The 107,061-nt window shown below is 32.8% G+C and overlaps 13 protein-coding genes and 2 long non-coding RNA genes across 24 annotated transcripts; 7 read left to right on the top strand and 8 right to left on the bottom strand.

Annotated features, from left to right (window-relative positions):
- Positions 1 to 10,344: 10,344 nt before the first annotated feature.
- LOC105765949 (uncharacterized) lies at positions 10,345 to 11,131 on the bottom strand. The gene is made up of 2 exons (XR_001124930.2): positions 10,971 to 11,131; positions 10,345 to 10,869 (listed from the first exon to the last, which is right to left on the bottom strand). It is a non-coding gene; the product is annotated as an uncharacterized LOC105765949 (long non-coding RNA).
- A 5,068-nt stretch (positions 11,132 to 16,199) lies between these two features.
- Positions 16,200 to 17,214, top strand: LOC105769078 (uncharacterized). Its single transcript, XM_012589481.2, has one exon. It carries the CDS (start codon positions 16,275 to 16,277, stop codon positions 17,016 to 17,018), a length of 744 nt encoding a protein of 247 aa, XP_012444935.1. The 5' UTR covers positions 16,200 to 16,274; the 3' UTR covers positions 17,019 to 17,214.
- A 1,007-nt stretch (positions 17,215 to 18,221) lies between these two features.
- Positions 18,222 to 23,105, top strand: LOC105769076 (cellulose synthase A catalytic subunit 8 [UDP-forming]). The gene is made up of 12 exons (XM_012589478.2): positions 18,222 to 18,751; positions 18,927 to 19,000; positions 19,121 to 19,172; positions 19,258 to 19,399; positions 19,624 to 19,890; positions 20,085 to 20,430; positions 20,551 to 20,814; positions 20,898 to 21,110; positions 21,234 to 21,495; positions 21,577 to 21,776; positions 21,941 to 22,294; positions 22,371 to 23,105. The coding sequence occupies exons 1-12, from the start codon at positions 18,574 to 18,576 to the stop codon at positions 22,956 to 22,958; spliced, it is 2,940 nt and encodes a 979-aa protein (XP_012444932.1). The 5' UTR covers positions 18,222 to 18,573; the 3' UTR covers positions 22,959 to 23,105.
- Positions 23,106 to 23,371: 266 nt separating this feature from the next.
- Positions 23,372 to 25,323, top strand: LOC105769077 (receptor-like protein 51). Its single transcript, XM_012589480.2, has one exon. The coding sequence runs from the start codon at positions 23,700 to 23,702 to the stop codon at positions 24,987 to 24,989; it is 1,290 nt and encodes a 429-aa protein (XP_012444934.1). The 5' UTR covers positions 23,372 to 23,699; the 3' UTR covers positions 24,990 to 25,323.
- Positions 25,324 to 28,099: 2,776 nt separating this feature from the next.
- LOC105770579 (60S ribosomal protein L11) lies at positions 28,100 to 29,898 on the bottom strand. Its single transcript, XM_012591845.2, has 5 exons — positions 29,740 to 29,898; positions 29,516 to 29,623; positions 29,380 to 29,422; positions 29,099 to 29,294; positions 28,100 to 28,482 (listed from the first exon to the last, which is right to left on the bottom strand). Exons 1-5 carry the CDS (start codon positions 29,740 to 29,742, stop codon positions 28,284 to 28,286), a joined length of 549 nt encoding a protein of 182 aa, XP_012447299.1. The 5' UTR covers positions 29,743 to 29,898; the 3' UTR covers positions 28,100 to 28,283.
- Positions 29,899 to 31,435: 1,537 nt separating this feature from the next.
- Positions 31,436 to 35,307, top strand: LOC105769752 (O-fucosyltransferase 8). 9 transcript variants are annotated; one of them, XM_012590599.2, is made up of 12 exons: positions 31,437 to 31,640; positions 31,747 to 32,195; positions 32,347 to 32,390; positions 32,474 to 32,594; positions 32,707 to 32,806; positions 32,963 to 33,033; positions 33,233 to 33,321; positions 33,441 to 33,561; positions 33,672 to 33,815; positions 33,949 to 34,283; positions 34,397 to 34,637; positions 34,778 to 35,307. In XM_012590599.2, exons 2-12 carry the CDS (start codon positions 31,800 to 31,802, stop codon positions 35,081 to 35,083), a joined length of 1,968 nt encoding a protein of 655 aa, XP_012446053.1. In that variant the 5' UTR covers positions 31,437 to 31,640; positions 31,747 to 31,799; the 3' UTR covers positions 35,084 to 35,307. The 9 variants fall into 9 exon arrangements, with proteins under 9 accessions (XP_012446050.1, XP_052487280.1, XP_012446053.1 ...); XM_012590596.2 differs by having other exon boundaries at positions 31,436 to 32,195; positions 32,710 to 32,806; XM_012590595.2 differs by having other exon boundaries at positions 31,437 to 32,195.
- On the bottom strand, positions 35,284 to 39,250 carry LOC105769753 (nucleobase-ascorbate transporter 2). Its single transcript, XM_012590604.2, has 13 exons — positions 38,914 to 39,250; positions 38,732 to 38,829; positions 38,378 to 38,554; positions 37,785 to 37,885; positions 37,616 to 37,691; positions 37,455 to 37,514; positions 37,029 to 37,213; positions 36,767 to 36,863; positions 36,538 to 36,683; positions 36,376 to 36,467; positions 36,216 to 36,293; positions 35,952 to 36,112; positions 35,284 to 35,871 (listed from the first exon to the last, which is right to left on the bottom strand). Exons 1-13 carry the CDS (start codon positions 39,002 to 39,004, stop codon positions 35,659 to 35,661), a joined length of 1,575 nt encoding a protein of 524 aa, XP_012446058.1. The 5' UTR covers positions 39,005 to 39,250; the 3' UTR covers positions 35,284 to 35,658.
- A 7,827-nt stretch (positions 39,251 to 47,077) lies between these two features.
- LOC105769754 (CBL-interacting serine/threonine-protein kinase 12) lies at positions 47,078 to 49,034 on the top strand. Its single transcript, XM_012590605.2, has one exon. The coding sequence runs from the start codon at positions 47,279 to 47,281 to the stop codon at positions 48,713 to 48,715; it is 1,437 nt and encodes a 478-aa protein (XP_012446059.1). The 5' UTR covers positions 47,078 to 47,278; the 3' UTR covers positions 48,716 to 49,034.
- Positions 49,035 to 50,643: 1,609 nt separating this feature from the next.
- LOC128032033 (protein DELAY OF GERMINATION 1-like) lies at positions 50,644 to 51,369 on the bottom strand. The gene is made up of 2 exons (XM_052630231.1): positions 51,336 to 51,369; positions 50,644 to 51,287 (listed from the first exon to the last, which is right to left on the bottom strand). The coding sequence occupies exons 1-2, from the start codon at positions 51,367 to 51,369 to the stop codon at positions 50,644 to 50,646; spliced, it is 678 nt and encodes a 225-aa protein (XP_052486191.1).
- Positions 51,370 to 52,521: 1,152 nt separating this feature from the next.
- LOC105766800 (uncharacterized) lies at positions 52,522 to 53,708 on the bottom strand. The gene is made up of 3 exons (XR_008195804.1): positions 53,570 to 53,708; positions 53,344 to 53,488; positions 52,522 to 53,251 (listed from the first exon to the last, which is right to left on the bottom strand). It is a non-coding gene; the product is annotated as an uncharacterized LOC105766800 (long non-coding RNA).
- Positions 53,709 to 60,099: 6,391 nt separating this feature from the next.
- On the top strand, positions 60,100 to 64,930 carry LOC105771081 (two-component response regulator ARR10). Of its 2 annotated transcripts, none has more exons than XM_052630719.1 (8): positions 60,100 to 60,364; positions 61,514 to 61,592; positions 62,398 to 62,759; positions 62,854 to 62,930; positions 63,030 to 63,066; positions 63,540 to 63,759; positions 63,971 to 64,313; positions 64,427 to 64,930. In XM_052630719.1, the coding sequence occupies exons 3-8, from the start codon at positions 62,429 to 62,431 to the stop codon at positions 64,565 to 64,567; spliced, it is 1,149 nt and encodes a 382-aa protein (XP_052486679.1). In that variant the 5' UTR covers positions 60,100 to 60,364; positions 61,514 to 61,592; positions 62,398 to 62,428; the 3' UTR covers positions 64,568 to 64,930. The 2 variants fall into 2 exon arrangements, with proteins under 2 accessions (XP_052486679.1, XP_052486678.1); XM_052630718.1 differs by having other exon boundaries at positions 60,102 to 60,364; positions 62,380 to 62,759.
- Positions 64,931 to 65,024: 94 nt separating this feature from the next.
- Positions 65,025 to 67,890, bottom strand: LOC105771080 (uncharacterized). Its single transcript, XM_012592485.2, has 3 exons — positions 66,618 to 67,890; positions 65,582 to 66,514; positions 65,025 to 65,492 (listed from the first exon to the last, which is right to left on the bottom strand). The coding sequence occupies exons 1-3, from the start codon at positions 67,554 to 67,556 to the stop codon at positions 65,454 to 65,456; spliced, it is 1,911 nt and encodes a 636-aa protein (XP_012447939.1). The 5' UTR covers positions 67,557 to 67,890; the 3' UTR covers positions 65,025 to 65,453.
- Positions 67,891 to 69,669: 1,779 nt separating this feature from the next.
- On the bottom strand, positions 69,670 to 70,691 carry LOC105771082 (abscisic acid receptor PYL12). The gene has a single exon (XM_012592488.2). The coding sequence runs from the start codon at positions 70,546 to 70,548 to the stop codon at positions 69,883 to 69,885; it is 666 nt and encodes a 221-aa protein (XP_012447942.1). The 5' UTR covers positions 70,549 to 70,691; the 3' UTR covers positions 69,670 to 69,882.
- Positions 70,692 to 85,381: 14,690 nt separating this feature from the next.
- On the top strand, positions 85,382 to 86,314 carry LOC105771090 (uncharacterized). The gene has a single exon (XM_012592494.2). It carries the CDS (start codon positions 85,483 to 85,485, stop codon positions 85,990 to 85,992), a length of 510 nt encoding a protein of 169 aa, XP_012447948.1. The 5' UTR covers positions 85,382 to 85,482; the 3' UTR covers positions 85,993 to 86,314.
- Positions 86,315 to 90,324: 4,010 nt separating this feature from the next.
- LOC105771089 (protein LIGHT-DEPENDENT SHORT HYPOCOTYLS 10) lies at positions 90,325 to 97,529 on the bottom strand. The gene is made up of 2 exons (XM_012592493.2): positions 96,746 to 97,529; positions 90,325 to 90,671 (listed from the first exon to the last, which is right to left on the bottom strand). Exon 1 carries the CDS (start codon positions 97,399 to 97,401, stop codon positions 96,775 to 96,777), a length of 627 nt encoding a protein of 208 aa, XP_012447947.1. The 5' UTR covers positions 97,402 to 97,529; the 3' UTR covers positions 90,325 to 90,671; positions 96,746 to 96,774.
- Positions 97,530 to 107,061: the final 9,532 nt, after the last annotated feature.

Here is a 107,061-nt window from a genome sequence, read left to right on the forward strand (position 1 = left end):
TGAATTCTTGAATTAATAAAATTGTCTTTAACTAACATTGACCATTACAATGCTAACGTGACCGTTAATGAGCTGATGTGGTGCTCCATATCAACAACAGTTGTTGACGTAGGTAACAAATAAAAATTAAAAGGAATGTTTATTTTTTTTACGGGAATGTACTATTCATTTTAATTTTTTATTTTTAAAAAAATATATTTTTTTAATTTTTTGTTGACATGGCACTGCCACATTAGTAAATTATTGCTGATGTAGAGCGCTGTATCAGTATTGTATCGATAAGCATTAATCAAAAAGTCTATTCGACTAGTTTTGTTACTTCAAGGACTTAATTGGATTAAAAAAACACAAAAACTTAATTGATTTTTTGAAAACATCGGAGGCAAGCCGATATACATTGTTTTGTTTAAGGAATTTCAAATCCTTGAATTTGGAGTGTGATAATTTCAATTAAGGGTGAGCATTCGATCGAATCGAATCGAATCGAATAAAAAATTTTCGAGTTAATCAAGTTTTCGAATCTCATTTTATCATCCTAACTTTATTTGAAGTTTTCTCGAATCGAGTCAAGTGAGATGGAATTCGAATCGAATCGAATATATTTGTTCGAGTTAAATTTTAAAAAATAATTTTGGGTCATTGTACCCATCATAATAAAATTTGTCCACCTTAATCAAAATTTTTATTAACTTTCATCACCTCATAATTTATTTATTAATTTTTATATATTGGTTAACTTCTTTGCTTACTTAGTTGTTTCAATTATCTTGATTCTTGTCACTATGTATTTTGGAATTAAAAATATATTAAATGTAAAAATATGATTTTTTAATAAAAGTTATTTTGAAAATAAAATGTGAAATTGATACCAATATAAAATTTTAACACGAATATTTTATGGCATAATTAATAATTCAATTTTAATATAAATATTCAATATGACTAAACAATTCAATAATATAAATAATATAAAATGTGAAATTTAATTTAATAATATAAATAGTAGATATAAATAAAATTATTACTATTTATGTTTAGTGATTTTTTTTTTGGATAATTTTGATTTTTTATTTGAGAGTAAAGGGTGAGAAGTAAAAGTTTAGGGGGAAAATAAAAAGTTTTGGGAAATAAAAGTTTGAGGGAAAGTAAATAGGGGGAGTAAAATTTTGGAGGGAAAATATTTAAAAAAAATTGGATGGGGGGAGGGTTTGGGGTAGATGAGAGGTGGGATGGGAAAGGAAAAAAAGTTTTAGGGGAAAAGTGGGAGGGAGTAAAAATTTTGAGGGAAAATAAAGGTTTTGAGAGTTTTTGGGAGTAAAATTTTGAGAAAAAGTAAATGAGAGAGTAAAATTTTGGTGGGAAATAGATTTTGAGTAGATTGGGGGGTTGGGAGGGGAGGAGAGTAAAAGTTTTGAGGGGGAAAGTGGGAAGGAGTAAAAGTTTTGAGGGAATATTATAGTTTGATATTCGAATTATTCGAATTCGAAAACTTAAGTCGATTCGAACTCGAAATTTAAAAAAAAATTCGAGTTGATTCGAATAACTCGAATAACTCAATTCGTTTAACTCGAAATTCGAATTTTTTTCGAGTCGAATCGAGTTTTGCTCACCCCTAATTTCAATGGTTTTTTTCTTAAATCTTTATTGGAGAATATATTTTAAAAGAAAGAGAGAGGAGAAAAGGCATGGGATATATATGAATTTTATTTAAGGAATAATATACTTTTTATCCATGGCTTCATATTTACACATTTCGAGGTAACTTTCACCTTTTACGATTCCACTCATATCGAATTGTATATACGCATACAAATAAGTAAACATTTTAATTGTGGAAGCAAAGCAAAATTTATCATGCAAGAGTTGGGGCGATAAGGAATAATCTAATCTAACGGAAAAGTTAGTTCGAACTTGGGATATGCTTGCAGCATTAATTAATAAATAAGAAGCCTCATGCAGGGAGTTCATTTGTCTTCAAGTTTCAGCTGCGGTTGCATTACAGGGCAAAATCTCCTCTGGCAGCCAGCCATTGCCACTTCACCTATGAATTCTAGCTAGTGTGCTCTCTGCCAATGGAGATTTGCCCCGCAATTCCACTGCAACATTCACTGTTTTAACCTAAAGCTATACTTCCTTTCGGACCCAGCAGGATATTTTGTGTTTCCAGTTTCATGAGGTAGGAGTCAACTAAAGTTGTCATAAAATATTAGGAATTATTATTGCTGCATTTAGTATTACAACCCAGCTTTTCTTAAACAACTTTTTGGTGTTTTAAAAATATAAAAGAGCATAATTTTATAAATCTTTAGTTTATAATAATCTTGGTTTCATTTGGGCTTATCATCATGGTAACTATCTTGGAATTAAAAGAAAAACAATAGTTTCATTGTAAGGTTTTTTCTTTTGTAATTTATTTATTATCTTTTAAGTTCATTCCATCGATATTATATCTTTAATTCAAATTTAAATCCTTTTAATAAATTTTATCTACTAACTAAACTAGGTACTACGATTTGTTGACACTAATAAACCCCTCGTCACAATCCCAATTAGTTACTTGGTTTATACTTTTTGTTATCTACTATAGATTTTAATGGTTGCAATTTATCTAGAGCTATCCATGTTTTCTAAATACTTTGGTGTATGTATTATATGAGATTTGTCAATGTAATTGTGTCGCTCAATCTATTAAGAATCATTCTCGAAGGGTTTTATTGTGATAGATTATAGCGATGATGATAGATCCGAGATATGAGGAGAGAGATAAGTCATCTGAAACTTGGCCTTTTGTGCATCACTAATGCAATGGGTCTTTTGAGACTTTTAACAGTTATTTTTTGGTTGATTAAGGTTCACCATCAAGTTGATTTGATGATAGCGAGGCAAATTTCAACGATTTGATTAAGTTGCTGCCTCTCTTATTTGTTTTTCAATTATTCCAGTGTTGTAGATATTGTCAATTTATCTTTCTCTTTTTCTAGATTATTTTGCAAACATAGCATTTGAGCATTAATTTATAGTAATTTATTTGTCATTTATATTATGTACCATATCTTTATATTATTATTATTATTGTTATTCATAGTTTCTATTAATAATAGTATTATATATATTTTAATTGACAATTAAAAATTAAAAAAATCATAACAAGACATTAATTTATTGATTTTATCATAACATTAAACCAACAATAATTAATAATTAAATAAATTCATCTTCCAATTTTATAGCACTTCAAGAACTCTTATTGCACTTAATTAATAATTCTTAATTTAATTAAGTAATATTCAAATGAAATTGTCATCAAAGAAACATTAAAGAATAGTTTAAGTGATGATAAGATGATTTTATGATATTTACAGCGCGTTTCGTTGGCATGAATGACTATTCCATTCATACACTATTCCACTGTTTGGTTTAACTGAATGAGTGAAATGGTCGGGTAGATTATTGCCTCATTTCGACCTCTCACGGAATACTCATTCCGTGTTACAACCAAAGAATAGTCATTCCAACCTTTCACCGAATAGCCACCAATTTTTTTCCCCAAAAATACCTCAAACCAAAAACATCATATTAACCACAATTTCAATTTATGAATTATAGTTATGGAAGAAAAATCAAGAAGAAACAAAAATTGAAACCCAAATGTTACGATTAAATGCTTTCTCAACTTCAATTTCATCTAACAATGTTGTTTTCACAGCATCAAAACAAGGTCTTCTCTACTCTGACATGTTCCAAACCCAGTAATGAAATTTAGAAAACAAAACAAAACAACCCAAATCAAAAAAAAAAATTGTGATGGACAATAAGAGATTAACAGAGGGGAGATTTGCATGTATAGATCTATAGGTTTTGGTAGGTGGAGATAAAGCTTTGGAGAGGAAGATACTTGAGAAAAAGAGAGGATCAAAGGAAAAAAAGAAGAAGAGAGAACTAGATAGAACTCTAGAGAAAAGAAAGAGATAAAGTCTGTAGAAAGCTGTAATGGTTTTAAGTTCAGTTGGATTGTGAATATGAGGACAATTAGGGTCCCTGGTTTTATTTATTATTGCTTTTGTTTTTCTTTATTATAATCTTTATTATTTTTATTTTCGATAAGGTTGTTCTTTTGCTGTTATGTTTTGTTTGGCTGTATTTTTTCCCACTTTATATTAAATAAATTGAGTTGGTTATATTCAAAAGAAAAATATAAAATAAAATAATTTTAAATATGATTTTTAGATTTATTTTAAATTTACAAAATTAAATTTATTTTTAAATAATGTTTTATTATTAAATATAAAATGCTAAATTATTTATTTTCAAATATTATTTTTGACATAATATTTATAAATTTATTAAAAATAAATCATATTTTTATAAATCATATATTAATTATACTATTAGATATATTTATAATATATGTTACTAATTATTAGCATTTAATTATAATATTAAAATTTCTAGATAATATTTTTCTTATTTTTATAAATTATATTAATTAAATTAAATTTATATGAACATTTAACAATAATTGAATAATCAAAATACTATTATTAAATCATATTTAATCATTATTATATTAAAATATTATTAAATTATATTTAATAATAATCATCTACTTAAAAAATTATTAAGGGTACTCCGGTCATTTCAACTTTTTCTCTAATACTATTACAACATCTATTCCATTCAACCAAATATAAGAACACTATTACAACTCTATTCCATTCCGTTCAACTAAACAATTGAATTACTGATTATAGCTCTATTCTATTACAACCAACCAAACGTTTTATTTTTATTCAAATTATTTTTTACATTTTATGGAGCCAAAATTAAGTTATGATATTTAGTGATGTTGTGATAAAATTCAAATATCATAAACAATTTTACGAATAAGAATCAACGTTGGTGGAAGATTATAATGAGAATGATAAATAAAAGAAAAGGAAAAATCAAAATCAAAGATGATGGTAAGAAATAGATGCTAGAGAAAGAGACGAAGATAAAAATATTTAAATATTAATGTAATGGTGTATGTTTTACTAATTTTATATGTGATTTTTAAATAAAACAGGTAAAAATAAAATAATTACAAATTAAAGTTGAGCTTAAAAAACTTTACCACTCTATTAAACAAATTATTTTATAAATATTAATTTTTCTAATGATTTGATAAATAAACCCAGGCGTACATTTAAAAATAAAAACTAGTCAAAAAGGTTGCTGCTTTCTCTTCTCTTTCTTCATGTCATTAAATCATGGTGGATATAATTTCTTTTAATATTTAAAATATTAGTAGGAAAATAATGTGTCGGGGTTGAAAAATGGTATCTTAAAGGGAGCATATGCATGTGTACGGCGAATGAAGAAGCATAAAATCATTTAAAAAATATGCCATCGAGTTTTCGCATAGTGACAAGAAATGTATCCATATATTATGAAATACAGAGTCCATTTCGCAGCCCTTGGCGATCTTGAAAGCCAAAATTAATAAATGAATAGACCAACATAATGACAACATATATGCTTTGGTATCTTCCATTAAAGAAAAAAGGCTCTTTGTCTTTGCATGTTATCATCATGTTTTCCGTTGATCCGCAACATCACCTTTAAATTGATTCTCCCTTCTACTTACACTTGAGCTGGCATGAGAAAGTGCAAGATCAAATATATGGAAAAGATAAAATTGTAGGATGCTATCACCGTTCATTTTTTCTTTTTACCTTTAATTAGGATTCTAATTTTATCCAGAAAGTTAGATATAAATCATATTCTACACGTTATATTATATAACTAGTTAGCTGTAATAAAAACCTAAAATTATAACCTGACCCTCTCAAAGATTTATAATAAAATTTTGGTCCTAAAAAAATTCTGGTTTAGTCCCTGCTATGAGGCTATATGCATGCATGCATGCATGCATCTATATTCTTATCAGGTCGATTTTTTGTTTCCGTTGCACTTGTCAGCCAGTTTCTTAGAAAGATGGGGTATTTTGTACACTAAAAAATTTGGGAAAAAATACATAGATCTCAGCATTCAACAGATTAGAAGGATTCAGAACTAAAGCATTGGTGATAATGGATAGCTTCATAAGCCTCGGAGGAGAAAGATATACGACAACTTCATTGAAGAATAAAGTTTAAAACATACTTTTACAATGGTTGGTGGTTTGACATCTGCAAACAAGCAAGCAAATCGATTGAACAAGTAAGAAAAATCAAGTAATGTTAGCATCAATGTCAAGAAAGAAAGTTGGACATATATATGATAGAGTAGTTGAATAGCAGGGCAATTCTCCTTTGGCGGATGATTGCACTACATTTTTTTCTATTGCAAAGTGTGCAATGTGCACTATTTCATCTGCCAAAGGAGAATTGCACCGTTATTCTTCTCTACCCTTAGGACGTCCTTGATGGTCACAGCTGTGCTTGCGTTTTGCTTGGTCGAGTCGAATTTCGATTTATATTTCTGCATTATTCGCATTTCGATATGGATATGCGATGGAACTGAACTGGTATATGCTGAGGTCCATTCCTATACAAAAGCTTGCTTCTCGCTATTGCCATCATGGTCCCCTTCATCAGTCTCCTTTCAACAGCCTTTTTCTTTTTCCAGAACTTGATTGTGCTCTACAAATTAATTTTATATCTGTAAGCATTGTTCTGAATATATTTACATTGTGAAACAATCAAAATTAAGTCAGACAGTTTAGAAATTGATATACTCTTGCTCGTGGTTTTAGTAGGCTAAACAACTGTTAGTTTTCCAATGCAAAAGAAACTGAATATAATTGTACATCCTTAATGGATGCTTTTCCTTGACTTGTTCTTTCAATGAAATATACAGCCTTTGTAAAAGCAAAGGCCACATGTATTGTTGGACCACATCTAAGGAATGCTTTAGGGTCATATCTAGCTAGATCTCTGTATCCCTCTGTGATGTTATAAGAATGACAAGATCATTACAAGAGATGTTGTTTGTAGATATTGCTAGATTCTTTAGATGATGCTTCCCTTCTAAGCCAGTTTCTATCTTTCTGTTCCTTGCATGTAAATGAAATATATAACGGAAGGGTGCATTAAGGCATAAGACCATAGTTGTCGATGGATTAGGCATCTGCTAGAGGAGATTCTCGCCGTTACAACTGTAACTCTTTTGTTTATTCCGTGCTCTTATGCAGTCTTTACTGATATTTTTATCATTTGCACTCTGTCCCTTCGCAACTTGTCAAAGGGCGGCTTTTTCTTTTTCAAGAGCCTAAGAGGAGGGATTTGAAGTCTTCAATGTGAACATAAATTCAAGCAGATTTCTTATATTACACGAAAATGGAACTTAGTACAATTATATCTGACATTGCATTTTCTGCTGAATCCATGACAGGAGAAACGCTTCTTCTAAGCATAGGATTAAATTCAGAAATTTGTTTAGCCTAGATGAAAAAGGCAATTATTATAGCACTCTGGTAGATTAAGAATTCCCAAGTATTGCCTACTTGCATCTCTATATTAATAACATTAATTGCTTAGCTGCAGGCACATTAACTAAAGCAGTGAAACAAGCAAGAAAACAAAGCCTTCCATGTCGTTTTGATCAATAATATTGTCAGTATTGGTTTAGTGAAATAAATCTACCTTAATCCTAATAGAACTAAAACTGCATTCATATTCTTGTTTTAGTGCAAACAAGCTATGATGAAACGATAGTACTGATTTAGGACAAGGAAATCATTGTAATCATTGTGTGAGTGAATGGCAGGGCAAATCTCCTTTGGCAAAATCGAATTATGCAAAGAAAAGCACATCCATTTTTGCTTAAGGAGAGTTGCCCTGTAATTCCTCAACTCCACATCTATCTTGCTTCCAGCATCTGATATAAGTTGTTTGGCTGACTGTAAAGAGAGATTCAAGATCATTATTTATAGTGCTCAAACCCATCTGCTTTCTTTAAGGAAATAGACGATACTTGTCGAGTAAAATATTTTGGATATGCCAAAGAAAGAAATGGCATATGCCAAGTCAAAGTTTTAAAGGTTCCCCATTTCAATCATGGGATAGTGGTCCAAAATCTTGTGTATCTGCTTTCTCTTGAAAAAGTGATGCCCTTCCCCCAAAGTATTTGTAGCAATTTTCACAATTAACAAAGCAGTTGATCACTTTGCTTCTTTAAAGATTTAATGAAAAAGGAGGTAGCCATAGCTATCTGTCAAAGACAAGTACACGACAAACATGGGTATATCAAATAAAACAATTACAAATATTTAAATGTCAAACAGGCTAGTCAATGCCTTGCATTAAGAAAACTTCTATCCATTAAAATTGTTTATTCATCTTCCAACACTTTTAGGGTTCCAAATTTATTTATTTATTATCAGTTATATCAGTTGTCTGCGAACATGAGAACGGTTATATATTAAGGAATATTGTATGAGCATATCAGAGGTGGATGCTTATATGCCAATGGAAAAAAAAAAGGTCGACATATGCGTAACATGCATGAGCACACGTAAAAACATGCAAACATCAAAAGAAAATGTTGCTTTACTCTCTCCTAAACACACGAAACACTATAGATCACATAGGCAGGAGGACATGCCACTGGATCTTCCTTCTCCATGCTTGACGATATTTCCTTTTCTCCTGTAACTTTTTTTCTGAATGGTACCTAAACATTATTGAGACAAAAAGGAAGCACCGATATTCGATACTTTCCTTTACCGTAAATCTGATTTCCTACAACTTGTTTTGACCCTTAGAGGAGTGAAGGGGCCTTAAACTGAAGGACAACATATATTAGCCAGGAATGTTGTTGACGTACGTAACACTCTTGTAACGTTTTGTACCATTTTGATAGCCTTTAATATGAAGTCATAAAGAACCTTGTTACAATATCTTCCTTTCAGTGTCCCTTTAGTCTTATAGGGTTCAAAGGATTTATTATTTCTTAAAGCATTGCCTAATGGGTACAGCTATCCTACAAAAGAAGGGGTCAAGTGTATAAGCTAAGAATATGCTATTGCAAGGACAGGGAAATGCCAGACTTTTCACTGGCCTATAAATGAAGATTGAGTTTTTGGAAGTGTTCATCAGCTCAAAATTGTACTTTCAGGTACCGGGTACAGATGCATTACTGGGCAACTCAGCTTTGGCAGTATGTTACTCAAGGCTGCTCATAGGTCGTCGGCTTATGAGACGGTAATCAGTGGTAATCTTATTGCCAAAGGAGATTTGCCCAGCGCTTCAGCTGTACATTCTTCAGTCTACTTAATGTGCATAAATTCATGTTACTACATCCTAAACTCAGAAAGAATGATATCTAGCATTATACTATAATCCTTTTATATCTAGCATTATACTATAATCCTTTTACTCCATTCTATATCTCAGTATGCATTGACATGTTCAACAAGGTTCCTATTTCTGAAAAAGGTTACTATTACTACTTTTTGACTAGTTTGCAAGTATTAATTAATGTTCTGAGAGAAAGATTTATATCTAAAGGGGGGAAAGAGAAAGTAAGCCAATTTATTTAATTAAACTAATGCCCAAATTACTAATGTTCAGTTATTCACATGCTGAACAGTGATGATCCTGGTGATTATCTACATGGGATAGCGAAGAGTAATCCAGGAAATATGTAGGTGTCCGTGGGAAGTCAGGTTTTTCCATGTCTATGGTGAAGCCAATAGAGCAGCAGATTTCATGTCAAGATGGTTTTCTGAAGTAGAATTTGATCTACACATCTACGATAATCCATCTCAAGGAATTACTAGTGTTTTGCTAAGTGACTCCGCTGATATTACTTTTGGAAGGAATTGCTTGCTGTACTAGTCTGGAGTAGACATTGATCTACACATCTATGGTAATCCATCTCTCTAGGCTACTTTATTTACCCCCAAAAAAAGAACTAATGCCCAAATTTTATGTTTCTTACGGGTTCTCAACACCAAAAATGAAGCCCAACGTTCAACTGCTAAACAATAACTTGACATGCTTTCAAAGAGAATGTCAAATATCACAGGGAAAATGTCTGTAACACATTAACTTATCTGGAATCTTCATAGTACATATATGGTTAAATGTAGACAAATATCATATTGGTTTCAAGTGGTTTAAAACCTAAATTCATTGGCCTATTTTCACCACTAGGTCCTAGCTAGCTCCTGGAAGACAGTCAACTGACCATGAAGAAAACATAAGACAGAAATCAATCATTGCTTGGCATGGTTATCAACTCTTGTCCAATTAATGAACTTTAATTACATTATACCTGCATCTGATAAAAAGATAGAGTTTGTTCAAAAAAATAAAAAGATAGCGTAAAGGAAAAGCTTGTGGCAGAAGGGGAAAACTATTGAGCAGTTTCTTCTCTTTTTATTTCCTTTGGTCGATAAACAGAACCAGTTCCCTGTTCAGCTGATACAGTGAACTGATTGCCAACTGCCAAGCACAAATAACATACATAGTCTTTCCCTATCTTAAAACAGACTTAAAACTGGAGAAATTGGCATTGATTCACCTATGGAGGGATTCTTGATGCAGCTGGCATCTCTAAGATGGAAAGGGTAATCCTAGGAACAATTAACTTAGTGTTGAACAGTATATGGGTTGTGGAGGGTGATGAACACACCAAATGCTTGAGCTGTAACTAATCAGCGATGACTCTCCTGGATCAGAAGAATCTAGAGATGATAGTCTGATGATGAAGCAACGTTAACATCATGCTGAGAGTTCCATTGAGCCTGATGATGTTTAGAGAAGTGGTGAAATGACAAGATTCATTCTCATACTTCCTTCGGCTTCTAACCATATCAGCATTCATATTTTGTTTAAACCCTCAGTTCCTTGCCTTGGAAATTTGTCAAACTGATAATAGCTGCTGCATGCAAACATTAGTTGAAAAACAGATTAAATTGTGACAAAGAGGAGAGGTATTAAGACTAACCAATATCCTAAGCTGCTCCTATAGTATTTGCCTACCATTTCAAGGAAAGGAGCAAGCAATAATGGAGAAGTGTAGCATATATAAATATGGTAACTGCAGGAGTGAATGGCAGGGCAATTCTCCTTTGGCAAAGCCAGAAGTTTTAAGTAAGCCATGTTCTTCTCTGTGCCAAAGAAGGACTGCACTGTTATTTCACAACTGCACATACGTGTTAGCTGGTCATCTAAGCAGAGCAATTGAAGAGACCTCTTTATACCACATAATTATTCGCACCTGAACATGGATATGCTGTAAGAATTCATATTTTGGGGTTCCTTTTATGTTAATGGAGTTATGGTCCCCGTTATCTTTTAACAATTGATTTTAGAATTGGGCTAGCATTCACCCCCATCAAATAAGAGCATTACATGGCATTTTCGGGGCCAAAACATTTGCTACAACAAAGCCAGGAAATGAATGTTTGCATTTGTAACCATAGTAGGTACAAGTTTGTTGTTTCTTCGCCTTCAGTTTCCTTCTAGGATCACTTGTATAGATAGAACCATATATTAAGCACAATTTGCGTCACTGCTTTTAACTTATGGAGTTCTATAAAGATTTCCAAAATCCTGAAAACATATATTTTATGATGAGTTTGAATACGACACGAAAATAAAACATATTTAATAAACACGAAATTAAAATGATAAATCTAGTATGATTGTTTAGACACAATATTGACGCCACACCTATAAAAACACATTTTAAAATTATAAATTACTAAAGATATTAATTTTAAATGAATCGATTTTTCAATAAGTATTAAATTTAAATTATAAAATTTGTTTGTTATACTTTTAAAATTAAGTACAAGATTTTTATAAATTTAATTTTAAAATTTTAAAAGTAAAACATTTAAAAGATAGTGTTAAAAGAAATAAAATACAAAAAATTGAAATTAGTTAATAACATGAGCAAAAATCTTATTTCAATATCTTAATAATAGAATAAAATAATTTCATTTAAATTTAATCATAAAAATAAACAAAATATTAATATAAAACAATTTTGGGTAAGCTACACTTATAATCACCCAACTATTGCTAAGTTTGCTTTTTAGTCACTCAATAATGAAAAGTTACAAAATAGTCATCCAACTATTTGATTGTCTTTTTTGGTAGCTGTTAAATGACTAATGGAAGATGACGTGACAGCTTTTGAAATTGCCATAACAACAACTTTAACCTTCAATATTTATACATTTTGTAATTTGGTCTCTTTTTTTTCTTTTTCTTTTTTAGTTTTGCTTTTCTTTTTCATCTTCTCATTCTTTAAAATTGACCTACAATGTCACAATGAAAAAGAAGATTGTAAAAAAGACCAAATTACACAATGTGTAAATGTTGAGGATTAATTTTTTTAGAATCAAGATTAAATTGACACAATGTATGAATCTTGAAGGTTAAAATTGCTCAAGTAGTTATCTTTCGGTAGGTGAGCAGAAAAAGAGAATAGTTAGACAACTATTTTGTAACTTTTCATAATTGAATGAGTAAAAAAATTACTAACATTTGAGTGGCTACCATCCTGAATTTGGAGGAACAATTTTCTTTTTACTATTTCAACCTCATGCAAATTTAAAATTTAAAGATGGTATCAATACTTATAAATTTGTGTTTGAAAATTGGTGTGTATTGTTCGTTGACTCGTGTGTCTTTGATTTGAGAGCTTAAGCACATGGCTTAATAAATTTCGGTACAATTTCACCACTTAAAAATGATATACGTACAAAAAAAGAGATTAAATAATTATAGCTAGAAATTTTGAAAAACTTACTAACATCTTGGATCTATCCTCTTAATCCTTATATACAAACTTAATTGTAATTGACTTATTTTACAATTTTTCTATTTGATGGAATTATTGCATTTTCTTCAAATTCATTTATTTATTTAAGAACTAAGAATTAAAATCCTAATCAAACTTTAACTCTTCAATAAATCTATCTATCCATGTATATTTATCTTAAGCAAAGTTAATCCATATATATAATTAGCTAATAAAATTCACCTTCTTGCTTAATAATCGAAAATTAAAAGCACGATGAGAATAATAAAATATGTCTCATGCGTATACAACTATGGGGTTTAATTTATTGAGAGGTTGCTCTTTGTTCTCCAATGTTAGGCCTGGTTGAAGTCATCCACAAGCCAGATGATGGTACATTGGGACCAACTTCCCATTAACATATTAAGTTTAATCTTGGAGCAGATCGTATCCAATTCAACCTTGTTTGCAAGCGATGGAGAATATATAAATACATAGACCCCCAGTTGGTATGGCTGATGCTCCCTTACGATCCAAACTGCCCATATTTGAGATTCTATGATATGCGTGAGGGAAAAGTTCGTAAGCTGAATCTCCCCAGATATGCACAAGGAGGTTGGATTTCTGCGTTTTCTAACGGTGGCTTTTCTTCGCTATAGGCACCAATGTTGATGATCTGCAACTATTCCTGTATGATCCCATCTCAAGGGCTCAACTTCCGCTTACAAGTACGTGCATTTTCATACATACATACTCTAATTATAACGCCAATCGATTGAGAAAGAAGAAAGTAATAAACCCAATTGAATTTGGGAGCAGCTAAACAAATTGACCGCAGCTAGAGCAAGAGATGAACGTTTCACATGGCAGCAGCAAGGCAACTTTCAACAGTCAGTAGTGTTGACCCCACTCCTGGTTGGTGGGAGGAGGAGGGGAGTCAACCTATGAAGCTTTTAATTATTAAATGAATGAAACACATTTTTATTTGCAGCGGCATCAATAATTCTCACTTTTCATGACCACATTGATTTAAAAAAGAAAAAGAGAACAATAACATCCTTCTTTTTCAGAAAAGGAAGGAGAGTGGTCCCTCCCAGTATATTAAATTAGCACACTCGTTTCAAGAAACTATTAGCAAAGAAAAGGATGGGAATTGCAGTAAGCACGTGGGAATCCGTTCACATTTCACACCAACCCTAATTTTATTAAAAACATAATTTTCACATTGAAGGATCAGATTAGAAAAGCCCTTTGAAATTGGGAATGAGTTCTTGTTTGTTTTCTTTTAGGCTGCATTCTGAGTCCCCAATTCCTGCATATCACGCGTCTGCTGCCACTTTATAATTTTCATGACCTAACTCTAGGAATATTATACTAATTATATGAGTTTATATCCCCAAAGCCAAAAGATATTAAATTGGGAAAATAAATGCTGACAATTGTGCATGTAGAATCTAAAACATTAATTGTTCACTGTAGGTAGACAATGCTAAATATTTTAAAACTCTTATCACTGCTCATCTTTTCCATTTAAAGCTAGAATCGAACAGTACATTCTTTTTATTATATAAAAGCTAAACATGGGAACATGTTTTTGATAGAAGATACAAAATGTTGGACAATATATATATTTATAAAGTGTATGCTAGAACTAGAAAAGGACGGATAGAAACAAATTAAATTATTCATACATAGCTTTTATAAAAGATAAAAGTTGAATTTATATGATTCCTATCACAAAAGAAAGATGATATTGATACAAAATAAGCAACAAATAAATTGGGATAACAAAAGAGTATATCAATTTTGTTTATAGCTTCTTCTTTTTAGTTTATATTTATAGACGTAATAAATATATATGATATAAAATTTTACTTCTAACAAACATTAAAGTCCTAATGTATACCAAACTTGTATTGATCTTAATGGACATTCATTTAATGATCTAATTTTCATAACACTCTCCATTGGATGTCTATTGGTAAATAATGTGCCTCGTTAATACCTTATAAGATAAAACCTTGAGAGGAAAAAAAAACTCCTAATGAAAGAAAAATGTTACACATATTTATAATATGCGTAACATGCTACCTTATTAAAAACTTTACCAAAAAATCTCAATGAAATAAAACTTCGGTTAAGAGACAAATAGTACAACGCGTATTTAATTTTCTCGTGACAACGTCACATGATATCACAAATTTTATGTGTTCAATCTTGAATGTTACATTTTCAAATGATCACTTGAACGTTTTTACTAAACATTTATATAATCATTCTTTTGAAAGTCACGAGTGAGAAAAATTTTGGAGAAATATATTTTTATCTTTTTAGAAGTTTCAAGAATAATCATAATGACTTTGATCATGATCCTTTTATAAAAATAAAATGTTCAAATCAAATCAATCCATATATTGAACAATTTCTGAAAATTTTATATACTTCTAGCATTCTAAATCTTTAAGAATTTTAATATAAACTTTCACATGTCAAATTTTTCATGAACCGCCGAGTATTAAGATATCTATAAGTTATTGCATTCATCACAAAAGAATGCTATATATTTTGTAATTAATGTCAAGATTTAGTAAAAACTTCATTTTCTTATTTCATTTTTAAAACTTACTCATTTGTACTCCACTGATTTTATACATTTAGATGTTTGAATTGTTGGTCCAAAAACTTGACTTAATTTAATTTTACTTAAACAAAGTGTCTTTCCATTTATGACCAATCTAATCTATGTCAATATTTCTCAACATATTTATTCAAGATCATTATTGTTATTATCATTTCAATTATAATAATGTATGTAAAATTGTCGTCGACAATTTTCTACTTTTTACTGATTTCATATTTTCTCATATTGACATGACTTATTAAAATCTGTTTACTAATCATGGTTGAATGGTGGTGGGAAATTTTTTGAGAATCGAAGGCATAAGGTCAAATCCTTCCTATATATTTTTTCTTCTATCCAAATACGATTGATATTTATATGTTTCCCCATATAAAATAAATAAAGATTTTTGTAATCAACCCCAAAAATATATTTAGATACATAAAAATTAAAATCATATTAAAAGCAACAATAGTATCTATAACAAATTAGATTTAAGACAAGTCATGATCGCCAGCAAGATTGATGGAACAGTATTTATGTTGGGTTCTAATATTATGTTTTCAAACGCGATAACTCCCATCTTTTTCTTGTTGCTTCCTATTAAAGCCACGTCATATCCGCACGATACAAATCACTTTGGCTTCCAGGAAAAAGCAACTCGCTCCAACATAGAAGTAAAACATGGTTAAATACTTGGTAATATTTTATTATTATTACTATAATACCCCATGTAAAACGTGTGTTCCTTTTTTGGGTTGAATTGTTTGTGTCATTTTTGAACGGCGTTAAGGGTTTTTTGGTCACACGCTGGTCTTGTAATATTTATTAAGGATTAAGTTGTGAATTAAACCACAACCTCACAAGTTTTATTTTCTTGAAATATTCTCTTTTGTTTACTGAGTTGCTTTTAATGGAGTCGGATGGAATTATCAGCCTCTTTGATTCGTGTTGGTTTGAGATGGAAATATTCAAAAAACAGACAACTCCATCAACATCTACGGTTTCGGAACCAAACCAAGATCTCCGAGCTGAAGAAACATCATCAAAACCAGAGTTTACACGCACCCCATCTCTCCATACAAGGTCCATGAGCGACCAGTTGAGCTTAAACAGCACAAGCTTCATAGGTTCAGCTTCGTTGTCGCCCGACTCGGTTCTCCACTCACCAAAGCTGCATAAAATCATCTCGGGCAAAGAAATGACGGAAGAAGAGTTGCAAGATAACGGGAGTAGAATCCAAGAAGAACCCAAAAAGAAGGAGACAGCAGCAAGCAACAGGAGAAGTAGTAGAAGGAAAAAGGGTACAAGCAAGAGCTTGTCAGACTTGGAATTTGAGGAGCTAAAAGGGTTTATGGATCTGGGGTTTGTATTCTCAGAGGAAGATAACAAGGATTCAAGGTTGGTTGAAATAATCCCTGGCTTGCAAAGATTGGGAAGGAAAGATGGTGAAGAAGAGAATAAAGAAGCTGCAGGTGCTGAAGATGATGATAGGGATGAAGTTTCAAGGCCTTACCTATCAGAAGCATGGCATGTTTCAGAAAGAAGAAAGGAAAACCCTTTGATGAATTGGAGAGTCCCTGCTTTGGGTAACGAGGTTGACGTCAAAGACAGCCTTAGATGGTGGGCTCATACTGTTGCCTCTACTGTTAAATGATTCCATGAGAGTTGAGCTTTGAGAATTCCCACCTCATACATAGTTTTGGGGTTTTTTCATTGGGGGATTTTCCCAAATATCTCTCCGGTTTTCTTTTTGACGGTTTCAATTACTCGGTTGTCTTTGTTTTTTTCTTGTAAATAGAAATTATTTTTTGTCGATGAAATTACTGAATCTTTACTTGAAAGTTTTTTTATGCGTTTGTACTTTATTAATTTCAACACTTTTAATCGTTTTAATTTTAGAAGTTTTCATTACCAATTGAACCATGAAAAAATCTCTGTTTTGTTGGAACTAAGGTATTGATGCAATCGCCTATCAAACTGGAAAAAGTGGAGGAATCGAAATATAAAAGTCAAATTTCTGGAAAAATCAGGTGAAGAAGTTGTTTGGGAGGAAGTTTCCGCAGAAAAATCAGATTCATGAATACAACATCTGAAATTGGCTCACGCCCTTGTCTGATAGTTAAGTGTAAACCCAAAGTAAACTTCGTCTTCAACTTTCAGTTCAGGCAACTCGTATTGAATCTTATCTTTTCTTAGTAGTAGTTGATAATAGTCACGTTGTGAAAAGAAGATGTTTTATAACCCACAAAAATATTAATGAAGTTAAATGTTGGAATGTAAACTCACTACCGATTACCTAACAGATGCGGTTATTGCTGCTGCTTCCTTTTGTTTTTAATTGAAGGCAATGGTGTTCTACTTGGTTAATGCAAGGTTTTAATATTGATCTATGGGCCGATCGTGAGATTGTCATCGCCTTAAATATCTAAATACATTAGATACGGGCATTTTAAGGCCCATGAAAGTAATGGATTAGATCTATAAGATTACATCTGTAATTTCGATGTTAAGTGCCCAACAAAAAGCTACACAAAAGAGGGCATCTGATATCGGAAGGGTTTCAACTCTCAGTTGTTTTAGGGAAAAGGAAAGTCTGCCTGGGTGGTTGGGTTCTTAGCTTTTATGTGATGTTTCATTAATTGTTTTGTCGGGTGTGTTTTGTTCCTGTTTAGTTTGGGCTTCGGTATGTTTTATGTTTTGTTTGGGCTCTGTTCATTAATAAAATCCAACCATTCATACTTCAAAATAAAAAATAAAAAATATGCAATACGTATTGTTTATGGTTGCAGAGTGGCAGACTTATCGGCAGGGGTCGGGTTAGTTAAAAGATGTGCCTCGCCCAACAGAAATGAATTATTGCTTCCTTAAACTTCCCGCAAATTTTCAAAAAAGATCTTTTCTTCTTACACCCCAAACAATAATGCAGACATTGCTTCTTACATGTCTCTCACTTTGTTTTCTCTGCAAAATACATGACACCAACAACCCACCCGCCCTTCTCTTACCAAACTTCTCTTCACCATTACAAAATTGCCATCTTCACCCTCTGCCAAAAGCCCAACCTAGCCTAGCTTCTAGTATGTTTTTTTTTTCACATATAAGAACCAAACAAGAACGGTGGAGAACAAGTAGAGGGACCTTTTGGCTAGGTTACCGTACCATTGGGTTTCTCTGGGAAAAAAAGGAAGTAGAATTTTTTTTTTTTTGAGATGATGGAATCTGGGGTTCCTGTTTGCCACACCTGTGGTGAGCATGTTGGTTTGAATGGTAATGGAGAACCCTTCGTGGCTTGCCATGATTGCAATTTCCCCATTTGCAAAACTTGTTTCGACTATGAACTTAAGGAAGGTCGAAAAGCTTGTTTGCGTTGCGGTAATCCATACGATGGTATGTTTCTATTTGCTCCTTTGTAAATCTTTAGATTCTTGAGTTGGAATCAGTCATATCCCAAAATATACATATTAACTTCATTTGTTTTTTCCAATGCTTGTTTAATTTCCCTGGATTCTTTGCCATTTACATAACTGAATTAATATTTTAAATTGATGGCTCAACTCCTCAGAGAACCTGCTGGATGATGCGGAAAAGGCATCTGGTGATCGATCCACAATAGCCGCACACATGGACAAGTCTCAGGTATTTCCTATATTCCAGGTCCAACCTCATTTTTAAGTTAGTATAATTTGTAACGTTTTACATTTCCTAGGTACTTCAGTGTTACGATACTGAGAGCTCATTCATCTTGGTTTATTACAGGATGCTGGAATTCATGCAAGACATATCAGCAGTGTGTCTACGCTTGATAGTGGTATGTAACATTATTAGTTTCTTTCATAATCTTAAAAGAAAAGTCCAATTCTAGTTGTCTTGTCTCATCCTATGTTTTAATGAAGAAATGACCGAAGACAATGGGAACCCAATTTGGAAGAACAGGGTGGAAAGTTGGAAAGAAAAGAAGAATAAGAAAAAAAAGACTTCGATCAAGGTGGAAATAGAGGCTCAAGTTCCGCCTGAGCAACTCATGGAAGATAAACCGTAAGTTTCAATTACAAAGCCTTCCCTGAACTCTGTTGTTTATAATACAAAGCAAATTAATGAGAAGAAGTCATTAATGTTTTTGTTTATAACATTTTGACCAACCACTAATCGCTTTATTGAGCATGCTTTAACCATATATATCAGATTACCAATTTGATTTGCTTAGAATTTAATGGAAGTAATGTTCAATTATGACTGATATGTAATATTTGCTTTTGCAGAGCAGCTGATGCTTTTCAACCCCTCTCGACCGTAATTCCAATTCCGAAAAGCAGACTTGCACCATATAGAACTGTGATCATTATGCGGTTGATCATTTTGGGTCTTTTCTTCCATTACCGAGTAACGAATCCAGTTGACAGTGCTTTTGCTCTGTGGCTGACTTCAGTCATATGCGAAATCTGGTTTGCTTTTTCCTGGGTGTTGGATCAGTTCCCTAAGTGGTATCCTATTAACAGGGATACATACATTGACAGGCTATCTGCAAGGTACAAATCCATGAATCAAAACTTTCACTCATGCCACTAAATGCGATAATAGCATAAACATAAGCTATTCATGCCAGTATTTGAGTTAATTCAGTATCTGTATAATCCAATTTTTAAGCAGTTCATTCCTAAGCTTCACTGTGTTCCTACAAATACAATGAATGGAACTCTTTTATCTGTGAATACAATGGCAGATATGAAAGAGAAGGTGAGCCTTCTGAACTTGCTGCTGTTGACTTCTTTGTGAGTACGGTGGATCCATTGAAAGAACCTCCATTGATCACTGCGAATACTGTGCTTTCCATCCTTGCCCTGGACTACCCTGTGGATAAGGTCTCCTGCTATGTATCAGATGATGGTGCTGCAATGCTGTCATTTGAATCTCTTGTAGAAACAGCTGACTTTGCAAGAAAGTGGGTTCCATTTTGCAAAAAGTTCTCTATTGAACCCAGGGCACCCGAGTTTTACTTCTCACAGAAGATTGATTACTTGAAGGATAAAGTGCAGTCCTCATTTGTGAAAGAACGTAGAGCAATGAAAGTAAGCACTTCAAGCTTTCTTTAGCTAACATTTTCTTGAATATTCATACACTACTTTGATAGCAGAAGTTATGGGCTATCTCTCATCTATGATTTCTAATTCCATTTCAATTGGTTGCAGAGAGACTATGAAGAGTTCAAAATTAGAATTAATGCTTTAGTTGCAAAGGCTCAGAAAACACCTGAAGAAGGGTGGACAATGCAAGATGGAACTCCTTGGCCAGGAAATAACACACGCGATCACCCTGGCATGATCCAGGTTTTCCTTGGATATAGTGGTGCCTGTGACATTGATGGAAATGAACTTCCTAGACTGGTTTATGTCTCCAGAGAGAAGAGACCTGGCTACCAACACCACAAAAAAGCTGGTGCTGAAAATGCTTTGGTAGGCAATACGTATCACAAAACCAGCTTTGTATGAATAGTTCAAATCTTCTCTTGCAACTAACAGTGAATGGTTTCTTATAGGTTAGGGTGTCTGCAGTTCTAACAAATGCTCCCTTCATCCTCAATCTTGATTGTGACCACTACGTTAACAATAGCAAGGCAGTTAGGGAAGCTATGTGCTTCCTGATGGACCCTGAAGTTGGTCGAGATGTATGCTATGTGCAGTTTCCTCAAAGATTTGATGGCATAGATAGGAGTGATCGATATGCCAATCGCAACACAGTTTTCTTTGATGTAAGATTAAAGCTAAAACATTTTTCTGCTCAATTTAAGTGCTTGTGTCAAGTGTTTTATGTTGTGATTGCATTATGATAGAAGCAGCTTCAGTATTGAAACTTTTCCAAATTTCAACTACAGGTTAACATGAAAGGTCTTGATGGAATTCAAGGACCAGTTTATGTGGGAACAGGTTGTGTTTTCAATAGGCAAGCACTTTATGGTTATGGACCACCTTCAATGCCCAGGTTGTCCAAGTCGTCTTCCTCATCATGCTCCTGGTGTGGCTGCTGCTCATGTTGCTGCCCGGGAAAGAAGGCTCCTAAAGATCCATCAGAGCTTTACCGTGATGCAAAACGGGAAGAACTTGATGCTGCCATCTTCAATCTTAGGGAGATTGACAGTAAGTCTAAATATTTGAGGCAACTTATCCTAGACTAGTACTTTGTGAAGCTCTGACATATCTCTGCTCTTGTTTCTGCAGATTATGATGATTATGAAAGATCAATGCTGATCTCTCAGAGGAGCTTTGAGAAAACTTTTGGCTTATCTTCTGTCTTCATTGAATCTACAATAATGGAGAATGGAGGAGTGGCTGAATCTGCCAACCCTTCCACCCTAATCAAGGAGGCAATTCATGTCATCAGCTGTGGCTATGAAGAGAAGACTGAATGGGGCAAAGAGGTTGGAATCTCAATTCTTGTTTATTATACAAGACTTCAACCGCTTTAGCTTAATATATAGTTTGGTCCTACTCGCTTTCCAGCATGTCTGACATGTCCAAGCCAAACCTGATTCATTCATCCTTGTATTGACAAAGTTAACATTTGCTAATTGTGTGGTCTCAGATTGGATGGATTTACGGTTCAGTCACTGAGGATATCTTAACTGGTTTCAAGATGCATTGCCGAGGATGGAGATCGATTTACTGCATGCCCTTAAGGCCTGCATTCAAAGGATCTGCACCCATCAACCTGTCTGATCGGTTGCACCAGGTTCTTCGATGGGCTCTTGGATCTGTGGAAATTTTCCTGAGCAGGCACTGCCCCCTATGGTATGGCTTCGGGGGTGGTCGTCTAAAATGGCTCCAAAGGATGGCATATATCAACACTATTGTCTATCCATTTACATCTCTCCCACTCATTGCTTACTGTACATTGCCAGCAATTTGTCTTCTCACAGGAAAATTTATCATACCAACGGTAACTATCTATTCTATTGTTTTTTACTTAATGCCGGTAATTCCACTTATATTGTTTGCTTCACATCGATGACCAGCTCTCAAACCTGGCAAGCGTTTTGTTTCTCGGCCTTTTCCTTTCCATTATTGTGACGGCCGTGCTTGAGCTCCGATGGAGTGGTGTGAGCATCGAGGACTTGTGGCGCAACGAGCAGTTTTGGGTGATCGGAGGGGTTTCAGCTCATCTGTTTGCGGTCTTCCAAGGATTTCTGAAGATGCTGGCGGGGATAGACACCAACTTCACGGTCACAGCCAAAGCAGCTGAGGACGCAGAGTTCGGAGAGCTGTACATAGTGAAATGGACGACGCTATTGATCCCCCCAACAACACTTCTCATCATCAACATGGTGGGTGTGGTTGCCGGATTCTCGGATGCACTGAACAAAGGTTATGAAGCTTGGGGACCACTGTTTGGGAAAGTCTTTTTTTCCTTCTGGGTCATCCTCCATCTCTATCCTTTCCTCAAAGGTCTAATGGGTCGCCAAAACAGAACCCCAACCATTGTCGTTCTATGGTCAGTGTTGCTGGCCTCTGTTTTCTCTCTTGTCTGGGTCCGAATCAACCCATTCATTAACACCGTAGATAGCACAACCGTGGTCCAGACCTGCACTTCCATTGATTGCTAAGTTTTGAACACCGCAAATTCACTACAAAGATGGGTATTATTTCCCAACAGGTGTGGAAGCCAAGCCATAGAAAGAAAATGGATGTAACGTTTGTCTCCTTGATTGGTAGAACTATCATAATCTCATGGCTCATAGTATTCAATTTTATATTGTTTTGAAAAGGATTTATTGCCTTAGAGTATGACTGTTGGCAGGTTAAGACGTCTATGTTTCACATCATTTGATCTGGAAAAAAGAATTTGGCCACCCGTAGGATTCGGCCCCTTTGTACCATACCATGTTACATGAACAAATAACAGACAAAAAGAATTTGAAGAAAATAAAAAGGAAAATCATCCGTATCTATATAGTTTGATTAATTGGAAATTAGCTGTCATTTGCTGACCGAAAACGGTTTAGACTTTAGAGAGTTGGAAACAGGAGCTTAATAATGGGAAATGACAACCTTTAATGTGAACTAGGTTAGAACTTGTTGATTTTTGTCTATATTTTTCGTGTTATGAGAAATTCTGATAATTAGAGGCCAACCAATCATTGACTCATGTTTACAGGTTTTTTAGAAATTTAAATAATATGAAAAACATATCATGGAACCCCAGTCACCAATTATATATAGTATATAATTATGGAACATAATTACTTACTGTTGAGACATCTCGAGATTGAGACCAAAGTGTCTTAACTTCAACATCTCATCACTTCTCAATTCTAACCACCCAAACTCATCTTCTCTCCTCCACCATGAAACAACCTCCGCCATTGTTCTTCCTCCTCATTCTTCTCTCCGCCACCATCGCCTCCGCCGCTACAACGCCCACGGTCTCCCCTACTCCTTCCCCCACATCCTCCCCGACCCCACCCACCACCAAAGCACCATCATCTTCCTCATCTCCTCTAGACCCTGAACAAATGAAAACACTTCGGTCCCTCCACATCCCTACCACAAGAGACCCTTGCATTCAACCTTCCCCTCGCAACGCCACCATCTGCGACAACTCTAAGCCCTTGCGCCACCTCATTTCCCTCCACCTCTCCAACTGTTCATCCGACCTTTTCCTCTCCTCCGCAGCTCTCAAGTCCCTCTCTTCCCTCCGTTCTCTCTCCTTCACCGACTGCCAGGTATCCCCTGTCCGCTTCCCTTCCCAGCTCTCTCTTTCCCTCACTTCCTTCTCCTGCATTCGATCCCTCCGGCGTCTCTCTGGGGTCTGGCTCTCGCGTTTCGTTAACCTCACTGATCTCACAGTTTCCTACACTCCGGTTAAGGCCAGCGGTCTTTATGTAATCCTTGGCCACATGCATCAGCTGAAGACACTCACCATTTCTCATGCTAATCTTTCTGGTTCTCTTCCAAGGCACTTGAATCCGGATCTGACCCACGTTGATTTATCTGATAACAAGCTTAAAGGAAAGATACCAACTTCTCTTACGCTTCTTGAAGATCTTAAATTCTTGAATCTTTCTTCAAACGGGCTAGATGGGGAGATTCCCACTGAGCTTGGTAACTTGATATCCTTAAAGAATCTGTCATTGGCTTCCAATTCGTTCTCTGGGTCGATCCCAAGTTCCTTTTCAGCTATTCCAGGCTTGATTCATGTCGATCTGAGCAACAACCAGTTAAACGGAAGTGTTCCAAAGTTTTTGTCAGAGCTGAAAGGGTTGAAAGTGTTGAATCTGGAGAACAATCAGTTCAATGGGGTTTTACCTTTCAATGCTAGCTTCATAAAGCGGTTGGCTGTTTTCAAGGTTGGTGGGAATAGCAATTTGTGTTACAATCGTTCTGTTTTGTCATCAAAACTGAAGCTTGGGGTTGCTCGTTGCGATAAGAATGGATTTCCGATTGTAGCGCCGTCTCCGAAGGAGTCTTCTGCAGATAGTGAGAGTGATTATGGTGATGATGATGCAGTTGATACAAGTAATAAGAAGGAGAAGCATCACGGGCCAAGTAAGGTTGTACTTGGTTTTGCAATTGGTATTTCTTCAATCGTTTTCCTTATTATTTTCTTGGTTCTGATCGCAAAATGCTGTCGTTGAAGTGGGGGAAAAGACTTTTGGTTATGAGTTGGATCTATAGATGGGGGAAATTGGTTATTCGTTGCCATTTATTTATTATTCATATTTAATACACTTGATTTGTGAAAATTTAGAGGGTAGCTATAGATGGAATTTTGTGAGTAAAAGGAGAGAGAAGCAAAGGAATCGTTTGAACTGGGTGTGTGGGTGTTCATTTTTTGGCTGCTCTTTTGGTCATTGAATGATTAAAAGATCAGTGGTTTTCATGTGTCTTGTATGATTTGTGGTCGATAGGGTCCTTCAGAGTGAAATGTTTTTTCCTCAGTAATAATTACATTTTCTTCTTGATCTTCAAGCATTTGGTTTTTAACACCCGTTTGAAGTTAATTCATTGTGCTCATTGATTGAATGAACTGCTGATGGAGATATTTCTCATCCTACAGCTGTCTTCAATTCCTCAACTAACCTAACTCTCTTCATATCTGTTTACTTTTAACCATGTTTGTAAATTTTAAATTACTTATTAAATGATAATCAAAGAGAAAATGCATTCTTCATATTCAATTTATTAAAGCACAACTGCACATAAATAGGTACAGATGCAAGTAGCCACCCACCAACGATAAGAAGCTTAATGTAATTTCTCAATTGTTGGTCGGAAAAAAAACTTCATTTATTATTTAAGCAATCCAAATATTTACTTGGTTTTTCAACTTTTCTAACTCCCAGTGTACCTGAAATCTACCGTCTTTTGTGGAGTTTCCAATTTATACAATTTCAGTTTATTAGTATTGATAGCAAGATCATGAGAGTATCGAGATAGAATCTTTTCTATAGCTCTGCAAAATGAATGGTTTGTACTCTAATCACTAGGTTTCCTAATCAGACTCTGCTTTTAATATATTTAAACAAAATAGAAAGGGTTAATATGTAGTTTGTTTTGTCTTAAAAAGTATTTAGTTGGTACTTAAATTTGTATTTCCTCGCACTAATATTGTTAATGCTCACATGTCGGCCTCTCAATATGATACTTGGTGAATATAAATTATTTTTTTTAGGCAAGTTCAGGTACTAATTAAGTTCTTTTTCGACAAGTTCAAGTCTCAACTAGATACTTTTGGATAAATTGAGGGGGCGAACTACATGACGGTGTTAACAAATTGGGACAATGTATGACGGAATACAAGTTTTGGTATTAACTAGATAAAAATAAAGTTCAGATACCAACTAAACACTTTTAGACAAATTCAAAGAGTAAATTTGATATTAACACATAAAAACAAATAGAGTGGAAGAGGATGCGTTTTGAAATAGAAGTGCCATTTAGGCATATACCTGATGCCTGATCTTCCTCACGCATTGCTGTATCAATTGTTTTCGATGAATATTAAATCGTAGACATCAATTTTAAAAACTCCCGAAGTGTCTTTACTGTGAAATATTTCATTGCCTAACAACACATTATCTATAATATTTCTTCCTTGTATAAATGCATTCTGAAGAGAGCTGCCACAAACATTGTATGCCACATTTGCACACTAAGCGATACTACTCATTATGCCCATCTCTTTTTCTTCACACAAAAAGGAACTATTTTGATTAGCTCATCCAACTCTCCTTCATTCCCATTTTTCAATCTTGATTAAAGAGTTAGCTACTTAAATATATTCATTTTCTCATTTTTTTCTCATTTTAGTATTAATTTCTTTTATTTTTTTTTATCTATTTTATAACCCCATTAAAAATATCTATTGTGGCCTATAGAAAAGTATAACGTGACAATTAGATTTATTTAAAATAAAAATATTAAATTTAAATTAGAAAATAAACAACACTGTTGACTTTGATTGGTCATTAACCGATCATTGACCAGTGTTGATTAACCGTTAATCGACATTGACTGACATTGGTTAACTATTGATTGGTGTTGACTGAGCGTTAACCTACCATGTGACGCTATTAGAATATGTCATGTGTCCTTTTTAATTTTTTATATTATATATTTTATATGGATTAAAATTTAAAAATAATATATATTATATGAAAAGGTTTAAAATTTTAATTTTTATAAATTTCTAAAATATATAATTTTAAATTTTAAAAGTCAAAATAATATATAAAATGAAAATTGTTATAAAAATAAAAAAGTATTTAAATTTCAAGTAATGGAAAAAAACTTTGAAATTTAAATACATTTTTATAATTTTTACAAAAAATATTTTAAAATTTTTAAAAGATACAATTTTTTATAGTTTTATAATTTTTCATTTTAAATAATATTATTAATTTTTTATAATCTTATTGTATTTTTGTAAACTTTATTTTTATAAACTATATTTTTTCTATATTTTCTATATTTTCATGATTTTTTATATATTTATTTCTAGATTTCTTTTTTTTATGTGTACATACATTTAATAAAAGAAATATTTGTTTTTACATAAAGCCACCACATGGTGCTTTGTGATTGGTTATCAAATATTTTTAACCTCTATAAAAAATGGGCTTAAAAATAAAACGGAGGCATACTTTTGATACTAAATTGAAAAATGATTAATACTTTAGGTACTGACTTGAGACAAAAATAAATAAATAACAAAATGAGAAAATCAATATACTTTAAGAGCCAAATCATAAATGAAACTATTTATTACTCCGCTATCCCAAAGTTAAAAATTATTTTGATAATCAAAATATAGAAATATTATTCAAAATGTAAATTTAGTGCCAATTCTATTGAAAAGTTATCCTTTCTTATTTTTTGGAAATTTTGAACACCCTCGGTTCTTTTTATTCATGTCATAATGTGCTTATTATGTGGTACATTTCAAGTTGATTCTCTTGAAATTATGCGTATATGATGTGTTTTTAAATGTGTTTTCATATCAGATATAATTTAGCTTTATCATATTTTTTAAATATTTCTTGATTTAATAAAATTTCAAATCGAAAAAATCGATTAATTTGAAAACAAGCAAAGGCTTTCTGTAAGACAAATCATGTGAAGCCCATAATTTGGGGCCAACCTGCACGTGCAGTCTTTCTCCTCCTCTGATGAACAGTCTTGCAAGAGCCTGCCTGGTGGCCATTGAGGATATCTCTCAGGACAATTGAGTAATCAAAATACTAAATTGAAAAGAAACAAAAAACTTTCTTCCGATTGTAAATATATTAATAAACTAAACCAACAAAAAGAAAAACTTAGGGTTCCACCCTAAAACATAAAATAAATTTGTTCAGGAAAATAATATCTGATAAATATAAACTAGCCAAAATCAGGTACTCAAAACTAAAAATAAACTCATACTGCTACTTCTAAGCTCCAATATTTTGGGACTTGTTAAGGATGACACCTTCATATTTGACCTGGAACCACTTCATGGCATCCTCCTTTGTAACTCTGTGCTGAATACCAACACGTGACTTGCATCTGCGACGACGGCCAACACGGTACCCAGCTCGTTCAAGAACAACATAGAAATCCATACCGTAGATACCGGTTGAAGGGTCATACCTAGGAAGAGAACAAAAGTTCAAATTTAGGCCTTTATAGACTTCATAACATCAAAATGGACTGTAACTACAAGTAGGTATGAAGCTGCCAACAAATATACTTAGTATTAACTCGGTTAAGGGAATAAAAAAAAAAAAACAGATAACCACAAGAACATGCTCATGCTTTAATGGTTCCACAACCCATGTTAACCACTAGCTGATTGAATAAAGTAAAGCCTAACTTTGAACTGGGTTGGCTAGTTTCCAAGCACCACACTAACTCTAACAAGAAAACCAAAACACATTAGCCTGGTCAGAAGTTGCATTGCTATCTCACAACACTCCCCCAAAGAATGAGTAATTGGCAAAAGTAGCTGCATTCTTAGACCCCAAAATTAAACCAAACAGCATTTCCAGACATAATGTATGTACCCATTCATGTAGTAATAATATTTTAATCATAAAGTTCCAACGAAAACCAGCCCTAAACCTATTAATGATTCCAAACTTAGTTCTATTACTCAGTCTTGTCAAGTGTGAACTGAAATCCAGTATGCAGAAAGCAGTATCAGCATAAGATACATCAATTACACCACAAAAAATTGATAAAGATGTACAACAAAAACAAAACTTACTTGATTCCAAGATCTATGTGCTCCTGGATGCCGAATCCAAAGCAGCCAGTATCACTGAAGTTCCTCCTCAAAAGCTCATATTCCTTGACCTTCAAACCGCTCTCAAGAAGCTGCATAGCCTTCTCTCCCCTCACTGTCACGTAGCAAGCAATCTTCTCATTACGCCTGATTCCGAAAGATCTCACAGTGTACCTAGCTGCTCACATCAAACCCACATTCTTATTTTCCATAAACCAACAAAGGAAAATTAAAAAAACAGCATTTGCGTTTCGGTATTTTACCTTTGGAGAAGACAGGGGTTTGACCACTGAGTTGTTCCAAAACCTAAAGAATACCAAAATAAAGAGAAATAAACAAAAGGTAAAATGTTTGAGAGGTAAATGAATAGTTTTTCTTTGTAGGTTTGTGTTGGTTAACCTTGGCAGCACGGGTGAGACGATCACCACTTTCACCAACGGAGATATTGAGGACAAGCTTTTGAACTTTAATTTCCCTCATTGGGTTCGACAGCTTCTTCTCGGATGCCTTTCACAGTTCCAAAAAGAATAATTTAGATAAAAAGTAAAAAAAAAATAATAATAAAATAAAAAACGCTACCGAGACATGCGTTAACATGAAAGATGTCGAAAGAGGGAGTGTACCATGGCGAAGCGACGGAGGTTGAATAGAGCGGCGGCAGAGTGATGAAGGGGCGCCTGCGTGAATAGATGGGGAGTTTTAAAAGAAATGAGTTTAGGGCTAGGGTTTTATCCCTGTTTTAATTTACTACATTGCCCCTTTGATCCGATATAAACAGGGACACAGTGAGACCCAGCTGCAAAGCCCAAACTAAAATTAACTAGCGAAAAATAATGGTTTAACAATTCTCTCAGTCCTTGTATTTCACATACTGTTTGATTCTAAAAACTTAGTCCTAAGGTTATGCAACACTTAGAATAAAATTAAATTAAAAAAACTGTTAAAGTGGCAAATATGAAGAACTTAGAAGGTTAAGTAATTTTGATTCTCAATTTGGAGTTACAAGATTCTTCAACACTAGTGAACTAATTCTTTATTTTAGAAACATCACATGTTTTTTTATTAAATCAAAGAGTTAATACACATGGGCTTTTTACTCTTTACCTTGAGCTGGATGGGCAAATGCTCAAATCTAACCATTTGTTACTTGGCTCTCTTGCCTTCTCAAGGTCAATTCTTTCTGCATTTTTTTTATTGATATAAGAGAAAACCTTATAGAAGCTTGTTGGACAAAATGGAGTATTTGTGCTCTTGTGAGTAGGGGTGAGTATTTGACCGAGTCGAGTTAAAAAATTTCGAGTTGAGTTAACGAATCATATTATTTATACTCAATGTTGCGTTTACATGGACCAATTATTTAACTAGTAGACGAAGTACAAGATTATTTAACTACATAAACAATATAATTGTTTTACCTTTTAACTTAATGAATAAATATTTATCAAAACAACGTACCTTTTAACTTAATAGTTTTGACTTTTAACTTTAGAAAAGGTAAACATTTATCAAAATGGCATAGTTTTGCCTTTTCTTATTCGGATTTTCGGATAACTCGACTTGTGTAATTCATATTCGAGCTAAACCGAAAAATTTAATTCTTTATTCGAGTTGATCCAAATAACTTGATTAACTCAAAATTTGAATTTTTTATCGAGTTTTTGAAATCGAATCGGATTTTACTCACCCCTACTTGTGAGGAGAGTCCTTTAAAGGTGCCTATGTCTATTCATTGTGTTCATTTGTGAGTTTTTATGTTAATTCGAGTTTGAGATTATGTTACAAAAGTGTAAGATATTAACAAATGAAACCTAATTTTTGTGTAAATAGTAGTTACACAAAACTTTATGAATGTTCCCTTCCACTAAGCATTGATTAGCAGATTGCAAAAGTAGAGAATCAAAGACAACTCCTTTGCATGCTTTGAAATATGTTTTACAAGTAGTAGCTTCAGCAATAGTGATAGCAGTCTTTATTATTGTAAAAAGAGGTACAAATAGACAACTTATTGAAGATCTATATTGCCTCTAGAAATATGGACAAGAATTCAATTCCCTACACTGAACTTGATAGGTTTAGGGAGTTTATATTCTTTTTCTAGGAACTTCTTTCTTTGAGCGATATATGATATTTACTTCGACTCCATATAAATAAAAACAAAGAAAGCAAAGAAAAAAAAAACAAACAAGAATCCATTGTTGTCTTTGTTTTATATTTGGTGAGAAGTAGCTGTTACTTGCATTACAAGGTAAACGTTTTAAAAACGCAGCAAGACCTGGAGTTGAGTTTGCCGATCAATCTGTCTTGCATTTCACTCCTTTTACGTTTATAACTCACTATCACCCACTTCCTTAACGTTTATTTGAATTCTTCCATCTTCCCTGACGTTCTTATTTTATCAACTATGCACCATTTTCCTCCTTGCTTGTTCTTTTACCAACACCTCAATCTTATTTAGCTGAACTCATATTTGTCGATGAGTCCTTGTAAGAGAATGACAAGTACAAAAAAATAGTAAAATTGGCAGGTAATGGATTGGAAGAGTTCCTTGGTATTGTCATCTAAGCATTAATTTCCAACACCGAATTTCTTCAGGTTTTCAGTTTATCTTATGTTTCTTATTCATGTAAAAGCAAGGAATGAAACTCCGTTGAGAGAGAGAGACAGTTGCATTGAAGTTTTCACAATGGGAAAGCAAGGATCACCGAGATCTGCACGCCCCATCTTGCAGAATACTAACTCACTTTTCAGGACAAAAGATTATCATATTAGAAGCTGTTCTGATTCTTTGGGGGCCAGTACTGATCCTTCTATCGGGAGGAGAATATTAGGGGGAGATAACTACTGGAATTCCAAAGTAGTATTGCTCCATGGTTTGAAAGATAATTCCGGAAAGTTTACTCCTTGCAAGGGTGTTTATGTTGGGAAAAAGCATACATGGTTTGGCCGGAATGTGAAGCCAATTGCTTTCATATTGGTGTTGATGGCTTCTCTGTTCTTGCTTGATTCTCTGATGGTGTCAGTTTTTGGTTCAATAAACCTTCAAGGCAGTTCACCTACAATACCCTCCGATGCCCATGAGGTATGATTATTGTTTGCAATTTAATTTGAGTTCTTCTCATTTCCGTGTTGGACTCCAAATTTGGAAGTTAAACAGATTGATGAATCAGTAACATCAGGTTGAGCAGTATTAGCTCTCAAATAATAAAAGTTTTGGTCTTATTACTTTCTAGGATCCGGGATGGTCATGGAGTGTTAAGGGAAATAAAGGATCCGGGTAACATAGGCTAAAATGAATCCTTATCGTTATTAATCATTGTTTCAAATTTATGCAATGAATGCTGAATTGACACCAATTAGTTGGTATGCACTTCCCTACATGTATGCTAAGGACGATAATGTTGTCTCTATTCATGAAGAAAGACCAACGGTTCAGATGTATGGCAGGCTTCTCAAATTGGCTTCCATGGTTCTTGCAGAGGTATGCTTCTTAATTTGTATAATAAGCGCTTTTAAGTTTTTTCGTATCACCTCAAAGAACTCAAGATGAGCTAAATTTTTCACTAAAATTTAAAACTTTTCCTTGAATCCAGAAGGAGTTTAAGCAAGACAGTTTGAACTTTTGGAACGAACCTTACCATCACGCATCCAAATGGAAGCCCTGTGCAGATAAAAAATATCGAACAACCCCAGGTAAATACCTTGCTTTGAACTTAATCAACTTATAGCCAAAGTATCTAGTGTTTGCTAGCTGATAATGACATTTTATAATCTTTGGCAAAACAGTGTGAGACTGCATAATAACAAGGTTTTATGATTAAGTCCTTTCACTTTTTGTTGTTGAGACAGGGAAGCCTGATAAAAGCAATGGCTATATAATGGTCAGTGCAAATGGTGGCCTTAATCAACAAAGAGTAGCTGTAAGTTTCAATTTGCATGGCGATATTCTTTTCATTGTTCATTAGGAAAGTTCAACAGTGATTTCGGTGAATAAATTCACCTGTGAGTTCTTGAAAGATAAAACTATGTGCCAATAAGTTTCATCCCGAGGAAATTGCCAATAGCTTTACTGTTGCTTTTTTACTTGCATTATAACATAGTTGTTATTGTTGTCTGCAGATTTGCAATGCAGTAGCCGTGGCATCTTTACTCAATGCAACTCTAGTTCTTCCTAAATTTCTTTACAGCAATGTATGGAAGGATCCTAGGTCAGAAATCCTGTCTCATACAGTAAAACTTATCTTTTGGTTCCCTGTTAATCACATTTTGTTCTTGCCTTAAATTTCCATTCAATCAAAATAACAAGTGGTTTTCAATGGAAAACCAGCCAGTTCGGTGACATCTATCAAGAAGACTATTTTATGCGCATCTTGAAAGATGATATAGATATTGTAAAGGAACTTCCTCCACATTTGAAGCCCTTAGATATTGAAGCCATGGGTACCCTAGTATGTAGTCTTCTGTTTTCAAATACATTGCATTGAACGCTGCTCTTCATTTCACCGAAAATCTAAAACCTCTGATCTTGCTCTTTCTTATTTTGTTGAACTCAAAACAGATTACTGACGCAGATATAGTGAAGGAAGCAAAGCCGGATGATTATATTACCAGTGTACTTCCCCTCCTTCTGCAGAATAGAGTGGTTCATTTCCTTGGATTCGGCAATCGACTTGGCTTCGACCCATTGCCTCCTCACCTCCAGGTCTTTGACATCCCTTGCACGTTTATATCTCTTTTCTCCACTAATTATATATCATTTCTATGAGCCACCAAAGCATGACTTTGTATATCATTTCTCCACTAATCATCACCTGATGCGCTTTGCTACATTGCAGAGATTGAGGTGTAAATGTAACTTCCATGCATTAAAATTTGTGCTGAAAATCCAAAAAGTTGGGTCACTATTAATCAAAAGGATAAAGAAATACTATGCTGCACCTCGTCAGTTGGATAAACAACTGCTAGGAGATTTCGCACCCGGAATTTCCCCCAAACAGCATAATATTGCAAGAGGCCCATCCAGATATCTTGCCTTACACTTGAGATTTGAAGAGGATATGGTTGCATATTCCCTATGTGATTTTGGTGGTGGAGATTATGAGAAAAAGGAACTTGAAGCCTATAGAGATGTTCATTTTCCACTGCTCATTGAGCGCTTAAAGAACTCAAAGTATGGCCCTACCTTCCCTTCGAGGCCTCTTCCATTGTGATTTTACCTAATGTTGTTTCCATGCACATATTTCAACTTACTTGATCTGTTCTTTCTACTGTTGATGCTTGTAGGCCTGTTTCTCCAGTGGAATTGAGGAAGCTGGGGAGATGTCCATTGACACCTGAAGAAGCAGCACTTGTTCTTGCTGCTCTCGGTTTCAAGCCTGAAACTTATATTTATCTTGCAGGGTCTCAAATATATGGGGGAAGTTCCAGGATGCAACCCTTTACCAGTTTGTACCCCAACCTAGTGACAAAGGAAACACTGCTCACCTCCAGTGAACTTGCTCCCTTCAAAAACTTCTCTTCTCAGGTGTTTTAGATTAGACAGATTTTCTGTCAGATTTCTAACATGTTTAACTTACAAATGCCAAAGCAAAGCCTCCTTTCATAAGCAATATTTTAGTTTGCTATTCAATAACATGGGAAAGTAAAATTTTGCCTTGGATGCAGCTAGCAGCATTGGACTTCATTGCTTGTGCAACTTCAGATGTCTTTGCTATGACAGACTCTGGAAGCCAACTATCATCTCTGGTATCCGGGTTCCGAACTTACTATGGTGATGGGCATGCTCCAACCTTGAGGCCCAATAAGAAGAGGTTAGCAGCAATTTTGTCAGAGAATAGAACCATAGGATGGAATACTTTTGAAGATAGAGTAAGAAAGATGATCGAGGAAGGTCAAAGAGTACAGTTGAGGGGATCTGGTCGAAGTATTTATCGACAGCCAAGGTGCCCAGAATGCATGTGCAGATCTTAGTAGATGATTATCAGGAAATGCGAAGATCAAAGGCCAGACATGCCAGTTTATTGCAAAGTCACATTGGCATCACTTTCTCTCATTTTTTTCTTTCATGATTACTTCATTCCTTTGATTTAAAGTGTTAATATTCAATAATTTTGTATATGATTATTCAAGATTTCTTCATCATGTAAGTTTACCGGATTGCTAATTAAAAATGCCTAGAGAAGAATTATGGTTGATTAGATATTGCCATCATACAACTAATGTTCAAAGCAGATCACTTTTGCAAAGTCACTTTTGCAAACAATGTTGAAAGCAGTAAGCCCTTTCTAACATTGAACCAAAAAATTCTTCAACTTAACAACTAATGCTTACTAAGTGCGACGAACAAAAAGAATTGGATTAAACCTGAATAACCCAAGCCAAATATACATATAACAGATCACGGGAGAGAGAGGTAGCTGCAGTTTCTCAGCAATGGAGAACACATGAAACTCTGTTTCATTCTTCAGGCTGTGATCATCAGTCATCACATATCTTCTTTCTGGAAAGAGGATGCTTTTCCTTGAAGCACTTTGAGGACGAATAGTTTATGATGGTGGGAAGAAACGGTTGAGGTTGAAAGGGAGTGTGTAAAACTCTTCATTCCGGCTATCTCCTTTAAATGTCCGGAATTTAACCCACCATGGCATTCCTCTATCTCTGGCACTGTCTTTGTAGTCTAGTGTGTTGTCTAGGAACACAGCAACAAGTAATGCGACAGTTGGAGATGAAAAGAATATGGTATTAAGGAAATCATTGAACTGCATGCAAAAGAAAAAGATGTCAAATGTTACTGTTATGTTGATTAATTAGTAGAGGAGGTGAATAACTAGAGACTCACCCAGCCGCCTCTCGTATGAGCAGGACCATGAAGAGCCTTGGCAGTGTATTCTCTGAAGTACTCAGGAACAGATAAACCTAAGAACAAGGCAACGCCCACTATAAAGAGATTCCTCATGGAGTTCATGTTCGTAAATTGCAAGAACGACAGCCCTACAGATGCTGAAAGAAATTGGAACTATAGTTAGAAATAAAGCAACAGCAAATAATGGTATTACAAAAGGGATATCGGTTAGACAAGGATGAATATTATTGTGATACTCACCAACAAGACCAAACAAAACACAATACACAGCAGCAAATATGGTAAAAGGTATTGATGCAAACAGAGCTCCGAATTTTCCTGCACAAGTTACAGAAGTTGATATAAGAAGCTATGACAGACAGATTCCAGAGATTGCCGGCCTAAGTAAATTGTCACTCACCTAATATTGAAAAAAATATCATAAAGCCAGCTGAGATTTGAATGACCCTCCGGCTTCCAACACGAGTGCTTCCAAGGAGCCCCACGTTTTCTCTGTTGTTTTTTGTGGAATTAGTATAGTTGCATAAGATAATTTTCATAGATAGAAAACAAAAATACTTACACAGAGACTGTTGACCCACTCAGTGTTCCAAATAGCCCATTCAAAAGGATCCCAATGCCCTGCCAACCAATACCACGACTAAGAACATGAGCTGGAGGGGGTGTCGCACTTGCTAGACGTGAGGCGGCCTTGTAAGCTCCGGTTGACTGCCAAAGCAAACATTATTAGTTCTCAGTAAATACAAAATAATAATGTATTCTATTTATTTTCTAGTTGAAATGAGCAATACCTCAATCAATGAGACTAAAACTGCAGCCATCATTCCAAAGGCATGTCCAGCATCAAAAGTAGGAGCACCCCATTGAAGAGGATAAGGTATCTTTATCCTGGTTGAACAAATTTCAGACATTTCAGTCAGAAAAGATAACACAAAGAATCTTATTATTCAAGTTCTATTCAACCCTCTCTTTCTCTTAATTTTTAATTATTTTACGTCCTTCAGTCAGTGTGCATAAGATAGTCAACTAACGAGGAACAGCTTTAGTACCAACCATGGAGCAGAAGAAATGAGGTTGGCCTTGTCAGTTCTGCAATTTAATTGGGTTAATTCCGGACGATGTTTGTAAGCACCACTTGCTGTCAAGAGATGAGCATATGCCCATATCACTGTGATTGATATAAGGAGAGCAAACCGCTCCAGTATTGGTAGTTGTTTTGTCAGAAAATTCTTCAAGTACTGTTTTTGACACAAAACATGATCAGATATATGGTACATTCGTGCACAAAACCATATGCATTTTGAAACAGATTATGAATACTTTTCAGATGAATTTGGCCCCAAATTGGTAAGCAAGTTAAAAGACTAAATCATTTGGCATATGGCACTGTACAAGCACTTCATCTGGCAAGTGCCTTTTGCATTTCCATTTAACATAACTCCGTTTTTTTTTTTAAATTAAAAAAGAATCATTATGTACCTGGGAGAAGGCTATAAATAGAATAAGCATTGGAATGCCGATTTCCACACAGCGACCAACCTAATACGAGAGTTAATTACAAGTTATAATTACATGAGTGATAAGACAAAAGTAAATTTTCATTGAAGAATTCAAAATAGCATCATAGTTTCTAATTATACCACAGGGAATCCTCTGTCAAACAAGCCAAAGCCCACTAGTGCAATGACTGGAACCATTCCAAGGGGGCTGAAGAACCTGAAAAAGAAAAAGGTAACTCATGTCGAAAGTTGTTTAAATTTTATTTCCTGAAATTTGAGACAAAATCTTCATTTAAGATTAAAATTGAACCTGGAGCAAATGGCCCACATCTGACTGTATCCCAGGATAATTTGTATGCTTGATGCTACTATTAATGCACCTTGGACAGCTCTCATAGTGTTTAGAAATCTCTGCATAATGCATACACATAAAAAGACCATCTAATGAACCACCACCTCATATTGTTTGATTTGAAATACTAGGTGCCACCTTAGGGAAACTAATGAACTGCCCTGATGTTTTAGTAACAAAATATATGCCTCGAACCAAAGTTTTGTTTTGTTTTGCTTTGGCCACATAAGAGAGAGAGGCTTTGGTGCACCACTGTACCTTGCTTATAGTTTCTTGTACTAATTATAGTCATCAATAGTCAATACAGCCAAACAGTGTAAGCAAGAAATGGATGACAATTCACTGACGTGACTCATTTGAAGACAACGGTGCAAGCAAGCGTTACAAACAAAATCAAAAACACTAAGGTTTGGTTAGTTAATGAAAAAGAAACACCGACTGAGCAAGTGGACCACACAAATATTGACCGTAGTCCTTTTGCACAGGAAGACTGAACTTGAGGGAAAAAAAGGAACTGTTACAAAGTAGAAGATTGAAAAAATTGCACTAACCACGTGATTGTCCTCGATACTCATCAAGGAAGTATCGTGAATTATTGATATGATGGGAACCATGAAGGCATAAGACCCTCCAATCACGGTAGGCAACCGAGTTCCGAACAGTGTTTGTAGAAGTGTATTAATCCCTTCAACAAATAGTAGTGTCTGCACCACTCTTACTTTATCACCCTAAACCATCAAATGGGGGAAATAGATCATGTTAAATACAGTAACAAACAATTAAAATTCATGTTAAACATTTATCTTTTTGCTTTGTGGGTGTATGAATGGGGAAAAAAAAAGGAAATGCAAAAGAATATCCCAAGTTCAGAAAGAAGAGAATCATCACAATTCGAAGTGACATACATCAGTTCCACCCATCAAAGGAACAAGAAACGAAGGGATCATCACAGCAGTTCCTAAGGCCAAAATGTAATGTTGAAACCCCAAAGCGATGGCCTCCCCTGCTCCCACAAGCAAAAGTGAGCGTTACAACCCACAAAATAAAGGTGAAAAAAAAATCTTTGTTTTAAAGAAAAAGGACACACCCCAAGAAGGATTTGAGTCAATGCAGTACTCCAGGCCTTGAAGTTGGTCCATTGGTGGGAAGCTAATTTCTTCAGGTTTTGGAGCAGCCATAGCTTAACCACTTACTTTCTTGCCTCAAAAACTCAAAAGGGTAGTCACCAAATGAAAGAATCAACAGGTAAACTCAAAACTGAAGCCAAGAACAAAACGAAAGAGAAAGAAACAGGGAATGGAGTGGGAAAAAGATTGTATAGAGACTAGAAATGTAGAAGTGAGAAAGCAACGAAAAAAGAGGCAGTTTGCCGCCCACTAAAAAGCTTTTTATTTTCCTGTTCTCCCACAGGCTTCACTATCTTTTTGCTTGCTCTTCCTTTTTGATTTTTATATTTATATAGACAAGGTGCCGTTAACTTTTCTTTTCTTTTCTTTTTTATTCCGAAATTACCCCTTAAGCAACCTGCCAAACTTCATATTACCGTTGGTCCTATAAATTAATTTTTACAACTCAGCTTCTTAAATAAATAAACAGTTTTCATTTGGTCATTATAATCATAAAAATTAACATCAAACTCAAACCTCTCAATTTGAGATTTTTAAGTAATTAATTTGCAAAATATTTTAGAGAAATATTAATCCAGTAATACATTTAACCCTTTTCTTGAAAGGAGAGAAAGGAAAAGAAAAGTGGGGACATTTTATAATTATATTTGGTCAAAAAGAAAAGAAATAGTGGATGATGTATGGACTTTTTATCAAATAGAAGTGAATATCCATCTTAATTCTTAACCCATGGTGGCTACTTTCCTACCATTTTGGTACCATGTCTTTGTTTTATTTTACTGAATCTATGGTTAAGATGACATAATTATTTTTTAATGTGGTAATTTCATCTTAAACTTGCTTTTCGTTTCATGATGCATCACAAAAGCATTAAAGCTTCTCTCTCTTAATACTACTAAAGCCTAGTACAGTGAATAAAGAGAAGGGCCAATAAAAGAAAGAGGGAAGTCTGACTAGGCCCCAACGTGTGCAACAGCAGCTGCCCTCCAACGTCTCTAATCTTTGATGCCAACACAACTACCACAGATCCTTGAGCCCATCCCCATCAATTTTTTTTTTACATCTTACAAATCCATTTCCTTACCTTTTTTTCTGATTGAAAGGAAAAAATATTAAAACAACAACATTTTGAATTGTTATTAATAATGAGCGGATTGAAAGAATCAAAATGTCAAATAGAGATGCAGCAGTAATTCAAATAGAGACAATTACATCGAACCAAAAAAAAAAAAAAACAGAGACAATTACTCTGCTTTCCGACATTATATATTTAATATTGCAATTTTCATGTGAGTCGTCAATCTCTGGGGGAGAACTGGACAAGGACAGGACAGCACACCAGGCTTTATGTAATAATAACTAGTCAGTGTTGATATTAAGCCACCTTCCTCTACCCTAAACTTTTAACATTTCATCGCTGTTTAAATACGACATGCACTTATATGTATATTTACTGTTCACATATGATATCTACGTTGAAATGGTCGAGTTCGTTTAAGGAGCTAGATTAAGCTTTTGGTCCGAAAGGGGGTGGGTTGAAATCCCACTTTGCTCTGAGCAATTAAATTATGTAACATTTTTAACTTCAACCATGGTTTTGCACTAAGGGTGTTGTATTGTCATTTGTTGAAGCCTTAAAAGGCTACGCCCAAGAATGCTGTCATTCACTTTTTAACAAGTTGGGGCCTTGAAAGTTCATCACATTGGGGCCTTAAAAGGCCTCGCCTAACGAGGCACTAAAACCTTATGAGGCTTCAACAGAAACGGTATTGAGACCCTCAAAAGACCATTGTCGTTTGAGAGTTGCTTCATTGGTAGTCACACATTAGCAAGTTGTTGTCTTAAGAGACCTCTCCTGATAGGACATGGAAGCCTTAAAGGCTTCGCCAGAAACACCGAGGTCCTTGGAAAGCCATTGTTATTGGAAAGTTGCTTTGCCAATAATCGCATATTAACGAGTGGGGGTCTTAACAAACCTCACCTAATGGGACACTAAAACCTTAAGAGGCTACGCTAAGAAAATATTAAGGCCCTTAAAAGGCCTATATCGAAAACGGAACTGGAGCGTAAGATTTCTCATCTAATGTAGCACTGAAGCCTTAAAAGGCATGTCTAAGCTTTCACTTTATACAAATGGTTAAATCATTATTTAGGGTTTTAATTTAGTAACTTTTTTCATATTGAGGCCTAAACTTTTTTTTATTCAAGTTAGACCTTAAATTTGGCAACCAAGGTTCTCAGGGGCCCCGACCCTCTAGAATGGAAAATTTTCCATTTAGGCCCTTTAAAATTTTTTAAGTTTTAAATTAGTAAAGGTAAAATTGTACTTTGGCCCTCCTAAAAATATAAAAAAATTGATTTAATCCTTTAAAAATTATAAAGATATAGGCTATTAAAATGGTGAAATTATATTTTTGCTATCGTAAAAAGGAAATTTTAATTTCGCCCCCCCTAAAAAAATTTCTTGGTTTCGCCCCTATTGGCAACTATTTCCACATTGAGGCTTGAACTAAGCAATTGTTCCCACCTTAGGGTTTGAAATTTTTTCTATTCAAGTTGATCCCTAAATTTGGTAATTTTTCCCGCATTGGGGCTTTCAATTCAAGACCTAACTTGAACAAAAAGAAATTTAAACCTCAATGAGAAAAAAATCACTAAGCTCAAACCCTAAAAAGTGATTTAACCCTTATACTAATTTAGAATTTGATCTTTGAACCACTATTAAGAAAAATAAAGATAAACTGTGATCTAATGTCAAGACGAATCGTACAATGATGATTGGAATTTATGATACCATGTAATCATTATGTTTTCCCTGCATCTAGAAGGAGTATAGGACAAAGATAAATTTGTCAACAGAAGGCAAACAAATGGAAATAACTTGAGTACCCTTAGAATAAAATGGAACGAACATACATGAAAGAAGTGCCTCATATTATTATGGTAATTGAAAAGTATAATAAACCAAGAATATGCTTTTCACGAAGCATACAACGTGGATCCCATTTAAATTATTGCTTTCCTTTCGGTTTAGACTTACTCGAAGGGAAAGGGATCCCATCTGGTTCTAACCATATCATGCAAAAGGGTTGCTTTCTAAATCTAATGACCAAATCTTGTTAACAATGCATGGCAATGGAATTTTTAGTTTTTACTTTATGAAGATGATAGGTCAAGTTTACTGCGTGAAAGCTGAAGAGCAATAGGTTTATACATACAACTACACAACACTTTTCGCCTACACCTTACATTACAACTTAAAAAGCTTATAGTCAAGAGATGAATAATGAATCTACTGATCCAATCCTTCACAGCTGTTTTCTTCATAAAATTGGCCACAGTTTTCACGTCAATCAAACATTATTATCCTATTTCACAACACACCCATGAAATCAATATATTATAAAATTAGTATTAAATTAAATAACGTATAAGTGATTTTCGATAAAATGAGGAGAGGAGAGGGTATAAAAATGATAATAATAATAAAAAGTTAACTGATGTTAAAAAAATTTTGAATTAAGAAGTGTGTTGGAATATGTTAATTTAAAGCAAGGATATTAAACCATAAAATATGTGAAAAGTTTATGGCCCCAGTATAAACACTCAAAAACCCAAGGGTCAAAGTGTAAAATGAAAAAGTTAAACAATCAAGAGTGAAAATAACCCAATTTATCCTTGGCCTCGTTGAGGTGCTCCCCAAACTCATAGAGCTTCTCAATGTGCTCGGCTTCCTCGAAAACGTCAGTCATTTGGTGGATTTAATTAGGATGGATATAACTCAGAAACTGGAAATGTAAGAAAACTAACAAGTTTGTGGAAGAATGCAAATTTTGATTGTATATTTTAATTACATATGCCATTTAAAAATCTAATGGAGGGCCTAATGCATGGCATCATTAGAAACATATTGTATGTTGGAAGCCAATCCAACTTCTGGATAAAATCCAAACTTATCCAGATATTTTTTTTAGACGATTTTAGAATATAAAATAAAGAAAAAGGATATTATCTAGAAGATTAGATATTCTAGATAAACATTCTAGTAATTAAATATTTGTAAAAGCAATGACGATAATGTTGACATGTATCAACAATCCAAGGGTGGGAGCTTTCGTTCTTGTGATGATGTAAGAGAGAGCTATGAGCAAGAGAGTGTGAGAGGTAGAGAATAGAAGAGTAGTGAGGTAAGTGTGTGTCACAGTATAATTATATTGTGTATTAATAAAAGTGTTCACTTTTCTTGTAATTGTAAGTCTCAGTTAAGCTTTAGGTTTCTAAGCACTTAGAGCACTTGTGTTGGCTTTAATGTATGGTCGATTTTGCTGCTTGAATGATATATAGTCGGCTCTACCGCCTAAGAAGTTAAAAAATAAAAGGTTAACCGACTTCAAAGAGTTGGTGTAACACTAATTGTAGGTATTATAGGTCCTCTATAGTGGGTGTGTTAGGCTCATTGAGCTTCCAACATTGTACATGCAACTACCTATCAATTTAGAATCACATACCTAGTCAGTATTCTGGTAAGGTAAGTTTGTTTTTCTGTTGGTTTTCTTTTCAATTTCTTTAAAGAAACTAATTATAAAATTACTATATATACATTTAGAATCGCATCCTAGTAAAATGTTCTCTTGGTTACGAAATCTATTTCTCAAGATTATGCAATATAAGGTGGGGAGAGTATTCTGGCGATCGAGAGACGTCGAAGAGGTCAAGGCGACGATGAAAGAGGAAGAGGAGGAGGAGAAAACCCAACTTTAATAATAACATTTTTCCATCCCTCCTAAGTTCTTTTTCTATCCTTTTCTTTCCTCTTTGGGGCCTCTTATTGATGTTGCTAGTTGTATCACTCCACAAGAATCTGCATCTTGGATTAGTTGGTGGCAGGAAGTGTTGGTATTGCAATTGTCGATGTAACACCCCTATACCAGGTCCGATCGTATGGACCCGATATAATACTATTACATTTGGTACCAAAATGGTTTTGGCTAGATACGATTTAATTTAACATGTTAACAGCATCTTACACAAGACACTTACCTATAAATACTTACATGAACAATGAAGAAGGGATCAACTCTTCAAGAATACTAAGATTGCACTCTACCAATACTCTTTCCTCCAACCTTTATGTTCTCTTCACCTCCACTTTTCATAACCTCGACTCCAGCCTGACTGGGTGAACCGATCTTCATAGCATCCATCTTTCCTCCTTAGTATCAACAATTTTAATAATTTAAAAACTCAATTAAAATTATTTTAAACTCTAAACTATAATTTGAGACATCTAATACAATTGATCCTAAAATTTTATTGCTTGTTCTTTGGGACGGTTTCTAAACTACCTCATCATGGTTGTATCCGTACCATTCAGCTTAACCCTTTACCATATTAGAAAATCATCAACAAAATTCACAATTATTCTTAAAATTTTGAATACAATAATATGAGATATTATGACATCATAAGTTTAATATTATGGGATAAATGGTAAAATCAAAGCTGCAGCATCTGTATAGATTCTACTTAATTTCCAAATCAGTTGTATATATAATTTTGTGGCATAAAAGCCTTTTTTACTTTGCCTCAAATAGCTGGAGTCCCACATAATCTCTAAGTTTTTTATTGTACTACTACTACTTAGATTTAACAAAACATTACTTTCGTGTTATTACTTATTAGTACAACTTTTAACAGCAATCTAATAATAATCCACATGAACATTATGAACCATAAAACAACAACAAATTCTTGATTTTATTTTCACACGTACCAATATGCCAAAATATATGGATCGTTAATGATTAGATTATTGCAGGTTTCAACAATACATTATTAGGTTGTTTTATTTTAGTCACACACAAAAAAAATCTTTTTTTAAGTATTGAATGAGGTAAAAAAAAAAGGGATTAAAGTGAAAAGCGGTAGAAATTAAAATAATACATTAAAAATTGTCAAATTGTATTTATTTATCACATTGCTGAAAATTAAATTTCTTTTTTTTCAATATTGAAATTTTAAATTTCAAAAATAAAATTAACTAAATAAATTGTTGAAAAATTTTATCCCATTATAATGTTAATCGACTATAATATTGAAATTAATTAAATTAATCTCATTCAGAATTTTAAAATTTTATTTATATTTCCATATTATTTTAATGAAATCAATTTGATAACTCATATTTAATAATTGACTGCAAAACTTAAAATTCTTTTGATTATATAATCTTAAATCTTTCATACTAAGCTAAAAGCAAATTAATTGTTTGTTCTTCATTTCGGTAAAGAAGTGATGAAGAATTCTAGGTTTTGTTTGGCATGAAAGAAAAAATTAATTGATTTAGTTAATTGTAAGGACTTTTCTTTGCTTTTAGCTTAGTATAGAAAACTCGATATCATATAATCATAAGAAAATTGAGTTTCATGTACAAATAGTAAATATGATTTATTTGAATTGATTTTAAGATTTAAAAGGAAACTAAATTAATTAATTTTAATGTTATAGTAACAAATCGGTTGACATTATCAATAGATAATTTTTAATTAACTTATTTAATTGATTTTGATGTAATATTAAAAAGTTAGAACTTATAATTTGATAATTTTAAAGCATTATTTTAATTTGTATAAATTTTTGCTTTAATCCTTAATGCTTTTTACCCGATCAAGATTAAAAGAAAATATTTTTGGATAACTAAAATGAAAGCAAATAAAAGTGTGAACATGATGTAAGTGTGTATAAGTTAATTGTTGCTAAAGATTGAATGGTTGAATGACTAAAATAAAAATGCTGTAAAAATTGAATGAAAAATTTATAAAAATTTTATTTTGATGAATATCTAATTGCCTTAATTTTTATATATACCCAAATATCTCGTAAAGGTAGTTGCTTTTTTGGCTTACAGGTAAACTAGGATCGCAATTTCACAACTTGCTCGAGAAAGAAAGAAAAGTCAAAGATACCTTATTGGTCACGCCTCTTGAATCATCAAGTTGACTGTCCTTGGCAAATCTCTTATCACCCTTTTGTACACAACATTGTCTATAGCCCTAGATCAGACAAAAATCTGAGATATTTGAAATCTAACGGTGTGATAGAAGCTGAGTTTATTTGGGTGGAGCAGCGGAGAGCGGAACACGTTGTGACCGCCTCAAAAAAGGGCGATCGGACATCGCCATGTGTTGAGCTGTCACGGGAAAAACGTCACGGCGTGCCTCTCCTTAATTCCTACGCAACTCTCTTTTCCCTGATCATTCATAAAAAAGGTTATAAAACCAATTATGGTATTGATAAAATTGTTTTAAGAAGAGTATTTTTACTTATTTTAATTTTACGGGAGTGAACATTTTGATAATGAAGATATTTTATTAAGTAAAATAAAGAGAAATAACGCTAATCGTTCCACACAGTTCCAATTTCCAAAATGGTGAGTGATTTTATTACTTCAAACTCTAGGATCCTTTTAGAACCATAGGAAACATTTCATATTTTCGAATTTATTACTTGAAAACAAGTATCAGATTTGTTTAGAACATCCGTGAAAACAACCTTCTAAAATTTTAAAATATGAATATAAATATGAATTGGAGCAAAAAAGTGGTATACTTGTATTGGTTTTGAATTCTACCTTCACAAATTAATGAGTAAATAATTTCTTTAAATTAATAAAATAATATGCCAAAGAAACAAATAGCAAATGAATTTTAATTTTTGCATTATGTATTCTCATATTATCAATTAAGTTATCCTATTATTGAAACTATTAATTTAACCATTAAACAATACAAAATTTTGTAACATAATTTAAAATAAAAACTTTAAAGAAAGGTAAAATGTTGTCGTTTAACCTTTAAAATTAAAAAAAAAGAGAGCGATGACTTTTGTACAAGTTTCAAAAACATCAAAACCAAGATTTTTACAATATTTATTTTCTTAAATTTTCATTTTGAACTATGTTACATAAGATTTAACGTCTAATTAAAGATTTTAGTAATAGAAGAATTTTATTAATATGACATATATTAACTTAGAATAAAAATATACCTTAAATATATTTATATCTTAAGAATACATTAAATATACCAAAAAGAAAAGGGAAAAACAAAAAACGAAACAAACAGAGAGTATGATATTCAGTTATTAACTTCCTATATAAAAGCATCTATTTTCTCACCAACGCCATAAACGTAACAGATTCAAATCATTTTAGAGGCCACTCAACAAAAGGAAAAGAGAAGCCATTAAAGTTGCCCATCATTAACCACTCAATTTTCGTTTTTTTTTTTTTTGAAAAAAAAACCCCAAACCCTAACATTGAAGACAATGGATTTTTCCTCCAAGGTCGCAAAGAAAGAAACCAGCGCTGGCTCAGGTCTTCTCTTAGGACGTTACGAGGTCGGGAAACTCCTCGGACACGGCACTTTCGCTAAAGTTTATTACGCGCGCAACGTCAAAACCGATGAAAGCGTGGCCATCAAAGTGTTGGACAAGGAAAAAATCCTCAAGGGTGGCTTAATCGCTCACATTAAGCGCGAAATTGCCATCCTCCGCCGCGTGCGCCACCCCAACATCGTACAACTCTTCGAAGTTATGGCCACCAAAACTAAGATCTACTTCGTCATGGAATACGTACATGGCGGTCAGCTCTTCAGCAAAGTCGCCAAAGGCAGATTAAAAGAAGACGTCGCTAGGAAATACTTCCAGCAATTAATCTCAGCTGTTAATTTCTGTCACGCCCGCGGGGTTTACCACCGCGACTTGAAGCCCGAGAATCTACTACTAGACGAAAAAGGGGATTTGAAAGTCTCCGATTTCGGGTTGAGCGCGGTTTCGGATCAGATCCGACAAGACGGTTTGTTTCATACGTTTTGCGGGACCCCTGCTTACGTAGCACCGGAAGTTTTGGGGAGAAAAGGTTACGATGCTGCCAAAGTAGATATCTGGTCTTGCGGGGTGATTTTGTTTGTTTTAATGGCGGGGTATTTACCTTTTCACGATCATAACATTATGGCGATGTATAAGAAGATTTACAAGGGAGAGTTCAGGTGCCCCAAATGGTTTTCACCTGATTTACTTCGGCTACTTACCAAGCTTCTGGATACGAACCCGGACAAGAGAATAACCATCTCGGAAATCATGGAGAACCGTTGGTTTAAAAAGGGATTTAAACATATTAAATTTTACATTGAAGACGATAAAGTTTGCAGCGTTGAGGACGGGGATGATAACCTGGGATCATGTTCGGACCATTCAACACACTCTGAATCGGACGCCGAGCTTGAAACAAGGAGGAAAGTTACTACTTCATTGCCGAGGCCAGCTAGTTTGAATGCCTTTGATATTATATCCTTTTCGCCGGGTTTTAATTTATCTGGATTATTTGAAGAAGGGGAGGAAGGGGCAAGGTTTGTGTCAGGGGCACCTGTTACGAAAATTATTTCAAAATTGGAAGAGATAGCCAAGCTGGTTAGTTTTACAGTGAGGAAAAAGGATTGTAGAGTTAACTTGGAGGGTTCTAGAGAAGGAGCTAAAGGGCCATTAGCGATTGCTGCCGAGATATTCGAGTTGACGCCTTCTTTGGTTGTTGTGGAAGTGAAGAAGAGAGGAGGGGACCGAGGAGAGTACGAGGAGTTCTGTAACAAGGAATTGAAACCTGGGATAGAGAATTTGACGCGAGACCAATCAACATCTGATGCACCTGTACCTGCACCCACACCTGCCCCTGCCCCTGCTGCATATTTACCTTCGGATACGGAATAGATTTTAAAGAGTGAGGAAGAGGAGAAAAGGGTAATTAAAGCTCTTTCCTTTCTCTCTCTCTCATGCTTTTTGTTGTCCCCTTCCTTCGTCTTAGGCTCTTGTATCATTAAAAAAAAAAGTTGTTTTTTGTCCTTTCTTTATGTTGTGATACTTGGGTTGAGCTTGGGATGGCTTTGATATATATTTGTATGATCTATTCTTGCGTCCAGAATGGCAGATTAGATCACAGAGGCTTGAATACAAAGTCATACAAATCTCGGCATTTGCATGTCTGGTTGTATATTATCATCAACATAATTGATCATATGAGTTAATGATACATTCTAATTTATATCCTCACTCTTTTGTAAGTTTGACTGGTTAGTGTGTGACAAGTTCAACGCTTAGCATTAGCTCTAGTCTCTGTTGCTCAACTTCTGTATGCTACTTTGGCCAGATCGCTTTTAAAGACAAATAGCACTTGCAAATATGACAAGTATGACCTGAAGCATGAGCTCTACTCCATTATTCAAAAGCCTTAGTTCTCACTAGTTGAGGGTTTGGAATAATCATCTTTGAGAAGAGAAGCAAATTTTCTTACTAGCAGTTGCCTTCTGGTAGTAATTTGTGCCATTGTTTGTTTGACGGTTGTAATCTGAATTCCGGCAGTTAGGGACAAAACCCAAATTTCAGGCAATGGATATAATCTCTTGCAAGAACTGCATTCCGTGCTTTGACACATTTGATGAAATGCAAGTTGCACAAGTAACATAGATAAGGACTGCCAAGAGAACTGAAACAAATCATTAACTTCTTTACACTAAATCTGTTAATAGATGTGGAATACAATCTGGATTGCTTTGCTACGAGGCAATTCTCCAATTGAGCCTAAAGGTATAATCGAGTCAAATCGAATTTGATTGGTGACAAGCTTGAGCTCGATTTGAAATTAAGAGTTTAAAACTCTATTCAAACTTAATTTAAATATTAATTTTTAAACTGAACTTATTTGAATTACTTGAGTTTGAGTTCAAGCTCGATTAAACTCATTTCTTAATAATTATTCAACCTAGTGCTTCATAAAACTCTATCTATATAGTATAGACAAAAATATATTAAAAATTAGAAACTCTTCTAATATAATCTAGATAGAATTTTCAAATTCAATAAATTATGCTGCACTTTATAATTATTGAATTAATTTCAAATTTTTTCAAGCTTGGACATTATTAAACGTGGCCATTTTGAAAATTGAAACCATACGTACAAATGCAAAATCATAATTGAGTTCAACTTTTTCCTTTTTTTAAAAGCAAATGGTTGCGATCGGATTACATCATCCATGCTATATAAATAAGAATTAAGATTACAGGTTGATAATTGGACCCTGACACTTGTAAACAGGCATAAATAAAAACAGTCTTGTGCTTTGAAGAATACTATAAAAAATCCTTAAACAACAAAATTCATAATTTGTTTGGGTTATACTTTATTCTAGTTTCCTCTTTCTCGTTTCCACGCAATGCTTATCAAATATGACAATGGCAATGGCGGATGGCTTCCATTATATAACAACAGCTAGAGGGATTCCATGTGTCGGCGAAGACTGATTTCATGATAAGCCTAGTTTCTCAAACAATGTCGATAGCATGTGCAGGTTTCAACAAGGCAGGAGTTAGTTCATGGTGTTCTTAAACACTAACGTACGTATGGTCTTGCTGCTCTTTTTGGTTCAAATTTTGGCTATAAAATTTTGATAAACCTAGAAGATTTCAAAGGAAACTGTAACAAAAAGCATACAATAAATACTATCTGTGTTGATTTTATAAGAATGGGTTAATTAGATATATGCACCCTATTAAAATAAACTTGAACAAGAAAACATGAGAAATGAAGTGTATTGTCAGATGCTTATGCTATATATGCATCGTTACATACATACAGAATAGTTATCTCCTACCCTGCCTATTATCTCTTGTTTTTCCCCACTTATGCATGCAAAGGTGAAGCTTCTTACTCGCAACAAGAAAATCCACGCCTTGCAATGGTGTCAATATGGCAAGTAATTCCTTGAGGGTGCTTAGCCTCAGCTTGTCAGCCTCCTGCAGTATATTCGCCATAGAGCTCTCGAGTTCATCCAGTGCATGATCTACATTCCCACTAGATTCACCCACTCGGCTCATCCTTTTGGCAACCATGGCAATTGGTTGGTCTGCTATGTTCTCCTGTAAGCCGGCCAACTGACTCGAAAGCTTCTCTTCTTCCTCGATCGTCTTAATGTGCAAATTATTTATCATTCTAAGCTGCGTTGCCAAAATCTGGCCAAGGTTTCCCCAGGCTAAGCCCTGGATGATTTCACTGAGCTGGTACTCCACCTGTGACCCACAGTGTGCATAAGTGAGTCGAATGTATGGGGAAGGTCTACAACCTGTTATCCAAAGCAAGGAGTTCTCCAAGGCGGTGTTCCATGACGGTGAAAACAAGCCTGAAACTCTCTTCTCAATATACTGTAGGAAACTGTCGAGGGACCTCTCAACCAGTTGGGCGCAGGTGTTGTCCGTTAAGTTGCCATCATTTTCGCTCTGGTTAAGGGCTTGAAGGCAGCAAAGGAGCCCAAGCTCAGGCCCCAACCGGTTTCAACTCAACGCAACAGAAGAGAAAGCAGGTTGACTCATTAACTCAGCCCATCATTGTTAGTTAGCCCAGCAGAGTGGGTTTTTGGGTAATTGGTAAAATTTTGGGTTATATTACCATTTGGCACCTATATTTGGCTTCAATGTTCAATTTGGTATCTGAGTTTTTTTGTGCCAATTTGGTACCTAATTTTGGTTTCAATATTCAATTTGGTACCTAAACTAAACAACATCATGTCCAATAAATACCTTACATGTGTGCTCTAGTAAAAAAGATAGGAACTTAGTTGGGACAAAAGAAAAACTAAGGTACCAAATTGAACATTGAAGCTAAACTCAGGTAGTTGTATGAGATAAAGAAAAGCTCAAGTATCAATTTGAAAAAGATCAAGTACCAAATTGAACATTAAAGCCTAACTCAGGTACCAAATTGGGACAAAAAACTTAGGCATCAAATTGAACATTCAAGCCAAATATAGGAACCACATAGTATATTAACCCTATAATTTTCATATTTTTTATTTTTTTATTATAATTGGTGATTTCACTATGTTATGTTACATCAATAAATAATGGGCGTAATATAAGATATATTACATTCTTAAGAACGAATACAAGTTTAAATTTTAGAAACAAAATTATTGGAAGAGGAATCAAGAATCTCGAACATGGACCATACAAGAGACATTAAATTAATGAGGTTAGTAGATTTTTATATTTTTTAGGTGATTAGTCGGTAATGCAGAGTCTAAATGTAATTTGTATGCTAAAATTGGGGTTAATTTGTCTTTGATTCTATTTATTAAAAAACTGATTTGGTTTAGAAAAAAAATTCTATTATGCTTATCAATCATTTGTCTTGTGAATGCATTATCTCTCTTTAGTTTATATTAATCAAATCAAACGATACGATAGAAGACGCTTAGAAGAACCAAAATTCACTAATGGCAAACAAATTGATTTAGGTAAAGTGATAAAGATTACAAATGCTTAAATTAGCAACAAAAAGAAGAGGAAACCAATATTCTATCATGAAACTAGTATAAAATTAATCAAACGCCTTCGCGGAAGCCATAAAATTTAAAAATTCTCAACCATTTAACAATATTGAAGAGGGAAAACAAAAGTATGAATTGGTTTATTAGCATTACATTAGAAACTTTGTAATCACAAAATACATTATATCTACTACAATTGTAATACATACGATCCATGTTACCAAGTATAAACATGCACTTCTTTTGCATTAATGAAGTTGTGGCAAAGATGAATGGGCGAAAATATTGAAGGATTGGACAAATTTGATGTGTATAAATGAAACAAAGTGACCAAAAAAGAAATGGAAACCAAGTACAAGGAACAAAGGCTTTTTTTTTTCTCTCGAGTGGGCGGGGGAGGATTTCTATTTTGAGACAAAGAAATTAGGTTGTCTCTCCATTGATAAAATCTCTAGTTCAGCCTACCATGTGGGGGAAAGCCTTGGGGTAGCTTGCTCAGGTGGGATGTTAATTCCTTGCCTCAATTTGGAAGTGATACGTACCTTTCATTGTTGGTCTTTGCCTTGCATCTATTTGGATGCATTCATTTATAACATCACAGATCACCTCAAGCTCGTCATCTTTGAGAGATTCAAGGGTTGGATCAATCATGTTGCTGATGCTCCCTTTTATCATTTAAACATTCATCGGCCTGCCAAGTTCATTATTACAAGTTTACCAAACACCCTAAACATACGGCCATTTCTCGATAGCACCATGCTCTGCTGAGTAGGGAAGCTTTCCAGAAATGACTTCGATTAGTAATATTCCAAAACTGTGGACATTCACTTCCGGATCAACAATAGGTGGCAACTCAGAATTTTGTGATTCACCATCACCGAGGATTTCAACTTAGAGATACCCTCTAGGCTAGCAATTTCTCCAACCTGTGTAAGTAAAAGAGGACGAAAGAGAATGGAGTGTTTTGTGATTAATTATAAGAACCTCATGAAGCCAATTTATAAAAAAATTTATATACCTTTGCAGCATAATCGTCTGTTAGAAAGATAGCTTTTGAACTTAAGTTTGAATGAGGTAAGGGAGGATTTAGATTGTGGTGGCAATAAGCTGCACCCATAATGACCTCACCCTTGCACTCCAACCAAGATGCTCCATTTCTTTAACTGAAAACAAAAACAAATGTTTAAGCTCTCAAAGGATCAAGGTTGAGTAAAATGTTCACCGCGTGTAAATTATAATATTACCTTGCAGATGTTCAAAAAGGGTTCCATTCGGAGCATGTTCAAAAACCATCATCCTGCTGAAAGGGTTCATTCTCCTCACACTAGCCAATAAGGTTGACAAAGTTCTTATGGTTAAATCGTGACAGTGCATCGATCACGCTGCTTGCCATCGTACACACACACATATATATATATATATATATATATATTATAACAATATAAAATTAAAAAAACAATTTTTTGTGGGGGTCTTATGATCTATCATTCCTCACTATAGTATATTATTTTATCATGTATAATCGTTTATCATATTTTTAATAAAATTAAATAAAGATGAAATCTTTATTCATATATACTATCAAATTTGAAATAAAAAATTTCTTTAGTAATCGTACTCATAATTAAAAATAATAAATTATATTTTTGAATAAAATAATTTTGGCTTCAAAGTTCCAAGATTCCTTACTTCTTTTTCATTTTAAAAAATATTTTTATTAATTATATTTGACACCAATTAGAATAGAAATTAAACCGTCTTATATAATAAAAATGTTAAATTATATTTGATATAAAAATTGATCACGAGGATAAAAAATTTCAGGTTATTAAAAATTTGCAAGTCTAAGAATTTAAATATATCTTTGATTGAGTTGTAGCTTAATTGGTATCGATATTGTTGTCAAGTATAGGAGAACGTAAGTTCGACCGCATTGAAACGCATTTATCCTCCTATTTAAGAGTTAAGGAGAAATTATGGGTAGTTCCAGACATTATATCAAAAAAATAATTTAAATAAACATATGTATTATAACTATTAAAAATACCTAATTTAATGCGTGACAGAAAAAATTATAATTGGCAACATATAATGTAAAAAGCATAATTAGGTAATACATACCAAATTTAATTTTTATTTGATAATTAATTATAATTAATACAAGATCTATAATTAATTGTAGTTTTATTTTTAGATTGTTAGATATCATCTTATATAAAGTTCTTAGTTGTTGTTGAGATAATAAAATAAAGAGTTGAGTTACTAAAATTCTGGGCGATATGTAGCACACTAATTCCTACTATTTTATTACTTTATTTTACAGTAGAAAATACACACAAGCAACAAGCAAAAAATTGCATTACATTTCTTTTACAAATTTTCCTTTGCATCCAATACCACCATATTTTTTTTTACCTCTTAATAAGTTCTATTAGATTTTGGCTTGATTTTTGGGAAAAGAGAAGAGAGAACTTGATATTGATTGAAGACATTACTGGTCAAAGATGATGTTGTGCGAGATAGCTCACGGCAACAGTTGGTTTTTTTTTTTTTGGAAAATGAAGAGTTTTAGAGAATTTTGAGCACCGATGATCTTTTGTGAAGCTCCTCATTGTGTAAAAAACATACTACTGTTCCATGCTAAAGGTATTGTGATGTACTGAAACGCTTATTAATCTATGGAAGTTCCTTTATAGACTAAACCCCCCAAAAAAAAATGTAAACAAAACCTTAATTTCTCTCCGAGCTTCTTCTCTTGAGCTCTCTCTTCGACCTTTGCTTATTCACAATTAATTTAGTTTAAGCGCCCCTCCCCACAATTAATTGTTATATAATAATAATTTGGCATGGCATCTATTAATGTGAACTTATGTTGGGTGTTAGATAAAACAAGCTGAAAAGTCATGTTGGTATTGACAAGAAGAGCAACCACCTCAACTGCCCCTGCAACTTTCTTACATTTCTGACAGAGATTCAACTACTTTCTGGTTATCCCTACAACTTAGCGCACGGATGATGGATTGTTTTCAGTGATTTGCATTGCCCATTGGATCTTTTTTGTCGCTCTCATAATTAATAAATAGGTGGGAATTGACTCACTGGTTCCAAGCTCTTGTTGGGTTAGTTTGCTTATTGGTAGGGCTTTTTTTGAAGCTGCAAAAACTCTGCAACTATTCTGTGAATTTTCAGAAGAAAAAAATGTTATTGATGGTGCATAATTGCTTGCATATGGAGCTTTACTCTCAACAGATAGCTTATTAAATATTTATACCCGAATTAGATTTACCTACATCAGTTGGCTGAAAGTAGAATCACTACAGGTTAAAACTTGTACGTACTAAAAAAAGGTATAGAATAGACAAAACTGAAGCTTATACCGATACTTTATAATTTCGAAGAATGCTGCTTTACTATTCTACTTCAATTTTCTTGAGCTGCCAAAATTTGAAATATGAAATATTAATTCTCGACCACTATATTATATATATACTTAAATTTTTAAAAAGACTTTTAATTCTCCATTGACCTTTTTAGTTATACCATTTTATTTAATCTACCCAAATGGTTGCATATGAGTCTGTCATTGTACTCCCGGAAACCTTGAACTTTGCAAGAAAAATATGGGAGGTTGTTTTAAGTAGTAATGTTTATCGTATTCATGAAAAGTTATAAACTTCATTTAAAGAAGAGAAATGGTTTTCCTATTTTCTTAAAGAAATATAACTTTTTTATCTGTGAAGTTTTACAGCAAACCTTGTTAAAGATAGTGAAATGACAGATAGACATCCTTGTGCTCAATTCAACTCCTTACTCTAGGGAGACAGAGAGGCGCCACTGCTCTTATTTTGGGAGGATCCCTTCGGAGAAGTCTGGAAGGTACCTTTTTGTTTTTTTTTTTTTGGTGTTGTTATTAAATAAGCCCTTTTTCTTTCTTCTCCTAAACCAAAAGGAGTTGATGAGTTGTCCGGTGTTTGTTAATTAATAGGTGTCAAGTGGCATGGTTGGAATAGATTCAACCCCCTGAAGGTGGACAGCATAGAGAGGCCAGGCCACGCCCCATCATTAGACAATAAGGGGAGGACCACTCCCATATTACCATTGGTCAGGTTTGGGTCAACAAATGAATAGCAAATTTCTCTCATAATTGGATTGATTTTAGCTGTCGATTTTGTTGGCGATACAGGAGGAATTCCACTGTTCTTAATGGTGATGAATGTGGATAGAAGAACATGTTCGGAGGTGTTGGTCGAGAATTTATTGCTAAACAACGCATACTATTCTATATTTTCATTACCAAAACTTTCTTATAGCTTTACTTTCCGGTTGGTATTCGTACATTATTTATTTATTTATTTTTAAGTTGGGTGATCCCCACGAGCTGGAAACCCGATAGAGTGCTGGAGGTGAATTCGAATTCCTTATGAACCGTCCCACGTCGTATATAATGCAACCATATATTAGGTTCCCACTTTTCACATCAGTTGATGTTAGATGCCTGAAATTATTTCCCAAATCAAAGCACCGGCCCTTTCGATAAGGCTGTAGCCAAACCACATGATACACGCGTATGCTATAGGTTTTTACATTGAAAATCATGAGCGGTAATCATTGAAACCCGCCGATACCAATCTCTATTTTTACTTGATCGTACAATGTGCAATAACAGTCGGAAAATAAAATTAATACCTGGCTACCACTGGCAGGAGTTGAAGATGATATAAGTTTCATGAAAAGAAATAAAGAATTTAGGTCCTTAAAACAGTGAAAAACGTTCAAGTATCATGTAGCTCAACCTACCAGTACTGTTGCTACTGTTTGTAGTAATAGACACTGGGCGAGTGAACGGCAGAATGGCAAGGCTCTGTCGTAATTTCAGAGTTTCTCTAAATGTGTAGTTACTTGACCTCTGCCCTCTGCTTTTGTGTACCAAATTCCGTGAATGTTTCTGAGCGATCAACCAGGACAGGAGATTAGTTTTACATACAATGAATTAAGTTTTTGGCTGTCTCCCATGATCAATCAAGTAACTAATTTGAAAGTCAAAACGAACGCCAAGAATAGGTGTCAACTTGGAATACCATATACTCCTTTTTTTCTTGTTCCAAATATATTAATCTCCCTGGGCACATGATGAAATCAAATCAATTGTAATTTGTATATTACTAGTACGCTTTTCTACAAAAAGTGGAAATCTGGGATGATAATGAAGCAGCAAAAAGCGTAAGAAAAAGGAGATTCCACATATATATCCAGTGTAAAGTGTCAACGTGAAAAGGTCTCCCCATCTTATTGTATAGTAACTAAGCAGCATAAGAAGAGTTGTTTCCGATTCATGTCAGCAACTTTTTCACCGTAATTGATTTGAAAAAAAGGTTCCAATGATGGATACGTATTAATATAAAGTAATCAAAGTTGAATGTAGCTACCAATATTTCAATTCAATCATAAGATATATGTAGACAGAAATATTAATGTTTATCAGCCTGCAATGAGTAGTAGTCTATTTTCATTGGGCCCTAATATATAATTGAGAATAGATTTAGGTTAGATGTTAACCAACTTCCAATTCTACAAATTATAATTGCAAGTAAGACCACTGAAGCCTCCTACATCAACCGTTAATTACTTGTGTTATTTCTCGTCAAGGCTACACTTCAACGGCTTGTTTTTGCATCAACATTTCCAAGGGACCTTCATATTTGACACGTACCTATATAATGAACGATGAGTAGTGTAAATTGAACCTAAAAAAGTTAAAATAAGGTGACGCAGTCTTTTCTAGGATAAATAAGGTTTGGCCTTATTTATTTATTTTTTTCGCATCAAAGGTTTATATATATAGTAATATGGTGATACTGGTGAGGTTCATAAATGTGTAATTTAAAAAAGGTTAAACTATGTCCACCATAGAGTCTAACAGTAACTATTTAAGCTATTAAGTAGTAGATGGGATAGTTCCTTTTAACTCAGAGCCACTCAAGTCTAAATTGTTGCAACTACTCATGTGAGTATATTACTCTTTTCTCATGAATGATTGTTTCCTAACTCTTCACAAAGGACACAACTGCTTTGATTGTACGCACTTTATCGCCCAAAGAAAAACATGCAAAATGGTTCTCTTTTGATATATCTTAAATTCTGGGTTAATCAAATTTATATTTTGGAGTCGGTTATAAGAAACAGAATAGAGTATTGGATACTGAAGTTGATTTATGGATTTTTCAGCATGAAATGGTCAAAGCAAAGACAAAATAATTACTTCTTTGAAATTAAGATTCGCATGGATTTGAACAAATTAAAAAAAATGCATGTCAACTCCCCACAAGAAGCTCCAATGTCTGATAAACCCATTATTTTAACGTTTAATTTTGGGAATAGTAAAGATGAACATGTCGCACATACTCAGCTACTTTTTGGATATGTCATTTCACTTTTTAAATTTACCCATAGACGATGAAGACAAATTAGTCCAATTTATAAAGTAGTTCCCTTTGGGAAAAATAATAAATATACAGCTACTTTTGTTAATGCGCTTCAACTTTAACTAACACCTGTCTATTAATTTCAGTAAATATGGAATTTCTATAACATCAATTATATGATTATTTTGACCACTTAATTAGTGTGAATATATCACTATTTTCTAAAGTTAATTGTATAAATTAAATCAACAAAACCACTTAATTATGTACATTTTGTGTCAGTGGTCAGTGGAGCAAACTGGTTATCTATATAATGTTTATTTATTTATCTACCCAACCAAATATTTCTGTTTTTTTTTTTTTGGAGGATAAAATTAATGGGCCGGGATCTTTTTCTTTTTGCATTTTGGCATGTATGGGAAGTCTAAAGCTAAAATTAATTTATGACCAGACAATGCCCTAAGCCCTAACATATTATAAGAATTCTTAACACATTCATTTCACCCACTTTTTTCCCCTCTTTCCCAAGGAGGTGAAGAAGATTCAAGAGCTAAAGTACTCTTCATGACTCTGCTGCTTGCAAATCGAGAAAACTAAAATGTTTGGAAAATGATTGAGAGCAACTTGTTTGAATACAAGAGACGAGACCTACCAAAATTGACAAAGTCTTGCAGCACTTGCTCGCCATTTGCGACCCCACAATAATTCTAGTCCTGGAATGACTACCAGAAAAGTTTTTTTTTTTTTCCCTCCTATACGAAAAACCAATGAACTATATATTGTCAAAGTCCTAGAAGCATATATTTGCACTGAAAATTAAAGATGTGTGAGTGTGTGACTCTAACACAATACGAACATGGGAACAAGACAAAGGTGCTATTATGATCCAAGAAGAATTAAGAAACCAAATAATAATAATAATAATAATAATAATAAAAGTCTTGTTTAGGTAGGAAGAAATTGATGGGTTGCTGAAGAAATGGCCCCACACTTTCCTACAAAAGAAAAACCCATATTTTATTATCTCTAATCATAATATTAGTAAGGAGGGCATACATCTTATTAACAAATGAAAGGTCAAACAATTAGTTTAATCACCAAAGAAAGAAAGTGTCATTAGGTTTTGTTTCTGCAGCAAGACACCTGTCAAAGAAGACTTCATTACTAATAGAAATAAGAAAAGAAAGAAAGGTGAAATAGTCACATGATATATGCAACAGTTCCATCTGTATCCATAATGTGATGAAAGACTATGATTTTGCGTTATAAAGATAACATGTGATGGTTCAATAATTTCTTCTTCTTCTTCTTTTTTTATTAAAAAAAACAATATTGTTTGCTTTGGTCCAGACCATGAAGATGAAGATCTTATAGTAATATAATAATATATATAATTTATTGACTTAAATTTCACGGTTCAATAAACCTAGATACATAAATCCTCAGACCAAGTTGAAAAACCTTTGCTCTGAAGCTTCTTTTTCTTCTTTCTCTCTCTTGATCATTTGTTTAAAAGACCACCAATTATATATATATATACATCGATTCTCTCAAGTTGAAGGGTTGTCTGAGGATCGACAACATGGAATGGAAGGAATATAGGCTTCATCGTCAATGGTTTGTATCCCTTGAGGGAAAAAAAAATGATTTCTTTATCTTAAATTGATTGTCTATTTTCTTCTTCTTTTGGTTCCTATTTTCTAGTTTTTCTTATGTTAATTCAAAATTTGAAAATCATTTCCGGATGATTTGCGCTATTCTTTTCTGCGTGTTTGGTTTGATGGTCTTTTTCTTCTCTTGTAAATTTTCAAAAAAAATGTTTTCCCCAATGATGAAACATGTTTTAGTAGCATCCTAGTCTTAGAGATAAACTGTTTATATATTTCCAGTTCTTCACAACTCAATCATTTCTGATTGTTTTGTTTTGCTTTGATAATCTAGGAAGGGGAATGAAGTTGTTTGGGATTAAACTCAAGCTCTCATTCCTACAAGATAATGCTCTTACCCTTGGATGTTACCCTAAAGAAGAAAAAGAAGATTTTTGTAACTCTCTAAACATCCAATTTCACGGTTCAATGAAACCTAAATACAGAATGCTCTCTAAACTATTGATTGATTTGATTCTGTTCTCACTGAGTCTTTCCCCAAATTTACATTAATAAAGACCTATAGTTCATCACGACTGAACCTGAAAAAGAATGTTTCTTTCTTTTTTTAAATATCGGACCAATTTTATCAGGAACAGGTAAGTGCTAGTAAATTAAATAGCTACTGCTTTTCTTTGGATTCCATAAATTTATTTATTTTCATATAAGGTATGAGGTCAAAGTACTCAAGTGCATCACTGTAAAGACATTAACGATCGTTGAAGACGACAAACTTCCCATTTTATATCTCTTCACCTTATGTCTTGTTGTCTAGATTTATAGAAAATATTAGATATAAATAAGTTCCTGATAAGAGGGTTTTTTTTTTTTTTTTGTGAATCATATTTCGAATATATATGATTGAACACATGCATTGAATATTGAGAAAAAAAAAGAAAATTGTAGATTGAATTTAGAATTTATTTTTCATGATTTACTTGTATTTGGCAAGTTAGGGCATATATCGGAAACCAAACTCCAGTCCTATTTTTCTTACACGAAGGCAGATTTATGGATTACACTCTTAACCTACTAAACATTGGCATCATGTTGATCAGTTTGTTGTCATATTATAGCTTCAATATTATTATTGACTTGGCTACTCCATTTTTTTTTCCAGAAATTGGATGTTTAGGGAGTTACAAAAATCTTTAGGGTTGGCTTTCGCTGTGTCACTCGATCAAGCTTTAGATCAACAGGTAGAATATTTCTTTCTTTCTTCATTAGCAATATTTATTTTTTATTTTATTTTTACAAATTAGAGGGAAACAGGTAGAATGTTTTAACCTGTCTATATTTAATATAGTAAAAACCCGCATTCTTTAAAAGCCAGAACCCATTAATTTGGAACTACTTTCATTTACAAAGGTGGATGATGGTTTTCACCCACCATCAATGTTTCTGACAGTTTAAAATGCTTAGCACTCGACAATAAGTGTGTGCAGTTAAACCTATCACCTAAAACAATTGGCCTCACACTACATGACATTCATAGGATCCAACATGAGATGCAGCTCCAACCCTTCTTAAACAAATGTTTGAAATGCTAGCTTATTTCATTTCGGTTCTATATTGTGTTTTTCATATCTTTGTTAATAGGGTGTTCACCTTAAAAAATCTTCATACCATTTTGGAAAACATCGTGAACAGGGTCTCGTAAAAACTATCATATTAGATTCTTAGCAGTGCATTAATGTCGACAACATTGTCTTGATCATTTTCATTTATTTGAAGTTATTGCCCAAATAATGGCAAGGCAGGTTGGCAACCATGTAATGTAAGAAATGGTCTTACAATTAGCACCAAATATATGCTTTTTAATTACTTATCACACCCAGTACTGTCTAAAAGGCTGGCAAGTAATCAAATCCAACACAATTCTACTTCAGCGCCATATGGGATGGGAATTCATAGTTGAGCTATCAATAATAATTTTCATTGGGGCCTAAAATGGTAGTATAAATTTTGTTTTCTTTCGGAAATAAGGGGAAGCTTTCATGGTAGTATCAACTGAACGTGAGCAACGGCAGAAGACATGATGGAGATGCATGGAGAAGAAAAGAGGGTTAATAGAGAAGTATGTTCCCACAAGTGCACGAACTTTGACTTGAATGAAGAAGCTAGCTGCCAAGATAATGATTATGTTGGAAAGGAAGGTGAAGTTAGCGTTGAAGAGGAAGAGATTGAGAAGAGATCAACTGAAGAAGGGAGTAGTAGCAATAACAATGGAGGCGAGGGAGGTGGCATCAATGATAGAAGAAGAACAGTGAGGCAATACGTTAGGTCAAAGTTGCCTCGCCTTCGGTGGACTCCTGATCTTCATCTCTCCTTCGTGCATGCTGTCGAGAGGCTTGGTGGACAAGACAGTCAGTTCTTTCAAATATTGCATCCTTTCCTTTCTTTATTTCATCTTTGATATGAGAAATAAAAATGGAACTATAAATTCATTCTTTGTTGCAGGAGCAACTCCCAAGTTAGTTCTTCAATTGATGAATGTGAAGGGACTTAGCATTGCCCATATAAAAAGCCATTTGCAGGTACCAAAAAAAAAACCTTTTTTTTTTTTTTCAACTTTTCAGTCCACCATTAATTCTCATTTCTCTCTCTCTCTCTCTCTCTGCATATTCCTGTTTCAGATGTACAGAAGTAAGAAGCTTGATGAGAGTGGACAAGGTGAATTTTCATCTTTTAATTAAACATGCATAAAAACAATATTACTAAACAAAGCTTGAAAACCAGTTGCTAAAACCAGTAATGTTTATCTATATTATCATTGGCACTACTTTTTTTTTATCACTTTAACTTTAAATTTTCAAATTTTAATTAAATTATTTTGTTTAGAAAAAAATAATTGAACTTTTAAATTTTTAATGTCATTGATTTGTAGCGGTATGACATAACTTTTTAAATTGGTTGAATTTTTAATTTTTTTATGAAATATACATAATTCTCGCACAATTAGCCACATTAATAACATTAAAAATTTAATGGTTTAATTAACTTTTCATTTAAAAAATTAACTAAATCTTAAATATTAAAAGTCAAAGTGATAAAAAATTTAAAACCAAAATGTCAAAATTAAATTTATTATTTTTCAAAAAAAAAAAGCTTTGAAATATTTATTTCATTTTACTCTATTTTTGCAGTATTACGAAAAAGTAATCGATCAATAAAAGGAAGGGATGAAATTCGGCGCATGTCGTTGCAGCGGGCAGCCGCCGTTTCCTCAAGTCCTCATCGACGTTTAAGAATGGAAAATGGTGGAATCGTCTTAGCCGCGGAATCTCTTGAAAATAACTTCACGCTAACTCGTTTCCGGTCTCCTCTCTACCAACGACCACTAGAATTCAAACCCGGCTTTCCAAGGTAACATTGAATGGATTCATACTTTGTGAAAATTATTAATCTCAAACATTTGTATAATGATATAAATATTTTAAATATAACTACAAGATTCAAAAATAATAATATGATAGATGCGAATTTAAATTCGGTAATATGAAAGAGAAAAATTTAACATGTAATTCTCTTAACTTCTGCTTATATACCACTATGACATGCATGTGGTTTTTTATAGGCACCACTTAGAACCAAATTCCTTGATAAGCAAAGCTGGTGTAGAAAAAAATGGTTTCCCAAAGGCAGGTGGCTTGTTGAGCAATGAAGGGCAGTCAAACCAAATTCATGGAATGGAAATTCGAATTGGAGGCATGAGACGAGGGTGGGTTCTTGAAGAGAAGAGGTGGCAAATGATCTGTAACAGATGGGAAATTGAAAGAGAAATGAGCAAACACACTTTCATTGGGGGACACTACTCAACTAGCTCAACTCAAGGAAGCAACACAAGTACTGTTGGCCAATTTGTTTCGGATAACCTCAGCAAATTCACTAGTGAGTTTGACGCCCCCTTTTTGGTTGAGGTAATAACCATTTTTGGTTGGACATTTTTTCTTTTTAATAATTTAAAAACAAATTACAAATGCTGGCCTAGTATTTGAAATGTTTTCTTATAATTAATTTGTTTGAAATGCAGTTGAACCAAGATAAAGTGATGGACAGAGAATGGCTGCCTGATCTGCAGTTAAGACTAAGCCAAAGAATTGGAATTGAGGATAAGAAGAATACCCATTGTAAAGGCACCCACGACATCAACACCCGACTTTCACTTTCGTAGCTTTGATCAAGGCTTCTCCACCACAAACACAAAAAATAGGAAACTGACATCTTACTAAGTACCTGTCCTATAATTGTCTTCTCTTTTCTGGATAGAAAGTGTAATTGTTTTTCATTTTAACTATTTGTTGTCGAATCAGATAGAGACTCGACTTTAGGAAATAGGAAGCGTTTGTGATTGACAATTAGATGAGTGTGTGGGGCATATATTTTCACCAACGATATCATTCATGCATCGAGAGTCATGCTTATGCATGCATGTCGAAGCTAATCAATGATCAGCTCAGCAAGCCCAACAACTATACAAACTAGTGTTTCCAAGCTCAACAGGCCAATTAAATAAATGGCTGTTTTGTTCGTAACACCCAATGTGAGCGTATTGGACCTATGTCTCTTTTTCCATCGTCGGAGCAGTTGCATTAGATGTCGGAACAGAAAATTCACAAGGACATAACATCGAATCGGTTATATATTGGTATCAGAAATCGTAACTTTAGACAGGAACATCACATGAATTAATTACTAGTGTGATCTGCTGTTGTGACAAAAGTTAAGCAGTTGCTGAAATGGCAGATCAAGAAAATAACATATTAATATATTTCAGCCTTTTCTAGTCAAATTTCTTATGCTATTCGAGATCAAATTGTGGACGTTACAAAGATTTGGATCGACTTTGATTTAACAGTTTCCTCAGCCTGCACTGATGGCTGATGTAGGAAAACAGAAACGAACCACTTACAAACTTATACAATAACAAGGTCTAACAAATTGAAGTTAAAAAAAAGATCCTGGAGGAAAGATGAAAACGAAAATGGTAGGCTGCTGCAAAATCTTAACCAGCTCTGACCATGTTGAGTGCAAGTATTTGAATGCAGCCCTCTTTATTTTTAGGTTTTGGATTGCTCAGAAAGGTGAGTTACTAGTTCCTATAAAGGACAATGAGTGTTAGTGTTTACGAAATGAAACTCATATTTCTGAAGACAATAATATCCTTGTTAAAGAATGGTGATATTACCTCAGAATAGCGGAAATGATCATGATGCAAGTAAGAAGTTTTGACAATTGTTTCCCACTTGGTATCAGTTGCAGGTATCTTAGGTTCCTGTTTTTTGGGATAATTAAAACCAGTGCCATTGTAAGACTTTGAAAATGAATTTCTTGATGCAACTGCAGGCAGTGCACGCGAAAGCCAGGACTCCGATGGTGCTTTCGGTAGAGGAACAGGAAGAGGAGTGTAATCAGCAGAACCACCCTTAGCTTCTCCTTGATCAGCTTGACCTTTGAGATTTGATTTGTCGGAGAAAGAAGAGCGGCTGGAATTCACTGGCCCTGTGATTTCATTTTCTGATGCGCCCTTTATGTCCAAAAGGTTGGGGCCTTTTATGTCTTGAAGACAAGATTCTACACTAGCGGCTTCTTCCAGCATTCTATTCATTACTATGGTATCAGAATGTTTTCCCGTAGAGTCCACTGGGGTTTTAGTATTTGAGGAATTGGAAATTGAACTACCAATTTTTACAGTATCTACATAGAGACACAGTGTTTTCTCATCTGCAGGGCTCAATGAATATGACCCTTGTTTGCTGCTCTGATAGGGTACTAATTCCTGGGAGTAGTTATTGCTACCTGTATACTTAACCAACATATTTGCTTTGAATTTCTCAGCGTCTTTGGGCAAACCAAGAAAGCCCCCTCCACTAAAGGGAGATTGAGGTCTCTCTCTACGATAGGAAGGAATACGAGCACTACCTGGAAGCCTCTTGTGGGGTAACCAAGTTACCATTTGCAGGTCATTTGAGCTGCTACATTGATCCCATCTAGATAACAGCTTTTTCCCAATCTCAAGGAACCTATGGGATTGAACTCCGGCATCTGATTTGTTCTCTGGGAACCTGGAGGATTGAACTCTACCATCCGATTTGTTGTTACAAGCAACAGCCCAATCATGCTGTTCAAATAAAAAAATCGTAAATGTATGGCAATGAATTATAATCTTTAACATTTAAAGCAGAGGAGTGATATGAAGGAAAATGGAAAGTCTCCATACTAACCTTGTCAACAATTTGGCTCTGAGACTTGATGAAGGTAGTTTTTCCTGGTTTTGCAACCTCACAAGTAGAAGCCAACGAGGAGCGAGTCCTAACTTTTAATCCAGCCACAGGATTTAAGAGGCACATAAAGTTCATAAAGCATAACCTAGCTAACAATCCACCAGCTGCTCTTGATAAATTACGGAAATCCTTGTACATATTGTAGTCGTCTTCTTTTGTCTCTTCATGTGGCTCATGATTATAATGTGGAATGGTAGCTAACTCATATCTATTAACAGGTTTCCTGCCCCCAACAGCCACTTCCCTTACCTCTCTACGTTGTTCAGGTGCCGTACATTGCTTCCTTGAAGATCGAGGTGTCTTCAGAATCATTGCCTTGGCAGCAGATAAAAAGTGACTCATCTGTTGGGGATCTGTAGAGAATGTTCCTGACGGTTTTGCAACTGATCCACTTACACTACAATTCATTGAGAATGAATCTGTTGGGGACAACGTATCAAGTGCATCCAAATAAACATCATCTTCTTTCTCCAACCCTGAGATTTTCTCATTTAAACAGTTTGATTTAGTCACATTATCATTCATAGAATATTGGGGGCTCAGCACATACTGATTTTCAAACTCACTCTCCACAGGATACTTTATGAGATCCAAAACCCTCCCTGGCGGAAGTCTGGGAGTGCCCAAAGCTTCCTTATTAGGCTGAAACTCGTGCTGGATGCCACCTTTTGCTTTCCCAGGGAACTGCTCCCATACAAAAGGAACTGCAACCGCTTCTGTTACCTGATACCAACTCACTTCCGAGGGGAGAGTATGTGCCCTTGTGGAAGGAGAATTCTCAACTATCTTTTGCTTATCTCTAGCTGAAAAAGCAAATGTTGAAGAAAGGCGCCTCACTGATAAAAGTGGTGCATTGAAATTTAACTTGCATTCCTCCATCACACTTTGTAATATTCAAAAACTTCAGCAGCTTAATTTCCTCCTAGGTTATGATTCACCAATTTAAAACATTCTCTATGCTAACACCACAACCCAGAATTGAATTTTCTTTTCAAGATTATTATACCAAAAAAAGAAAAAGAAAAGATGGAAATCACTAACGACAAATGAAACAAGAATCTTTAACTGTGGCTATCAACCTGTAATCAACATTAACATTGCTTGAAGCAAGCAGTTCTTTTACAGAAAAAAGAACATTATATGATGCAAAAAGAAAAAGAAGATATGGGTAGTAAATAGTAAGGGAGTGATGGGCGAGTTCTTTGAGGTTTTGAGCTTGGGGGTGTCCTAAAATGATGACAAGTGTTCATGGAACGAGTAAGGATAAAGAAAAGTGAAGAAGGGAGAGAGATGTTGGACACTACTGCGCTTTTTTCTTTTTCTTTTTTGGTCTTTGGGGGGGTGCAATCTTGAGATTTGCTTTCTATGTATATTGCCTTTGAGATACAGAGTCGAGTCATTGAGTGCAGATTGTACTTAAAGAGATTGACGGGGATAAACTGTTCTGTTAAAAGAGCTTTGGCTCTAATAACTACAGTCTTTCCACTTTAAATCCATGTCGCGTTTGAAACCATGCGCCTTACTTTTTTAAAAAAAGAAAATTAGAATTAGAAAAATTTTGTAAATGTTAAAAATTAAATTTATTAAATTTTAAAATTCAAATTAAAATGATAAATTTTATAATTAAAATATATAAATATTTAGAATTTATGATTATACCAATAAACAAATCTACCAATTTCTCTCACTCAAAGAGTGAATAAAATATTTAATAATTAAATAGAGAAAATTAATAATTGAATTACTAAAATAAAATGAAAAACGGTTTTATAACTTACTTTTTATAATTACAATCCAAAAATACTCAAATTTAAATAAAAATAAATCTAAATTTAGACTAAAAACTCTTACTAAGCTCCAACATGAAATCTTAACATTCACAAAATCTCTACCAAGTATTTAACGGCAGCAGAGTAAACCCATTTTGTATGGTTAAGAATCTGGCAACTCAACTTCTTTTTCTTCCTTGGCGTAAAGATCTATCAAGCCCGAGCCCCGGCTAAGCTCTTTGCCTTGCCTTGGAATTACTCGGATAATGCATTTTAAAAAATGGCAATATTTATTTTAAGAGATAAATCTTAAATTTATAAATAAATTTTGATTTAATGTGTAATTTAATTTATGAATTTTAATTTGATGTAGTTATACAAACGAAATTTTGATTTTGAGTGTGGTTTAAATGTATATATAAAACTTTAATTTTAATTCAATCATATATATTTAAAAAATAAATACATCAAATTATTTTTAATATATAAACTTAAAATGATGCTACGTTAGTAAAATTTCATATATATAAAATATATAAAATTAAAATTTATATAATTATATATTAAACCAAAAATTATATATATTCTTGAGATTTATTCTTGTGTTAATGGTAATAACTTTTAAAAGATATTTACCTCCGCTAATTTCCTGAATCAGCGGCTCTAAAACATGTGCTGCTCATATTTAACACATTATTATCTTCTCCACTAGATCAGTCTCTTAAGATCTGGTATCTTGACAGAATCCAAATGCCACAATATAGGAATAGGAGAGACAAATCCAGATTCCATGGGCCCCGAATCAAGTATTGAGAGAAATTGTCAGCCAAATTTTTTGCTTCTCCTCTCTCTTCTCACACATGGTGATAATGATGGCGCATTTTCAACTTTCTGTGTTTGTATTATTTCCATTTATATTAAATAGCAAGACCCAACACCAACACCCACTACACAATGAGGGGTCATTTTAGTCCCTCAAGTGCACTTTTAGCCTAGTCTCACAAGCCCCAATGCTTTACCTGTCTCTGGGCTTGTCTGAATCTGGGCCTCTACAATGTCTTCAACTATTTCCAAGCAAATGAAGATGGATTGAGTTGCAAGTTCATTATGCAACTTTTCACTACAAAGACAATTTGAGCAATAGAAATCGGAATTTTTTGCTGCCATAAATATCGTCTACTAATCAATAGAGAGAGAAGAATGTTATTTATATTTATAGCATAAAAAGTGAAGTAGTAATACTTCGTTGACAAACAATATCGGCCCATAAAAAAAAACCTATTGAAGGTTGGAATCATGAGAACAACTTATTTTTACTACTCCATCTCTTCTAATTTAAAATTTTAACAAAAAAAAATTTCAAAACATTCTTTTAATCTAATCCTAAATTACTTAAGAGGATATTACTCGCTAATACCCAACCCCCGAGTCTACAATTACAAGTGAAACTTGGCCATTTTTTCTGTGATCCTAGCTAAAGACCTTAAGTTACACCCAATTATCATATTGGCAAAACAGCAGGTATCCTCCTTGCTATTCCCCGCGGGAACGTCCACCACGTACGACTCAACCACCTCTGTTTTCCCCCCATTCATTCCTTCTTCGCTAATTTCATGGAGCGTAGTAGTAGAGCGGTAATTAACAAGCCTGTGATCACCTCCGATGATGCTAATCATCATAACATGACACTCATCATCAAGTTCATCCAGCCTCTCCGTGCTGGTGGCAGCCGGCAACCCTGACACCACCATCACTTCACGCACGCTCCCGATGCCGCCGTTGCCTGACCTCAACTTACAACTCTTCACGAATAGCTTGTATGCTTGGGGGTTGTCGAAGCGCCGGATTATGGACCATACTAGAGGAAGTGGGGCATCGATGGTTTGAACTAGGCTTGAACCGCACTGGTTGGATGATAGCTGAGAGGTGTGATACTGGTTTTTCATTGCTTCTGTTTTGGGATGGCGTTGAAGCTCTTTGCTTGGTCGATTATATGGTATTTGAATCACCGTATACATACATATATAGAGCGGTAAATGATTTGTATATTGAGGGAAATCTGGAGGGTGAGGTGATATCGTAGTTTGGAATATCCATGGCATTTATCGGTTTATGTCGGTTACCTTTTGTCTGAGCGTTAATTGTCTCCCTGCATTGTTTCATCTTCTTTCTCGAGTGTCAGACCAATCATCATCACCCATGCTATAAGCCACATCATAAACTTTATTTCAGAACCAAAGATAAAGTTTTAACACTATAAAAACAGACAATCAAAATAAATTTTAAATTATGGATATATAGTTATTGATGTGAGGAGGATGACGCCCTGTTTTCTTTGTTTTTTAAGTTAGTTGGGAAATTGAAGGCGGTTAATTAATGGCGAAGGCAACACATTCGCTGTATCATTGAATTTGTCCTTTTCTAGTTTTAGCGCTCGCAACTCGTTAGCCATGTGTTTTACGACATTTTACCTCCCCTTCATGCTTCATTTTTCAAGTTACAGATTAGAATTTTTTCTCAATTGAAATTTTATATGTTAAATTTATATTACAAAATTATTGTCAAATTAGCACAACCTAAAGTATTGAATACAATTATTTTTTATAAAAATAAATATTATTTTTTTAAATTATTTATTTCTTATGTTTAATCTTATTTATATGATATTTTATGTTATTTTAGATAAATTTTAAAATATGGTAATTTTAAATATTCATTTTTTAGAAAACAAAATTTTATTTCTTTTTTTAATGAAATAAAATGAACTTAATATTTGTAAGAGTGAATTCCACTAGACATCTCTAAAATGTGACTTTCATTTTAAATTGGTCCCTAAACTTTAAAACGTTTTAGTTACATCTCTAAACTATCAATGTTATATCAATCAAGTTCTTTTTAGGGGCGAAGCCAAAAATTCTTTTAGGAGGCTGAAATTAAATTATAATTTTTACGATAATAAAAATGTAATTTCATCATTTTAATAGGCTATATCTTTATAATTTTTAAAGGATTAAATCAAATTTTTTATCATTTATAGGGGGCAAAGTGTAATTTTATCTTTACTAATATAAAATTTTAAAAATTTTAAAGGGGCCTAAATGTAAAATTTTCCATTTAGGGGGGGTCGGGACCCTGCCAGCCCCCCTTGGTTCTTCTGTTATCAAAATCGTTAATTTAACTATTAAATAACACATCGAATCTTATGTAACATAATTTAAAATAATTTAAAAAAAAAATAAAATGTTACTACAAACTTTTAAAAGTTGAAACTAAAAATAAAGTAAATTAAAAAAAAATAGAGAATGAACAATAACACCTTTTGTAAAAACTTTGATAATGATATAACGTCAAAACCAAGCTATTTACAACATCCATTTTTGCATTGTTCACTTTAAAAAAAAATTTTCATTCTAAACTATGCCACCTGAGATTTGACATATCAAAATAGTTAAATTAACTATTTTAGTAATAAAAGAATCTTATTGATACAACTTTGAGTTTAGGGATGTACTTAAAATGTTTTAATATTTGGAGACCAATTTAGAATGAAGGTTATAATTTGAGGATGTATGGTGTAATTAACTCTATTTTCGTCTCTCAGTGTCAATGATGGGGCAACAAAGTGCTTTGCCACTACCATACCCCAGCTTGATAGTTTCCCCCTCCTATCTAGGGTTGAGTCATGGGATTTAACGACAAACTTAAAAAGTCATCTACAAATACTTTACGCCCAATCATTCTGATTAACACTTGCATACTCTGCATTACCGCGACTATTGGCACAAAGTTAGTTGATGCTTATTCCCCAAATATCGTCATTGCTTCTTCTCCAAGAAAAGTTCATGACTTGTAAGCCTTCTACCTACACGCGAGATTGCTCCATCAAGCTTTCACCCATTGCAAAAAATTCCCCACTACTACCTCCCATAATAGTCTGGGCCATGTCTCAGTCTCAGTGTGGTTAGTCATCCTCTCGGACCAGTTACCGATCATCACCTTGATAAGTTATTGCCTCACCAAATAGCTATTAATCTAGTCATCTTATTCAACACTTTTTAAAAAAATTATATTAAGTAAAAAATTAAAATAATTACGTACACATTTAAAATATAAAATGATTAATTTTGAATAAAATAAAAATTTTAAATGACTACCTCAATAAAAAAAAATCACAACACAAAGGTCATTAGGCGTATTGCATGCAATCATCATCTGTGCGAATTTCCCTAAGAAAATGACACAGCTTTGCTCATCGAGGATCAACCAACCGACTGAAATTTTAAAACCAAAACCACTACCAATTCCCTACCTACTGAGATAGTGTGAATGTAATTATTGAAGGTTGACTCGCACTATATTTTTTCAATTCAAAATTATATTTGAACTTTTAATACTTAAAAAATGAAACTAAAATAAACCAACAGACAACAATGTTCTTAATTCCCAGTACATCATTACCAAAATGTGAGCCTTTACAACTACACGTATCTACATTGAGAACTCATTGTAAATTGCTAATCACTGCCTGTGCTTCAAATTAAGAATTGTGCTTTTTCTTAAGCAAGCATCAAGTCAGGACTAGTGTTGGCCACAACCAATTGGGACAAAGTTCCTATTTTTTTTTCTTTGTCCTCTTAAATGACCTTGGCTATGAAAGTTGTAACTCTAAACTATGACACCAGACCTTTTGCAAACCCTTCTATGTCTCAACAAGTTGTAGCAGCTTCCCTTGCTCCTTGAATGTTCAACGTGTGAGCTATGATTTAATTTCAAAGCACGTTATAGATTATATCAAATCATAATTAACTGCAACAACCTTTCAACTACATCATTCATTCTCTAGCTTCATCTACCTATTCCAATGTCAAAACCCTTCCAGTATTATTCAATCCATTCAAATCTAAAACAGAGGGAAAACGAGAAAATATACAGAATCAGGAATAAAACTTGTATGGGCTTAAGTGTCCAAGTAACAAAAGGAATGGACTATTTCCAGTACAGAAAAACTTGGGGTAAAATAAAAGGCTTACTAGAAATGGAGTCCATACACTAAATTAGACCCAAATACCTTCCATCTGCCTTTTCCATTACTTAATAATTATCATTTACTAGTATAGCTATGCCGCTAACCTTTTAGCTCAAGTTAATTATTTGTTTGTTTTAAATTATAGAGTAAAATCTTGAAAGTTGAAACTTGTTATATATTTTTATATTTGAAATTTAGTCATTTTATTTTTATTTTAGGAATTTGTTTTTCAGATTTAAAATTTTAGGTCTAGTTGTTACCCTCATTAAATTTCTTCTATTAAATTCTTTAGTGTGACATTTTGAAATTTAAAAAAATCACTTGATAGTCATGTAACAATGAAAATAATGTTGAAAATACTGATTAAAATTTTTTCTTAAAACACTCATTCAAACTCGTTTGATAAAATAATTTTTGTTGAAATAGTTTTCTTAAGAATAATTAACCTCAACATTTTGATTGAAAATAGTTAACAATATTAACTATTTAGACTAACGAAAGACATTATAAAAGTAGAGGCCAAATTATGTTAAAATTCTAGTATATAGATTAAATTTCAACATAGTCTAGGGTCAAAGTTAGAATTTAACTATTGTCGCAATGAAAACCTAAAAAGGAAGCCATCGACCATGTATTAGTCTCTAAAACAACTTGTCAGGCAATTAAATTACATATAACCCTTTAATATTTTAGTTGAAAAGATAATAATATTAACTATTTAGACTAATTAATAACATTTAAATCTTAATTTAAAGCATGATAGAGGAACTAAATCTAAAATTTAACCATTTTAGAAAAATTAAAAGAAAAAGAATATGTCGGCGTGTGAATAACGGAAGGTTTGGACTATGTATGGTATATAGATGTCATTTCTCTGGACAAAAATATGTCGTGTAATTTAAAATTAAGTAAATTTTTATGGTATATAACGATCCCTTTTAACTTTATAAAAGAGTTATTTTAGTTTTTTATTTAATTTTTTTATCATTTTTTTATTTTTTTATTGTTTTTGATAAAAAAAAGATTATAAGGAGTTGGGGGGGGGGGTCTTTTATTGTGATATTGTCACCAGATCCCTTGGTTGGTGAAGCATGATTTGGTTTTAGAAAGGATTCATGTTGACTGCGTGGCGGTGAATCAAATTCTTATCACGGTGTTTAAGGAGGCTTTAACTTCGCTTGCTTGTCCAGTAGCTTCTGTTTTATCTCTTATTATCACTCCGTTGGTGTTCAAGTGTTGATGTTTGCTTTATGGGAGATAAGGATTATAGCTTGCTTAGATGTTTCAATGCATATGTTTATTGATTTTTCTACGTAGTTATTAAATTATGTATAAGTTTTCATTTTGGTCACTTAATTTTAAGAGTTATAATTTGGTCACTGAATTATTAAAAAATTTCATTTAAGTAACTGGATGGTAAATCGATGTTATATAGCTTTCTATTTCCCTTCTCTTTTACAGTTTAGCATTTTTTTTCATAAAACAACTTTGGACGTCACAAATCTACAAATCAAAATTTACATGCTTTTTGCTCCGATATCCAACATTAACCATCAGATCAGCTTCGATCTAAGGTATGTTCTTCTACTCGTCAATAGATACTAGTCCACCTACCGATCATTGAATCATCACTTGAAGCTCAATGGCGGAACCTTTTTTTTTTTAAAAAAAAAAACCTTAACAGCCTAGTGACTTGAATAAAAAGTTTTGAATAATTTTAGCAACTTAAATAAAAAATTTTGAATAGCTCATAGCCAAATTGTAATCGTTGTTAGTTAAGTGACCAAAATAAAAATTTACCCATGATTTAGCGACTAATGGTGTAGTTTACCCTTATTTTTAAAATTTTTTAATATTCAATGATTACTCTTATTAAAATTGAAGTTGAGTTAAATTAGATCTCTAAATGAGAGACAAAACTTTCTTAAAATTATCCCGTATAGAATAAATATAGAAAAGAAATCCCTAAAATCATCAAAATAGCAAAAAAAAATTGTTTAAAAGTTATTTTGCTAGTTAAAAGACATAACCAATCTACAATATGAATTAATTTATATGAAGATATAGGATTTTTGGTCCAAAACAGCACATAAAGTATGGCATTTTATATATTTGGTAATTTGTATAGACCCTCTCCTTTTTTTTCCTCCTTCAAGATCACATGTTGCCCACTAATATCTAAATTATATTAACCATTTAATTTGTAGACCACTGCTTAGATTGGACATTACTTAGACTTACACTTTTTAACTTTTAATAGCAATAAAAAAAAAACCAATAGTAGAATTGTTGTCTTGAGTGAAAAAAGAAATTACACACATCCTTTTGAATCATCTAACATCCCTTTTTTAACAGATACGAATCAGTGTGGACCTCATCATTATGGTAATGATAAAGAAAAGGTGAATCATCTCAGTGAGGATTAAAAAATATAGTTGATGGACTTGATACTCGACTTGTTCAAATATGGTAGCAAGGGAGCAATTAAGTTGATGGTTACGTGAAATGTTGATTATACGAAACTCATTCATGCAGATACTGGTTTGGGCGATTGTCTCTTACAAGTTCTAGGTGACGTGGTAAACCTACAATATTAACCATCCACCTACTCCCTTATTGCGGTGGGTTATATTATTGGACGACGAGATCGCTGCTGGGGTTGATATTGGCGTATTGTCATCTGATGGTGACGCGTAAGGGAGGATCTTTTAAAAAAGGGGTATTCTTAGGTTGCTTGGACTGTTGACTTAGCTTGATCAATGTCCATTTGGTCACTTTCCATGAAGTGATGGACCATTTCATAAAACTGGGATAATTTCTTCGGAGTGTTATCAATAAGGTTAAAGTGGAGAAATTTGTGAGTGGTTCCTACAAAGAAGGCTTGAATGATGAAAGTGTTAAAGACACCTTTGGTTATCATAGTTGTAGCAATAAAACTCTTTATGAAATCACGAAAAAGTTCACTCCTTTTCTCTGATGGACATGAGGTAATCTAGGGACTATTATGGGGTCTTGTTGGCTAAAAATCTACACATGAATAACCCAGCCAACTAATCAAAGTTACTTATGGACCCTAGAAGGAGTGAGAGGTACCATTGTTGGTCGGTGCTAGAAAGGTTCACGGAGAAAGCTCTGCATTTCACAGCATCTAAGGCCCCAAGAATGTTCATATTGTTGTTGTAATGAGTTAGGTGATCTTCTGGGTCTCCAATACCAGTGTAAGTTAACTTGGGAAACTTAACAGAAGAAAATAATTTAAGTGTCAACACAATAAGGGATAAGGGTTGATTAGGTAGCTCCGAGAAACTTCATCAGATTTAAAACCTTAAGCCTCTTATAAAAGTTCCAAATCAAAGTGCTGCAATTTGCTCTTTAATAGGAATAGTCTTGTTTCGGGGTTCTCGATCCAGACAATTGACAAGCTGAAGATCTTGTAGCACATCATTATCATTTTACTCTTTTCTATGTTTACGGACAGTGGATTGTGTTGTACCTTCTGGTTCTGGCAAAAGGGTAATTCACCATCTTTGGCAACGTCTTTTGCGGAGTGTAGCTCCGCGATCAATTGCTCAATATGGGAATTTTTTTGATCTAGTAGGCGTTGATGCTAAGGGTGTTCATTCGGTTAACCGACCGGAAATAGCATTAACCGAATTAACCGACCTTTTAAAATTTTTAACCGTTAATCGAACCGAAATTTTTTCGGTTAATTCGGTCGGTTAATCGAATTTACCGAAAATTATATGTTTTTAATTTTTGGTTAAAAATTAACCGAATTATCCGAATTAACCGAATTACCCAAATTACCCGAATTAACCTAATTGAATCATACATAATTAAATTATTTTTAGACTTTTATACTTTAGTTTTAGTTTTAGAATTTTATTTTTATTTATTAAATTATTTGTAATTTTTATGATTGGGTTGGGTTGGGTAATTGGGTTTGGTAATTGGGTTGGATTGAATACTTGGGTTTGGATTGGGTTTAGGTGAATAGTGGGCCTATTTATATATTATAATTTTATTTATTAATTTTTTCGATTAATCAAAAAATTCGGTTAACCAATTTGTTTGAACCGAATTAATCATTAACCGAAAAATCAAAAAATAATTAACCGACCCTCGACCGAAAAAATTCGGTTAACCGACCGATTAACCGAATTCGGTCGGTTAACCAAATTTTTTCGATTTTACCCGAATTTTGCACACCCCTAGTTGATGCTCATGTTGTTCTTAGAACTGACGCTGTTGAGTTAGGGGTTGTTCCTCCATGAGACGCATATTTTCCTACATCTTAGTAACACGGTGCTAAGAACTAGTGAGTTGTTGATGTTAGGAATCTTGGTCCGGGGGAATAGCCGCAACAATGGGTTGAGGTTGTGAGGCTAAACAAGAGAGGATTTGTTTTAAGATATCTTTGGGGTCTTGTGAGGTGGTAGAGAAGATGGTGTGTTGGAAATTGAAGGTGAGGCCTATAATGGCAGGGTTAACCGAATGAGTGTTTAGGGCATTCAAAAATAGGGCAAGATCTTCCATGATAGTCATGGATAGGCGAGTTCACATTTTGGTTTGGGTTGAGGAAAGTTTGGTGTTGGTGGTATCATTGATATTCATCGGATTGGAGGAACTGGCAGGTTTGACGTCGTTAGTTTTATTAATAGGGTTGTGGGTAGCATCATTTTGATTCTGAGACATTGTGGTCCACCCTCACCACACCAATTTTTTATACAGAATACAACAAATGAGGGGGGCAAGAAGGAACAAAGAGGAGATCAAAGTGATGCAATAGTGATTGGTTCACTTGTAGGGGTCGAAAGCCAAAACAAGGACAAAATGACAAGCTGTGTAACACCCCTAACCCGAATCCGTCATCGGAACAGGGTTACAGAGTATTACTGGAGTTTAAAAAAAAACAAATAGGCAAAAAATTCACATCATATAAAATTCATATCAGAAATCAATCGAAATCAAACATATTGTCCCTTGTGTGAGCCTTAGAGGCCCAAAATACACATTAGAAATAAGTCGGGACTAAATCGGATACTCAAATAATTTTTCAGAAAACATTAAAAATTTTTAAAATTGCAGGGGACACACGCTCGTGTGGTCAAATCGTGTGACTCACATGGTCAAGAGACACGCTCGTGTCTCAGGTCGTGTGGGCATTCCAAATAGGGGCACACGGCCTTGTCCCAGCCCGTGTCCATACCCATGTAACTCTCTAACTTGGGTCACACAGTCAAGTCACTCGCCCATGTGCTAGGCTGTGTCACCTGGCCGTGAGTCACACACGGCTGAGACACATGCCCGTGTCTTTGCTCGTGTGGATAAAAAACAAGTCATTTCCAAACCACATTTCTCACCCCACTTGTCAACAACCTAACTCAACATTTTTGTACATTAACAAGCCATAACGTGGCATTTAAATCAAGCTAAAATTCAAGTTTTAAACATGTATTATAACAACTTTCAACCAACCTTTAGGTACCTTAAATGACAACTCATAAACGTGTAAACCAAATATCCAAGAATTTACTTAAATGACCAAACACATACATTTACTTTCATTCATTCCACCATATCAAACACACATCAAACATGATAAGGTCATATCAAATAAATAATCACATCAAAATATACCAAACACAAACCATTCAAATGGTTAATTTCAACAAAACACTTATATGCCAACATTGGCCAAATAACCTATATATGTCATTATAACCAAAAATTAATTTACTAAAGGTACCAAAAGAGTTGATGGATAGTGTGATTTAGCTCCGACCAACATCCAACCCAAACTAACTTCCAAATTACTATAAAACATAGAAAATAACACAGAATAAGCATTTAAGCTTAGTAAGTTCGTATAACCTGAAATTTAACTTACCATTTAATCACATTTAAGGTAAGCATACAAGGCATATATAAACCAATTTGGACAAATGCCCTAACGCATGTCCTCAACATGTTAGCCATGTAAACACATATAATATTCCATAATCATGGATGAACATAATCATCAAGCAAGTTCCACATACATGTATCAACTGAATCATGCTTCAATATATATCAAGTAATATCAATTCCATGTATTTCATGTATATACCGATAATAGTTCGTACTGAACTCATTTTGTCTCATAACAAAACATTGCCCGTTGAACCGTTTAAAATATCGTTGGATACACGGGTAGTACACATGAAGTGTACAAAACTGTAATCCGTCAATTCATAGACATGTATGCTTATACGAGCATGTAAACGGGAAGCTCTTCTGAGCTGTATAAAGGGAAGCTCATACGAGCTGTATATTGGGAAGCTCATGCGAGCCATTTATCGGGAAGCTCATAAGAGTTGTAAATTAAGAAACTCATGCAACCCAAATATCGAGAAGCTCAAGAGAGCTGTGGTGTGTCCACAACACATGCAGGATCACAACCAAATCGGGAACCCTAATGACATGTCATTTGTATCCTTCAAATTTTTAAGGTTCAAACGGGATTCAATAATTATCAGATATGTAATCATAGTTATACATGGAAACTTGTACAAATCATACACAACAATATTTAATTTAAAACATTTAAATATACAATTTAGTTACATGAACTTACCTCGATAAGTATATGTAGATACGAAGGCTACTAATCCGATACTTTTTCTTTGCCTCGACCTAATTCTGTATTAGGTCTATCCAGATCTATACGAATGAACTTAACTCAATTTAATATAATTCATATTCAATTTAATCCATCACACATCTTTCACAAAATTACTATTTTGCCTCTATACTTTTAATTAATTACAATTTAGTCCCTCAGCTCGAAAAATGAAATTCATACAATTTAATCCTTATTCAAGCCTAGCCGATTTTCATACATATCAATAGCAGCCCATGTATTTCACAAAATTTAGAATTTTTCCATAAAATTTTCATCTTTTCAATTTAGTCCCTAATTGATAATTTCATCAAAATTCTCTTTACAAAAGTTGTTTATCTAACAACAACCTTTCATTTTCTATCATAAAATTTCAAAATTCAACTATACTCATCCATGGAAAAACCCTAATACTTTAACAGTTTTGCAAATTAATCCTTGAGATAGCTAGATTATGCTATTATGACCTCGGAAACATAAAAATCATTAAAAACGGGACAAAAATACTTACCTAATTAAGAAAATGGCTAGGGTTTCCATGTGTTTTTGATGAAAGATGATGAAAATATATGATAATAATAATTATTTATTTATCATCATTATATTATTTACTTTCCAAAATTAACCTTAATATTTTCTTCAATTTCTAATGATAAATAATCATTCTTATCTACTAAGCATTTTAATGGTCTAATTACCATATAAGGACCTCCAATTTCAAGTTCTATAGCTATTTAATACCAATAGCTATTAGAACTCAACTTTTCCACTTTATGCAATTTAGTCCTTCTCATCAAATTAGGTATGTAAACGGTAAAATTTCTTAACGAAATTTTTATATGACATTTCTATCATACTATAGACCATAAAATAATATTAAAATAAATTTTCTTCTGACCTCAAATTTGTAGTCCCAAAACCACTGTTCTGATTTCACTGAACAAGGGTTGTTACAAGCTGTTTGAGAAGGGGAAGTGCTAAAAGTAACTTTAAGGTGCTAAAAGTAACACCCTTTGTTCATAGTTTTCCAAGGTATCCATAAGAAAGGTCTCTCTGTCCACTGTTATGATACGACTAGATAAGCGTTCAATCCTATTAAATGCGTAATAGATAATCATAGGCATGCATCATGTGATTCTATTATTATGGGGTAGTTAAACCTAAATAGACTCTTTATTTTCTTGAACGTGTGTTCACATTAAGATAGCATTCACTTTTAAGCCCGGCTGGTAGATCCAATCTAAAGCGAGACGGGTGATCATGCTTAGCAAATCAATATGAAGTCAATGATATTTCTTTAGCTTGCCATGTGTCTTCCTCGAGGACAGATATAAATCTTGCATGTCAAAATTTAGGTTTTTGAATGTGATTTTAGCATGAAAAAATATGAATATAAAAATAAGTTACATTATTTCATCACATTATGGTTTGGAAAGGTTAATCGTTAGAATGTATATGATGAATAATCTTATTAATATTTTACATTAGACTTACATTTCCTTAACTTTATTTTTGTTTCAAATGCTTTTAATCTATATATTTTTCACTTTTAATCTTTCTCTATTCATCATCTATTATTTTTTAACTTAAAAGTGTAAAAGGTCCCCAAATATTTTTAGAAAAACTAATTAAGTCCTTTTTTTTGCATTCAATTGAGTGCTTGAACTTTCAAGATGCATAAAAAGACCTCAAACTTAAAAAAATTTTAAAAAAGTAAGCCCATACTTTTGTTTTGCATTCAATTGGGTACTTGAACTATCAAAATGCATCAAAAAAAGCTATTTGAACATTAATTTTAATTGTTGACTGTTAAAGCTAATCGCTCCTAATTTTTTTAGTTCAAACCACCAAGTGTCGCAACCACGGCGTGACATGTAGAAAAAAAATGATAAAAGATGAAAATCAATAAAAGGTATAAAAATTATTAAATTTTAATAAAAAATATTAAAATTAGAAAAAAATTGTAAAAAAATTTAAAAAATTGTAAAATTTTATAAAAATCGTAAAAAAATTATAAAATTTTATAAAGCTATAAGAAAATTATAAAAAATGTAAAGAAATATAAAATTCATAAAAAATTATAAAAATTATCTTACCAAAAGAAGCATTTTATAATTTTTTCTATAACTTTTATTATTATTTTTTATCATTTATCGTCACATGTCACGTTGTGTTGCAACACGTAATGGCTTTAATTGGAAAAAAAGTTGAGGTCGTTAACTTTAACGGCTAACGATTAAAGTTAATGGTTAAAAGGTCTTTTTGATACATTTTATAATTTTTTATGATTTTTATAAAATTTTACAATTTCTTATATATTTCTACAATTTTTATAATTTTTTTATATTTTTCACTAAATTTAATAATTTTTATAACTTGTTTTTTATTTTTTATATTTTTTTTGCCACATGTCACACCGTAATTATGACACGGGGTGGTTTTAACTAAAAAAAATTAGGGACGATTGAAAAAAAAAAGCACAAGCCTAATTGCTTTTTCTTTAAAAATATTGTACTAGCCCAATTTTAGCCCGAGCCCGCACCAAAAATTGAACCAAATTATTAACAGTCCATTTACAAAATTTTAACCCAATTAGAAGCCCAAAATCCCCATGGCCCAATCTAATTAACCCAATTACCCAAACCCAAGTTAAACCCAAAATAATTAGTCAAACTAGGGTTTAAGCTTTTCTAGCGCTGCCGGCGTCGCATCATCAGTGCAAATGGCGCACCTGCCACCGCCACCTGCTCACTGACACGCCACCATCAATCACCTGCAAGGAAGAAGACACGCAAGCAGTAGAAAATACAAAAAAATTGTAACATTGGCTATAAAAGTAGAATCTCATCACTATATGAGGGGTTCTTTTTTTCCCCCCTTTTTTAGGAACACTTTAAAAAAATAAAAAGCAAGAAACATTGAAGGTGATTTTTTTTCTCTCTTTCGGCTCTATAGATCTATTTTTTCTTTTTGATTTTTGATTTTTCCTTTTACTTGTATATCTAAACAAAAATAGTAAATAAAAGGAGAAGAAAAACTTACCGGAGACACACTGTGACGCGCTGTCGGAGGGTGGTTCTTCATCGCTGAACCCGGACCGAGAGAGGGCGCGGGGATCTTTCCCTTTGGCCTTTGGTTCATGAAGGCTCGGCCTTCATTCGGCTTTTGAAGCGGGGTTAAAAACCCATTTTTTCGGTGGCTTCGACCACTGCCTGCGGTGGAGCCACGGCGGTCGGCACGACGGCCGTCAGTCGGAGCATGGACTGGAGGGAAGGGGATTTTTTAGAGAGATTTCGGTTTTTTTTAAGGGAAGGCAGAAAATGAAATTTTAAGCAAAAATTTTGATTTATATAGGCATTTTAAAACGGCGTTGTTTTGAGCCATAGCTCGAGGCGCTAAAACGACGTCGTTTTACCCCCATGACCCGCGCGTTGACCTGACACGATTAGGGGATCCGCGTGTTTTTGAGATTTGGGTTATTTACCCTTTTAGTCCTTCTACTTTTTAATGGTTTTTCAATTGAGTATTTTCCTTTTTCTTTAATTTTACCCCACAATTTTCCGCGCTTACGATTTGGCCCCTATTCGAATGACGCCGTTTTAAAGGAGAAGGGAAAATTGTCCTGTTAGTCCATCTATGTTATTCGTGCGTTCAGAATAGTCCATCCCCTTTAATTTATTTACGATTTGACCCCGAATTTTATTTTTGATTCAATTTAGCCCTTTTTGTTATTTTGGTTATTTTCACATTAAAATTAATAAATTTGATAATTATTACTATTAATTATTATTTACTCATTTTACCTTTTTAATCTCAAATTTTGTTTTATATATATATATATATATATATATATATATATGCTTACATACATTTCTACAATATATATATACAAGTGCATACTTTCATAATTTACTTATATATATACAATATATATTTTATATTTTATAACTTATATACATATCTATATATATATATATACATATTTTTAATTTTCATAAATATATATACATACTTATATATATAATTTTTAAATTTTTAAATTTTATATATATATTTTATTTTTATTTTATATTTTATTCATTTTATTTATTTATTTATTTATTTACGTTTTCATTATTATTTTAAAAAATGTTTTAATTTCATTTGCTTATACACTTGTTGTTTTGTATGTTATGGATTTGTCTTTTTATTTATCTTATTTTTGTTGTTGTTGCTCGTGTTATTTTTATACCATCGTATTCAATATTGTTTTGTTACGCATATTAACACCGAGTTTCATTTCTACCATTTTGAGTTAGATTAATCTTATTCGATGCATGAATCATGATTTTAAAACAAGTAAAACCTTATGTTTTGATTCGATAAGATCGTACCCTAACTTACAGGGTTTCGACCTTCTCGATAAATTCAAATACACGAATATTTTCAAACATAAGTTGTTTTTAAGCGATCTCGGGAATTAACAAAAGATCGTGTTCTAACTTACGGGACGTGATCTCTTTTCAAAACCCGAGATAGTCGAACATCTTTTTAAGTAAGAAAATTTTTGGCATTTATTCGCGTATCGGGAATTCAAGACATTGTGTCCTAACTTACGGGATATAATTCTCTTTCTCGATTGACGTGAAATATGTCATTTCCTCAAAAATTTTCAGCATTTCAACAAATGATCGTATTTTAAAACTCTTCAAAATTTTCAATCTTCGACACTAAGACACTAATTAATCAATTAGGTACCAATTTTTGTGCGTTACGAGGGTGCTAATCCTTCCTTGTGCGTAACCGACTCCCGAACCCGTTTTCTGAATTTCGTGGACCAAAATCTTTGTTTTGATAAAATCAAGTCGTTTATTAAAAACAACCATTTCTCGAGGTGGCCCGATCGCACCTCATCAAATTCGTTTTTTCAAATCCAAGTCGACCCCGTTTTACAAAAAAATGGTGTCAACAAATATAAAAATATTTTTTTATTCAATTTAAAAGTTAAAGTACCCAATTGAGTAAAAAAAATTTAATTAAATATTTTTACAAAATTTGACAGCTTTTTATATCCTTAATTTTTATTTTCGGGAGTCACTTTAAATGATGGATCTAAAAGGTAAAGTAAATTGTAAGGTGCTGTTATTTATGGCAAGTGAAGAAAAATTTCCCTTAAAAAAACGAATAAAAGGAACCCGAAACTTAAAAAGAAAAAGAAAAAAAAAAAAGTGGTAGGCCTACTAGGAGTAGTATATATAATTTTCTCATAATAAAAACATCTAATTCCCACTCTCTCTTTTGAGTTAGCTAAGGCAACCGAAAAAGAAAGACTTGTTTAATTAAATATATTTCTGTATTAGTTCAAGAGGCATGAAGAACAGCATTCGGTGCTGCATCTCTTGCATTCTTCCCTGTGGAGCGCTGGATGTGGTTCGGATAGTCCACTCCAACGGTCTCATTGAAGAAATCAGTGGCTCCATCATGGCCGCCGAGATCATGAAGGCTCACCCTAAACACGTCCTTAAGCTACCCTCCTCTCCTTCCCATGATGGGATGCTCTCGAAAGTTGTTGTCGTCCCACCCGATGCAAAGCTCCAATGTGGCAAGATTTATTTCCTCCTGCCTCTGCCCCCAACAACCATGAAGAAAAGAGGCCAAAACGCCAACCACAATGGCCGCCAGCATCGTCAAAGCGGAAGCACGAGCAACACCAAAAACAACACAATTTTAGTGGCGAATCTTTCGACATCGGATGAACATTGTTTTAGTGAGGTACTTTCGGATAAGTTGTCAACGGAAAGGGATAGAAGAAGAAGAGGGCGAGTTGGGATGTGGAGACCGCACTTAGAGAGCATCTCCGAGACCCTTAATAATTATTGATCATCTCCCTGTACGTAGTACTATTTTGGATTTCAAAGAATGGAGTTTGCAATTTTCTTCATATTTTAATGTGGTTCACTTTTAGACATCCATCCATGAAGGTTTCTTTTTATTGATTTTCTTTAATGTTGGATTATGTATATTATGTATGTAACCTTAGAAGCAAGATTTTTAATAATGCAAATGCAAGTTTATGTGGAAATTGTGGTACTGACCTTCAGTCTTGATTATCGATTTCCATAGTCTTCAGGATTATATGAGTGTAATTTTCAAGACCTAAATCTCTTGGAACTTGTCATTGTCGTGAATGCTGATAAAAAATTTCTGGAATTTTATTTGTTTTTATCATTTATATGAAGGCAATAACTAAGAATAAATTGGGTATGAAATGAATGGGGTTCTTATTCTAAAGTGATAGCTCAATAGAATCTAATGTATTGATTAATAATAGATGTTCTTTCTTCAAAGAATATATAACATTTGACTTTGGATTTGGTACATAATTTCATATACTCACACCATTTTATTTATAAAATAATGTTTTTTATAAAATTAAAATAAATAATCACAATTGCACACTATTAATATGTAATATGTGGTTCACTAACAAAAACATGTACGTCTAGATATAAATATTTATAGAATAATCATATATTAAATCTAAATAAATTTAATTGATAATATTTAATTTTACTCCTAATTTAAACTGAGATTCGCTTTTAGCAAAATAATGAAATATATAAATTGGAAATTCACATGTCAGTTTCATTATTGGGAGATAAATTCTTTTCATAACTCAATAAGGAAAGAAGGAAGGGAATTTAACACTTGCTAGCACAAAACCCCATCAATAGATTTTGTATCCATCTGTTTTAAATACGTCAATTTTTTTGGTTTGAAAAGTAATATGGGACGAGGTAGGTTTTATTTTATTTTATACATAATTGTTTGTGTTACTCCAAATTATTATTTTATCTTTGTATGTATAAATTATAAATATGATAAAAATAAAATGACATAATATAGAATATTTTATATATTTTATGTTTAAATACTTTAATTGAAGTGGAGCTGAGGATGATAATTATTTTTAAGATTATACGTTTCTAAATGGTGGAATAGATTGTACCAAAGATAAGGAATTTAATAATAATCGCTCCATTACCATTCCTACCATCCATTAAATAAAGAAAGAAAAAAGTGAATTTTACATGTCATTTGTCATGAAGCTGACAGTTCATATATTGATATGAGATGGATCAGAGCACATGATGAATATCAATCTAAACATAAGATGCTTCACAATCAAAATCAAAATTTATATGTAATATTACACAATCAAAATAAAAGATATTCACGTGATCATATATGCATGCTTTAATAAACTGGAGCCCATAATCGAAACCACCACAACAACAACAAAAATCTCATATTTTTCATAAAAATATAAGATATGAATGATTTCAAAAGTGACATTGTGAGGAATAATAGTCCCCACATAAATCTTTTTCCACCATAGAATATAATTATAACTGAAAGTAGTACACTTGCTAGCTTGCACTAACGAAGTGGGGTTTGAGTAGGCATATGTTGAACCATTACGAAGGAACCGGCATCCTGTAAAAGCTTATGAAAAATTGAGTTTGACCTCTACATTGCATTAATTGCTGATGGAATTTGAGTTGAGGTAGCTAGCTTCATCATCACTCTCCTATGCCTTAGTAACCATCAAACAATTATCCCCCATTTTCCATATCGATGTGTTCCTGAATCTTGAACTGCAATTTTGTTTTACTTCTGCAGTCCCACCACAAAACGGGGACCAAAAATTGGATTAGGACTTAGGGTAGATATCATATTATTGGACTGCAATCTATTTAAATTGATGCCTTGGCATGTCAGAATTGCACATCATTTTATCCACAAAGCATGTAGTGTCTCTTTATGGGTTCATCTCGATAATAAAAATATATGAGAATCGACATTATGAATTTTTTTTAATTGATCATTTAACTAATTGAACTTTTTAGTCCATTTTCATTAATTGTATTAACAAGAGAATGATGTGTAGTTGAAAATTCATTATAATAATAAATTTAGTTCTTAACTTTTAGATATTATATTAATTTAATTGTAATTTTAAAAATAACTCTCACAATTTAAAATTTTCTCTATTTGATCTTAATCCTAAAATTTTAAGAAATATATAAAAATACGTAAATATTTTTAAATATATATATAATAATAAAATTTTAAAATATATAAAAATACTTAAATATTTTTAAAATATAATAATTAATTTAAATTTTATATTAATATTTAATAAAAATAATGATATTAATATTAAATAATAATAAAACCCTCCTCCCTGCGTCTCTCTCCCTCTCTGTTGTTGTTCTGTTGTTGTTGCTGCTGCTATTGCAGTAGAAAACCAAATCGGGAACGTCCTTGCTTAATCAAAGAAGCTATGCAAGAACCTGTGGCCATAAGCCCTTCTTTGCCAACAACAAATCCAGCAGCCACACAAAAATTTGAACCAAAAATCTTTACAAAGAGAGTACTTGGAGCCAATATGGAATAAGCATCCACACCATTGAGGTATGCTTTCACTTCGGGAATACCAGAACCTGCCGCTGCTGGAGCAATAAAAGCACAAAGAGCTGCAGCTGATGCTGCCAGACCTAAATTGCAGCCAGCATATGCTACAAAAGCCTTGTAATATTTGTGTTTCAGCATGAGTTTTGTGGTGAGCAGCAGCTCGAACCCAGTCTCAACTGCTATATTGTTAAAGATACCAACTAGGCCAGTGCTTAGCCCTATAATAAGTGCAAATGCCCACCTAAGCTTGGTTTTCTACTGCAGCAGCAGCAACAGAAGAGAGGGAGAGGGGACGGTGGTGGGAGGGAGACGGGGTTATTTTTATTTAATATGAATATAATTATTTTTATTAAATATTAATATAAAATTTAAATATATTATTATATATTTTTAAAATATTTATGTATATTTATATATTTTAAAATTTTATATATTATTTCTTTTCAATAATATTTCTTATTTTTATATATTTTTAAAATTTATTATTATATCTTTTAAAAATATTTATATACTTTTATATATTGAATTGAGATATTTTTAAATATTGAGAATTAATTTTTTAAAATTATAACTAAATCAATATAATATCACTAAATTTATTATTATATAACTCCATTTAACGCTTTGTTTACTCAATCAATTGAGCTGATTTTTCCGTTACCATAAACTCATTCCAACTTTTTTCCGCTTCCCGGCGCCCAATGTCTGACGTTAAGGATTCGCCCTCACTATCAACTGCCCGTTAATGGTTCAAGAAGATTGTTGGTTCGAAGAAGCTACATCTGCCCTCATCAACGCTTGGGGTCGACGTTATCTCGAGCTTAACAGTGGGAATCTCCGCCAGACGGATTGGCAAGTGTATGAAAGAGTGGAAGGGGAGAAGCAAAGAATGCAATTTGCTAAAGATTTGGAATTGCAGAGGATGAGGATGAAGCGATCTTGGGGCCCCAGTGGGGAGGCCTATTCTTCCTCATGAAAACATTATCTAGATTGATTGAAATGTATATTTTCAATGAGTTGTATGTTGGATTATTAAAACAGAAATATAGTTAATTTGTTAAATGATACTATATTGAGATAACTGAGAGACTCTACCCGCATTGTGCTTCTAACCACCATATATATGACTCAAATTGTTGCGTCTTATGTTTCACAAAGAGAAGTTGAAATCATTAAAAAATGTTTGTAGCTTCATTCGTGCCTGTGATATAGTCGTACAATAGTTAATCTTCAATTATGCTGCTATGCTTTTCTCCTTCAATGCCATAGCATTGTTGCCTGTTTTCTTTCAATGGTTTATGTATCCATATAAGTTTTAGCATTATCTGCTTCCTAACTAACAACCAATTTTAATGTTTGCCTTGCAATATAAAGTTAATTTGATTCATGCTGCTTTCAAGCTTGTGTTGACTTAGTTGAATGATTGTAATTATGGTCGTTTGTGGAGTCCAGGACTTGAGAAAGGCATTTGGATATACTTTAGTCTCCCATTTCTATTGAATTCTACTAAAATCCTTCAACTTTGCCATCCACGCCACTTGAAATCAGCTACAATTGAGCACTTCTATTTCACATATCTTGGGAGCATTAATTTAATTAATAGAATCAACTATTAATTTGTGATCTTGCACCATTGTTTCCAACAAACCCTACTCTTCCATCGATAATATAATAACAAGCTAACTGCAATCTAATCCAGCTTTGCTTTTAAACAACTGACAAAAAAGCTTCACGTAGTAAAATGTTTATTTATATAATATTATCCTTAATTAATTTATACGTCTAATTCATCAGACGTGATAACTCTATAGAACTTACAAACTATTGAGAACTAACAACCGACACAAATTTAATTAAGCTTTGCTAAGTAAGACAAGGGCATTAATTGATCATAATGCAAGTAGTGCTTCATATTATACAAGGAAAGGCGCCAGAGATTCAGAAACCAGTGCTTAATGCCTACTTGTATAGTAGTTGTAGTGCTAAATTTAACTTCATACATACTCGTTGCCTTGCCTTGCCTTGCCTTATAAACCCTTCCCCACCACTCTGCCATGCATGTTTTCTGAATGCTCATCATCCTGCACAAATCAATATTCACAAAATACAGAAACGTCTAACGTTAATGGTACTTGACACACAGAAAATGGAATATAAATCATCAACTACTCTTCTACCATTAAGTAACTAAACCAAAGAGGGAATATAAAGAAATATTCACAGAATAAACTACAATATTGTTTGTTAATTTAATTTAGCGTGCTTCTATACTTAAACTGGTAATTAAGAGGTTGTTAAAACTGGCAACCAAGAGATAAACTTTTTCTTGCTTCGTTAGAATTAAGAGGATGAAGGAAGAGATTGTCTCATCCATCTTTGCCCCATATTTGCATGGATGTAGTTATACCCATAACCATTACACACTGCTTCATGCGGTTTTATCTCACTTGCTTTACTAGGTTTTTCTTTTTTGTATTTAATGTTATAAAATTATATATTTTAAATTTATTCTTGAATATAATTTGGGCAGATATAGTCTTTGTTTTATGAATCATATAATAATTCTAGTATATATATTTAGCATATGTACTAAAATTATAACAATGATACAAAAAATATGGTAAGGTAAATTAGTACTTTTACAAATCAAAGTGGGGGCAGTGAAGCAAGTATTTATTAATGGTCTACTCATGCATTTTTTTTTAAGAAACCCATTCAGAATGGATTGATATAAAATTCATTGAATGGTTTAAACTTTGCCATCTTGTGATAGATGTAACTAGAAGAAAGGCAAACTAGTAAATTGATTTTTTTTCACACAGATTATTGCTCAACCCTTCTATAAATTATTCTAGTGTTATTGGTGTTAATGTAGAGGTTTCTTTGGTAGGAAGGAGGAATGTTGCAATGTTTTAGTGTTAATGTAGAGATTTCTTTAGTAAGAAGGAGGAATGTTGCAAACAAATGAATTGGATGTAACAAGAGAAAATAGAAAGGAAGATTAGAATAAATGCAATAATAGGTGGTGACTTTTAAGGTGAATAAAAACTACATGTAACTGGGAATAAAACTGAGTAAAGAAATAGATTGAGAGAACTTTGGAGACTTTTGAAAGTTAGATGATCAAAATGCCAAAAAAAAAAAAAAAACAAAGAGTCCAAATTGAGTTGTGAGTACTCATATATTTATAGGTACCAGGAATGAGAGTTATAAAAACAAGCATTTAGTGGGAGTAATGAGATTAACTTTTCAGTCACAAAGACATGAATAATTTTTATTAAAAGAACTAAAGTTCTTGGTAATGGTGATGGTAGAGTGGGAGTAATGATTTTTATTAGGAAAAACTTAAGAAGAAGGAGAAATACTTAATATTACATAAAAGATTAAGAAGAAAGCTTTTAACTATCTTCATATTTAATTCACCAAGAAACCTAAGAACTTTATCATGTTTTGGGGTGATTTCCACTATTTCTACTTTGGTGATGGTGGAAATATCCAATGAAACATCTCTTTTGATACAAGTTATTCTTAAAAAAGGTTGTTATTGAACAATAATTGTTCTTGAATAAGAGCTATTCTAACTTATACCGCTAATGAGTTGTTCTCAACATAATTATTCTTAGAAAAAGTTATTTTGAACAATAATTGTTTTGCGGTGATGTTTTGTTCAGATAACTTGTTTTGAGTAGTGGTTCTTCTTAAGCAACACAATTGTTCTAAATAGAAATTGTTTTGAATATCGGGTGTTCTAAGCATAGTTACTTTGAAACATAATTATTCTAAACATTAGTTGTTCACAACAAGAGCTATTCTCAAATGATAGTTACACTAAATGGCAGTTATTTTAAATTGGTGTCATGTTCTTAATATAGTTGTTCCTAACATAACTATTCACAAACAATAGTTGCTCTAAATATGAGTCATCTTTTCAAAAGAAAACTTAAGTGAAACAATGTTACTACTTATTTCAAGTTAGCTTTATTATTATTTTTGGAAGCCAATTTCTCAAAATACACTCTTATTTCTCTTTGAAAAGAGATAAAATGTTAGTAGTCAAAACTAAGCATTTACAACAAGTAAAAATGAAAAAAAGTTGTCTCATTTGATATATATAAGAAGGAAAACCGAGAAGAAAAGAAAATGGAAGGATTTTTATATGGATAATGGTTTGGTATATAAGTAGTTGAGTTTTCCAATTTTACAAACAAGATTAGAAGATGTTTATGTATGTTTAATTGATATGATGCGTAGAATTTAAAAGCTCTCCCAATGGTTGATCCAAATAATATTATTTCGTTCAATATATATAAAATCCACTATTTTTATCTATATAGAAAAATAATTGTTGTATTTTTAATTAAATTTTTATATATAAATTATGTATTTATTTTAAAGAAGTTAGGTTGAGATAGTATACAAACAAATATAAATTTATAGATCCCAACCAGTGGCAATGTTGTAATATCATTGCGCCAGGAATATATATATTTTAAATGTGTGTGCATCCCATCCTCTCTCCATTTCTTGGTCTTCTTTTTCATGGTTGTTTGCAAATATATATCATATCATATGATTTATGAAATTTTGACAATGTTGATGCATTAAATATAGATTACCATTAGTTTTGTTTCTTCCCGTCTGTGTTGAGGATAGCATTAATTCCATGCTTGGCATAGAAAAGCTCACTGCCCCTTCAATATCCAATATCCAATATCTAATTATTCAATGACTAAACCATAATTCCTTTTTATGATCTGAAACAAGAAATAAAGCAGTAATTTCAAGAAATTTCCTTGACACACCCCTCATTTACTACTCCTCTCCTTCAAAACCCTCCAATTTGCAACATTTAGATATAATTGAGAAAATATCTTATTTTCATTACTTTCTAAGTTATTTCTCAAACTTTGATACTTTTTTTCTCAACCAAGATACTAATTAAAAATAAAAAAATCACTTAATAACGAAGAATAAGAAAACAAAAAATCAAAACCAAACATAAATGCACATCATTACTCATCAACTATTGCCTCTTACAATCAAATAAATCAATCATATTTTTCTATTATTTTGAAGTGTTGTATGAGTTTTTTTGGAGTTTTGAGGGTGTTGTCTCATTTTATTTGATTTGTGGTTTGTGTGGGGATGCTTTTCCCTCATTAGGAAATGCTTCGTTATTGGGTCCGTGTTTATGCTATTGGTTTCAAGTCCGGTTCTGACTTTAGGTAGTATACCCTTTTGGGGTTTAATAACATTCTATTTAGTTTAATACGACATAATTTAAATGAAATTTTTAAGTAAAAGTAAAATGTCACCGTACTAAAATTAAAAATCAAGTAAAACCGACCAAAAGAGAATAAATGGTACAGATTTTTAAAAGTTTTGAAAACCCCAAAATTAAGATTTTTATAACCTTCGTTTTTACAATATTCATTTTCCTTTAAACTATACCACATCAGATTTAACAGTTAAATTAACGATTTTAATAAAAGAAGAACCTTATTGATATAACCTCAATAATTTAGGATGTAATTAAAATATTTAAAAGTTTAGAAATAGTTTAAGATAAAAGTTATAGATTGAGATGTTGCGTAGAATTAACTCTATTTTCATTATTCTCTTTAGCCACATAAGGTGATATAACTGGCTTTCATTTTGATTTCCTCTTGCCCTAAGAAATCTAAAGGAGAATAACCTTTTCGCCTCTCTTCTTTATATATTTTTCTTAAACATAATTTAGTTAGGGCTAGTTTATCATCAATGTTAAAAATGTTGTGAAAAAATCTTTTAAAAAGTATTTTAAAAATTTGATAATATTTACTATTGTCGTCAAAGAGTGCTTTCGAGAAAATAAAATGATAATTGTAAACATTTTGTAAAGTATAGACTTAATGGAAGGATAAAAAGATCATTTCCTTAGAAAGCATTTGATCTTCAAAACCAAAAGCTAAAGTTTATTTATAAAAATGAAATAAAAAAAATTTGGTTTGAAATCATAATTTGAATTGAAAAGTAGTTTTCAACCTCAATAAACACAGCCTTAGACCACCATTGTATTTAAGAGTATAATGTTTGACATGGTATAGTATTAGCTACTCCTTACTGATTTGCACCTCCATTCCAAGTGGACCAAGAAGCTAGCTTATGATCTATCTGAGACATTCCAACCTAACAAACAATTTTTTAAAATAAGCTCCTCAAATGATCCAAAAATCGATGACTACAAATGCATGAAAAATCTCACGAACTAAGGTTCCTCATCATATTTATTCTGCTATTATTCCTAGGGACTCTGGATTGCTATACATATTGCTTTGCTTTCCGAAGGAAAAAACTTGGGAGTCAAGTTTTTAAATCTGGTCTGGTCTGGTCCGCCTACGAAAAACTGTTTATTATTAGCCTCCGTACTAATCAGAGCTGATAGTAGTGCAGGGAAAAAAGTGGCACTGGTACTACTATTATTATTATTCTATCTGATATTCCTTATTGGATTCAGTTGAACCCAGAGTCAGAAGGTAGCTTTTTAGTGTTTAGAGCTTTTGGCTTTAGATGCACGTGTGTACTTACGGTCTCCACTCAACTTGCTTCCAGTCTACAGTCAAGCTACTTGGCATTCACGGGCATTTAATTTCCTATTTACACTAATCAACACCAGTTTGATCTGTTTTTTCTTTTCTTTTTCCTGCATGATAATTTTAAATATTCCCATACCAAAACATAATTAAGATCAAAATCCAACGGTGTAATACTATTATATACTTCAACCAAGCATCTCTTAAAACACACAATCTATACGCCATACTGTTCATGCAGAAAGTAGCGTGTTCAAATTTTAAGTCACTTTGAATACATTTAGACCAAGAGTTTTCTTCCTTACCTCTTTAATTAGGACTTAATGCAAATAGAAGGATAAACATGTTTAACCGTGCTAAAATTCACCTTCTCTTACACTGACAACAATGTTGATATCAACTAAACTAATACTCAATTCTAATAATTTATCATAATTGTTTTTACATGGTGCTAATCGGGTGTTTGGCTTCTATTGTTCTTACCTTGCTAATGATATATATAATTAAGTATCTTTTATGTTCATTTTAAAAATTAATTTTTTGAGGGTTCAAACTTGAATTCTATCATTAAAAAGGCAATACACCTTAACCCATAGCTTGATTACATAAAACATGCTAATTATAGTACTAGCTACAACTTTATAGTTGATGACGTGATTAGTAAATTAGGTTGATGAAAAGTGCAATCATAATTACACGCCAGGTATTGTATACAAAATAAAAATGCATGAAATTAAAAGTCTATACGTAACGTAATGGCAATGCCTTGCTACCGCAATCTATTGATATGTATTCTATCATTAGTTTATAAAGATGCAATCAAAGAGGGGATACGATGACGTACGTATGATTAAATAAATGATTTGAATCTGTTTATATATTATTAGAGAAAATCTAGTACTGTGAATGTAAATTGATTCCACCCCCCAAATATTAATATTTAAACTAATTTGGACCATGTGTTCTACGAGAAATCCCCCAAAATTGATATGTATATATAATACCAACATGGACATGCATTTCATGGGGAGCACAAAATCGAACAGAATCAGAAAAAGACCCAAAAACAAGGGGAAAAGTAAAGAAATGGGAAATATTTTTCTACATTATTTTTGTGTTTGAGTGTGCATGATATGGAGGGAGAGAGAAAGACATAAAGAAAAGAAAGAGAGGGGGTAATCAGCTTTCTCTTTCAATCAACGGCACGTAATAGTAAGAAATGATCGATGGGTAAAATTTTTTTGCTAAAATTACTGACCACCATTTCTGCAATATTGCAGGCCGAGCCTAAGAATTAGGGTTTAGGGTTTTAGAAGATCGGAAAGCTAATACGCTAATGTTAATGATTTCTAGTTGGCTAATCAGTTGCAGTTATTGGAGCGATCTTACTTTTCATAGTCTTGAAATTTTGTTTAAGGTGGATTTTGTATATATATTATTTAAATTACGTTTCCTTTGTGCATCTAGGTAGATTTATTAACTGGATTTTGTGGGGGGAAGCAGAAACGTATTTTAAAAGAAAAAAACTAATGATATGTTGAACATATATCGTATATGATATGTAACAAAGTCAAAAGAATTACCGTTTATGTGAAGAATCCAAAGAAAGACCCTAGGTAGCTAGCTGAGAAGAGGGCTGCTGGTTGGAAGAAGGCATAGGATCGTCGACTTTGGGTTTAATTTGAGTCTTCTTCTTCTTTTTCTTTCGATATGGAATCCCTCTGGCCTTAGCTTGACAGTCCCTCACTTCACGCAAATAAACCCGAATTGCTCCATTTCCAAAAGGGTTAGTCTCGGGCGACCCACCATGCTCATCATAAGCAGCTCTTAGGCGTCCGATCAGTGCATCAAGACTCCCCCAGGCCTGCCTTAGTGGACAAGTACAAGGAGCAGGCGGATCAGGTTGTCCAAAAAACACACAACCATGTAGGTGAACCTTAGTCTTCCCAAACTGGTCCAGATATCTTAGGAATTCAAGAACATGGTTGCAGTTACACTGGGAGAGTGCAACCGGGGGCCTCTGGTTCTTCAAATACTGCCCAAAAGTGTTCCAGTCTCGCCGTTTCTGTGATTCGTACCGGCTCAGCGGAGGCGATTGAGGTTGATTGTGGTGGCTGACGGAGGACCGTGAGGAGCCTTCAGCAGAATCTCTGGCAATATCACCTGACATGATTGTGAACTCAACTAATCTTTTTTCCCCCAGAGGAATTATTGGGTATTTTTGGCAAGAAAGGATCATTAAAAAGAAAAGAAAAGAAAAAGGTGGAAGAATAGGGATAGTGCAGTGGAGCGAAAGATGACTATCACGTCTTTGGGTCTAACTGAGGAGACATGTTATGGGCCCTCTATAAACCTGCTTTAATTTGTTCCCCGTTTTCTTCTTTAATTTCTCTCCTTTCTTATTTCCCCCTTTATGTTCTTTTCCCCTTCTTTGACGCAAACAATTAACAAATATCTTCTAATCCAGTGTATAAATACCAATGCCAATGCCATCATCTCTACGATCATTACCATCATTTTCATTTGATTTACCTTGGTAATACCATTTTTTTTCGTTTGATTTGATCTCCCACCCAAAAAATAAAAAGTTGGTGGTGTTTGACTTAAATTTGGGAATGGAAAACAAATATACATGGTTTGTTTTTGCAGATCGAGAAAGAAATTATTACCACTAATATAATATTTTAGTGGTATCGCTGATGTTTCCTTGGTTTATTAACATATCAGTTGATCATGTCCTTGTCTTCATCTCTACCTCCTAACTACTGCAAAATTTTAGTGGAATAACGAGAGGGCTGCCCTAACCCTTAGAACAATGTGTGGAAGCTTTTAACATCCTCTTTGTCAGTTTTTCCCAGCACATGGTAATAATATGCATGCATGGAACATTGTCATGCCTACTTAAAAAATTCCTCTCAAAACTTATTTCTCGAAATACAGTTTAAATTTAAATGTTCTAATCGAAAAAGACCTCCCTATTTGGATCATCTTGTGATTGATTATGGGTTAGAATTTTTAAATTAATTTTATTATGATTCTGTGATATTCTGGTTTGATTTATTTTATTGTTTGAAAATGCACAATTAGTTGAAATTATAGAGTCTTTTTAAGTAGTGGGTTTGTTTGAATTTTGCATTTGCTTTTCTTTTCCTTTTAAAAGAAAAAATGTTTTAGCAAAAAGACAATTTTGAAATGGATTCTTCAAAGATTTTCTGCATTTATTTCTTTAATTTAGAGGCCTGTTTTGTTTCTGCTTGGTTTTCCATTTTGAATTAAATGGGTATTTATGGTCCTCAAAATCTACTGGTTTAACTTCAAAACTATTTAACTCTTCCGTTTCTAGGCTAAATTTATTTCTCAATTTTTTTTATTTTAGACATTTATAATTTAAATAGTTCAATCACTTTGATCACTCCCGTTAAAATTATTAGACAATTTAAAAAATGCGTATAAAGACCTATTCATGGGTTAGGCTACCCGTCCAAGTCAAAAAACCAGTCCGAAATTTGGAAGAGTTTGGAAAAAAATATTAAGCCCGAAAAATGAACTTGAGAAATAAAATTAGGCTCATTATATGGGTCGGACTCGGACTTGGACATTCAAGGCCCGTGCCTGTCCCAACTCAACCCATTTTTAAGTTTATAATATTTTATATCAGTTATTTTTATATATTGTGTAATTTATAACACATACAAAAATAAACTTATACTAAATATATAATACTATTCTAATGTGAACATTAAAATAATGTTAAGATAATTATATAAAAAATTTCAATAAATAAAAAAAACATTAAGTTAAAACAATATAAATATTTTTTAAAAATTAAAAGAATAATATTGACATACTTAAAATGAGTTTAGGTTAGTCTTTTACAAATATTGACAAATTTAGGCAAAATTTTAGGTCCATATTTCAGGTCAAGTGGAGTTTGTACAATCTTAAAGTATTACAATATCATGCTTAAGCCTATCTCAAACCCAACCCAACCCATGATATTAATTCTATATGAATCTAGTATAATAATAAATTTAATCCTCAACTTTTAAATTTTATATCAATTTAGTCATAATATTAAAAAATTAACCCCAAAATTTATAAATATTCTGAATTTAATATTAATTCTAGAAAATTCAAAAAAAAATATACACTTCCTCCCACTGCCATCCCCGTTCCCCTTCCTCCCTCTCCCTTAATTTAACCATCTTCCAAACTTTAATTAAAGCTAAGAACTTGAAATTGAAGAAATAAAATTAGAATCATGAAAGCAACCAAAAAATAAAGCTAGAAAGGACAGTTCAGAATTCAAATCTTCCTGTATGTAATAATCAATTTTGTAGTCTTAAGTCAAACCCTGTATATATATAGCACTCTCTTTCCTTTTTGCAGCTAAAACCCTGTTCAAACCATAGTTTTTTATGTTTGTGAAAATAAAACCATCCAGTTCTCTCTCTGAAATGGGTTTACCCAAAAAGTCCCTCTCTTTGATCTTTGTTTCATTGTTTTTGGTCACAATCTTTGGTGGTAGGAGTGGGGGAGCTCCGATGGGGAGAGAGAAAGAGAAACGAGTGGGGAGGATTTTATTTTATATTATATTAATATAATTTTTTTATTTGATATTAATATTAATATAAAAGTGTCATGTAGTATCTTTATGTAAAAATTTTACTAAATGTAAATACACATTAAAAATATAAAAATAAATATACATATATAAAATCTAAAAAATCTAAATTTTAAAAATATAATTTTAAAAATACAATAATTGAAAAGAAATTAGTTGAAATTAATAATATTATACAAAAAAAGTAAAATTATAAAAATAATTTAAAATAAGGTTTGAAAATAGTTTTTATAAAATTTTAAAATGGTATTTAAATTTCAAGTTTTTTTGTCGTTACTTGAAATTTAAATATAGATTCTTTAATTTTGTAGCATTTTTAAATTTTTATTTATTATTTTATAATAAATTCATTTTGAACTTATTTAATTTTTTATATTATATATATATTTATATTTTTAATCAATATAATATATATAATACTAAAAGAAGGAGACATGACGTGTTCTAATAGAGCGACGCGTTCGGTCGATTTCGATCAACACCAATCAATAGTCAACTAACGTCTATCAAAATAAAGTGTGTTTTAGAAACTAAATCGGGAATTGAGCAAGAAATGTTTTGGTGGGCAATTACAACATTGGTAACGAATCAATAGGGCAGTCAAGTGTTTAATTATAAATGTATAAATTGACTCCCTGTTCTGTTTTTGGATCCCTTAAAACGGCGTCCCTAAATTTAGGGGAGTAATTTCTATCTTGGGAAATTCACAGGAAGCTAATTTATGTAAGCCATTAACACTTTCAATTTATTGTCTTATTATTATTTTTAAACTAAAACATATAAAATATATTAAAATCCTATTACATATGTATGTGTGTAAAATTATAAATTCAAAATAACAAGATGCATTTAAAGTTAATTAATAATAACACATGAAATAGGTATAATATTAAAATGGAAATGATAGATTAAATTATTTATCATGATATTGTCATCAATCTTAAGTCGGTGTCTAGTTAATTTATGACACTAACTTGATCAAATACAATCATGCATAATAAAATTAAAATATGTAAAAATATCAAAATAAAATTTCAGCTAAGTGATAAATTAATGCAATTGACGTGAATTCAAAACACGTCATATTTTTATTAAATAAAAGACTAAAGATTGTTTATTAAAATTATGAAGCCAAATTGAATGACAATGCCAGCTAAATCTAAGATCCTGATTCACGAGCTTCTAATTTCTTATTTTTTGATAAAGAAAACTTCACATTTTTAATTAGCAAAGCAGATAGAAACATGAAAGTATAGATTTTGAATTAGTGGTGCATGCATTGTTTCATTTTCAATTTATTTCTTATGTGAAGCGGCAACATAAAAGAAGAAAATCCATTCGGATCGGGAAAAGTGTTGATAAGAAAACTGAGGGCCGTGAAAAGAAGAAAATATTAAGGATGTGGATGATTTTGCTGCAAATTTGAGAGACATCTTTGGGAGATGGGGTCCTGAACCCTAAATATTAATGTCTCATGTCTCCATCCTCAAATTCAAAATATCCACCCATACAATCTATTTTTGATTTTCTTCTCAATAATTCATCATGATCTTTTCTTTCATATAAAAAGCTTAAAACTTCAGCGAAATGGATCTTTTTGCCTACCCTTAAAAATATTTTTATATTCATTTTACTGTTTATTTTAAAATTCATGATTTAGGACTTTCAAACTTCCAAGGAAAATAGAGAGGATGATTTGTGTAAATATCGTAAAACACCCAAAGTTGTAATATATTTATTTATGGTCAGCTGAGATATTGTCCAACCCAAAAGTGATTTGCAGCAGCAGTATAGCCTATAGAATAGGCAGTACAATGATAAAAGAAAAAACATATTTTACTGCACCAAGATTTGGAAGAATTTTGGCAACTATTTTCCATAACAATTCAACTTTTAGAACAGTGACCATGACTGGGTTTCAGGGTGCATCTTAAATTATTGGTGACCTTTGCAAGGTTTAAGGAAAAATACTAGGCCAAAGGCAATCAATATTCTCAGATGATGATGACCCACACCCCTTGGCGCTGCATATTTATATATGTTTGCATCCTACTCATTAATGATACCCATGTCTGTCTTGAACCAACTCCAAACTTGAAAGAAGATGACAATGAAATCGGGAGAAATTTAGGGTTAATATTAATTGTTGCCAGTGGACAATGATCAACACCTAGTCGATGAATGGTGAAGATTTTGCTTAATTAATTGTAGTGATATTATTTTGGTTTTGAAGGTGATAATAATTACGCCTACTTTGGTATTATTATGATTCAAGTACTACATGTGGGCAGTGGGGACATATGTTTGAAACAAGGGAAGTCTATAAGGTGACTTTGAAGACAAATAGTTAGCCTCCCGCGAGGAATCCCACTTTCCATTTCTTCATAATTTCTTTCACCGCTTATCATCAAACAACAAGTATGAAGTTGAAGAGGTTATTCTCCAACTTCATAAGGTTTGGTTTGGTCCAAAAGGTGTACCCCAGAATATTTTAGATGAATGTGTATGTATATCAATAAGCCAAGATTCTTTTATAAGTCGGCATCTCCATCTCTTCTAAATTTGATGTATACACCACCAATCATTTTAAATGTATAATTACCATTTCTGTTCAGCGCAGGCTGAATTTGTCTGAGTTTTGGTGATTGTATTGCAAGCTTGCAAAATTCCCTACTTTTATCATCAATATTAAAGTAATAATTTATTCATTTTCTCTCAATTTATAACTCTTTTTGTATTTTACGGTTTTATCTTTAAAAATATATTAATCGAAAAACAAACCAACTGTGTACTATCTATTGACTCTTTTCTTTTAATTCTATGTAATATAATTAGTTGTTTTCCTTTTATTAAAATTTTTATTTTCTAACTCATGCATTTCTTTTCTTAAAGCTTTATGCCTATAATATAATACTCTTACTGGTCGATATGTTGTATATCTCTTTGTTTATATTGTGGAATAAAAATATTATAGCTACCCTTTGTTTTTATAAGATTTTTGTCGATTAAGTCTTAACTTGATTGGCATAGGTATTATTGCCAGTGTAGGAGGGCCATGTGAAGCTCATTATCCTCCTATTTAAGGGTTAGAGATGAGTAGTTCGAAGCATTTTATCAAAAAGAACCGATATGATAATAACTTATAATGAGATTACTGTTCAAAAAAATTATTAAATTTTTTATATTATTCCTTAAATCATTTATGTTGGAAAACAAAACAAATATTTTAAAGTACATGTTTTTAATATAATTTGACTCATACCAAAAGTTTTTAAATTGATTCTAAGTCAATTTAAAGAATTTAAAAATATTTTTTAAAACAATTTAGTAATTAAGTTTTTATGTTTTGCTCCTAGGCTCAAGTATCAATGCTTTAGGAAGTAAGTAGTCACGATACTTGTTATTAAGGTATTGATGCCTAACCCAATAGTATCATGCTTGCCTTTATGGTATTGATGCCCTATTCCAATAATTATTTTTGTAAAAAATATCTTTCACCCCCAATAACTGTATTTTGTCTCCAACTATTATAAATAGCTCCAAACTCATTCTTTGATATAAATATACCTCAATAATATTAAGAAATAAGAAATCAATATTTTGTCTTGACTTAAATGGAGCGGTGATTAAAGTTTTTATTAAACATTTGTTTGGCACAGGTTTGAACTGTGTTACCCATTAATTCTCTACCCCTGATATTGTTTTTATATATAAAGAAATCAATATCCATGAAAGTACAAGAAAATTTTATTTTCTTACATTCTTTCTCTTGTACATAGGCTTTGAGTTCTACTTGGCTAAATCTTTCAATAATTTTTATTCTATCTTTAAGAGAGTTTACACTTTATAAACACCCACCTTAAAGAGATTTTTTTTTAGTCTACACCATTGCACCAATTTGTAATTGGGAGGGTTTCTAGTTCAACTATAAAAACTAGAGTGGTTCAATATTAATTAGTGTTATATATAGGTTAAGTGTTTCTAGTTTAGCCTAAATAAAATATAGGGATTATAAAAGTTACCATTCATGTACCAATTCAAAGATAATAAATTGAAAAATGTTGACAAGTGAGGCTAAGGTAATGCATGCAGGTAATTGAGGTCGAATAATTATAAATAGTTCAGATTTAATTTTTCTATCCTTTTAACTTATCTCTTTGCAAAATTTTTAATTAGTAATTCAGTGAAAGTTAAAAATACTTTTAATTAATTTATAAAATAAGTAAAAACAAAAAAAAAAGTTAAAAAAATTACTCTTTATACTTTTTACTCTATTTCTTCCTCTCTTCAAGGTAGATTGTTCCAACCTAAGGTTTATTTCTTTCTTCTTTCGTATAGGAATTTTTGTGTTCTTACTCTCATAGCTCTTCGAAAGAATTTTTTTTTTTCCTATTCCCGGTGAGAATAATTTTAACTTGCCAAGGAAGCTTGCAATCAGTAAACTCTCCTCTCTTCCAATATTCTTGTCTCCAGGCAATGCGTTGTTACATTTTCATCTTCTTTTTCACCAAATTGATACGAAATCTCAACAAATACAGATTTTGAAGCAGCTGTTGAATGGTTTTCCGAATTAAAATTAAGGCTCTGTTTGTTTTACTAAAAATAGTTTTCGGAAAATCATTTCTGGAAAATGACTTACTTTTCTGGAAAAGCTAATATTTTCTGGTGTTTGGATGAATGTGTAAAATATTTTCTTTTGTTTGGCAGATTCTTTAAAAATATTTCATAAAAGTCGTTCTCAATTAAATAAACATACATTTGAGATTTTTTTCATTGTTTAATTGAGTTTATTTTATATCTATAATTTTATATTTTACATTGTTTTTACATATATTAAAAATATTTTGTTAAATTTAGGTTCATTGCAATGATCATTTTTAGTTACATGACTACCAACTGAGTATTTTTTATTTAAAATTAACAAAAAATCAACAATGTCAAGAGTGGACTTGATTTTCAAATCTAGAAAGTAGAGTGACTAAATTCTTGAAAATAAAAGTATAGAAACTAAATTGTAAATTTGTGAAGAGTATATAGACTTATGACATATTTTAACATTTATACTACAAAATATTTATTATTAATATATTTATAATTGTAATAAATATTTAGTATTAAAATATTAATATTGATATTTTCAATAATATGTGAATAATATTATTTAAAATTATTATTTTAAAATTTACTATTAGAATAAAATTTAAATATTAAATAATTTATTAAAAATAATAAATTATGTTAATTATATTAATAATTTATTATATGACTAAATATAATATTTTATATTAATATTTTAAATATTTTTAAAAATAAAAATAAAAATTATTATTAATATAATAATATTAAACTTGATTTAAGTTAATTTTTATATAAAAGTAAAATTATTTATTGAGGAGCTCTTTTCCGGAAAATGACTTACGCTTTTCAAAAGAGTAAGTGATTTTATAAGGAAAAAGGCTTATTTTCTGTTGACGTGTAAGTCATTTTCTATTGACCGAGTTATTTTCTGTGAAACAAAGACGGGAAAATACAGAAAACACATTTTCTGCAAAACCTTTTATATGTAAATAAACGGGCTCTAAAAAAAAGAATTGTTTAAATTGAAATAAGGGTTTGTTTTGTTTAAAGAGATTGATTTGGTATGGAATCAAATGAACAAAATTATATTTGTGTCGGATATAATTTCTAGTCAAATGATATGGACGAATGGATAGAGTTATTGTGAAATGAAATCAGAATTCTTATCGAGAGTAAAGTAATTTGGATATTGAAAAGGTGTCAGCTTTCTTTGATTAGTATAAAAGAAAAGGGATGAAAAATGGAAGTACCACAATTTGCATTTATCTCATAAGATTTTTAATCACCAATTCTACGATTAATATAACACCGTTGGACTGAGGGGTTCATATCTAAATTAATATAAAATATTAAAGAAACTGAAAAGAAAGGAAATTTATAAATTAATATATTTACATCCCAAACTTCTAACACCTTCTTCCACTTGCCATCGACAGCCCATCATACCAAACTTTCTAGATTTTTCAAAAAATTATTATATATTAAGTTGGTAATAATCCTACGCAACGTCTGCCAACCCCCCAAAAAAAAACCACCTCATTTCTTAACTAATGTCTTTACATACAACAAAATTACTCATTAAAAAATGAGGCAAGCTCATTTTAATGAGTAAAAAGTACGATTTCAGTATGGTATTTATAGGATATAAGTCTGTAATAAATCAATTTTAATGGATATTTTCAGTCACACACAAATTTGATTTTGGAAAGAGAATGATTTTTATTTATTTATTTTAAATATGCCTTATTTTTTATAACATTTACTTATATTTCTAATTTCAAGTATAAATTTGTATCAATTGTATTCTCTATTTTCTAACCATTATAATATATATTAAACGAATCATTAGTGCAAAGTAAATTTTGGAAGTAAACCAGGAAAGTTTGATAAGTTAAATATGATTTTTACATTTTCAACATTAAGATGAAAGATTAAAAATAATTTGTTTTAGAAAATTTTAAAAATTTAAATTTGTTACCATAGAACGAATAAATTCACTGGTAAGTATTACATGTGGTGATTTGAGAGATAATATTATTATATTGAACCGAATAATCACGAACCCCGAACATATATTATAAAGCAAATAATTTTAAATTAATAGAGCGAGGAAATAATTTCATTTGGACTACACTAAACTTTTAAATTCATTCTCTCATTTGGTTCTTATTTATAATATTAAATATTTTAAATAATTAAATTTTATAAAATATATTTAAAATATTTTATTGAAAGTTTTATAATATAATTTTACAAATTATTATCCATGGTAAAAATAAAAAATACTTATCCAAAAGAAAATAAATTAAAAATAAGAAGTGGCTGTATATATTGTATCGAAATGGATAATCGTAAATATGGAAATATTGAAATTTGATTTTGTTATTATTCACTTTCATTATTCATCATCTTTTATGATTGCTGGAAAAAGATACGTGCTAAGGAGATAAGTGAAGAAGAAATCGGCAATGCTTGAATCGACATGTCCTCAAAGAAAGCATTCATCATTCAATTTATATTGCTCCTAGCTACCTAACAAACACTAGGTACATCTTCCTGTTGGGGGTCTAATATTGTAATTTTTGCTTTGCTCTCCGACAAATTTGTCCAAACCCAATAGCAAAGCCCCCAACCCAATTTAGTAAGAGATTTGACATGATATTAGCATTCATGCTACTTGTACGTATTTCAAATGAA

The sequence above is a fragment of the Gossypium raimondii genome, chromosome 5 (genome assembly GCF_025698545.1).
Source record: "Gossypium raimondii isolate GPD5lz chromosome 5, ASM2569854v1, whole genome shotgun sequence".
In the NCBI taxonomy this organism is placed as follows: domain Eukaryota; kingdom Viridiplantae; phylum Streptophyta; class Magnoliopsida; order Malvales; family Malvaceae; genus Gossypium; species Gossypium raimondii.

What these genes read in the sequence shown, in the direction of transcription:
- LOC105769078 (XM_012589481.2), top strand. Translation starts at nt 16,275, where the DNA reads ATGGAGTCGGATGGAATTATCAGCCTCTTTGATTCGTGTTGGTTTGAG.
- LOC105769076 (XM_012589478.2), top strand. Translation starts at nt 18,574, where the DNA reads ATGATGGAATCTGGGGTTCCTGTTTGCCACACCTGTGGTGAGCATGTT. An exon ending in TTGCGGTAATCCATACGATG is followed by an intron (nt 18,752 to 18,926) that starts GTATGTTTCTAT and finishes TCAACTCCTCAG; the next exon opens with AGAACCTGCTGGATGATGCG. An exon ending in CAATCTTAGGGAGATTGACA is followed by an intron (nt 21,496 to 21,576) that starts GTAAGTCTAAAT and finishes TTGTTTCTGCAG; the next exon opens with ATTATGATGATTATGAAAGA.
- LOC105769077 (XM_012589480.2), top strand. Translation starts at nt 23,700, where the DNA reads ATGAAACAACCTCCGCCATTGTTCTTCCTCCTCATTCTTCTCTCCGCC.
- LOC105770579 (XM_012591845.2), bottom strand. An exon ending in GTCTCACCCGTGCTGCCAAG is followed by an intron (nt 29,423 to 29,515) that starts GTTAACCAACAC and finishes GGTATTCTTTAG; the next exon opens with GTTTTGGAACAACTCAGTGG. An exon ending in CACATAGATCTTGGAATCAA is followed by an intron (nt 28,483 to 29,098) that starts GTAAGTTTTGTT and finishes TTCTCTTCCTAG; the next exon opens with GTATGACCCTTCAACCGGTA.
- LOC105769752 (XM_012590595.2), top strand. Translation starts at nt 31,725, where the DNA reads ATGTTTCTTATTCATGTAAAAGCAAGGAATGAAACTCCGTTGAGAGAG. An exon ending in TACCCTCCGATGCCCATGAG is followed by an intron (nt 32,196 to 32,346) that starts GTATGATTATTG and finishes ATTACTTTCTAG; the next exon opens with GATCCGGGATGGTCATGGAG. An exon ending in TTGAAGCCATGGGTACCCTA is followed by an intron (nt 33,562 to 33,671) that starts GTATGTAGTCTT and finishes AACTCAAAACAG; the next exon opens with ATTACTGACGCAGATATAGT.
- LOC105769753 (XM_012590604.2), bottom strand. Translation starts at nt 39,004, where the DNA reads ATGGCTGCTCCAAAACCTGAAGAAATTAGCTTCCCACCAATGGACCAA. An exon ending in TTTTAGTCTCATTGATTGAG is followed by an intron (nt 36,684 to 36,766) that starts GTATTGCTCATT and finishes TTGCTTTGGCAG; the next exon opens with TCAACCGGAGCTTACAAGGC. An exon ending in GATATTTTTTTCAATATTAG is followed by an intron (nt 36,294 to 36,375) that starts GTGAGTGACAAT and finishes TAACTTGTGCAG; the next exon opens with GAAAATTCGGAGCTCTGTTT.
- LOC105769754 (XM_012590605.2), top strand. Translation starts at nt 47,279, where the DNA reads ATGGATTTTTCCTCCAAGGTCGCAAAGAAAGAAACCAGCGCTGGCTCA.
- LOC128032033 (XM_052630231.1), bottom strand. Translation starts at nt 51,369, where the DNA reads ATGAGTCAACCTGCTTTCTCTTCTGTTGCGTTGA. An exon ending in TTTCTCTTCTGTTGCGTTGA is followed by an intron (nt 51,288 to 51,335) that starts GTTGAAACCGGT and finishes GCTGCCTTCAAG; the next exon opens with CCCTTAACCAGAGCGAAAAT.
- LOC105771081 (XM_052630719.1), top strand. Translation starts at nt 62,429, where the DNA reads ATGATGGAGATGCATGGAGAAGAAAAGAGGGTTAATAGAGAAGTATGT. An exon ending in GCTTGATGAGAGTGGACAAG is followed by an intron (nt 63,067 to 63,539) that starts GTGAATTTTCAT and finishes CTATTTTTGCAG; the next exon opens with TATTACGAAAAAGTAATCGA. An exon ending in TTCAAACCCGGCTTTCCAAG is followed by an intron (nt 63,760 to 63,970) that starts GTAACATTGAAT and finishes GGTTTTTTATAG; the next exon opens with GCACCACTTAGAACCAAATT.
- LOC105771080 (XM_012592485.2), bottom strand. Translation starts at nt 67,556, where the DNA reads ATGGAGGAATGCAAGTTAAATTTCAATGCACCACTTTTATCAGTGAGG. An exon ending in AGAGCCAAATTGTTGACAAG is followed by an intron (nt 66,515 to 66,617) that starts GTTAGTATGGAG and finishes TTATTTGAACAG; the next exon opens with CATGATTGGGCTGTTGCTTG. An exon ending in ATCATTTCCGCTATTCTGAG is followed by an intron (nt 65,493 to 65,581) that starts GTAATATCACCA and finishes TGTCCTTTATAG; the next exon opens with GAACTAGTAACTCACCTTTC.
- LOC105771082 (XM_012592488.2), bottom strand. Translation starts at nt 70,548, where the DNA reads ATGCCATGGATATTCCAAACTACGATATCACCTCACCCTCCAGATTTC.
- LOC105771090 (XM_012592494.2), top strand. Translation starts at nt 85,483, where the DNA reads ATGAAGAACAGCATTCGGTGCTGCATCTCTTGCATTCTTCCCTGTGGA.
- LOC105771089 (XM_012592493.2), bottom strand. Translation starts at nt 97,401, where the DNA reads ATGATCCTTTCTTGCCAAAAATACCCAATAATTCCTCTGGGGGAAAAA.